Source organism: Pimephales promelas, chromosome 20 (genome assembly GCF_988280905.1).
Source record: "Pimephales promelas chromosome 20, fPimPro1.hap1.1, whole genome shotgun sequence".
NCBI lineage: Eukaryota > Metazoa > Chordata > Actinopteri > Cypriniformes > Leuciscidae > Pimephales > Pimephales promelas.
Window position 1 is genome coordinate 6,494,653 of NC_142788.1, and position 121,896 is coordinate 6,616,548.

At 41.8% G+C, this 121,896-nt stretch overlaps 3 protein-coding genes across 6 annotated transcripts; all 3 read left to right on the forward strand.

The window, feature by feature from the left end:
* The first annotated feature begins 5,346 nt into the window (after positions 1–5,346).
* srsf6a (serine and arginine rich splicing factor 6a) lies at positions 5,347–24,483 on the forward strand. Its single transcript, XM_039671509.2, has 6 exons — positions 5,347–5,553; positions 10,458–10,690; positions 15,972–16,087; positions 18,311–18,513; positions 23,471–23,548; positions 23,629–24,483. Exons 1-6 carry the CDS (start codon positions 5,447–5,449, stop codon positions 24,068–24,070), a joined length of 1,179 nt encoding a protein of 392 aa, XP_039527443.2. The 5' UTR covers positions 5,347–5,446; the 3' UTR covers positions 24,071–24,483.
* Positions 24,484–41,107: 16,624 nt separating this feature from the next.
* On the forward strand, positions 41,108–54,567 carry LOC120479236 (uncharacterized). 4 transcript variants are annotated; one of them, XR_016147972.1, is made up of 7 exons: positions 41,108–41,320; positions 41,535–41,560; positions 42,067–42,219; positions 42,292–42,414; positions 42,824–42,850; positions 47,708–48,604; positions 54,431–54,567. XR_016147972.1 is itself a non-coding variant. In XM_039671518.2 (6 exons), the coding sequence occupies exons 2-6, from the start codon at positions 41,554–41,556 to the stop codon at positions 48,544–48,546; spliced, it is 1,149 nt and encodes a 382-aa protein (XP_039527452.2). In that variant the 5' UTR covers positions 41,108–41,320; positions 41,535–41,553; the 3' UTR covers positions 48,547–49,090. The 4 variants fall into 4 exon arrangements, 3 of the variants coding, with proteins under 3 accessions (XP_039527452.2, XP_088980343.1, XP_039527454.2); XM_039671518.2 differs by lacking the exon at positions 54,431–54,567 and having other exon boundaries at positions 47,708–49,090; XM_089124217.1 differs by lacking the exon at positions 54,431–54,567 and having other exon boundaries at positions 42,067–42,135; positions 47,708–49,090.
* Positions 54,431–120,755, forward strand: l3mbtl1 (L3MBTL histone methyl-lysine binding protein 1). The gene is made up of 21 exons (XM_089124216.1): positions 54,431–54,587; positions 54,880–55,046; positions 59,924–60,050; positions 77,840–77,996; positions 78,701–78,824; positions 78,920–78,968; positions 79,389–79,471; positions 79,707–79,811; positions 79,896–80,031; positions 80,696–80,787; positions 80,880–81,031; positions 82,845–82,921; positions 84,637–84,722; positions 88,281–88,391; positions 92,388–92,526; positions 92,626–92,725; positions 93,759–93,953; positions 94,694–94,743; positions 105,567–105,724; positions 106,348–106,410; positions 119,138–120,755. Exons 1-21 carry the CDS (start codon positions 54,452–54,454, stop codon positions 119,270–119,272), a joined length of 2,442 nt encoding a protein of 813 aa, XP_088980342.1. The 5' UTR covers positions 54,431–54,451; the 3' UTR covers positions 119,273–120,755.
* Positions 120,756–121,896: the final 1,141 nt, after the last annotated feature.

The window sequence follows — 121,896 nt, forward strand, 5'->3', positions numbered from 1 at the left end:
ACATCTGCAGGCAGTCCCGGAGCTTGCTGACTCTCCAGACCAGCAGCAACAGTCTGAGGGATCTCCACTGCAGCTGCCCAGCAGCCCTCCTTCTGTGGCCAGACCCAGTCATGGTGACCCTGCTTCAGTTCAGAGACCGAAAGATTCACCTGTGGTGTGTTCACCACACCAGCCGTCCCCTCAGAGAACTGTTCAAGTGACATCCAGAGGTCGTGAGGTCAGAATACCTCATAGATATAGAGACACTTGAACACTTATTGATACTTATCTTCACACTGTTCCTCAGTATTTCTGTTTGAGTGATAAGTACAGTTAAAAGCTACATTTTGTTCTTGAGTTAAGTTTCATGGGAATAGATTGTTATGCAAAGATCCGATAATTGACAGGATAAATAGAAATTAAGTTGAGATCAAGAGATCACAATAAGTATGCTGACGTGATTCATCGACCACCCAGAGACTGTTATGTTCATGTTTATCTCTATTTGATGTGTAGTACATCTTGTTTAACTGGTGAAGCTTTATCTTTTGAAAAGGGGGGAGATGTTGTGATATGTAACTACAGATTATGGGAGTCGCGCATGTGTGACGTCAGTGAGGCGCCTCAGGAAGCGCGTAATGCATGTGACTGTGTTATGCTCGAGTAACTTAGCTGTAGCTATACGAGTCAGTTAATAAAACAATTCTTTGCCAGCAAGACGATTTGGTTCCTCTTTCATCTAAAAAAGCATCGACACATGACAGCTGACGACACTCAATTATATATTTCATCACGACCAGATGAAAACACTAACTCATCTAAAATGACAGAGTGTCTCAAAGATATAAAATGCTGGATGACGCGTAATTTCCTGCTATTAAATTCAGATAAAACGGAGGTATTACTTATTGGTCCAAAAAACTACTCACAAAACCTCTTACAATACAACTTTAATATAGACGGATGTCCTGTTACTTTATCCACTACAGTAAAAGACCTGGGTGTTATACTAGACCGCAACTTGTCTTTCGAAGATCATATTTCATATGTTACAAGAACAGCCTTTTTCCACCTTAGAAACATTGCTAAGCTACGTAACATGCTATCTATTTCTGATGCAGAAAAATTAGTTCACGCATTCATGACCTCGAGACTAGATTACTGTAATGCTTTATTAGCCGGTTGTCCTGCATCCTCAATAAACAAGCTACAGTTAGTACAAAATGCAGCTGCTAGAGTTCTTACTAGGTCAAGAAAATATGATCATATAACACCGATTTTATCATCTCTACACTGGTTACCTATTAAGTTCCGCATCAACTACAAAATACTACTACTGACCTATAAAGCCCTAAATGGTTTAGCACCTCCTATGTACTTAACGGACCTTCTTTCGCCCTACAATCCACCGTGTTCCTTAAGATCACTAAATCCAAGGCTTCTGGTCATTCCTAGGATATCGAAGTCCAGTAAAGGAGGGAGGGCGTTCTCGCATTTAGCTCCAAAACTCTGGAATGGCCTTCCCGATACGGTCCGAGCCTCTGACTCGCTGACACAGTTTAAAACTAGATTAAAGACGCTTCTCTTTAGTCAAGCATTCACATAATGCTTACCTTTTAGTCCTCTGTTATGCCATACGTAACCGTTTGCCACTGAAACTGCTTAACGCACCAGTGGGGCTCGACAGCCTTTTAGACAAACGGGTCGGCGCGTATGGTTGGGTTGCGGAGAGTTCAGGTTACGGAGAGTTTGTGAGTTATAATGGAAATCATTATGAACATCAGCTATGCTAATTATTTCCCATCTGCCTTTCTGCTGTTATCTCGGGACGCTTATCCCGAGAAAAATGGCGTTCGTCAGGTCCAGTTTTGTGTCCAGCCTCTCACGGGGATTTCGGATGCCCCAACGCCTGTGATGAGACGACTCAACGCCTGTGATGAGACGACTCAACGCCTGCGATATGTTATGGCGCCGTTCGATTCATAAACAATATTTATATTTAATATTTATATTTAAACAATATGAATGTAAGCCAGAGGAGAACTGGCCCCCGACTGAGCCTGGGTTCTCCCAAGGTTTTTTCTCCATCCAATCTGATGGAGTTTGGTTCCTTGCCACTGTCGCCTTGCTTTTGGCTTGCTTTGAGCTTGCTCAGTTGGGGTTATTTAGTGTTTAGCAATGTTGTTGATCTGTGTTGTGCTACTTTCATGTTATCACTGTGAAGCTGCTTTGATACAATCTGTATTGTGAAAAGCGCTATATAAATAAATTTGACTTGACTTGACTTGACTTGTTTCATCGAGGATTGGCACCTTCACTGCGGCTGCATCTCGCTGTACGATGATACCATCAGACTGGAGAAGTTCATTCAACTGGCCATTTAAGTCCCCCGTCATATGCTGGGTTGTCTGGAGACCACCGAGGGTCAGCATTCCTCCTTGCAACACCATCAGTTCATGCCCCACTCGTCCTCGGTGTCCTCTGCTGAGTTTTGTTCAAACTACTTGTGTTGGTTCCACTACTGCCTCTAATGTGTATATTTCAGTCACCGTTATCGACTCTGGGTCAGCTCACCTTTGACCATCTGCATCGGGAACAAATCCATCTTCTGGTTCTTGATAATAACATCGCTGGCATCATCCAAGGTTGACTGTGGTTAATCCAACACCACCCTGTAGTAGTTGAGGAATGGGGACGTCCTAAAGAGGGGGGATGACTGTTATCCATCCTGATTCCCAGAACTGCCATTGAAAATGCTCTGTTCCAGTCCAACCTGTTCCAGTTTATTCTACATCAAATTGAAAGTCCTCTTGATAAGGAGTCTGGGGATATTCCAGAGTGTTATGCCCAATTCAGTGACATGTTCTGCCCCAAGAAAGCTTTCCAACTTCTGCCACACAAGCTAGTGCCCAGAGAAAGAATTTATCCACTTACAGAATTACATTCCCGAGCAGAAGGCCATGGAGAAGTACATCCAGGACGCATTCCAACAAGACTACATTCGTCCATCAACCTCCCCTGCTGACTCTCCTAGCTTTTTTGTGGCAAAAAAGGATGGAGGCTTGTGGACCTGTATTGATTATCGCTCCCACAACAAAATCACCATTAAATTCTGATATCGTCCTCCCGTCCTGGCAAAATTTTCTCCCTTGAACACCTCTGTGGCACTACCATCTTCACTAAATTGGACCTCCGTAGCTGTTATAATCTAATCAGGATTTGCGAAGGAGATGAATGGAAAACCGCTTTTGTGACCCTTTCAGGCTTCTGTGAGTACTGCGTTATGCTGTATGGCCTGGTCAATACCCTCTCAGTCTTCCAAGATTTTTATGCATGAGGTGCTCTGGGATTATCTCCACCAGATTGTGTTAGTCTATATAAATGACATCCTTGTCTACTCCCACAGCATACCTGAACAGGAGGTTACAGGAGTTACAGAGGTCCTCAAGAAGCTACGAGAGTTCAACCTGATTCTGAAAGCTGAGAAATGCCAGTTCCATCAGTCTGAAATAGAGTTCCTTTATTACAACATTAGTCAAGATGGTGTCTCCATGGACGAGAGGAAGGTAGATGCTATCCACAACTGGTCGATCCCTACTATCCTTTTTTTTTTTCACTAATTTTGACTTCCAGATCTCATATCGTCCTGGTGACAAGAATGGCAAATCCAACTCTTTATCCCGAAATCCTGCTCCTGAGAACTTTCCTAAAACTCCTGAACACATTCTAAGTACCAAGTTGAAAATCAAGTCAGCGTCTTCCAAAAACCTCCGCTGGGGGGTTGTCCCCAGAAATCACACTACAGTTTCATTCACTCTGCACATTCTTCTGTTGACACTGGCCACCCAGGGGGTAATCAAACCCTCTCGCTGTGACAAGATCGCTTCTGGTGGCCCAGTATGGCCGGAGATGTCAGAAGGTTTGTGAAAAGGTGTACGGATTGCGACATGCTACCTTCAGGCAAACTCTTTCCGCTGCCCATGCCCAATTGCCCCGGTCACATCTATGGGTGGATTTTGCCAGTTTCCAAAGGAAATACCTGTATCTCTGTGGTAGATCGAATATTCAAATCCTGTCAGTTGATTTAATACAAAAGATTAACTACGACGGCCATGGAAAGGGATGAGTTGTTATTCAAAGACATTGGCACCGACTGTGGACCCCAGTTCATTTCAAGGGTTTGGACTCCTTGGTGTGACCGTAAGTCCATCATCGAGCTACCATCCTCAATCAAACGGATAGATGGAAAGGAAAGTCCAGAACATCGGACGATTCCTCCGAACCTTCTGTTGTACCAATTTAACTTTTAAGTACCAGACTGACTCCTTTCCAGTGTGTACTTGTATATCAACCACCCCTGTTCCTGGGGTCTGGGTAACCCTCCGACGCTCCGTCTGTAGATTACAGGTTCCAGGGAAGCGAGAGGCTCTGGGACTCAGCTCCTCACCTCACTCACAGGACCCATTTCTCACCAGTCGAGCCGTGCTGATGTCCGGCAAACACAGACACTATCCTATCAACTGGACAGAAGCTCTCCAGCAAATGCCAGCATACAAAACTGCTTCATGGCTCCCAGCATGCATTAAATAAATTATGCAGCTTATTTCTTTCACTATTTGTATTTGAATATTTTTAATTGTCACCATTGATGGTTTGTTTGATGAGTGTTGATGTCTATATGTGTCTCAACTATTAAAGGGTTAGTTCACCCAAAAATGAAAATTAAGTAATTAATTACTCACCCCCATGCAGTACCAACCCCGTAAGACCTTCGTTCGTCTTCGGAACACAAATAAAGATATTTTTGATTAAATTTGAGAGCTGTATAACTACCACATAGGCTCCTAAGGGACTGCCTCTTGACGGCCCAGAAAGTCAATGAAGAAAATGTTTAAATATCATAAGTGACTACCGTGGCTCAACTATATGTTTATCAAGCGACGAGAATACTTTTTGTGCGAAAAAACAAACAAAAATAACGAGTTTATTCGACTATTCCTTTTCTTCCTTGTAGGCCAGAAACGAGACTTCCTTAGATTTCCACGACGCATGCGCGAGAACTGAACTGAAGTAGTGTAAGGAGATCGCAAAGTAAAATGAAATTGAGCGGAAGTGCGTAGGAGGGCGCAGCCAGGCTAACAAATGTGGGGGGGTTATGTCTGACTGTGACACTATATTCTCACTGTTATCGCAACTTTTTAAGCCTCTAACAACACATACAATGTTCATTTGAATGCACGTTTTAGATACACTGTAATAACTTTTGATTTGACTTCATGTCTCAGGTAAAAGACGCCTTTTTGACATAGGACTTTTAAGTTGAAAACACTCTTATTTTAGAAGGTGCGCTCCAGGTCGAAGAGCTTCCGGTTTACAATTACATCACGACAAAAGTCTGTTGTGGCTGGTTTCATTTGTTGGAGGCAATCTGTGTTTCGGCTGCTGAGCGTAACAAAAAAAAATCAACATGCCTCGAGTTTATATCGGCAGGTTGAGTTATCATGTCCGTGAAAAAGATATCCAGAGGTTTTTCGGTGGTTATGGGAAGCTACTGGAGGTGGATCTGAAAAACGGGTGAGTTCATTCATCTGCACGCGACACGAGGGAGGTAACGGTAGAACCAGCGTGGAGACTGTGATGTTACATAAATATATAATTCTAATTTTCTGGTTGGGTTTCAGCTGCAACTATTAGGTTAATATTAAGTTTAAGGTCCAAACGTTGAGTTGTTGCATATAACAGGGGCGCTAAACTGAAGGGCTAACGTTACTTGATGTAACGTTAACCGATATGAGTTTGTTTATTTGTAGTCGTTGATTATGCAATCTAGCACAATAGGGTGACTGCAAATAAACAAACCAACATTCGTTTTGGCTGTAAATGTTTTGTCGTAGAAGTATGCGGCTGGTGGCAGTCTCGCCACGTTTACACGCTTCAAGCGCCTCCATTTTCTCGGCCTAGAAACAGAAGTGAAATGAGCGCCATAATAGATGCAGGCATGAAACGGTCCGCTGTGTTTGGGGTTTCTCATTATCACCGCCTGTGAAATTCTCACTCGCATTGTGCAGTAAAGTAGGTTCTTGCACTGAATTTGTATGCCAACTTTATTTATATTGCGCTTTTTACAATAACAGCTTCACAGTGATAACATGAAAATACATGTCTATATTTACATGTATTAGTTAATGCATGTAATGTACATGTATTACTATTAGTAAATTAATGGCCGGATTTGACAAATTAGGTTTAGGCCTAGATTAAGTCAGGATTAAGCCTTAGTTCAATTAGGGCTTTTAAAAATGTGCCTTTAAAAAAACATTACTACTGTGCATCTTGAGACAAAACCATAGCACTGACACATATTAAAGGGTTAGTTCACCCAAAAATGAAAATTAAGTCATTAATTACTCACCCCCATGCTGTACCAACCCCGTAAGACCTTCGTTCATCTTTGGAACACAAATGAAGATATTTTTGATTAAATTTGAGAGCTGTATAACTACCACATTGGCTCCTAAGGGACTGCCTCTTGACGGCCCAGAAAGTCAATGAAGAAAATGTTTAAATATCCCAAGTGACTACCGTGGCTCAACTATATGTTTATCAAGCGACGTGAATACTTTTTGTGCGAAAAAACAAACAAAAATAACGAGTTTATTCGACTATTTCTTTTCTTCCTTGTAGGCCAGAACGAGAATTCCTTAGATTTCCACGACGCATGCGCGAGATTTGCGATCTGCTCACACCAGCTTACGCCACTTCAGATCGCAAATCTCGCGCATGCGTCGTGGAAATCTATAAGGAAGTCTCGTTCTGGCCTACAAGGAAGAACAGAAATAGTCGAATAAACTCGTTATTTTTGTTTGTTTTTTCGCACAAAAAGTATTCGCGTCGCTTGATAAACATATAGTTGAGCCACGGTAGTCACTTGGGATATTTAAACATTTTCTTCATTGACTTTCTGGGCCGTCAAGAGGCAGTCCCTTAGGAGCCAATGTGGTAGTTATACAGCTCTCAAATTTAATCAAAAATATCTTTATTTGTGTTCCGAAGACGAACGAAGGTCTTACGGGGTTGGTACAGCATGGGGGTGAGTAATTAATGACTTAATTTTCATTTTTGGGTGAACTAACCCTTTAAGATATGCCAGTACAAGTTATTTTCAGTTAAAACAGCTCAAACATGCATTTTATCGGGCGACTAACTTAATCTTTCTGTGAATACATGGGTTAAATGTATTAGACTTGTTCAAGATGGGGATTACTTTCCATTGGGTTCAACAGCATTCAGAAGGGCTTTTCACACTTGAAATGGTTAACCCTGGGTCATTGTAAACCCTGGGTTATTGTAAACCCTGGGTTAACAATGCTGCTTCATTGTTCACACTGCTCGTAATTTACCCAGGGTCAACAATTAATCTTGGGTATTCATTAGCTGGCGTTTCACTCTATGCATTCCTAAACCCTGGGATAATGTCATTTTCTGCATATTTGTGGTGTGATGATTGGATGAACACTACGTAAACGCATTGGCTAATAACAGATGTGTATGTTGAGCGCTTCATAACAATGGCCAGAGCTGTTGAAAAAGTTGCGACACTCCCCTAGACCGCCACAGGAACTTTGGAATGGGGAAGTAACGCGTGTCGTAGAGCAGCCAATTGTTCCAAACAGTGATAGTTTCAACATTGAACCCCATTCATTTTCACTGTTTCCGAAGTGCGTTCGCTGGTAAATTAATGAAATTACTGCGTTTTTGTTTTTTACTTTAACACTCATTAGCCGACCTCTCGTGAACCTAGCCCGTAGTTATATTTTTAGTCAAAGTTATATTTAGTTATATTCTGATTGGTTCAGGTGGCATACTGGGAGGTTGGAGCCAGGAGCACAGAAAAAATCGTGCTATGAAGCGGTTTAAAAATTGCGATTTTATTACGATTTCCATTTATTGCACGGCCCTAATTTTCACCCACAGGACTGCTGCATACTGGATGTTTTTCCCTTTTCACACCATTCTGTGCAAACCCTAGAAATGATTGTGCGTGAAAATCCCAGTAACTGAGCCGATTGTGAAATACTCAGACCAGCCCGTCTGGCACCAACCATGCCACGCTCAAAATTGCTTAAATTGCCTTTCTTTCCCATTCTGACGTTCAGTTTGGAGTTCAGAAGATTGTCTTGACCAGGACCACACCCTTAAATGCATTGAAGCAACTGCCATGTGATTGGTTGATTTATATAATTGCATTGAGAAATATACTTACACAATATATATATATATATATATATATATATATATATATGATCCCAATAATACCTCTAATTTTAAAAAATAACAGATGGGTGGCACGTTTCTGTCCATGCGGGGGCACAGGGCGCTTGCGGTCGAGTGCAGAATGAATGGGAGTCTATGGGGTTTCACCCCCAGAAATCCATTTTTCTCAGGATGTAATCTTTTGTCAAGTAATTTGAAAGTTGCATTTAAAAGGGAGGGCTAAGATAATACACTCAGCTGAAAATTGCATTTTTAAGTTCACTTATCTGTTCTAAAAATCCATTCAAAAATGTGATGACGTCACACAATAGCAGAATGCTAGCGTGTTCCGGCCACCAACAGCCTAACCTGTAAGAAATCAAAAAGGCATAAGTACTCGTTCATTCGACTTTTGGCCTATAATCTATATTGAACTTGCGGTATCAACAATAAAATCTATGTTGATTCAACGACAAGCAGGAGAAAGAGACACATTTAGCCGTTAAGCTCCATAGACTCCCATTCATTCTCCACTCTCCCGTGATCACCTCCAGTGGAATTCTTATGGAACTGCAACCAAGATGACGCACAATGGGGCTAACAGGAAGTGCCAAGGCTCTCCATAGATGTGCTCTGATAAATGTAAAATGTAAACGCATGTTACAGCGATCTCTGTTGGCTTTGTCAGGCAGTTCTGGAATGTCACATGATTATTGCACTTCTTCGTCTGTTCCACAGTAGTTTAATGTAGTTTTAAACACAGCACATCAGAGTATTCAGCGCTCATAAAGATTACAGAGACGCATTTGGGTATAAATTCAATAAATATTATTCTTGTCTATAGCAATATGATGTAAACCTACGATAATCTTTTAATATTTCTCCAAATTTGCACATTGTTGTTGAGCTAAAAGCCCTGAGGGACGTTGTTTTGTCAAGCGCTGTCATGACACCACAGGAGTTTTTTTCTGATTGAGAACGGCTGACGCTCATAATTCATGTTAAACGAATCGACTCATTTTTTTAATTGCATAACTCCTGACACAAATTAAGACATAACTGTCACTATACGTTTCTCAGAATACAATAGAGGATTATATTCTGAGAATACAGAATACAAAATAAGAGAATACAGAATTCCCCCCCACCCCCAAGTACTCCACATCGACTCTAGGGGTTGCCGTTTGACAAAAAAAAACAAAAAAACGGGATTCCTGCATAGTGCCCCTTTTAAAGTTCATAACAAAACTTTTCACAACAGGTTCTACTACAAAGTTTATAATAAATGGACTTTTCAGACTATAAAGCTAAGAATGAGTGAATGAGGCACGTGACTGGCTGTCGCTAGTCGATTGCACTTTGTCTTTAGCCCTATTCGCACAGGATTAGTATTATCTGGTGACCTGTAGTAATTTGTAATATTTGCAGAGTTTGTCTGTGATCTTAATCCCGTGCGAATTGGCCATGTCTGTAATTTGTAAAGTAAAAATTCCCCCGCAAATTACCTACTTTATTTCGCCGAACACCGAGATCCTGTGATAATATTAGTCCCGTGCGAATCGACATCTCTGTGATTTGGCCGGATCGTATATCATTTTTTCAAGGTTTTTGTTTCATCTGCGCCTTTTTATCCATCTTTCGCGAAGAATAGAGGCTGAGTTGGAGTTTTTTTTTTATAGTATTGTGGGTGCGGGGTCATATCGCTAGTACAACTATACAATTTGCAGAAAGAGAAAGCTGAAAACCATCAGAAGAGCAAAAAACAAAAAGAACGATTAGATGGCGATGAATCATGACTTGTTTAGCAGCTTACGGTAAGGACAATTCTTCTGTTTATTATGTACAGCTAGACATAATAATGACAAGACATTTCAAAGCTTATAGCCTAATGACATCATATCCGGTAGATAAGTCAGTAAATTCGAGTAAAATCACAGGCTTCGCTTATCCGGTGCGAATGTGACGCACGAAATAATACTAATCCCGTGTGCGAATAGGGCTTTTTCACACTGCACGTTTGTCAAGATAATGCGGGGTGAAGCAGTGCTATTCATTACCCCATGTAAAAACCAGTGCTAACCCAGTTTCTAAATTATAATTGTAAGACTCCTTTACCCCTGGCTTAAAAGCAGAGTTTAGAACAATAACTCTGGGTTGTGAAAAGCCATAGGTTTAACCACTGTAACCTACGTTGCTTTTTAGCCTAATCAGATCTGTCTTCATAGGTATGGCTTTGTTGAGTTTGAAGACACCCGTGATGCAGATGATGCCGTCTACGAGCTGAACGGTAAAGAGCTGTGTGGAGAGCGGGTCATGGTGGAGCACGCCAGAGGTCCTCGCCGAGACCGCGACAGCTACGGAGGCGACGGCGGCGGAGGAGGTGGACGAGGTGGCGGCGGGGGTTATTATGGTGGCGGCAGTGGTGGAGGAGGAGGAGGAGGAGGAGGAGGACGCAGCAGTAAGTACAGTAACACAAGTTGTGTCTTATTGCAGAGAGTACCTGGTTTTAAATGTCTGGAAACCAGATGCTTCTAAGAGGATTTTAAGTGTTAGCATTAAAGGAGAACTCTGGCGCGAAATGAACCTTTGGTCTAATTACACATTGTTACCTAGTCAACCGTTATCTGAGATTTGTTTTCATGATTGCCAAATGTAAATAGTTGTATGTATTAAAACAGTTTAGCTTATAACGCTAGTATATGGGGCATAGAGTAATGACAAATAAAAATCGCTTGTTATTACCACTAACAAGGCTCAAAATAGCCCCACACAAACACGGTAGCATAATAAGAGTCCCTACATTCAAACCGAAGCCTTGAGAACTTTGTCAGTGTCCATACAGTTTAATTAAAAGATATTTTATACACAGTCAACTTTGCGAATACAGGAAGAAGCCATCTTTGAAAAAATAGTCTCTACCAGTCGATCTACGAACGCCAATCCAAGTGCACTGAACTGTGCAGAATCTCATATGGTCCGTGAACACAAACACGAACCATTTTCTTCTCTTCAATATGTACATGTAACCTTATTCACATCTCACCAGCGCACTTGGATCGGCTTTTGTATATTGACTGGTAGAGACTATTTTTCTAAGATGGCTTCTTCCTGTATTCGCGAAGTTGACTGATTTGTATAAAATATCTTCTTATTAAACTGTATGGACACTGACAAAGTTATCAATGCTTCGGTTTGAATGTAGGGACCCATATTATGCTACCGTGTTACTGTGGGGCTATTTTGAGCCTTGTTAGTGTTAATAACAAGCGATTTTTATTTGTCTTTACTCTATGCCCCATATACTAGCGTTATATGCTAAACTGTTTATAGAGATAAAACTATTTACATTCGGCAATCATGAAAACAAATCTCAGATAACGGTTGACTAGGTAACAATGTGTAAATAGACTAAAGGTTCATTTTGCGCCGGAGTTCACCTTTAAGCAAGAATATATCAGGTAACTTGCTACCCAGTTTTATACTGCTTGCATGTGATTATTTTCCTTCTTGAAGTTAATTTAATTAGCAATTATTAATTTCTGTATTAGCATTTATATTGAACATCATCCTGTCGATATTAACTTTTGCTGCTGAAAATGCTATTATTAAGCTAAGATGTTTTCTTTCCCCTCGTTTCTTTACATTTTTAGTTGGGGGCTGGGCTATACAGCTAAAAAAAAATTCCTCACATTTTCACATCCTGCCCAGTGTTGATCTAAAAACAATGTAGAGCAATGTTTCATCATTGAAGGCCATGAAAACAAGTATAGTGAATGTAACTATCTAGACTATGCTATATGAGCAAAAAAAAGGTAAAGTCACATTACATTCTATTGTAATATTACAATTAAAAGTGTTTTAAAGCAGAAGTTAGAATCACTAAATTAAAAATTAAACTAAATAAAAACAAAGCACAGACCAAATGTTAACTGTTAATTATTACACGGCTCTGTGGAATACTTGATTCTGATTGGTCAATAATGCCATCCAGCAGTGAGTTATTCACAGAGAACACGAACACAGCCTCGTCCGGGTCACTGAAATCGGCAGCGCTATACGCTCTCTTGGAATGGCTTCTCTTCGTGGAAGTTTTGCGTTTGGTCAGCTAATAAAGTATTGTTTGGTGAGCTAATGAAGTATTAACTCACTCGAATAAATATTTTGATGCGATTTGCTGTGGTATGACTATACCGTATCTCTTAAATGTTCGTCTAGTTTGAGCTTTTCTTGCTGCAACTGCCCTCCGTGGAAGATTTGCGTTTAAAGGCCTAATAAAATATTTCAACTCAGACCAATATTTTAAGTGTTATTAATTAAGTTTAATTATGAGTTTGTTTGTTTTGTTTTTTTTAGTTTTTTGTGTTTTGTTTTACCATGGTGTCGAGTATTGTGTAGTCTTGGTGGTATCGACTACTGTTTGTGGTATCTTGACATCCCTAGTCATAGTTAGTCTGTGGTGGCCCTCACTGAAGTCTGGTGAACAGCGGCGACTCCGCAGACCGTCTGACGGGGCAAGCAGTGTTCAACTATACACATGTTAACTATATACTACAAGATATTTTGAAACCTTTGATATAAAACATGTCTCGGACAAATATGTGATTTACTTTCCCCGCAGCAGCTCGCTTGGTGTCCTTTTTACTACTGTATATCAATATTAACCTCATCCTATATCGTTTATAAAAAAAACATATTAATATATAGTACAAACTTGAAATACCACCCAGCCCTAATGTTTAGTAAAGAAACCCAAACCAGCTTCACACAGCTTTCTGGATTCCTTATGTTCTCATTATGATGTTGTTGTAATGTTGATGAAATGTCATCTGTGAACATTAAGCCTTTAGCCCTTTTACATCAGGGCAAGTCATTGCCAGTACTTTCTCAAAGACTGTACTTTGATTGAATTATTCAAATTAGGGGTGTAACAATATACCGTCTCACAATATATCGCAATACGAAAATGCAACCTTTATCGTGGATAGTGACTATATATTATGAATAGTTCACCCAAAAATAAAAATTACTGCGTGAGAAATTAAAGCTTTCAGAGTTTTAGTGTCAGTACTACATTAAACTACTATATATAATGTATAATAATGCTATACGGGGATATGTGGGTCCTGATAATGCCAAATTTCTTCTGTTGGCAGTAAAAGTGCCTTACTTTTTTTATAAATTGTCTAGCCAGTGAAAGAGTGCAACCATATTCATCTTAAATAGGCACCAAGTTTAAGCCTATTAATTTACACACCCAAATACCAAATGTAGTATTGCAATATCGTATCGTGACATGATGGTATCATTAGGCATCAAGTTCAAGCCTATTAATTTACACACCCAAATACCAAACGTAATATTGCAATATCGTATTGTGATGTGTATCGAATCGTGACATGACGGTATCATTACACCCCTAGTTCAGACTTGTTATATGAAACCTGTTGCACTATTTTGTTAGTGGGTGTTTTACACCAGTGCTTCTCAAGCCTTATCTTGAGTTGCCCCCCCCCAAACACACACACACACACGCACAGCATGTTTCGCATGCCCCCCTCCCCGTACACGCCCAGTTCAAGCCTAGTGGGCTGTACTAAGGAGCTGGAAACTGGTGTGTTTGGTCAGGGATGCATCCTAAATGTGCTGTGGGACAGGCTTGAGAGGCACTGCTTTATAGACTATGTGCACAACCGTAGTTTCGAACTTCCGCTTTTGTCAGAAGTTGGCGTATCAGTTTCCGGTCTACGACTGGTCACCAGCATCCACTAATAAACAAACAAGATGAGTGCTGCTGTTGTACGAAAAAAAAGAGTTCTTAAACACATCTAAGTTTCTCAGAACTGTAGTGGATCTAACGTCCGTTTCACACCCGTTTGCAGTGTGTGTTGCGGTCCAGGATCGTGCTGTAAGTGCGTTCACATATTGAAGCGTTTTACACAGTAAATAACTGATCCGCCGCTGTACAACAAACACATACTTAATATTTTTATTTAAAGTCCAGAAGTTATGTTGCAACTTATTTTTAAAAACAAAAAGTTGTGTCAGCATTGCGATTCTTTGTATGCACGTTTAAACACAATCTAAACAATGTAAGTTAGGGCTATTACTCCATGCATTACAAGTTGCTCAGTCAAATATTTCCTATATTAAAATCGCAAATAATTTAAATTAAAACTTGAAATTGACAAAAGCAGCCGACTTGCCTTTTCTTTTGCATCTTAATTTTAAAACAATAGATCTTGCATGTCACAAAACTTATTTTTCCACCTCCACGATCGAGATTCGAGACGAGTTCATTCTGTCGCCTGGTTGAAGTAAATTGTAGTTTTCCTTGATTAAATGTGCATTTATGGTGAGATTACTTCATTTTATTTAATTAAACGCATTTATGGTGAAATTACTACATTTTCAGGTCAATCTTTATCATTTTGACCATCAGCGTTTGCAGCACAGCAGAAATAGATTCGGTGTGGAAACGATCGCTGTGCTGCTGTTATATGTACCACACCAGTGAAAAGTGAAAGCCCTAACCTGTTTACATGGTGCGTTAGGAGACTGGCACTTGCTCTGCTTCAAGTCGCTAACAGCCATTTGAGCTTCTACTGCTTCCTGATAAACACCAACCTTCGTGAGCAGTGGCTGCACAAAATAGACATTTTGATCGACGCGCAAAAAATAATAAAAATATTAAGTATGTGTTTGTTGTACAGCCGCGGATTAGTTATTCACTGTGCAAACGCTTCATAATATGTGACCGCACTAACAGCACGATCCTGCACCGCAACACTGCAAACGGGTGTGAAACGGACGTTAGATCCACTACAGTTCTGAGAAACTTAGATGTGTTTAAGAACTCTTTTTTTTCGTACAACAGCAGCACTCATCTTGTTTGTTTATTAGTGGATGCGGGTGACCAGTCGTAGACCGGAAACTGATACGCCAACTTCTGACAAAAGCGGAAGTTCGAAACTACAGTTGTGCACATAGCCCATACAATGGTGTTTTTTCCCCATATACCATTTATTCTTTCTTCTTGCCTTTTAAGCTTCTAGCCCAGTGGGAAGTAACCATCAACGTCCATGTTAAAGTTTAATTTGATTTCCACAATAACAAAGTCCTTGATGTTTCAATTTGAAAGAGTCCAGTGGGGGCTGAGGCTGAGTCCAAGTGTCGTTGTGGCTAAGATGACTACCTGACCGGTTTGGCCTTGGCCTCTTCACCTTACAATGTGTGTGTGACCTTTGCCCCTTGATGCTTTGGCTGACCTAACCGGAAGCCAAGATGACAGCAGCCTTTTGCCAATAGACCAGGGGTGATGGTGAGGAATGCCATTAGTTATTGCTATGTTGTCCATATGGAAAGCCTCTAGCCAAATGTACTAGAAATACCTAAAATGGAGACATTGTATGGGCAAGATGTTCATGCGAGGCCTTGTGAGCCTAAATATTACACATTTAAATGTAATGCTGCCTATCAAAATATCAGTTTTGCCCTGAACGACCTGGGAACGATTGTCTTGTTGTCAGTCTTATCAGTTTCTCTCTTATCCACATAGTAAAGCCTTTTCTGGGAGGCAACAAACTTCTCTTGAGTCTGAACAGGTTGGCAATAAGCAACAGAGGGCAAATAAGACTTGTATCCTCTCGTAGGTTCTAATGTTTATTCAGTAGCGTCCATCTTTCCTTGTTTTCTCTGTCATAACAGGATTTCTTTTTGTCCTCTCCCCTGTTCTTCTGAAGGTGGTTACAGCAGCAGGAGCCGCACCGGTAGGGACAAGTATGGTCCTCCTGTTCGCACCGAGCACCGGCTCATTGTGGAGAATCTCTCCAGCCGCTGCAGTTGGCAAGACCTTAAGGTAACGCTAGTGATGTACACGCATTAATGTGGACCGCATTCCTGTTTGCATTTTTTCCAATTCTCACACCATTGCATACAAAGGGATCAACACTTAATGGCAACCAGTTTTTGAAATAACTTCATAATCAATCAAAACCCCGGAATGTTCACCATAACAGAGCGAATTGCATCCTGTGTCTTGTTTCCCATTTCTGTGGTCGTTTCAGTTTTCGATTTCTTTAACCTGCAATGTGAAACTCGGCGCTTGACGCCTACGTCACAGCTCTCAGCCCGCCCTCTGTTCGTTGATTGGCCGGCTGTTTTCAGACCGGTGGGAAACTGAAAGATAGGCTGCTATCTCAGACGTAGGAAGTCTGACGTAGTCAGGCTAATGTCAATTGGCATTGCATTATAAATATATATTATCCTTATGAAATACCCGACATCAATTGAAGAAACCAGATAAAATCTGTTCTGTCGCATGGTGTTTAATTTAGTTAATTTTTAATCCGTTAAAATGTCTGTGTGCATTTTATTTTGTCTTTGTCCATATTAGGGATTTCCCTAGAATGTCACAAGTTTTATTATTCCTGTGAGTCATTTGTGAAGCTTCTGTGCAAGGGTGCCCTCCGATGTCGAGTATGAATTAAACGAAAGTTGCATGTGAGAGTTAAAGCTCCAAGATGGTGACCTCACCCTATTTTAGTTAAAAAAAATCAAGCAGCAACCTTCCAGACTCTGCAATTCATCGAGTTATTCCCATAGACCCCCATGTAAAAAAAAAAAAAAGTACAGCCTGATGTATCTGATACAAAGTGGTTTTGTTTTATATACCTAATTTTGCCTTTTATGACAACTCATCCGTTTAAATTATATTCAGCCTTAAAGGTCTGCATAATTAAGGGGGTGGCCGCTTGATTGACAGGTGGATTGCCGTTAATCTTACTTCTAGTCTTTTGTCTGTTCTCTGTTAGTGGCTCGTCATCACCGCTAATCTGCCTCGCTGCACATTTTCGTTTATCCGGGAGTGACGCGCTGCCAAGGTGGCGACACTGGCTCCGCCCAATTTGGGCTTCAAACATGAACTCTTCAGAAACACTACGTTCTTTTTTTTTTTTAGTTTATGGGCAGAATAGAAAAAAAAATTTCCTCTCTAATAGGGATGGGAATTGTCGATCCGATTCTTTAACAATTCTCTTATCGATTCCTGATACCACTGTGTGGGAAAAAGTAGTCATATGATTTTTGGAGGGAAAAAACAAGTGGTTTATTTGTTTTAAACCTTACACTTGACTAAGCAAACTGTACTGTTTATGTAATTTATGTAATAAATGGAACCTTATTGAAAAGTGTTACAATTAGTTATTCACCGATTATAAGTCCCGTGAGTTCAGTGTTGGAAGATCAGTTCAGTTGTTTTAACCATTCATTAAAACGAGTCGGTTCAAATGAGTCATGAGTTCGCGAATTCAAAGTGTCATCATCGGACGTGTGCGCGTTGTGATTATCCCGGCGGTTGGGACATCCCACAAGATGTGTGTCATCACAGAAAACATTTCATCACTGGATCATTTTTTTTCCGTTTATTTGAAGTGTGGTTTATGTCAGCTGAATGTTCGGAACGCTTTTCAGAGAAGATAAGGCAACGTAGGCCTATTTTAGCACAATTCACAGCCAGCGGTAATTCAGGAAAAACAGTTCTCCGAATGCTCCACATGAAACTTTAGTCTCCTGACCTTACCATCGTGTCGATTATTTTGATTAATATGTGCGAGGGAGAGAGAAAGAGCAAGACGGTGCTTAGTTTTGAGACGGTGAAGCCTGAGAGAGGGTGCACGACTGGGGCTCTCTCTCTCCCTGCTCGTTCAGTTTAACATGCACACTGTCACAAGCGCAGTGGTTCATCACTACAGAGAGAGACAATTTTACTCACCGATCAAATAAGGCTTTGGCGGTACAAAAATTCTCTTGGGACAGTTGTGAAAAAATACAAAAGGGACAGTTGTGAGTTCACGGTCTGTAGCCTACATACTATGGTTGACTCGGAGCACGAGCATCGATAAGAGGACTCGTTAATGTCGGGCATACAATATTGATGGATTGTAAAACTTAGAACTGGTTCTTGAGTGGAACCGGTTTTCGATTCCCATCCCTACTCTCTAATGATATACATAGCTTGTGATTGCAAAGCACATACTCGACTATGTTGTGCACAGAGGTGAAGGTTGTGTTGCCTTTGTAGGACTTCATGCGCCAGGCAGGTGAGGTGACCTATGCAGACGCACACAAGGAGCGCGCTAACGAGGGAGTCATCGAGTTTCGCTCCATCTCCGACATGCAGAGAGCGCTGGACAAACTGGATGGAACCGACATCAACGGCAGGAAGATTCGTCTGGTTGAAGACAAGCCGCGACGTCGGCGCTCGTACTCTGGGAGCCGCTCTCGGTGAGCGCTTATTTATTTTTAACAAATTAATTTTAACCACCAATTATTTGATTTTAATAATTAAGACACTTTAAAGCTTTGCTTGGATTGGGGAATCATCTTGCTGTGTACCTGGGATGTAACGATCCCCTCCCTCATCTAACGATACTATGTTTAACTCACGATACCATAGGGCTGTCAGACGATTAATCGCGATTAATCGAATCCAAAATAAAAGTTTGTGTTTACATAATACATGTGGGTGCACTGTGTATAATTATTTTATAGATATAAATATACACACATGCATGTATATTTAAGAAAAAAAAAATATTTATATATAATATCTATATGCAGTATATACAAGCGTGTGTGTATGTATATAGAGATGTGTATATATATATAATAATTATAGATAGTGCACCCACATATATTATGTAAACACAAACTTTTATTTTGGATGTGATTAATCATTTGATAGCCCTACGATACCATATTGTGATCCAAGACACATGATAAAAGATTAACAAAAAATGTACTGTTGAATTTAAAATGCTAAATGTTGTGGGTGTAAATGAATAGGCTTGGTCTTTGTGCTGGAAACCCAAAGGACATGACAATAGAGACATCAGAAGAATAATATTCATGATTCTGAAGCTGAAAATAGGATTATTTTAGAATAATATGCTTGGCCTCCTTCACTGACTAGATATAGTTAAAATATTGTAGGTGACTTTTACTGGTAACTTTGGCATTTGGCATTATTAGGACCCACAGATATTCCCCCATTGCAATATTATACATTTATATTCAACTTATTTGAATACAGTTTTAAAATTACAGTTTTAATATTTAAATACAGTAGTTTAATGTAGTAATGTGATTTTTTTTTTTTTTTTTTTTGGTCCATGATGCATATTGTTGCATTTTTGTATATGGACACGATATATTGTTACTAGTAGGGGTGTCCATGGTTAACCGATTAACCGTTTAAAATTCCATAACCGAGTGAAACCTTTTTGCTCGGTTAAGCGTCAATACATATTTGCACAAAACTTTTGCGTTTTTTTTTCTTCTGATTGTCGATAAAAAAAATATTGCGAAATGACAGCGTTTCTATTAACGGTGTTATGCGACTAAAACAATTTTTTTCCTTTCGCGATAAGCCATTCCAAAAATGATGGCACCGGACGTTGGTATATCACAGCCACCGCACTATTTGTGTGAGGAGACGTGGTGTGTCATCCAAGCATTAATGGCAGGGAAAGTCACAGAGTTTCTGTGTTTGTCCCTCATTTCTGCTCTGCGGTCTTGATTGTGGCGGTTTTGTCCAGTAGGCTATTCCTTGTATCTTTTATGAATTTTAAAAAAGAACTCTGCCTCGTATTATGTCCAAACGGTCTACTTTTGTGTTCATTCGTTTCCCCTTATTTAATCCGTTGTCCTAATTGCAAAATGAAAAATGAACGGTTGTTGCATTTTGTAAATAGCAAAGTTGAACACCAAAATGTTCATTTGAACTGTAGGCTTACACACCAAATGCTGCGCAAAAATATATAGGCTATATATAGGCTACATATCGACGAATTTGCCCCTTAAACATTTAAAATATTTGACAAATTAATATGAAAAAAAAGATTTTACTGGTTTTCTGAGACCAAATTAGAACCTGGAAATGATATTTTCCCCCGCAATGCTAAATGAGAAGAGCCGTAACCGTGCACAGCCGCAGAAATGGGATTTATAAGGGATTTATATGTCTCTGATAATAAAATAATATAAAATAACGAGGCATTAATTATTTATTAATAAACTATTGTTTTCTAAATCATTTTCGGCTAAAAACAATTCTCCATCTCCGGATGCACATTTAGAGAGAAATTAATTAGCTACAATTACATAGTCAGAAGATATTAGCCTTCGATTAGAATTTGTTCGTTTTAAATTGGACATTTAAAGCTTTAGCCTACAAAGGATATAACCCCTGTAGACTAAAGCTTTACATGTCCAATTTAAAACGAACAAATCCGAATGCGGTGGCTGTTTCAGTTCTCGCGCTTCAGTTCGCGGAGATCATGAAGCGCGCCTGAATGTTAAAGAACAACGTTTTCTTGTTATTGTGAGTTTACGCAAATAAATGTATTTGCGAATAATGCATTATTATTTTCTGTATGACCAGAAATGAAAGAGTATTTTAAGTTGTTTGTTTCCACTGAAAGAACTGCAAGTGTTCACATGGGCGTCTCGCAGCCATCAATGCGCGCTTCACACACACTGGATATGCGTCAAAAATATTGTGTTTATTTGTGCTTTGTTCCTTTTTTTGGATAAAGGCGTCTTCTACATAATATGCAGCCTAATAAAATGTTACAATAATGATGATTATTATTATTATTTGCGGACACGGAGTTAATGTGCTTATTTTCAATTGGCAATTTCATTTTGAAGGGTGATGGAAACGCACCTACTTTAACTGCTCTGTACTTACCACTGCGTTTTATTTCTATAAATTAATTTCGTTTCAAATGGGGTGCAACCAGTTATTAAAAAGGTGTTAAAAATTAACTCTGTATCTCTAGGTTGCGGCGCGCACATGATTAACCGAGTATTAACCGGTAAGGGCCTCGGTTAACGGTTAATGAAAAACTTGAAAACGTGCAGCCCTAGTTACTAGTGTTGTCACGATACCAAAATTATTGTTTCGATACCAAGTCAAGAATCGCGATTTCGATACTTTTCCTGAAAAGGAAAGTGTTTCTTACAGGGCGTTTCACATGCACCTCCTTTGCGTAGGTCTGTGCTATTTAAATGCTGTAATAACCGAATATAAATAAATCACTGACAAACATGCTCATGCTCTAATTATAATCATATAGCCTATAGATAATTTTAGCTGATGCTTTGTATGCTTTATTTTAGCAGCTTGCAAATTATGTATGCTATCTATGAAAGTTGTGGTGAAAGTTGTACAGCTAATATGAAATAAATAAAACATCTCCAGTAAATAGCAAATCAGTTATTTATTTCGCTATTAAATAAGAGATCTAGCACTAAAATCTGTTGTTGTTTTTTTAATCAAGCGGAGCGCTCTTTTTCGCTGCTATCAGTTGCATGGGTTTTTGCGGCTTGTGCACCATCTTCATTCGGATGCGCGCTTCATTCTATCACCGTTACAGAGACTATTGTGTACAGGCCGGATGGTTTTGCTAAGAACTTGCAAAGTATAACTATCAGACCGGTCCTCGCGGCCTCGATACACTACCGGCCCACCGGGAAAAGTCCCGACTCTCCGGACAGCCACTCCGTTACTGACCGCCGGCCACAGTATCGCTTTTGCACGGACGTCCGTTTGTAATGTTCCCCATAAATCAGAAAGTGTCTCTAAATGAGACATTCAGTAATGTAAGCATTGTGATGTCACAGTAGAATAGGCCCTGCCCACATTGTCCCTATTAGCATAGCTCCACCCCTGAATGAGCTGCACACTGTCCGCCATGTTTAAGTCCTCACCAGAGCATTCAAGTACATTTATGGTCAAGAGCAGTGAGTGATCATCTGTTTCTCTTTTGTTTGATTCACATTAACCCCCTGAGCCCGACGGCGTCGTCGACGATGCCACACGTCACCTCCGATAAATGTTTACATAACTCGATGACAGATTTATCGATTTTCTTACCGTTTTTTCCAGCAGAAAGCTAACGAGCTAGCCATCACGGGGGTGTCTTTCGGGTCTTTCTAGCCTTTACAGAAGGTTTTCTATCCAGCCTGGAACTTGTGCTTCCTTTCAGAGGTTTTCAGCAATAAATCCAAACGCTTTATGTCAAACTTTGATAATCTTGAAGCCCATAATTCATAAATATTCGGTCATTTTTGCCGCTAGCTTGATGCTAGCGGACATCCTGGATATCACGTGATGTTTTCACGTGATGGTTTTTGACCAATTACAGGCTGATCCGTTGTAAACATTGGTGTGCGTCATTACGCATGAACCAAGCGCTGATATAGTGTAGAGAGATAGAGAGACTCACGGAGACGCGCGATTCACAGAGAAACACAGCGAAATGGACGTAAATAAAGCGCTGGTCTATTTTGGTGCATTGCAGGATGAAGGATTTTCAGGAGAACAGAGCTTTTTGACAGATGAGGAACTAGATTACCAGGATAGACCCAGCTGAAGTGCCATTTATTTATTTACTTTAAAAAAGTATTATAGTAGTATAAATGTATTATAAAAGAATAAAAAGAACATAATAAATAAAAGAATAAATAAAATAGAAATGCAAAACCTGTGATGTGGCCCTCTGTGTGATTGCTGATAGGAACTGTTTTGAGGCTTGGCACCAGTGAATTTGAGGCCCAGTGAGGCCCCAAACGCCTGGACTTCTTTTGGAAAAATGTCAATATTTTTTGTTCTGTACAAGTTATAATGTTTATTCCTGTGCTCCAGGACTCCAAAGACAAGAACAAACTATTTTCCAGAGGAAAATTGCTTAGCTTTTATTTATTTGTGTGTGATTTCAATAAATAATTGAGTGATTCCATTTCCGATTTATTTTTTCATTTGTCTTTATGGTCCCATAACTTATTTTACATTCAGGTGACATCAATGTAACACAAATATGCTGAAAGTTCAATTTGTCCTGAAAAAAAAGAGGTGTGTCAATTGTCTGTGCACCAAAGGGTTGATATTTTACAAGCTTTTTTAGTAAATGACACCAGACGGAAAATTTATTGTAAAAATACCCTTAGGTCTCAGAGGGTTAACACAGGTCTAATATACACACAGGTTTAATACGACGACTTCCTTTTTTTTTAATGTTTTTTTTTCTCTCCTATCTTATATTCACTGGACAAACAGTCCTGCCTCATACTGAATGCTGCTAAGATAAGAGCTGCAGTATTTACACTTACAGTTGACTCTGCATATAATGTTGGGATAGGAATATGTTAACAAACTATACTTTTCTTTTTCCCCCAGGTCTCGTAGTCGGCGTCGTTCTCGTAGTAGGAGTCGGCGTAGCAGCCGTTCTCGGAGCAACTCAAGATCTCGCTCAAGGTAGGAATAAATAATAAAAATTTATTTGAATGTGAATGTTTGTTTTTCCTTTCCCTTCAGCCTCTGATTGTCTTTTGTAGGTCTCGCTCTCGCCGACGCCGCTCCCGTTCCAGGTCCCGCTCCAAGTCAGGACACAAGTCTCGCTCCAAGTCTCCGCCGAGCAAATCTCGCTCGCGCAACCGTAAATCTCGTTCTCGGTCCCACACACACAAATCTCGCAGTCGGTCAACCAGTCGCAAGTCTCGCTCCCGCTCAGACGACCGCAAGTCCCGGTCTAAGAGCACTTCTAAAGTGAAGTCAGATCGCGGGCGGTCCCAGGAGAGGTCCGTCAGCAAGAAGTCCCGGAGCAGATCTGCTTCTCCTGTGGAGAATGGCGATGGGGGGCGTCCCAAGTCCAAGTCTGCTTCCCGCTCTCCAACACCTCAGGCTGGGAAGTCTCCAGACAGGCATTCACGCTCCCGCTCAAAGTCTGGCTCGCGCTCCAAATCCCGATCCCGCTCCAGATCCAAGTCCCAAGACTAGTTTTAAGTGCTGTCTAAATTTGTTTTGGGGTTTTTTCTTCCCCTCCCACCTCTTTAGGAGTCCAGTTGTCCAGGATAGTTTTCTAATGGTAATGATGGGATCCAGGTCCAAGTTATTGCTTTAGTATTAACTTGCCCATCTTCAACAGAGTGAATCATAGCTTCGATATTTTATATATGTACCAATGGCATGAGAATCATTGATTTAATGTAGTGTGCTGCATGTCAATCCTTTTATAAACTATGATCCTCTGTGCTGTGGCTGGGAAAGGCGTCTCTCTGCAGTGAAACGACTGGCCACTGCGTCCTGTGGCTTAGGAAATTCTAACTGTTATCTGAGTAATCAAGGTTTCATTTTCTTCATTTAATTAATTGAAAACTGTCTGATTTTGTTTTATTAAAATTTACAATCTATTTCACTGTTGGTGTTTTTTTTTAATGCCGTTTTTACCAAAACTCATTGTGAAGAGATATATTTTTATCTTTTCATTGGCAGATAAAAGCAGCACTTGAGGCTCCGTTCACACCAAAGATAACGTAATGCTAAATTTTTTCAGATGATGAAATTAACAGCCAATCAGAATCCAGCATCCAGAACTGAAGTCTTTTTTTTTAATGCTTTATCTTCAGCTTTTCAGTTTACAAAAAGAAAAACAAGTACACTAAAAATAGAATAAAAAATAAAAGTAAAAAGAAACCCCCCTCCCTCCCTCCCCAAAAAGGTGCTCCAATATTCTACAGTAGAAATGTAATGTAACAACAGTGTCATCAAGGTCAGTCACATTCTAATATCACATTATCCACAAGATCTAGATAGGGTTGCCAGATTTTAATAAAAGTATTGTATCCCTTTCTAAGGTTATGTTATTTTTTCTAATGGCACACATCTATTCATTTCTAAATACCACCTAGTTATAGATAGAGGGGAATCAGACTTCCATGTGACAGCAATGCATTTTCTAGCCGCTGCTAGAGCTATCTCTAGAAAATGTTTCTGAAACCTGTTTTTAATATTTTATCAATTTTCATGAAGTTTCCCAGCAGACAAAACTCTGGGTCAAGCAGTAATGAAATGTGTGTAATCTTAAGTCAATCCAGAAATCTCTTACTTTTACACAGGACCAAGTACAGTGTAGGAAGGTGCCCACCTCTATTATACAGCGGAAGCATGCATCGGATAGCTCAGGTTTAAACTTATGAATCTTTTTCGGAGTTAAATATAACTGATGGAGGAAATTATAGTGGATAAGTCTATACCGTGCATTAATAGTGGCAGATAAACTGCCTTTACACAATTCTGACCAAATTTGTTCAATTGTGGTATTTAAGTCTGATTCCCACTTCCCCTTATATCTATACAAATCAGGTTTAGGACATTCCGATATCAGCAAAGAGTACATTTTGGAAATGAGCTTACATTGTCCACTTTCTTGCATCAATTTCTCTATTTCCGTGAGCTTGGGCAGAGTCATGCTGTCGTTCAGATTGCTCCTCAAAAAGGATCGCAACCGAAGGTAACAAAAAAAAAGTATTGCTGGGCAGGTTATATTTCCTCCGTAATTGTTCAAATGACATGAAAAGTCCATCCTCATAACAATCCTCCAAAGTATGGATTCCACTGTGACGCCATGTCTCCAGGATCTTGTTATTTACAGTCATCTGGATAAGCTCGTTTTGTTTTAAAGGTGACTTTGGCGACAGTTTTATCTCCTTGCCGATGGTCTTATGTACATCATACCAAAGTTTAACAAGGTGTAACAGAATTGGATTATCAGTTTTCCTTAGAACTGAAGTCTTTAAAGCAAAAGATGACACAACAGGGTCACAGGACTAAGTTGTCGTCACATCCAGAGGTAGGTCCTTCATCAGATCTAGATCAGACAGTCTGCAGTAAACCTTGGGAGAGACTAATATTAGCATAGAAACCATTCTTCTTATGATGTAACGAGTACATCAGGATTTAAGGGAAGTGTTCTCGGTTCCGGCTGATCTAATCTATGCAGCCTAACATTGATGTTCCTGGTCAATGTTAGGAGGACTGTTCCAAAGTTTAGGTGCTAAATAGGGAAAAGGATCTACTTGATGGCTTGAAACCTGTCATGTAGGATCTCTAGAGCAGCACATTGTGTGCGTAGACATTGACTTATCCCCTCTCTGCACTATCCCCTCTCTGACTTTACATGTTGAAACTGATTTCAGACATTTCTGAGGCAGCGTAATGGTTTAATGATCTACAGCAAAATAGAGAGAGCTTTGTTTTTGGTCAAACATGTAGGCTACATTTACACACAAACTGACCTTCTAATGTAACTTTCAGACGCCATATTTATTTTTTAGCTCAACTGTCACAGAATGGAAAGCATTTTTCCTCCCTCAGTGGTTTGATCTAAGATTAAATATGTAATTGATGTTCAACAAATAAAAACAGATTTAACACGAATGAACAAATGATAAAGCTTGGGTTACTGAATATCCGATCCTTTATTTCAAAAGCACTTATTGTTAGCGATATGGGTGTTTCATTGTTCTGGGCAATGACGTATGGCCGTAAATCCTGACATAAGCACATTAATGCACTTATCTTTTGAGAGTGCCAAGACATAGGTGAGAGTTGACAAGTGTCATGCAATGTTGGCTGCTTCTGAGATGACAGGTGTGTGCCATCACCGGATCCACCAGGTAAAGGACTGGTCAGGATAATGTCTTACCACATGCCAAGAGAGATTCATCGTTTTGCAGTTCTTGCATATTGCAGGACTCATGTCGAGCGCCAGTTAGTGTTTTAACTCCAAATTCTCCCAAATTTCTTATTTTACTTTTGTCAACAGTGGCAAAATACTCATTCATTTTGAATCTCAAGTTGCTAAAATTGGCACCAATTGACATCACGTGATAAATGGCTAGATTCACAACAGAATCGGTAAGACAGCTGCTGTGTCGATACTCGCATCGTTAGGAGTTCATGATGTTCTTTCAATATTCTGAGCACAGCCCTAGTGTACAGTAGTAATACATATGAAAACCCTATATAAATTATGATTTATTTATGATTTATTTATTTATGATTTATAATTTTCACCAGGAATTATTCTATTAAACAAGTTGTAATAAACAAATGGTTTTAAAAGCACAACGTTGAGCTTTCACTAGTGGCATTTAAAAGGTTCATTTCACACTTCCCACAGAAAAAGAGAAGTTATTAACTTCTGGAACCCAGTGGTTGCATGCTTTATGGGACTTGAAGTACAGTAGGACTCAAGTTTTACCACATTGGCAGAATGAGGCTCTTTTTCTAAGCCAAAAGCAGTTAAACCAAAATGAAAAGTCAGATAAAGTCAAGGATTGATTTGGCAGTTTTATTGAGCTCTCTTTTGCCCTTGAATCATTAAAGGACCAAGTGAGGCCTTGCCTTCCCACTGAATGCCTAGAGAGAAGAAAAAAGCCAAGGTAGAGCACTTGAATCAAAAGCAGCCTTAGAAAGAGCAAAAGCTACCAACCTCCATTGGGAGAAGCAGCAAATTCACCAGGACCACATGTTCAGTCACAGCAACCATAAACTTGGTCATTATCAGCAGCAAACCACCTGCAATCGAACAGACATGGAACCTTCAACATTAGAAAAGTCCATTTAAAAATAAAATGTCCACGTACCCATTGGCAAAGGAACAGGATTTCTGCTTGCCTTCAGAAGACACGTTATGAAGATCTGCAAGGGGTGACAAGTTACAAAAACCGGGGCAGATGGGAGGAAAAGTCAAGTTAACTCATGATATTCATAGTACATACAGAAGGTCTGTTGCTCTCCTGGAACATAAATGCCTCCAGCTGGAACTGGATCTTGTCAACCTGGGACCGAGGCATGAAGCGGGAGCTGGAAGCTGTAGTTTTGGCATCCACAAAGCACCTGACAATACAATCAAAAAGAGCAACTCATGAACGTCAGCATGACTCTGAGACAGTGGATACCAAAAGCAACTTGAACAGTCCTACCACATCGAGGGCCATAACCTTACCTATGATTCTCAATGAAGAAATATCTCAGAAGAGAATTCACATCAGGTACTTGAGTGGCCACACAGCTGTCCAAAAACACACGCAGAGGCACAAGATTGAACTGCTTCACAGAAGCCTTGATGTTAATAACACCACCCAGGAAATAGGAGTATGAAGGCCTCTAATAGGAACAATCATCTACACAAAAAACATTTTAGGCACAGCCACAATAGCAAGGGTAAAGGTTCATTTTATTGAAAGAAATCTGTACCAACCCATCATGATCTTCAGGGAGAACAGCAAGACTTCTTGACCTGCCTCTGTTGAGGCCTACGGGACCCATGTTGGCCTCAAGGCATCACTGCCTAAATTTTGGAGCCTGCAGTTCATGAAAGTGCCCATTAAATGGTCTCCCACTTACCTTTGACAATGGCATTGAACACCAACAATTGCACCATCACCCCGGGTAATCGAAGCACCTGCAAGCGCCTCAGGGGTGTAGGTAAGAGAGAAGGTGTAGACAAGCTCATCCTCATTTAGCTGTAAAAAGATTGTGGTTACCAAGAGCAGACATCCCAAGTCTCCCGGAAGTTCCGGGAGTCTCCCGCATATTGATAGCGTCTCCCTGATGCCCGCAAATTAGGTAAAATCTCCCGGAATCTAGAGCGAGACATACTGCGCGCATAACATACATAGCGCGCTGCGCGTGCACTGTACAGAGGGAGAGACCGAGTGTGCCTCGCAGACGCGAAAGTTAGCCCTCCCTCCCACCCAAGATCCTGTTACCGAAATATACCTCCCGGAAATGAATTCTTGCAGGTTGGGATGTCTGCAAGAGGGTCATTCCAAAGATACATACACCAAGACGAGGCACTCATATGCTATGAATGGGACAAGGTGCACTGCAATGGTAGAACACCAAAAGATCACACAAAAAAACAAAAACAAAAAAAAACACAAGCAGTCTTTTTCACTAAGAAACAAATTAAGGGATGATTGAGTCTGGCATTCAACAACCAGCTTAAGGCAGCTCACAGGTTCTGGACCATATCTCAGTGGTCTTCATTTAGGACAAACCTGTTACTAGTCTGTGGACCAGCCTAGTGGCCTGCAGTCAGCACAAACCCGTTACCAGTATGTGTCCCGGCCTATCAGTCTGCAACTAATACAAGACCGACACCAACCGGTGGACCAGTCCAGCAGTCTGCAGTCAGCATAATCCAGCTACCAGTCTGTGTTCTGGCCCAGCAGTCTGCACAATCCTTTTATTAGTCTGTGGACTGGCCCAGTGGTCGGCAGTTAGCACAAGCCGACATCCGCCTAAAGACAGTCCAGTTGGCTGGATCAACTGACTATTGCTGAAAAAAATCCTGCTGGAACTTTACGAGAACCCGATTCTCACCACATTGAACCACTACGCTGCTGGGAGTCACAGGTTGCCTCAACTGGAAGTCCATCACCAACTGACTCTGCACCTCGGGAACGATGGGATACCTCCAATCCAGAGGCTTCACAGGACCCTGTAACAGCTGCTTCTCCTGAAGGCCAAAAGGCTCTTGCACAAGGCTTTTGGAGACAGAAGCCAAAGGACTCTGAAACTGAGAAGCCACTTGCAAAGTGTTCCAGAGCCCTAGAGGAGAAAGGGCAGGACTTCTGGAAGCTGGATCTGATTTTGGCCCCATCCTTCTTGGACTATGACTGTACCTTAAACTTCCCAAGACATCAGGCAGATCAAATGCAACAACCACCTCTAAGATAACTTTCAGGAACTCCATCCTAACAAACTTTTACACAAACACCACTACACACTCCAGGGGCCCGTTTTTCGTACGTTGCTTAAAACATCCGAGATCAAATGAGACATCCAAGATAATATCATCATGCTCATCATGATCCGGCTAATTTGGTTCTTTGAACACTCCTGCCGGTTATGATTAATATAGCTGGATTGAGTTATGTGAGATGATTGCGCGTTCATGCGCTGGGTTAAAAGGGGATATGTATCGATAGTAGGAACATTGATCAGCAACGCTGCTATTGGCTGTTCGACGCGTGGACAAAGAGCACGCTCAGCTTTTTTCTCCACAGAAAAGCAAGAGTTATTGCTTGAAGGATAAGCTGAATTTGAAAACTTAATTAAAACGCTGGAAACACCTTAAAGTGTGCAAAAGCCAGGAGAGAGAGCCGGCAAAAAGTACCAGACAAATTAAGTTTGTAGTTAGATGTTTTTATCACTTATTGCAGTATATATTTTTATATTTTATTTATTTTTTAATAATTTCTAAATAATTAATAACTTTTTTCATTGTAATGTCAGAGTCACACTCACTGCTAGAACATAGGATATAAAAACAAGAAAAAGGCTGAGAAAAAAATGAAAAGAAAAACAAACAGGTGGTGGTCCTGCACCCCCACATTACCCAGGCAGAAGAGCTGGCCCTTGGGTTAAATGTGAACCTTGTGGAGGGCATCCTTGTGTTCAGCTCTTCCTCAGACCCACAGTCAGGAGCAGAAACACCTTCACTGCTGGTAAATTAACTTTAAATGATCCTAGTACACTATAAAATAGTTTGTTGCTGCATTAAATTAAGTAGGCCTATAATCCAAATGGCTGTCCAGTCATATCAGCTGTTAAACCTTGAGTAGTAATGAATTGCTTTGACTTGTGAAAGTCTATATGTGTGACTGTGAAACTACATAATTTAATTAATGGGCTATATGCACGCATAAGTTCCGCATTTGACGTAAGGATGCTCGTCCATTTCCGGTTGTGTAGATTAAAGCGGAGGAAAACCGGAGAAAACGGGATTATGGCAGAGTCTTCAATATTTACTGTCCTCCCGTCTTTGAAACGAAACGTACATACGTTTAGATGTAATTTTATATATAGTTATGTTTATTTAATATAATTTTAAAAAGAAGCATAAACACAAAGAGGGCTGTCTGTTTTATCTGTTTTTGTGACTAACGTTTCATTAGTATAACCATGGAGTATAAAATTCAATATAAATTCTCGGTATTGCATTGGACTCTATGATCGGCGGAAGTTATCGAGCATCCCTAATGCTTCACCGGAAATAACGCCGTGCATAGAGCCCATTAACTACATAACTTAATGAAAAAAAAATATGTTGCCATGAGTTATTGATCACATTTCCCCCCAGTGTACTTCATTATCACTTCAATACACCAACACTTTTATGTGTTCCCAAGCAAGTGGCTAGTAAGTGGACTTTTTCTAATGTTACATCAAAAGGGAAGAAAGTACAACACTTTGTAATGCCAATTTTCCCCAATGCACAGGACAGTGAAGAAACCCTCTCAGGTATCTTGAAGTGCATAAATAGCTTTACTTAATTTACACTTGAATACCTATTATTTCTGAATGCAATATGAGTTGCAGGAGTCCACATCTACAGAAGAGTCTGCACAAAGCAGTGATGCAGAGGTGGGCAGTGTTGTACTTTTCCTTTTAATTTTTGATGCATAAGCCATGTGTTGACTGGTTCACCCCTACCCCTAGAAAAAAAGAGTATTGAAAATACTTGACAACTTAAAGAAAAAAACTGGCACTAGAGATGAGTTGCTTCATAGGAACTTCAGAATAAGTGCTAATATATTATTTTACACACAGGGTACAATATTATTTGCAGGCAAAAGATGACTTGATAACTGGCTTTTCTTTACAAAGAATAATTAAAATAAAACTCAAAGAACTAAGCATATTTGCCTTGTCTTTTATTAAACATTAATGAAATGTTTTATATTTTTTCTGATGGTGCAATGTTGTGTAATATGGCCCATGCAATGTTACAGGCCCTGTCAGGTGCAACCCTTTTCAGACACTTTAGTTGGCTAAAGTTCACTTCATTGTGTGCCCTTGTCCTGGCTAAAACGGCATTGTAACTGGTCAGGGAATGGGGTCATAAAACACCTGTTCCCAGGCAGGATCCTGTTGTAATCACCTGTATAATGGAAAAATTCAGTTCTTGTTAGGATAAGTGTGTATGTAATTGTGAAGACAGAGGCGTTCAGAGAGTCAGAGGCATTCAGATCCATATGCAGTATGTTTATTAAGAATAGTCAAAACAGGCAAGGGTCAGAGATCAGCATCAAACATAGAGCAGACAATCCAAGAACGTAAACGATACCAGGCTGGGGTCAGGGCAGGCAGCAATGTTCAAAATCCAATGAGAGCAGGCAAGGGTCGAGGCAGGCAGCAAACAGAGAATCGAGGTAGCAGAACAGTCACAGGTCAATACACAGGTAATCCAGAAATCAGTAGAGAAACGCTCAGAAATGTTTCCGGGGCAAAACAAGACTTCGCACTGCATGAAAGTCAGCGGGCTGTTTATATGGGGAGGTTAATGAGGAACACCTGTGCCGGTGATTAGACCTAGGTACGGGGCTTATGGGAAATGCAGTTCAATACTCAGGAGACGGAGCTCTAGGATGAGCGGAGAGAGCCACAGAGGCGCGTTTCGTGACAGAGCCCCCCTCCTGCGAGCGGCTCCTGAAGCGAGGACCCGTGCGACACCGAGGTCTTCCACGGGGTCTGGGAGCAGGTCTGGTAGGGTGATGTTGATGGAACTCAGAGATCAGTGTGGGATCCAGTATATCCTGAGACTTTACCCAGAATCTCTCCTCTGGACCATACCCCTCCCAGTCGATCAGGTACTGTAACTCCCTGCCTCAGCGTCTTGAGTTGAGAATTTCCCTCACACGGTAAGCCTCCTCGCCCTCGATGATGATGGGAGGGGAGCTCGTCTCCGCAGCCTCGTCCTGGTCCCTCTCTCCACTCGGAGATCCAGCAGGTTTGAGTAAAGAGACATAGAAAGTGGGAGATATACGGTAAGTGGAAGGTAATGCAAGACGGAATGACACAGGTGTAATTTGTCTGAGAATCTTGAATGACCCACGTACCTAGGACGTAGCTTCTTGCTGGGAAGGTGGAGATGGAGATCCTTGGATGATAGCCAGACCCACTGTACCGGCTGACAGTTGGGTCCCTTCCTCCGATGACGGTCCGCCTGTTCTCTGAATCGTCGAACTGCACGTTGAAGATGCACATGAGCATTATTCCAAGTTTCCTCACTTCTTTGTAGCCAGGCATCAATGGCCAGAAGATCCGTGGGTTCCCCAGACCAAGGAAATAGAGGAGGCTGATAACACAGTAAGCATTGGAAAGGAGTTAGACCCGTAGAAGGCTTGCATAGGGAGTTCTGAGCGTATTCAGCCCACACCAGGAAACGACTCCAATCCTGCTGGTTCTGATGACAGTAGGTTCGTAGGAAATGAGTGAGTTCCTGATTAAGCCTCTCTACCTGCCCGTTAGACTGTGGATGATAGCCGGACGTCAAACTGACATTAATATTCAACTGGCCACATAAAGCCTGCCAAACCCGAGAGGTGAACTGAGGACCCCTATCTGACACGATATCCTCGGGTAGTCCGTACAATCGGAACACCTGCTGTACCAAAGCCTCTGCTGTCTGTAAAGCCGTGGGAAGCTTGGCCAACGGAATGAATCTGCAAGCTTTAGAAAATCGATTAACTACAGTCAGGATGGTAGTATGGTTCTGTGATGGGGGTAGGTCAGTGACGAAGTCGACGGTGATATGAGACCATGGGCGTTGTGGCACTGGGAGTGGTTGAAGTAATCCGGCCAGTTTCTGATGGGATGATTTGGAGATGTTACAGGCGATGCACTGATGCACAAAGGAGATCACATCGGCTTGAAGCGTCGGCCACCAGAATCGGTTCGTTACCAGATGAGTGGTGGCTGTGATTCCAGGATGACCTGACCTTCCAGGATAACACTCGAGTGCGAAGACGAGTGGGTACAAAAGTACGATCTGGAGGGCACTCTGGGGGTGATTGTTCCTCGTGCTGTGTGGCCGAAATCTCAGTCATAATGTCCCATGGGACGGGAGCAACGATGAGGGTTGAAGGAAGAATGGGCTCCGATGTGTGAGAGCTGTCAAACTGCCGAGAAAGAGAGTCAGCCTTGCCGTTTATGGAACCTGGTCGGTAGGTTACTTTGAAGTTAAATCGGCTAAAGAAGAGGGACCACCTGGCTTGTCTGGGGTTCAGTCTTTTGGCGGTCTTTATGTACTCTAAGTTACGGTGATCAGTAAGAACTGTGAAAGGCAGATGAGCTCCCTCCTACCAATGACGCCACTCCTCCAAAGTTGCCTTCATAGCCAGAAGTTCTCGGTCACCCACGTCATAGTTTCTCTCGGCTGAATAATTTGCGCAAGGGAAAAGTTTAGCTGGATTACCCTGTCGCTGTGACAATATAGCCCCAATGCCTGTATCAGATGTGTCCACTTCCACGATAAACTCTCGCTCTGGATGGTGCAGAATGGGAGCTGTCGTGAATTTCTCCTTTAACTGTTGAAATGACGCGACACTTTTGGATGACCATTTTAACCGATGCCCACCTCCTTGTAGTAGGGATGTAAGTGGTGCCGCAATGATGCTGAAGTTTCTGATGAATCGACGATAGAAGTTAGCAAAGCCCAGGAAACGTTGCAGCTGTTTTACATTGGTGGGTTGTGGCCAGTTTACTACTGACCCCCTCAGCACTGATGATGTAACCTAGGAAGGTAATCTGTGTCTGATGAAACTCACATTTGGGTAATTTGGCGTACAGTTGGTTCTCAATAAGGCGTTGCAGCACCGCTCTCACATCTCTCACATGATCGTCAAAAGTCTCTGAATAGATAAGGATATCATCAATGTAGACAATGAGGTTCCGAATGAGCATGTCACGGAAGATCTTGTTGACGAAGAACTGAAATACAGAAGGACAGTTGGCTAATCCGAAGGGCATCACGTTATATTCATAGTGCCCCGTAGTGGTTGAAAAGGCTGTCTTCCATTCATCCCCCTCTCTGATCCGGATTAAGTTATAGGCATTTCTCAAGTCCAGTTTGGTGAAATACTTAGCAGAACGGAGCTGTTCAAGGGCAGCAGGAACTAGAGGTAATGGGTAACGAAATTTCACGGTGATCTCGTTCAGGCTGCGATAGTCAATGCAAGGACGTAATCCTCCATCCTTCTTCTTCACGAAAAAGAACCCAGCTGAAGCAAGAGAAGTAGATGGTCTTATGAAGCCTTTAGATAGCTGTTCTTCGATGTAGGACTTCATAGCTTCTGATTCGGGTTGAGAGAGAGGAAAAATCCTTCCTTGGGTAGGAGAGGCGCCGGGTATAAGATCAATGGCACAGTCATAAGAGCGGTGAGGAGGAAGTTTGGTTGCTTGGCTTTCACTGAAGGCTGAGGAAAGATCGTGATATTGCACAGGAAGTGGTTATAATAAACTACTATAACCCTTGCAAAAGGTTGGAAGTAGATAAGTTATTGAGGATTCAAGCAAATAATAGACAAAAATTATTTATATTGTGTGCAGATTTTAATGCTCTTATTCATTTATCTTACAGTGGAATGTTTTCAGTTTTACTTTATTTTTATGGTCCCTTTTAACACATTCTGTTGACTAGATGTAACGTTACATCTACATGTCTACTAACTCTCATTAGAGTGTTAGTAGTCTACTAACTCTCATTAGAGTGTTAGTACACTATAGTAGAATGGTAGGGTAAGGGTAAAATAGGTTGACATCTGTGAGTTCCCAAACACGATGCATGATGGGATACGCTTAGCCTCAAATACCACTCCAAAGCAGTATTCAAGATGGTGTGGGTTTAGTGTATTTTAAGCCCGGAACACACCAAGCCGACGGTCGGCCGTCTGGCAGATTTCCGTGCCGTTGGCTGAAAAACTAGTCCTCGTCGGCTTTGTTTCGCGCAATTCGACATGTTGAATCGGCGTCGGGCCGTTGGGGAAAGAGAGAACTCCGATTGGCTGTTCAATTTAGTGAAAGAGTCATTGCACGAGAATAAACGCAAAACAGCAAGCAAAGAAGTCAAAACGGTAAAGATAGAAGGCTGTTCTTATGTTACGTCTTCTTACCTGTTCCTTGGCGAATATTTCAATAGTAACATGAGTGGAGTGGAATAAAGAAAGTGTTAAGCAGGATTGATATTCAAAACGGTAAGCAGAGCACGCGCCGCTTTGTTCACGTTATGTGTATCTGCAGCCGGCAGCATCAGTTTTCCTTTTTGAATGACGAATATAGACTAATATATCTGCAGAAATAGACAGTTGGCTCATTAAACGCAGGCGCAGAACGCACATTCTAGCTGACAGTCGCTGGTAGTTCTCTCGGTGTGTTCAAGTGCAGCTTTTTACCTCGACGAGAGGCAACAACCAGTGTTGTGCAAGTTACTACCAAACTGTAATACATTAGGCATTACTTGTTACTGTTATTTAAAAGTAATTCATTACCTTACAATATTACTGTCTCAGAATTGTAATGCGTTACATTACTCATGTATTACTTTTGAGTTACTTTCACCAAAATAACTATAAGGAAGTTGAACTTAACTTTGGGGCTGTAACGATATGCAATATGAAACTGAAATCGCGATTCGCCACACTCAGATCCACGAACCTACAGAATCGCGACACACCTCTTCCAACTCCCAGTGTTATTCTCCTTACCTTCCAGATCGAATGTTACCTTATCTTTAAATTAGGCTATTAGTATTATTTGAAGTTAACATTATAAAATACGTAGACCTACACCACAAAACTTGTTGAGGATAAATTATTTAAAATTGGGGAAGTTCAGCATATGGACATGACATTTGCAGTCAAAACTTGAAATAAAAATTCTCAGAAAATACATAATGCATTGAAACGTATATAGGCTACTTCCTTAAAGGACTCCAGACATTAGACAAATATCAGTCTATGTTTTGTTTTAATATTAGACAAAAGACACACATTCATGCTTGACAAAAGAATAGGAGGCAAAATATATTTTTTGTAAATCTGTTAAACAGGTAACTCAGCCTACTTGCGTTTTTCCATTCGTTAATGTCTCACGGTCTTGCTGTATTTTTTTTTTTTTTTTTTTTTACAATTAAAACTAAAAGTCTCATTGTAATACAATACAATGTAATACAAGCCTCATTGAACATGTAACGAGTAAAATATTACTGAAAATTGATTAGTAATGCCTTACACTACTGAGTTACAGCAAAAAGTAATATGTTACTGTAATGTATTACTTTTGTAATGCATTACTCCCAACACTGGCAACAACACAGTTGGCTTTCATCAGTGCTAGTTCGTTGGCGTCTGCTTGGTGTGTTCCAGGCTTTAAGGGCACTGAGCTTTGACATTTTTAAGACATGGGACAGTCTTGCGCACTTACTTCCGGTGACATGCACGTGTGGTCAAGACATCAAGTGTGGATTTTTGCACAGACACTTTTTCTCTCTTATCTGACACGTTGAGGGGGCATTTAGATTACACAATTTTCAACTAAAAATGTATTCATTGTTCTTTTAAATGACAATTAAGAGCGTTTTGGGGCCTAAAAAAGCTAACTTTTGAGAATGAATTTCTAAGTGCAAGTTTTTGAAAAGTATACCATTATTGTCTCCACAACAAAAATGTGAATTTGTAAAAAAAATGGCCCATAGATAGTACAATAGTCCAACGCCATGGTACAACGAGCACACTCGGGCCCTTAAGAGAGCAGCCAGAAAAATGGAGCGTTTCTGGAAGAAAACTAAACTAGAGGTATTCCGGATTTCATGGAAGGAGAGCTCGATTGCATACAGAGATGACTTAAAAACTGCTAGATGTGTTTATTTTTCAAACCTATTAGAAGAAAATAAACATAATCCTATTTATTTGAAACAGTTGGCTAAACTAATGAAAAAGAAAGCTTGAAGCCCAGAAGTGTCCAAGCAACACAGCAGCAATGACTTTATGAATTTCCTCACTTATAAGATTGATAATATCAAGGACAAAATTATAGCTATGCAACTGTCTACTATAGTATCGCATCAGGGGGTGCATTGTAGTCTTCCTGAGGAAAAACGTATTAATTAATCTAAATTAACAACTTGTATGCTAGACCCTATAGCGACTAAACTACTGAAAGAGATGCTTCCAGAGGTCATAGATCCTCTTCTTAACCACTTCAACTCTGCAGCAAATTTTGATTTTTTTAGACAATTAGGCATATCTGAATTTAAAAGAGTGTCCTGCCCACATACCTGTTTTATCTATGACTCTTCTGAAAGTTTGTTTCGATTCCACTAGGTGGCAGTAAACAGGGGACTGTATTATTAAATATTGCAGTCCTGATAGAACTACTGACACTCAATTAATTTCTTTCCAGATTACTTACATTTTAATTATGCATTGATATATAAAGACAGTTTAAACAAATTTGGAAAAAAGTATTTTGGGGGAATTCTACCTACCCTGCCTTTAATGTTTCGATCCAATTTGTCTTGTAATGCTACCCAAATCACACACTGTTCCCTCGTTGGCCAGAGGAGAACTGGCCCCCGACTGAGCCTGGGTTCTCCCAAGGTTTTTTGCTTACGATCTGTGCTGTGGGATCCATTACGAGGTCTGTGTTCCTCTCAGCCACTGGATCAGTAGTGGCTCAGTATTCTGTCATGAAACTGCACATGGAACAGGGACAGAGGTGATTCAAACGCAGGCTTTATTAAGAGGAGAATCCAGAGACAGGTACAGGGAAACATGCAGGGGTCAAAACCAGGTAAGCAGTCCAGATCAGCAAACATACCATGCAGGGATTAGGCAAACGGGAAGACCAGATACAGGCAGGGAGTCCAGGAACCATGAAACTAGAAAACACTCGGAAATACTAAGAAAACAGGGAAACCTCGAACCGAAACGGTTCAATACAAATACATATACCGTTACACTCCTAATAGCCAGGCAGACAACAAATTAGATGAGATAGTAGGCTATGCAAGCAATATACTTACTAGTCCAACTGCATGACGGCAAAGTCAGCATCGTTGAGGATCCCCTCCTCCTCCTTAAGCTCACACCAGCGAGCAAACACTGGCCCAATATTGATCCGTGTCCGGCCTCTTGCTTTTCCACTTCCCAGTCTCCTCAGTCAAAAAATGTTACCGCTTCGGCCATAACAAAAGCAAACGGAAAACAAACACTGGTTGGTTACTCACGTCCGAATTTGAGGAAGTAGTGAGGGAAGTGACGTATGCCGTAAAGCTGTCGAATTTTGTAGGGTTTTTTTTTTTGTGCAAGGGTTCCTCCCCAAAACCCGAAGTTACACAGTGCCAAAAAAACGATAAGCTATGGCAGACGTGTCATTTCACTTATTTTAAGTCGATGTACCATCACAAGGGTCTTGGAAATATATTATTAAGGGTGAAAAACTACATAGTGTTCGGGGCACAGTCTAGCTTCCGATCAGGGTATGGTTGTGTTACAGTTACCACTAAAAAGTGCTCAATGACATTACATCCGCGATAGACAGAAAACAACGCTGCGCTGTTTATTGCGCACTGCAATTTATTGACCTTGCAAAAGCCTTTGACTACGTGGACCATAACACACTCATCCACAGACTTAGCAGCATTGGTGTCACTTATCACTCAGTGGTTTGGTTCTCAAATTATCTTTCTCACCGGGTTCAACGTGTAAGATTTGAAAACCTTTTTTCCCATTCTCTACCGGTCACCAGGGGTGTCCCCCAAGGCTCCATCCTTTTCTCAATTTATATTAATAACATTCCCCAGGAAGTTGTTAATTCATTCACTTATATGCTGATGATAACTCATTCACTTATATGCTGATGATACAATCCTTTATGCCACGGGTTCCTCCCCTGATGCTGTTCAAGCTAACTTGCAAGATGGCTTTTTCCAACAGCAATCATTTACACAACTCAAACTCACCAAAAATAAAACACCTTACCTTCAAAACAAAAACCATGTGGTTTTACCGTAAGGGTACTACGCCTACCCAAGGGTACTACTCCAGCCCATTGCCCTCAATCGGGTCATGGGTTTTATACGACCCCAAACGACTTTTACTTAATAAAAAAAAGGTTCCCTTCATCTCAGTGGAATAAGATTTTGTGACTTTTCATACATTATCTATCTATACACACATAAAAAACTGGGCTTGATTCGGTTGTTCTGAAGGTATGTAAAAACAATGTTTAAACTTCTGGTCTTCGAGGTCAATATGACCCCACATTGAAATGAATAGGTAATGTGAAAAAAAAAACGAAACATATTTTCTTAATGTGTAAAAAAAAAAAAAATCCGGCATAAATCTGAAAATTTTTACACAGAAATGAAGGCCTAGTACTAAAGCATAAAAGCGATGTATCAGAATAATATTTCATATGCAAGCTAATGGTGTAGTTGAAGAATTGTGTGTATGGATACAAAAGTACTTTATGTCTCCAAAAACACAGAATTAATGAATAGATGAGAAGTAAACAAAAAATATATATTATTTGTAGGATTGAAAATGTATATTTTTTGACCCCGAAGCCCAGAAGTATATAGGAAACGAAGAAGACCATTTGAAGGTTAAAATCACCACTTGTAAGGGGGCTATTCTAGAACAAGTCACTGCATATAAATGGGCATCTGGTTGGAAATTTCACTTTCTTTCTCTGTCCACTTATCAAAGCTGCAATCTAAGGTGAAGGCCAACCTTGGTTTCCTTTACAGAATGAAGCCGCTCTTCCGTCTCCACTTCTGCCAAACTTACTCTAATTCTAATGACCATTCTACCCATGTTAGACTATGGAGACACTATATACAGGGTTGCTTGCAAGTCCACTCTATAAACTCTTGACACTCTTTACCATTCTATCAGGTTTGCTATGCTCCTTTCAATACACACCACTGCACTTTATATTCATCAGTCAACTGGCCCTCCCTTCACAATGGCCACAAAATTCACTAGTTCACTTTCATTTATAAAACCCTTCTCAGCCACTCATCTCCTTACTTGGGTCACCTGCTGCAGCCAAAGCCTGTCACACATAGGTCACACACAACACCCGGTCCTCACTTCGTCTTCAAGCTTGATCCACACTCCAGTCCAGATGGTGGCGCTAATGCAGCAAAAGGCTGATTGCTAACCGCCATAGAAGAAGAAGTACGGAACATGCGACAAACACTGGTGTCATAGATGTGCGCAAAGCAAGCAGCTCAGCCATCTTTTATTTTTATTTTAGTAATAAAACGCTTTTTAAAGCGCGATCGATTGATCCACTGGAAGGTGTGATATGGTCTTCATAGCCTGTAGTCTGAGTTAGACTAGAGAACCGATTTGACTGCTTTGCATCTACACCACCTGTTTGAGGCAGGTCAGTAGATATGTCTTTGTGTATTAAACTGGTTATTACCTTATTAATATCACCATGGTAACCATAGTTTACTCCGAAATGCCGTAGTTATTGTTCTTACTGTAAAATAAATGTATTATTTTGAGATGAAGCTGTAAGAAGCCTTGACAATCCTTAATAACAATGGGATAGTCTTTGGTATTTGCTATTAATTCTATTTTTATATGTATTTCAGGCTCTGGAAGTAAATAGTCATGACAGGTGAGTGTAATGCTTTTAATAAAAACCTCTAAAATAAGATGATGATTCGATAAGATAGACTTGAATTATAATTAGAATCAAAACAAGTTTTATCTCATAGGTTTTTATTGGGTTTAAAATGGGGTTAATTTTTTGTTAATTCCCTAATGTGGTTTAACCATAGACTGTAAAAAATAGGGTTACATTAGCATTGTAACATTAGATACACATAGTCTTGTCTCAAATGTGAATTTTAATGCTGCTGCATTGTTTAAAAAGTTGCTAATTTGGATGGTAAATGGGGAAACTAAATAGCACCAAAGTGTGTCTAGTTATGGCACATCATTAGGCTATTATTAATATAACACAGTTTCTTTATTTTATCTTCAGATAAACTTGCTGCATTTAGTATCTATCGCACATGGTAGGCTGGGTTCAATCCTGCAACTATTGAAGGCATGCACATGCAGTGGAGATGGGTCTATAAAGCTTGCATTTCATTTATTCTGTTTACTCTTTGTTTACAGAGAGAATATTTGTGTTTGTTGATGAAGAGGAGCTTTACAGTATGATGAAGGACCTTGACTGTCTCTACTGTAGGAATCCAGTTACTGCATCTAAACATCACCTAAAAAAAAAACATCTCAGATTCGCTATATATTATAAAGATTCTGGCATTGGTAATTACACACTTCTTCAGTAGTTGTTTTGCGCAGAGATTATATTCTAACGGAGTCTGTTGTTCATGACAGGGAAGTTTTCTATCCCCTGTTACTGTGCGGACGGAGGCCATGGCCGGAGCCACTGGCATTGCCCAATGTGCACCAAAATACTGCAAAGGACAAAGGATTACAAAATACATATTACAAACCATGGTTTGTGCCCATTTATATACATTTCCTATTGGACTAACTTGATTTTACTCATTATAATTTATGATTGAAGATGAATTGAATATCAAATCTGAATTGGGATGTATATAAATATGTTTCTCAATTGTTTGGACCTACTTGTTTATCATTATTGGTGTTGTCCCTATTATAGAATAAAAGCTAACTTTTTAAGATTTAAGTGCATCCACTACACTGGCCATCTTTGTCTAGATTCCAGCTGTTTCTATCACTGCATTTTGGGATGTGTTTAAACAGTATTGAAGGAGTTTCTTCACTATAACTACTGTATAACTACCCTGATTGTGCTTTGTTTTTCTCATTCCTTTGCTCTCCGAGTAAAAAGCCTGCAGTTATTAACATCCTTCATTTGCTCTGTTTCATGTAATCACAGGTGTGGAGATGACAGACCAATCCACAGGTGAGAAATGGCATTTAATAATTTTGGCATTTAATAAATTTCAGTGATGTTTATCCATTGATTGAGTTAATGGCTGTGTCTAAAACCAGAGCAACTGCCCAGTCGTTTAGTAGTGACGAAAAGTCTGAGTGTGAAACGACTTCTGGAAGAAGAACACATGTGGGCGGGGCTTGATTGTGTTCGTGGGGAGTTGATTGGCCAGATGTGGCTTGCTATTGGTGGATCTGATGTGAGTGACAGGTTGCCCCGCCCCCGTCATCAAAGAAGAGATGCAAGAAGGAGGGGAAGTTATTTAGATTGGAGATTACAAGTCACATAAATTAATTCAGGTTTAATTGAGCGTGTTGACCAACAGAAAGCTGGGTTTGAAGTGACTTCAGTGTGAGTTGTGCTTCATACAGCGCCACAATGGACCTTTTTTTGCCTGTGACGTTTCGCTAATGTGAATGACACACTGTCCACCACTCCTGATGTGAGTGGCGCGATGAGTGACAATTATAATCCCATTATTAGGACCCATTATAATCAGTGTTGCTGTGCGTCAAGACAAATCCCCAACAGCAAACTAACGATCTGCTCATGAGGAACACGTGGATTAGCACCGGCTTCCTTGTGGCGTCCAGTATAGAGATCGAGCCGTTGCTGCACGGCCGCTTCCGGTGTAAAACATGCCGTTAAAGACGCACTATGTACGATTTTTGAAACAAAATATCCAAAAGTGAACAAAGGAAACATTTATTTCCCTGAGTGGAATTTGTTTTGCACTCAAAAAAACACTAGATTCTAGAACAGTGTTAAATATTTATTTAGTTGTTTTGAGAACTTACAGTATCCCAAATGTTTCCAAGAATGTTTAACTGCAGAGAAATAAGCAATTTTAACACAGACCTGTGGCGTCTATCACTGACATTATACCCGCTTTACCCTCCATTTCCGAGAGCACCAAAGATGCTTTAATATATTATGCGTTTTATGTGACAGGTGAGCAACTGTTTGGATGCATTCATCTACAGAAATCAAATCAATGTTATACAGCTCAACACAATCCTGTTTAAATCTTGAGCCGTATTTAGCAGAGCGTCGTCTGCGGCGTAACAATAAAAGTGTCGCGCCTGTCTCTCATTAGCAATCGCTCCAGTTACCTCGTTCCACTCCAATGGTTCATGAATCTTTAATACATTACCAGTCATCCATGAATATGATTTTTGCCCCACGATTCTGTCGGCGTCATCAAGCCTCGCCTTTGCTTTGAATAAACAACCTCCACTAGTCCACTAAAACACCACATGTTAGTCCACTAAAACAGTTCACTTGAAGGAGTGGAGGAAAACAAGTGAGTGAATTCGGACAGCTGCTGAGCTCGTTATTTGGTGCATTGTGGGATTGAATGAGTACACTATGGTTTCGTACACCACTACACCACTACCACTATTTGAGGGTATGGGGGCGATTTCGGATTCAGCCCGAGACTCATTCACTAAGTGTTCGGACACACACATTTGTGCGTGAAATGTGCGTACAAACGATTTTACGAACAAGTCACGATTCACTAAACTTTTTGGAATACAAAAAAATATATATATTTTTAATATAAAAAATATTCTAAATTTACAAACAAAATAAAGCAATAGCTGAAACTACGCGTACGCAAAAAGTACACTCAAAGGCCTTATAAGTGTGTTAAGAAGTTATATTTTATCCTAACACGACTATAATTATTTTGAATCATGTTCCATGAATTGTATTGTATTATCCATATGTAAATTATTAGGGCTGGGCAACGATCAATCGCATCCAAAATAAATGTTTGTGTTTAAATAATAGGTTACACTTTATTTCGATAGTCACTTTTAGACATTCTACTAACTATAAGTAACTTTTCAACTACATGTCAACTAAGTGTCATTAGAGTATTAGTAGGCTGTAGTAGACTGTCAGTAGACTGTTACTTGTTAGGGTTAGGTGTTAGGGTTCAGGTTAGGAGAACAAGTTGACTTGTAGTTGCTAAGTTACTTACAGTCAGTTGAATGTCTGTTGGGGGACCAACAAAATAAAGTGTTAGCTGATATTAAGCAGACAGTCTACTAATCCTCTAATGATAGTTAGTTGACATGTAGCGGCAAAGTTACTTATAGTTAGTTGAATGTCTAAAGTGGACTATCAAAATAAAGTGTTACCAAATAATAAATGTGAGTGAACTCTGTATAATTAATTTGTACAAGTAAATATACACACATATGCATGTATATATTAGAAATTTTGCATGTAGATACATTTATACATGATGTATAGCAGTTGCTCATTATCCTTTAAAGAGACATGCACTGAAACGGGTCGCTGTGAACAGAGCTGTTTTTGAGGAGGTAGAAAGGGTGTTGTTTTACACAACCATTGAGGAATTTTAACCAAAGTATGTTACAAACTTTGAAGACCCTAAAGAATCATACCAACTTGTTGAAAATGGGCATCCGATGACCCCTTTTATGAATGTGTTGTGAAGGAGCGTTTTTGTGAGAAGTTCTCCTGTGCGTACAAATACGAAATAATCCAAGCAATTAGAAAAGACCCATTGCCCCTCCAGAAGCAGGACTGGACAAATACCCCTGGTCTTAAAGGGATAGTTCACTTTGAAATTAATTTTTGAGATGTTTTAACTTACCTCAAGGGCATCCAAGATGCAGGTGTCTTTGTTTCCGCAGTAGTTTCAATTTTGATATTTTTTGGTCAATCTGTTGATGTCTATCAGTCATATAATGCAGGTTTAGGGGGTCCACGTCAAAGAGCATGTACAGAGAAGTCAAAATTAAACATGATTGAATGACTCGTAAATGTAAGTACACATTGATGGCCCAACATGACATCATGACTTTTGCGTAAACATGCACGCCACTTTCGAGTGGCGTGTTATCTCTACGCGTTTTGAGCTATCCGCGTGTATGCGTGTATGTCTATGCCATTAACGTCCGAGTGATTCCGTGTGTCTGTACACGCCGTCAAATGTCCGCGCGAAACGAAGCAAAATGTAGATCTACATCTGGGGAGCTTTTTTTTTTCCTAGGATGGTAAGGGAACAGTCATAAATGCCATTAACCCCAGTAACGGTTAGGTTTAGGGACGGGGTTGAGGTAAGTCATATATTTATATATACAGTAATAACGTTAAGTCAACGGCGTTCATAAACACGCTGAAAAGCAATTATGCGTCTTGATAGCACGCCAAAAATGGAAATACGAATTAGCGTGTCATACACACTACTTCATGAGATCAGTCTGGATGGCCTAAGACACGAAACGAGCGGTTTGTGTGAGAAAACGAACAGTATTTATATCGTTTTTACCTTGTGTATTCACAGTCACGTCCAAGTGATCTGAATCAGTTGTCCAATGTTCAGCTAAACCATGTTTACCGTTCCGCCGGAAGTGATCGCTTGCGCGTGTACGTCACTCATTGTTTACACAGAGATTTTGGAAGTTTTACCTTTCACTAAACATATTTAGATATATCGAAATCGTCTTCCATTGCGTTTTGCTGTATATCTAAATACGTTTAGATCTTCACAGTGAAAGATAAAACTTCTGAAATCTCTGTGTAAACACTGAGTGACGTACACGCGTAAGTGATCACTTCCGGCGGAACGTTGGCAGTGGTGGAGGAAGTACTGAATCTCAGTACTTAAGTAAAAGTACAAATAAACAGATAAATATTTACTTTAGTAAAAGTAGAAGTAACACAATGACAAACATACTTAAGTAAAAAGTAAAAAGTACCTGATTTTAAATGTACTTTAAGTTTTAAAAGTAAAAGTACTTGCATAACAATTTCTTCTCTTAATGTTTATTTTTTTCTAATGATTAATAAAACATTTAATTCTAACTTGTTCCACCTAATACTCCTATAATGATGTTCAATAATTATGGAAAAAAATTGTTGTCACCATTTCTGAAACAAGCTTGCAATTAGGCAATATGCACATCATGCTTATCCTTACTATATGTTAATAACTATGTTTGGCATTAAACATGATTCATTTATGGTCATTTATGGAACCTCTTGGCTTGCCATAATCCTAACCAAACGAATATTACACGGTGCATTTCCTATGCACGTAAAAACAAATTTTCACGTATAAATTGCACGATAAACATACTGCGTGCAAGACGCATATAGTGTGACCGGGTTGATATATCTATGGCAACCAAATGTCATTGGTGTGACAAACGTGCAACGAACGGATGGTCAGATTACGTTTTGGCAGGGGAAAACCTGATCAGAAAATGTAATGGAAAAGTAACAGAAGTTGTAGAAATGTAGTGGAGTAGAAAGTATAATAATTGCTGTAAAATGTAACAAAGTAAAAGTAAAAAGTATGCACTATTTATTCTACTTAAGTAAAGTAAAGATACATGAAAAATGTACTTAAGTAAAGTAACAAAGTATTTGTACTTCGTTACATTCCACCACTGAACGTTGGACATGGTTCAGTTGGACATTGGACAACTGATTCAGATCATTTCGACATGGCTGTGGTTACACGAGGTAAAAACGATATAAATACTGTTCGTTTTGTCACACAGACAAACCGCTCTTTTTGTGTCTTAGGCCATCAATATGTACTTAAATTTACGAGTCATTAAATCATGTTTAATTTTGACTTCTCTGTGTATGCTCTTTGACGTGGACCCCTAAACCTGCATTATATGACTGATAAACATCAACAGTTTGACCGAAAAATATCAAAATTGAAACTACTGTGGAAACAAAGACACCTACACCTTGGATGCCCTTGAGGTAAGCTAAAACATATCAAAAATTAATTTCAAAGTGAACTATCCCTTTAACCATTTTCCCCTTTTCCAGTTGAGCTACAACCCTCGACCGTCCTGTTGGAGACCCTGCAAACAGACACTGACGACAGGACAACAGGGAGCAAGTCCTCCTGCATGAAGTGTGGAGTCCACTTTACCACCACATCAAACCTGCGACGGCACGAGAGGCTCCAGCACTGCCAGGACCAGCAGCCCATGCTATGCGTAGATGCCAAAAACGGCATCTATGTCACACCCAAGGACACACACGGACCCAGAGTGCCCGTTCATATCCAGAAATCCTTCTCCTTACAGATCCTGCTCTGTGAGCTGGAGGAATGCTGGGATTTCATGAAAGCGCAGGCGCAGAGAGGAAACCCAGGGAGAGAGTGCCGTCACCTGATAAGGACGAACCTCGCTCGCCCCTACACGCCCCCCCCGCCGCTGTGTGTGCACTCTCTTGAGGACATGACATGCAAACACCTGCTGTCCACGCCACACACACAGCAGTGCCAGGAGATACACTCCCGGGCGGGTTTGGACGGGGTCGATTGCGTGTACCCCATTTTCTGGGGTGGGCATGAGCTCTCCGAGAGATGCATGTACTTCTCTGTGTACACCGGCCTTAAGGACAAATGGTGTCAGTTCGGGAGGACGCGCGTGACGTTTGACACCAGGTCCGGCATCTGGAAGTGCCTGTGTGACTTCGGGAGGAGCCGCTGCGTACACAAGTGCTTATCCATGTGGTGGCTCTTCCAGGAGCGTCCCGAGCTGCTGGGAAACGCCCTGGAGACGAGCGCCGATGATGTGGGGGAGCTGGAGGAGGAGGAGGAGGAGGTGGAGGAGGACGACGGGGTTCAACTGTGTCCAGAGGAGGGGGACATCTGCTAGTGTCATCCGTCACAACTACAGTCTCCGTCAAGACGGCACAACATTCTTGGTGTCTACAGTCAGTAACAGCACTGGCCATACCCTCGTATTTTGTTAACTGTTGGTTCGTAAAAATGTGTATGATGTTGCTACACTCATCTTCTTAAAGGGATAGTTCACCCAAAAATGAAAATTACCCCATGATTTACTCACCCTCAAGCCTTCCAAGCCATCCTCCATCCTTCTTTCAGACGAACACAATCAGAGGGGAGGGGGAGGGGGGCATCTATCCATGATAAAAGTACATCTATCCATGATAAAAGTGCAAAAGTGCATCTATCCATGATAAAAGTACATCTATCCATGATAAAAGTGCAAAAGTGCATCTATCCATGATAAAAGTGCAAAAGTGCATCTTTCCATGATAAAAGTACATCTATCCATGATAAAAGTGCAAAAGTGCATCTATCCATGATAAAAGTACATCTATCCATGATAAAAGTGCAAAAGTGCATCTATCCATGATAAAAGTACATCTATCCATGATAAAAGTGCAAAAGTGCATCTATCCATGATAAAAGTACATCTATCCATGATAAAAGTGCAAAAGTGCATCTATCCATGATAAAAGTGCAAAAGTGCATCTTTCCATGATAAAAGTACATCTATCCATGATAAAAGTGCAAAAGTGCATCTATCCATGATAAAAGTACATCGATCCATGATTAAAGTACATCTATCCATGATAAAAGTGCATCGATCCATGATTAAAGTGCATCTATCCATAATAAAACTACATCTAATAAAAAAGTAAAATGATAAAAGTACTTTAATCATGGATAGATGTACTTTTATTATGGATAGATGCACTTTATCACATATAGATGCACTTTATCATGGACAGGTGCACTTTTATGATGGATAGATGTACTTTTATTATGGATAGATGTACTTTTATCATGGATAGATGCACTTTTATGGACTTCCAAAAAAAACATTCACTCCCATTATAAAGCTTGAAAAGCCAGGATATTTTTTAATATAACTCTCATTGTGTTCGTCTCAAAGAAGAAAGTCATATACACCTAGGATGACCTCAGGCTGAGTCAATCATGGGCTAGTTTTTGGGTGAACTATCCCTTTAATTATATATTTTACATTTGTGGTGAAAATGGTTTTTATGAGATTTAAAACCCTAATGACATTTGAATCTGACTACACACAATTTGTCTGAGCGAAATGTGTGATCATACTTTCAAGGCCAAGTCCAATAACAATTTCAGAAAACTTCAAATTAAACGTTTTTGGATCTGTAAGATTTTTAATGTTTTAAAAGAAGTTTATTCCTGTGATAAAGCTGAATTTTCAGCATCATTACTCCAATATTCAGTGCGACATGATCCTCCTCCTTCCGTTGACTGTTATTGTGTGTTATTATATTTGTGGTGACAAGGTTTTATTATGAGATATACTCAGATTAAACCATTATGACATTTAAATCTGATTACACACAATTTGTGAGAGCAAAGCGTGTTGTCATTCTTTCAAGGCCAAGTCCAATAACAGTTTCAGTAAACTTCAAATCTAGGCCTTATGAGACATAATTTCATGCGACACATCTAACGAGTGATTTATGCAAAGCATTGATGCACTGAACTTTGGTGAGTTTACAAATGCGCTGGTTTAGTTTGGTCAGATTTTACACTACTTTATGTAAATTATGTTCAGTATTAAGATTTTGCATGTTTATATTTAGACAGCAAAGTCTATAATAAAGACATTAAAGGAGTATAGGCTCAGTGGATGCTCAAGTTTTATGCAGTAGGCCTATATGTTTCTGGTTCAAGGTAAGGTCAAAGCAGGATCAGGATGGAGAATGGATCATTAGTTAATTTCCTCTAAGAGAACATTTAAGTTGTGTCGATTTAACTTTTTCATTCACGTGATGTCTGAAGATACTTTTACATTCAACTTTTCCACTTAATTAAAACAAGAAATCATGGACAGTTATATGGTAATCCAGTGACATTCAACTTTTCCACTTAAATTTAAACAAGAAATCATGGACAGTTATATGGTAATCCAGTGACAGTCAAGTTTATTTATTTACTTTTATTTATATGTATTAATAATAATATAATTATATTTTATATATATATATATATATATATTTAAATGTATTTCAGGAGTATACTCAATTGGTAAGCCTGTCTTTCGTTATGTTATTAATTACATACAATTAAACCAAAAATTATTCTGTCACCAGATATTTTTGATGTTGTTTTACTAGTGGGTGCAGGATACTAATATAGTTAATTTATGTAAGTGAGGATAGCAAAATAAAGTAAACTGTGACCTGTTGTAGCCAAAAATTACAGTGGACTACCAGTAAAATGTATAAAACAAATTTGGGACACTTCGACTTGACCATGTTTTTCTTTATTTGCTAACGCGACCTTTTTACACCAAAGACTGAACAACATTGGGTTTGGTAATTTGTTTCTAACCCTAACCTATTGCTTGGTGATTTGTTGACCTATTATCTAACTGTGTAGTTAAATTTATTAGCTGACATATATTCATCATAATTCATCTGTGAGACAGTCTTAACAGAATGACAGACAAAACCAGTGAAATATCAGCTGATCTGATAACTTGAGTTCTGCTCATATTTTAATGCAATTTTCTAAACTGTAGCGAATAAGTCGTGATAATGTGAGACATGTTGAGGGTGTCTGAATACATTTCGGTTTGACTGTAAAGCAAACGTTTTTTTGTTTTGTTTTTGAAAACGAATCCTTTACAATCAAGGTAAAATGTTTTAAATATGTTTTTATATTAGTGTTGAGCAGAATCCGTACCGTAGATGTGTCATAAACTGCACACTATCGTGTGTGTGAAATTGTGTAGAATGCAACACTTTCAAACATCAAAGGATTGTGCGCTTATGATGCGCGCATGCGCAGATCATATTCCTCCCGAGCAAGACCAGCACTGGTGAGAATAAATTCATTATCTTATCGCCTTCACATATGCACAATTCCTGTCATGCTATTTAGACACGATCGAAATATAAAGATTGCTTGGCATACATATATGGACACCTATAGGCTAATGACGCGCGTTTTATCTAGAATGTGTCCTAATACAATTATTAAAATAACCCCTAATTAGCAATTAAACTGAGGTTGCCATGAAATTAAAACAGTTTTAACAGTGCGCATCTGTCTTTTCCTTCTAAACACCCGGGAATCGGATGCTCCTCATAAAGCAGTGTTTCGGTCCAGATCGGGATGGAGTAATAGCTAACGGTTCAGTGGTTCGCCTACTTTAGTTCACTGACCACAGCGCCATTTTACACTGCTAGAGTAAGGAACATTTGGGGAGCTGAGAGGATGCGCTGGGAATTATGCTTTTTGAATGGGAATTTTCTTATTCCATCAAATCCTTAACACTAGAAGTGCCAGAATTCCAAAACTACTAGAACGGCCACAAACGGTCATTTTGACCGTTAGATTCAAAACAGTGTTTATTTCATTGATGAATAATTTTCGTAATTATTTTCGTCAACCACATTTTTTCAAAGACGAAAACGAGACGATAACTAAATAAAAACTAGGTTTGAATGACAAAAACTATGACGAAAATGTTAGATGGTGACGATTTGCGAAGTGGTCAATATGCTAATAATAATAATAGAGCAGAACTAGTGACAGCCCATTTGCAGCAAAACAAACAGCACAGGACAGGGCAGCAGAGCTCACCAGGATCATCCGACATGAATTGATCTGGATCCGCCGTGTCTGATGATAGCAGCCGTCTCTTTTTCCTTGATGTGGACTCTGACTCTGAATCACTCTCTGATAAGGAGGAAATGTTGCACCCAGGAAACGTCGCTGTCACTTTCCACCTCCGATTGTTCCCCTGCATCCGAATCATCACTCGTCAAGTTCTGAAGCATCTTCAGGACCATGGTTCGAGTCATGTTCCTCCTCATTCGCTTATTCATTTTAGACATTTTAGCCTAGCAATATATATATATGGTATAAATATATAGCCTATAGATAACGTAAGTAGCCTATTATAGATAACTGTAGTCCGGTTTTATTTGCTTATTTCTGATCAACAACTAATGTAGAAATTATTATATAGCAAACACTGCTACAGAGGTGACCGGACGGACCTTTCTGTTGACAGTTGAGAGAGAACACGATCAACCGCGGGATATTTAATGAAAAAATACCGCAAAATTCAATGCGGTCAATATGACCGTCTATGGCCGAAATAGGTAAATATGTTCATTTTTTTGTTTTGCCTCACGTTTACGTAACTTAATTAATATGAAAAGCATTTTAAATGAAAATACAGACAATTTTAGGAAAAATCAGGTACCAGCAGGATTTTATTATTTTTTTCAACAAAGTTATTGTAGATATAAAATTCAAAACGGTCAAAATGACCGTTGTGGCTGTTCTAGTGTTAACACTATCTCTTTATGGTTTGAGCATCCTCACCATCAGTTTATGCATTATGCCTAATCATCACCATCATTATGTTGAGCATAACACCATCACTTGTGCTTCAGCTTCATCATCATCATCACCAAAATTAGTTTAAGGATTATGCATGATCAACGCCGTCAGATTATGGATTATTATGCATCTCTATCATAATCTTGTTCATCAATTTGGCTGAGCATCCTCATTATTTGTGCTTCATCTTTGTTATTATGTTTCACTTTTGTGAAGAAATATCCTTTTAAATGACTCTTCTGATAAACAGCAGCATTTGAAATATACTTGTCATTACTATTAATATCATTTGTAATTCTTTTTATAGACTATAGTACTTAATAATTAAAAAAAAACAGTCATTTATATACGTTTCCCTTGGCCTTGGAAAAAGGAAAGTAATGGATTAGTCTTGATTTTTCTGTAATTTAATGAGTTACTTTTTATAGACTTTTTATAATTCTATATAAAACAATAGTGGATTTAACATCAAAATTTTATATCTAATGTTAAAATGTATGTTTTTAATCTAACCTTCTCCCTGTAGCTCTCAATCAGGTCATGGGGTCTACACGACCCCAATCGACTTTTACTTAATAAAAAAAAGGTTCCCTTTATCTCAGTGATTTTGTGACTTTTCATACATTATCTATACACACAAAAAAACTGGGCTTGATTCGGTTGTTCTGAAGGTATGTAAAAAAAAAAATGTTTACACTTCTGGTCTTCGGGGTCAATATGACCCCACATTGAAATGAATGGGAAATGTGAAAAAACTAAATATATTTTCTTCATGTGTCAAAAAAAATAAAATAAAAAAAAATCCGGCATAAATCTGAAAATTTTTACACAGAAATGAAGGCCTAGTACTAGAGCATAAATGCGTATCATAAAAAAATAATATTTCATATGCAAGCTAATGGTGTAGTTGAGTTATTGTGTGGTATATGGATACAAAAGTACTTTATATCTCCAAAAACACAGCATTAATGAATAGATGAGAAGTAAACAAAAAAAAATGATATATTATTTGTATGATTAAAAATGTATATTGTTGTTGTTGGGGTCGTATAGACCCCGAAGCCCAGAAGTGTAAACAGGAAACCAAGACCATTTGAAGGTTAAATACTTTGGTCAGTTCAAGAATAATTTATGCAATTTTATATTATTGAAAGAATTAAAAGAGCCGTTTCATGTAGTTCAGGTGAATGAGATTTGGGATGTAATTTGTGAGTAATGCAATTTTAGGGGAGCAATTAGTACAGTAATCTAATTACACTGACTGTTGAAGAAATTTACTAGTTTTTTTTTTTTTAGAGTAACTTCCCGAAAACTGCCTACCCTACATAATGTTGCTAAAAAACTAATCCCTGTCCTTATTTCTCTCTGGTCAGTGGTTCTGAGCAAATCTTGCTATGAGTGCCAAAGCAGAGCTGGACGTCCCGCCGCACGATGCTGACGCTCCCTCTGAGAGCAGCGTCCCGCACGCTCACACCGACAGCTCCTCGCACCGCCTCAAATCCCACGATACTGCCACTATCATTTTTCCAGGTATTTAGATCAGTAACGTAATTTAATGATATCTAAAACTTTTAAAAATATTGTTTTGAATTTTTTTTCTCTTTTAAAACATGACTAAAAAAGTATTTGGCTGTCCAAGATAGAGGGTTTGAGCTTGAGAATTGATCCACTGTTTATATTTTCTTACAGTATATCTCACTAAACTATTGTTTAGAACTCCACATTAAAAAATTGTAGATGAAACTGGCATGAACATAAAATCAATTTCGGTCTACATTTAGAGTAATATTCTTTTTCAAAAAAAGCTTGTAATTTCCCTTAGCTTCTGCTCATTCGCTGCCAAAAGTGGAGCTGCCTCAAAATGCAATCAGGACAATTAAAGGCAGTGAACTGGAGGCCGCATCACTTCCTGCTCAGGTCGGAGGGACTATCGTCCATGTTCTGGGCTGGAAGGAGGGAGTCGCAATCCTCCCTGGAAGCAATCTGAAGGTGAGCGGAACATTGTTCTACTATTTTACTAACTAATTATATCTGAATGTCCAATCTAGAAAGAGTGATTCAAGATTCGGGAGAGCTGTCTTCAGTTCGCTGAGAGTCATGTGCTCAAAGGTTTGAAGGGACGTGCGGATCACCATCTCGGAGGATCTTCTGGTTTACCACAGTGTGTGAAGGCATCTCATAAATGGTCTTGCAGGGCCTTTCTAGTTGCCTTTGTGTAATGCCAGTACACACAATTTCATTGAAGGAGTAGTTTACTTTTCAAAAAACGTTTTCTGATAATTTACTCACCCCCATGTCATCCAAGATGTCCATGTCATTCTTTCTTCAGTTGAAAAGAAATTAAAGGTTTTTGATGAAAACCTTCCAAGATTTTTCTCCATATAATGCACTTCAGTGGGAACCAAACGGTTCAAGGTCCAAAAGAAAGTTTCAGTGCAAACTGCAAACTGTTCAAAGGGCTTTAAATGATTCCAGACGATAAATAAGGGTCTTATCAAGCGAAACGATCACTCATTACAAAAAAAAGCAAAGTCTAAGTTTTATAAGCTAAAATGCTCGCCTTGCTCTGTTCTGTGATATACGTTCGTGACTCTCCTATTTGAAGTTGTTTATCGAAATGAACAAATCTTTTTCCAAAACATTGACCAAACCATTGTCACCACGCTTGGACCTTCTGTGTGTTTTCATTTACCACGTGTGCCCCTCGTCTGAGTTCTCCGCCCTCATCTGTTTCCATGGACACTAATCACCTCCCGCACAGCTGATTGTCATTTGTTAATCACCATCACTGTGTATTTAAGTTCCTGCCTGTCTTCACTCCCTTGTCCGGTATTGTTTGTGTTTACACGCTGTCAACCCGTCTGCCTGTTCCTGAGCTTCAGTAATTAAAGTTGTGTATTAATTCTACCTTCATCCTCGTCTTCCTTGACCTGCCTCGTGACAGAATACCGGACCCACCTCAAGATGAACATCGATTTCATTACCCTCGCTGAATTCTCATCTGATTTTGTTTCGTTTTCCAGAGACTTTGTTTCCCTTGCACTCTCCAGCCCCCTCGATGATGAAACCCTGAAGACCCTGTTCTGGATCGGGGCCACCTACCACCAGCACTTCGACCTCCCAGACACCTCTAACCTGGACTGGAAGGAGGCCGTTTCCCGGTGTCTGGAGAGCGTCGAAGCCCGATCCAGAACACTGCCAGACCCAGAGCCGGAATTACCACCCTCGACCGCGGAGATCTCGTGCGTGCCCCCCGCAGACGGAGAGCTACCACCCGCCGCGACGCGTCAACCAGTGCCCGAGACGAAGAGGACAGAGTTGACCCTCGCCCCGGAGGAGGAGCTCCAACAGGAGTCTGACCAGGGGTGTGAGCCCACTACATCTGCGGACGAGGGGACTAATTTCCTGGAACTGGAGGACTGGCTGAGGAAACCCAGGACTCTGGATATCGTTCCCGCCCTATCCCACCCGTCATCTGCATCTATTTCATGTTTTGTACCATCCTGTGATGACTTCTGTCCTGCCGTCTGTCTGATTCACTGCTTCCCATCACCGTTCCCAGTCAGTCCTCCAGCCTCGCCGCTGCTGGATGTGCGCAGCCCTGCACCATCTCCGTGGGGAGTCCCCGACGTCGAGCGGCAGGTCAGCCCACCATCCGCAGCGCCTGTGTTCGAGGATCCCACGGCTTCGCCTCCAGCCTTGGTCCTCGGCACTCCATCTCGGCCAGTCGACCTGCCGGCTCCGTCTTGGCTCCTCCCACCTGAGCCTCCACCGGAGACCCTCGAAACATCGGCTATAGCGGGTTTCCTCGTCCTGCCGGCTCCCCCTTGGTCAGTCATCACTCTGCCTGTGCCACGGACTTGCGGTCAGTCTACTGCGTTTGATCCCTCCACCCCTTTGGCTTCTGCGGGCTCCTCCTTCCCTGTGGCGTCTCCTCTGTCCTCCCTCACTCCACCTCCACCTCAGCTCTCGGGCACTCTGGCTACGGCTCCAGCGCTCGTCGCCGCGACGTCACCGGGGTCTCCCATACCGGTGACGTCGCTTGAGTCCACCGGCTCTCCGTCTACGCCGAGAGATCCTGCCACCGAGTCTCCGTCGGTCATCCCCCAGCTACCGTCAGTCCCCTCGCCATCTGGTTGCTTCCCTCCGTCTTCTCTGCCATCGGCTGTCGGTACTGGGAGGCTCTGGGTCTGCGCCACCGCGCTATCCCCATCGAGGCCGCCAGGGAATCGTCATCGTCCCCTCACCGTTCCGTCACTCCAGCCTCTCGTCTGTGTTCCACCATCATCTCGTCCTCCACCTGAACCTCCCCCGGTACCCCCTCCGTCATTTTGCCACGGCGCGAGGTCGCGCCTTGCCGGAGGGGGGCGATCTGTCACCACCCTTGGACCTTCTGTGTGTTTTCATTTACCACGTGTGCCCCTCGTCTGAGTTCTCCGCCCTCATCTGTTTCCATGGACACTAATCACCTCCCGCACAGCTGATTGTCATTTGTTAATCACCATCACTGTGTATTTAAGTTCCTGCCTGTCTTCACTCCCTTGTCCGGTATTGTTTGTGTTTACACGCTGTCAACCCGTCTGCCTGTTCCTGAGCTTCAGTAATTAAAGTTGTGTATTAATTCTACCTTCATCCTCGTCTTCCTTGACCTGCCTCGTGACAACCATCTTTTTCCGAGTCGTTGAATGAACCAAATGACTCAGAGAAAGATTTGTTCATTTTGATGAACGGGTTCGAACAGGAGAGTCACAAATGTTCGTCACAGAACAGAGCAAGGCGACCATTTGAGATTATAAAACTTAAAAACTTTGTTATTTATTTATTAAATGAGTGATCGTTTCACTTGATAAGACCCTTATTCATTGTCTGGAATCGTTTAAAGCCCTTTGAACAGTCTGCACTGAAACTGTCTTTTGGACCTTGAACCGTTTGGTTACCATTGAAGTCCATTATATGGAGAAAAATCCTGGAATGTTTTCATCAAAAACCTTAATTTCTTTTCGACTTAAGAAAGAATAACATGGACATCTTGGATGACATGGGGGTGAGTAAATTATCAGCAAAAGTTTTTTCAAAAGTGAACTACTCCTTTAAGCTTGGAGAGAAATCCATCGATGTTGATCTTGACGGCAACAAGCATTTGAGTTACTCATGTTCAAAAACCAAAGCAGCCACATCTGAGCTTAGTGGTGGAGGTGATGTTACAGTACCTGGTGCTGGTCTGTGTGTTTCTTCTGCTAAACACAGCCCTCTGTTATCAGAAGATTAAGATTTAACCATGTTAACATGATTATGAACATGAATTAATTAAGCAGATGATTGTATGCAAAGCAACTAACAAATGAGGACGTCTGCAATGTAGTGCCCATACTGCACATGAACAGACCTCCTAAATGATTAAAATCGAATTCTAAAATGATACATCAAATGTGAAAAATGATAGCTAATTATAGTTTTTACATCTCTGGCATTCCCATTGTTGATGATTTTTTTATTAAAGCAACTTGAATTCTTGTTAGCGGGTCCTCAACCCCAACACAGACTCGAAACTTCACCACAGTGGACCCCCCCTTCAAAAAAACTAAAAGAAATGAACATTACAGAAACTCTTTAAAATACCACCATAATAGAACATTTACATTAACAAGTCTCCCTGTTTGCTCGTCTTTCTAAATATGCAGAAAATAACACTTTATTTCAACCAAGGGGGTAATCCATCGACCGGAAGTTGAAGCCGGCCGGGTGCCGCCATCTTGTAGCAGAACTTCACTTCAGTTAGCATTTCCATTGACTCCCATTCATTTCGGCGTCACTTTGACATTGAATAACTTTACATCTGAGGCTTTTGAAGACCCCATTTGTCCATTATTTATTTCTAAAGAAACACGACAATGTATAAAATGCTCCATTACCTTGTATGTTATGGCCCCGTAGAAGCAGTTTTTTGTAAAAGTAGGCTAACGATTTTGTCATAACCACGCGACTCTCTGTCGCACAGTAGAGAGATTACCTTATGGACAAGACCTCACGGAAAATCGGGGAAACTTGGAGGCAAAATGACAAAATAATTAATCAGAATACCTAGCAAAAGTGTAAAAATGGTAATCCGGTTTCCATATATTTGATCGAGTTACTTGGTTGGAACATGTTCTTTCAACATGAAAACATCAAGTTAAGCCAAAGAGTAACTGTTTTAAGTCAGTTTAACGTTAAGCAATCATCTTTGAACAAGAAACCTGATACAATGGTGTTAAATCAAAAGGAATTATTTACATAGGGTAAAAAGCACCAATATATTTATTACAAGGCACATGAAAGTCCTTGACTGAGAAAAGCATTATAAAAAGAGTGAGCTGAAGATGATGTTCTTTCTACCAGCATGCAGGGGTGTGTTATTACCATAACGGTGGTAGTAAATCCAGGTGCTTGGATAATAGGGCCCTGTGATTTTGCGTATATTGAGAAGGTAGGGAGGGGGTCAAACACCGAACCCTGAGGCACCCCATAGGATAGCCAAACTGATTTAGACACTGTTCGCCTCCAAGAAACCCTGAAGGATCTGTCTGTCCCATACCAAGCCAGTGGAGTGCCGTTCCGATGATGAGCAGTGTGGAGAGGGTAGATCTTGTGATTGTCAAAAGCTGCAGACAGATCCAGAAGAACAATAAAGAGTAATCTGGAGGTCACTCTCTCACCAGTTGAAGAATTTCAGTGATGGCTAGTCTTTTGTTTTTATCACTAGAGTGGAAAAAATATTATTTTTGCTTTATACACACATAATCATTTAGTGTGTCGACTGCTTCCTGAAAGCACTGTATATTACTTTTTATTACTGAATAACAGTAACACTATTCTACTTTTTGCAGCTATGTGTTAGTGATACTGGTTCGCTGGAAGTAATCAGTGAAGGGAAAATAGGCTCTGCTAACCTGACCCCCGGAGGAGTTCAGACAAATTCAGCTGAAATGGAGCTCAAACAGGGTGAAAAATCAGGTAATTTTTCATTAGATGCCTCTGGATTATTACACATTTAGCTCATGGCTTGATGATGTTTTGATGTCTGGCTGTCAATTTTAGATTTTTTTAAATGGATGTATAGTCAGTCAGGCCCCGTAACTAATGCTGAGTTCAAACTGCACGATTTTAGCCACGATTTTGGCTCACCGACAAATGCCTGAAATCGCAGGCAAATCGGCACTCGTTCACGCGAGTGACAACAAAGTCCTTTTAGGCAAGTCGTGCCACTCGGCTGCCATCTTGGCAACGCCTCCGGGCAGCTATTTCGGAATTAACAAGACCAGGCTCCTATCTAAATGAATGGGCAGAGAGTCAGAACTGCACTTTCACTGGTCACCGGGACATAAAAACTGCATGTACTGTATAGAAACAGCAGTAAAATATGATCGCTGAAAAATTTGGATGACGTTGCCTTAAAATAAGGTTTAAAACGCTGTTTTTCCCACAGGTTATACTTTTACTGCGCATGCGCAAGGGTTCTCTCGGTCTCTGTTGCGCCGACTCACATGCGCGCTGCACGGTTTGAAACACAGTATGTGCACGCTCTTGCTCGCTCTTGATTCCGGGTTAGATTCCGCTCTAGATTCCGGTCAAACTAATTTGCGGGCATCAGCGAGCCGCTATCAATCTGCGGGAGACTCAGGGAACTTTCAGGAGACTTGGGATGTCTGATATTTACACAACGCACACATACACTGCATATCAAATCTGCCGCCTTTTCAAACAGTAACGTATTTTCCGCTGTCGCAAACCTCAGCTGTGCGCATGCGTTTGTGGTTAAATGTCTCGATAGGCTTAAATGTTAAAAGCAGACAATTGGCTTTCCAGCGGGAGGGGCGGGGCATGTGCATACAACTGCCATTTTTGATGTTACAGGTTTTCCTTATACATTTGTATTAAGGATTAAGGAAGTGGCATGTCTCTATATAAATAGTCTCTGGTGACAATCACGCAATGTGAATGAGCAAAGATGCGATCTGAGAGAATCACAGACCGATCACACGCCGACGCCCGTGAGATATTTGGCATGCTAAATGTCTGGACCTGTCGGCGATTCAAAATCCTGCTGTGTGAAACGTGTTCTGACTGAAAACTACATTGGCGACGATTACCGACTGCCAATGAGAGAGCAAGATACAGAGCAGCGGGGAGTTCGGGAAGGAGTTATAGATCACATATCAACATGCATGGCATTGTTTCAGAAAAAAGGCTTCTTCTCTGTCTATTTGGACCCAAGAAATGGGAGAAAAATTAGTAGAAATTTGGCAGGAGCACCCGTGTCTGTTTGACGGTTCATCTGAGCTGTACCACAACCGGGTCGAAAAAGAAGAAGAAAAGTCTCACGTGAGAACTCTGGTCTTGCATGTGTGGTGTCGCGTTGTTTCATTGTCACATCTCATGTGTGTTTGTTGTGAAACGTAGTTTGCGCGCAGCATGCTAGACAGAGTTGTCGGCGATTTTTCCTATTGTAAAGTCATGCAAAGTCATGCGACCTTCTGTCGCCGATCCATCGTGCAGTGTGAACACAGCAGCAACTGAATGCTGGCCAAGATAGTCATGCAGTGTGAAAAGAACGGCGACCCGACTACTTTGAAAATCGTGCAGTCTGAACTCGGCATAACACTATCCAGGAGCCAAAAATTAATAGAAATTGGGTTTGATGAATATATAAAATTTAGCTACTCAACAGTTGGCTAGTCTCTTTATTAGGACCCACAACCAAGTTTCCATCCCAGGATTTTTTTTTTCAAAATGGATCAAAATGGTCCCGTGTACACTTTGTTAGTTTGTTTTTCAATTTGACATGGAATAAGTGGAAACTATAAAACTCTTTATTTGTTTTTCACAAGAACTTGGATTGATTTTTCATTTTTAGGTTCAGGGGTAGTAAATGAAAAAACAGTTTGATTATTCGTTTTCAATAATCAATAATGTGGGCTGGAACAAAATGCCCCTTTCCGCTTATTGGTCAACCAAATATCAACCCGTGCCGTCATCGTGCAACAGAATAAAAAATCGTAAATCATCCTCTGCAATATTTGTTCATATTCTTAAAGCGTTTATTGCATCTACATACAGTATAATCTCTCACTAATCAAACAACTGGACCAAGGAATGCCTTGATACAAACATACTTGGCAGTGCCTAGACAGAGAAGGCAACTTACAGGTGCCAGATCAATATTATTAGTTGTTTATTTCAGAAATATGAATGTACCTTGCATCTGCACACACAGTTAACCCTTCAGCCTCTTCTTAGACATAGCCTGTTTTATTTATCTGTCCAGCTATCAAAATCTGTCTGGCAAAGCTGCGCAACGCACTGAACAGTGCAGAGCAATTGCATGTACATTGCAGTGATGCAAAGACCTGTTTTGAGTGTAATTAAGTGTAATTACCCAGCAGTATAACGTCTCAGGTTATGCATGTAACCATGGTTCCCTGAGAAGAGGAATGAAACACTGCATCCGCTAGGGGTCAATATGGGGGAATGCCTCCGGCGTGACTGAAGCATGAGTCTAAACACAACAATGAAGTTGACATTGGCAGCCTAAACCATGAACTTGACTTTGGCAGGCGGTACTGGTGCAACTGTGAGTATAAAGGCCACCTGTGAAATACTTTATCCACTTCTTGTCTGAAGGAAATGTGAGCAGGAATACCAGAAGCATGGCAAAGGGACGCAGCGTCTCTTTCCTCTTCTCAGGGAAGTGAACCATGGTTACGTGCATGAGACATTCCCTTTCGAAAGGGAACTTGTGCTGAAGGGATGAGTGCCCTATTGACAGAGCTAATTGAAAGGACTCAGAGGGAAAGGACCAGTGTTGTGCATGAACGCGTTCATATTTTAGGCGAACGTGAACTGAACGTACTGTATTACTGCCTGATGAACGTTACTGTGAACGCGTTCATTCTGGTGTCTGTGAATGCACGCTCTCTCGGTTTAACTTCATACAATAGGGTGCCAGATTTCTATAGAGCCTTCCAGGCGAAAACCCGACTAAAACACACATAAACAGGCCTTAATATGTAGCGAAAAAAGCACCCAATCTGGCAACACCAGCCAGCAGTGTCGCATCGCGGCCGCTGTCGACAAAGCAGCGAGCGAGGAGGCATCGTATGATCATTTAAACGGGTTTCATTACGAGGTCAGTGAGGATGGGAAAAAACTTACATTTCTATGCAAACTTTGCCCGTCTATAAAATAATTGTTATCTGTGGTTGTATATGGGCTGTGGCAATAATAATAATAAAAAAAAGCTCGCAACATATGGAAAAAAAGAACTATAAATGAACTACTTCATTTTTTGAAGTATGAACTATGAACTGAACTAGTTCATTTTAAAATATGTGAACTGAACTTGTAGAAAGAGTTCGGGGAACATGTAGAAAGTGAACTTTCCCAACACTGGAAAGGACTCAGTCCTCCTCCCTAAAGTGCACATCAGCAATGTGATCATAGACTGGAGCTTCTCAGGAACGGAGGCCTTAACAGGATGACTCTTGAGACAGGAAGCCTAGCCTAACAATGTTCATATTCAGGCGAGCATCCAAGGAGCCTCACAGAGAACCTAACACTCAGCACTCAAACAAGAGGCCTGATACACTCTAACCCAAGGGCAGTTCCAAAAAAGCTCAGAAAGAGACCTCAATACAATGACTCGCATAAAGAGAGGAGGCCTAGCAAAACTCTACACTAAGGTCAGTAGCCAAGAAGGCTCCCAGAGAGCCTAACAACCTAGTATATTACTCTACCACCTAGCCCAGCTCTAGGAGTGGAAGCCTCAATATAATGACGCTCTAAATCGAGTGAAGACCTGACAAAGCCCCACGATCAGGACATCTTGCAAGGAGGCTCACAGAGAGCCTACAAATCACAATTGCGATCCTAGTAAGCGGAGGCCTCAATAAGTTAACTCTCTCTAGCACGAGGAGGCCTAGCAACGCTCGCAACAGCCAAGTAGGGTCACAAAGACCCTAACAACTTAGCAAACATTAGCCGAGCTCAAGGAGTGGAGGCCTCAGCATGACGACTCTAAATCGAAAGGAGACCTAACGACACCCCATGCTCAGGATATCTTGCAAGGAGGCTCACAGAGAGCCTACCACTCACAAATGCTTACTAGTGAGAGAAGGCCTAGCGACACTCAGCAGCCAAGGAGGCAAAGAGCCTAAAAACTTTGTTGAAGTTTAGCCTCAGTCCAGCCCTGATGATTCTCCTCTTCTAGAGCCAGAAAGAAGACCCTCTAATGATAAAACTGTTTTAAGTAAACTCCTTAAGGCAGTTGTATGCCTGGAAACCTGTTTGCGTTGACTTTACATCTGGAGTAAATGCATTTATGCTTTTAATGTGTTGTAGCCTGGATTTTTTTCATATTTGATATAGAGATCCAATACAGTGTATCACAGTGTGTTATATGTATACTGTATGTAGATGTATGTAGATGTAGATATAACTGTTGTAGAGAACATTGTGGCACCAAAATAAGTTGTGTAGCTCCAGTAGGAAGGTCCCAATCTTCCTAATGGTATAGGCAAATCTGCAGAACCGGGCAGTTCTAGCAATGTTGTTTGTGAAGTTCAGCTGATCATCAATTACAACTCCAAGATTCCTGTCTATCCTGGAAGGAGTTATGGTTGACAAACCCAACTGAATAGAGAAGTTTGTGGTGTAGCGTAGTGTGTTGGGTTACTCATATCATGTGTTTACTCTCTCTCTCTCTCCTACATTAAAGGGACATTGTGTAGGAATTTGTGCCATCTAGCGGTGAAAATGCATTTTGCATTCAAACGTATTGTGCTCTCCAGCTTTGGTTTTCAAATGCTCGTTGCATCTACGGTAGCCATTATGTACCAAAATGCTATGATAGGATGTCTTCTAGTAGCACGTCGTCGAGTGTTCCTTCGGGTGAACAGGTTTGTGTGATTTCAAACAAACAGCATCTTGACACAACGAACAAACAAATGTTACAGTATGAATTACTGACTGTGAAAAACATGAACTATTGTAATAAGTATATAGCAAGGTTCAGGGAAGAAGGAGGCAGGAACCGGATAACAATCAAAAAATAAATCTTTATTTCAATGAAATGAACAAACAAAATACCTGCCAGCAGTCCTTCACGGAACTGCTGGCTTACCAAAATAAAATATAAAATACAAACAAAAGCAGGCCTGTTCCTCTCTTTCTCATCCACTCCATCGCTCCCCCTTTATGCCTCCGCTCCTCCGTGAGAGATGCGAGACGGATGTGCTTCACAGGTGCTGCTCATTAGCAATCGCACCACCGCCCTCGCGACTTTCTCTCATGTCCCTCGGCCATCCTTCTCACCACATACCCCCATCACCCCTCACAGGCCGGGGGGTACACCAGATGGCCACTTGGGCAGATGGCAGGAGTCCCCCACTCCCCGCTCCTCCCCTTCTGCGGCGGACAGCGGCAGGCTCCGGCCCACAGCGAGCGGTGGCGACTCGCGCACCATGCTCGATGGCACCGCGGATTCCCCACAACGGTGAGGACCCTCGGACAGCGCGTTCCTCCCTCTTCCCAGGTTTCGGCACCAGTGTAGTTCAGGGAAGAAGGAGGCAGGAACCGGATAACAATCGAAAATAAAACTTTATTTCAATGAAATGAACAAACAAAATACCTGCCAGCAGTCCCTCACGGAACTGCTGGCTACCAAAATATAATATAAAATACAAACAAAAGCAGGCCTGTTCCTCTCTCATCCACTCCGTCGCTCCCCCTTTATGCCTCCGCTCCTCCGTGAGAGATGCAAGATGGGTGTGCTTCACAGGTGCTACTCATTAGCAATCGCACCACCGCCCTCGCGACTTTCTCTCACGTCCCTCGGCCGCCCTGCTCACCACAGGACGTAAGTAGTTATGCCTTTATTCTTTATATTTTCTGAAGTACGTGCATTGTTAGATATCATCATCAACTTTTAACTATAAATGTTCATCTGTTTATATAATAAAGTACACAACCAAACAATGAGTAAAGCTTGTAATTAAGACTGTAACATTGACTTACCTGTTGAGAAGAAAGCAGGACTTCAGCGTCTCTTTTGAAATCTTTCTCCTGGAAAAAGCTATCCCAACATTAACTCTTTTTTTTTAATCTCTTGGTCACGTTTCCTTTTACAATCTATTTTGGACTTTTCTGGCGATGAAGTTTTGCAATGCAGCCTTTCAAACTTGCCGGGGCAGTGACAAGCGCCTCTCACTGCTCTGCTCCTCTGCTACTGCTGCTTTAAGTAACGTCACGCTGGCTCTGAACGTAAACGCGATGTGGAAACACGTTGGCCTAGTACTTTTTGTCCCTCGCTCTACTATTATAGTTTTTCAAGATGGCTGAACTACATGGAAGCCTCCGTGAACCTATCCGTTCCATGTATATAAAGATAATAAATTCTTCCTTTATGAGTAGGGTGACCACCTGCTAATAAGCCCAAGGGGGGACAAGAGGTATGTTTCTGAGGGACAACGAGGGACACTTCCCGGCACAGCGGTGCCCCCACCGCACGGGCAGACTCACTGAGAGTGGTTTACACATTTCTAGTCCATACCACCTTACATGGTATATTAATAATGCCTTATTCCCCTAAACATGTGTAATTGCTTATGTATGCTCATGAACAGGCCAACCAATGTGTATTTTTTTCTAAATAAAGATTCATAATATTTTGAACATTCAATGAATTGACAGACGCACTTCCACTTACGATTAACTTTTTTATTAACTTAAATAAATTATAATATAAAATTATAGAATTAACAGGAATTGTAGTTGCTCAACCCCACAGGAACAGTCAAAAAAAGTATTAACTCACAACTCCAGAGGTTCACGGAAACAAGAATGGGGAGGAAGGATGATGAACTTGCATGTTAGGAAAGGCAGGCGCAGGAAAAAAAACTGTTCAGTGTTCTGGGGCCACCTTTAGGACTCAAACCTTTTCACCAGCATCTGAATCAAATAAGCAAGAAAGATAAAAGACAGAATTAATAATTTATGATAAGCTTAAATTGTTTTCCAGTATAGACAGAGAAGTGCAAACCCATCACCATCACAAGGTGACAACAATACAAAAAGGTGCCATAATCCTATGCACAACAATGACATATTTTTACCTAAAAGGCTACTGTTTCCTAAAAGTGACAGATTTGCACCCCTGTAGACAGCCCACCAGTGTTTAAAATCAATCAAACTTCATCTTAGACAAATGGGGTCTTACATAACTTGGTTTCTTACCTTCAGGTTTCTTCTTGAACTTGTATTTCTTGTTGGATCGTACAGCATTGAGGAGAACCTTCTCTTTCACTACATAACTGTAGAAGTCCTTGCAACTGAATGTGAAGTTGCTCTTAACCTGGATTTCTGACTTGATGAGGTTTACCGAACATCTGTTCCTGTCCGTCCAGCATCCTGTCATCAGTGAAAAGACCCTCTCGACTGAAGCATTGGTGATTGGTACACTCATGAGGAAAGAAGCTAATGCTGTCATGTTTGGTGTGTGTGTGTGCTTGAGTAAGGTGGCCCACTTCTCCACAACTGGAGCTCCAGACTGTACGATGGCCTGTTGGTGTGGCAGAACGACACAATACTCATCATACAGCGCATCCATGTCCAACTTCTTGCTTAGCTGCAGGACCTCTACAGCTTCACAGAGATGAGAGAAGTTGAATGGGGTCTGCTTTAGTGCCAGGCTGGCCATTTTCTTCTGGTAGTTGGAGTCTGAGAAGTCATAGCGCTGCTCCAGGTAGGTGAGTGAGGTCTGGTAGAAGTTGCACATGTCCTCTCTGAGCACAGCTGCCTGTCTGTCTGGAAACTGCTGGAGGAGTACATCTGTCTGGGCCCCAAAGAAACCATCACTGTGTCGTTGCTGTAGCTTGGTTTTTAAAGTGAACATCATATCGTAGACTTCGCAGACAGTCCCATTTTCTCGCTCCAGGACCAACACAGTGTCGTGGAAAATCTTCAGCACATTGCTGAGGAAGGACAGGTAAACCTAAAAGAATTAAGAAGAGTCAATGGTCCTGTGTGCTGGCACTGTTTGCATTATCATCATTTCTCTAATCCCTGTTTCATGTAAAAATATTTAGATGGAAAAAAAAGTTGAGTGCAATTAAAATTAATTACCTGTAGATCAAGGGGGTTTCCCTCACCATCCTGGTCATCCTTGAACAGCTGCCATAGTGACTTTGGACACTGGTCCTCTCCCAATGATAGAAAGTAGGTCTTGATAGGAGCCCAGCTTTCATGAAGCCTCTTCACTGCAGGCCACAAGCTCAGCCATCTTGTGGGCACATGTCTAAGCAGGGACTGGTACTCTATCTCCACAAAGGTGTGAATTGACTTAAGTTCCTCAATGCGTTTGGCTGACGAGGAGAAGTGGCTAAAGGTCTTGTTGATGACATTTTCGATGTCTATATTTAGACGATCTCCTGCGTGTTTTGCACTGTTGTGAACGATGTGGGCCACACAGTTTGCCTTCAAAATGCAATTGTTGTTCTCTTTCAGTTTCTGGAAGACAGAATTGTATCTCCCATAATTCACACTAGCATTGTCAGCGGAATACGCAGATATCATGTCTAGTCTCAGTCCGTTTTCCTCCAGCTTGGTGACTATCTGGTTGTGGATTGCGGCAGATGTTTCATCACTGTCATCATAGAAATCAAGGACCTTTGTCAGTTCTCCCAAGTCTGGCGTCCAGTAACGCACTGACAGTGGGAAGAGCTTGGTGCTCCCATGATTGGAGGCATCTGAAGCCACTGAGAAGAATGGCGTGTGGGCTGTGGAGACACACACACAGATGGGATGAACTTAAAAGAGATTCTCTAAAAACAGATTTATATAAAAAAAAAATACAAGATACTGCTTTACTGTTTTGATCATTATTGATTTTATATAAATATTATGTATAGAAAAAGCTGGCTATATTGGCTAAAACAGATTATTATACAAAAATACAAGATACTGCTTTACTGTTTTGATCATTATTGATTTTATATAAATATTATGTATAGAAAAAGCTGGCTATATTGGCTAAAACAGATTATTATACAAAAATACAAGATACTGCTTTACTGTTGTCACAGAACGCTCAACGACGCCTCCTCCTGGTTTCATCAGATCCCTCTCTCCTGCATATTAGAACTCCTTCCCTTCTCATTATCCCCTTATTAATTGGCTATCATCTCATCAGCCCCACCTGTGCACCCTTTCAGCTCCCCTTTATCTGGACTGCTATGTTCTTTGTTCCTTTGTGAAGTCTTGTTTTACCGTTACTCTGTCTCATGCTAGTCGTCTTGTATTTGCTCTGGTATTTTGATCTTGGACTGTGTTACTCGCCTTTGAACCTTTGCTGCCTGCCTCTGACCCTAGCCTGTTTGTTACGCCTTTGGATTGCCCTTTTCAGCGGCTTTAGTTAGTTTACCGGCCCCTCCTGTCTTGGGCCTTGAGTTTATGTCTGTTTACCTCTGTTGGCTTACCTGCGTTAATAAAGTACTGCAAATGGATTCGTCCGCCTCTGCCTCTTCATCACAGAAGACTTCACCACAACAGGATCCAGCAGATTTCCATCGACTGGCCTCCGAGGTATCCACTCAAGCTAGTGTGCTGGCCGCTCATCAGCAGCAATTAGTGAAATTGACCAATCTCACGGAGGAGCTAGTGAGATCCGTCCGAGCGCTCACCCCACCGAGCGCGCCGGATAATCAAGCTCCGAATCCAGCTGCCCCAGCTCCTGCCCCTCTTGCCGTGAGTAACCATTCTAATCAAGCCAAATTATCCCTCCCTGAGAAATTTGATGGCTCACCTTCTACCTGTAAGGGCTTCTTGTTGCAGTGCAGCTTGTACTTCAATCAGCAGGCTCAGTCCTTCGCCACTGATGAGAGCCGAGTCTCTTTCATGTGTTCGCTACTCACCGGTCGGGCATTGGAGTGGGCTACTGCGCTCTGGTATGGTGGTCAGCTCTCGTTCCCCTCCTATGCTGAGTTTTTAACCCAATTCAGAGAAGTGTTTGAACATACTGCGGGAGGAAAGGACCCGGGAGAACTGCTGCTCACGTTACGCCAGGGGAGTTCTACCGCAGCGGACTACACACTTTCGTTCCGGACTCTAAGCTGGATGGGAGGGGGAGCCTTTAAAGCAGATGTATCGCCGGGGACTCAACCCGGAGCTCCAGGGAGAGTTGGCGTGCCGCGATGATGGTAAATCCTTGAGTCAGATCATGGAGCTCGCCATCCGCCTCGACAATCTGATTTGCGCCCGACGCACACCCCTCAGACTCAGCCACGTTGAGTGTGCTTTCCCCAACGCGGAGTCAGAGCCAATGCAGATTGCTTACACACGCCTCTCTACAGCGGAGCGGGAGAGGAGACGCCGCAATCATCTCTGCATGTACTGCGGAGAGGCGGGTCATCTGAGGGCAACCTGTCCAGTGAATCCAGCGCTCAAGAATTCTTCTGCGTTGAGTTTTCAATCCTCTTCTAAATTATTCTCCGTGGACAGTTCCTTAGAATTTAATGGTCAGACTTTAAACATAAGAGCCTTGATTGATTCAGGAGCTGCAGGGAATTTTATCGACCTTGCTTTTGCCAAAACTCATCGTGTTTCTCTCCTCGTATGTGAGTCTGGTGTGACCGTGGAGGCGCTGGATGGACGCCCCCTGGGGTCTGGAGAGGTGCAGTACACCACGCAACCCCTCACGCTCAGCTTCGGGACTTCGCATTCAGAAACGATCCAATTCTTCACGATTCGCTCACCTATGCATCCTGTAATTCTGGGGCTTCCTTGGCTAGTGAAACATAACCCTCAAATTTCCTGGGCTGAGGAGAGAATTTCCAAGTGGTCCGAATTCTGCCAGATCCATTGTGCAGCTGCTGTCCATGGTACTGAAATCCCCTGCGCTGCACTCAAAGGGGTGGATCTCCTGGAGATTCCCCCCGAATACCACGACCTCGCCCTGGCTTTCAGCGAATCTGAAGCTTCTCATCTCCCTCCACACCGTGCTGGCGACTGCGCTATTGAGCTGTTACCTGGGGCCGTACCACCACGCGGGAGAGTTTACCCGTTGTCACAACCAGAGACCGAGGCCATGAGAGTGTATATTGACGAACAGTTGGCTAAAGGCTTCATCACTCCCTCCACATCTCCGGCTTCCGCCGGGTTCTTTTTCGTCAAAAAGAAGGATGGGGGCCTTCGGCCGTGCATTGACTATCGGGGTCTCAATGAAGTGACGGTCAAATACCGCTATCCTCTCCCGCTAGTTCCTGCTGCTCTGGAGATGCTCCGCACGGCTCGCTACTTTACTAAGCTGGACTTAAGGAACGCCTACAACTTGATTCGCATACGGAGGGGTGACGAATGGAAGACGGCGTTTTCCACCACATCCGGGCACTACGAATATCGGGTGATGCCGTTCGGATTGTCCAACAGTCCTTCTGTGTTTCAAGCCTTTGTGAACGACATCTTCCGGGATATGTTACAGCAGAAAGTTATTGTCTACATTGATGATATTTTGATTTATTCTGATTCCCGTGAAGAGCATGTCCAGGATGTCCGTGCAGTTCTTAAACGCCTGATTGATAACCAGCTTTATGTCAAGCTCTCCAAGTGCGAGTTCCACCGGACACGTATCTCCTTTCTGGGCTATATCATCAGTGCCGACGGAGTCCTGATGGATGACGGCAAGGTCAGTGCCGTGGTGAGTTGGCCTCAACCTTCATCAGTTAAGGAACTGCAGCGCTTTTTAGGCTTTGCTAACTTTTACCGCAGATTCATACGCAACTTTAGTGTCATTGCAGCCCCTCTCACATCTCTGCTTCGAGGAGGTGGTAAATATTTTAGATGGACTGCGGATTGTACTACGGCCTTCGCGCAGCTCAAGGAGCGATTCACGTCCGCCCCCATACTCCGTCACCCAGATCCTGAGAGGGAATTCATCATAGAGGTGGATGCATCTAACACGGGAGTGGGGGCTGTCCTGTCTCAACGGTTTGGGGATCCGGCGAAGATGTTCCCCTGTGCCTTCTACTCGCGTAAGCTGAACTCTGCTGAGCGCAACTACGACGTGGGAAATCGCGAGCTTCTAGCGATGAAATCCGCCTTTGAAGAGTGGAGGCACTGGCTGGAGGGAGCGCGTCAACCTTTCACTGTGCTCACGGACCACCGAAATCTTGAGTACATCAGGTCAGCTAAACGTCTAAATGCTCGCCAGTCTCGCTGGTCCCTGTTCTTTTCAAGATTCGAGTTTAGGATCACCTACAGGCCTGGTTCTCAAAACGGCAAAGCTGACGCCCTGTCCCGCTTGTTCGACGGTCATTCTGAGATAACTAAGCCTGAACCCATTGTTCCCACCACTCTGATTGTGGCTCCTGTTCAATGGGACATCATCTCAGAGATCACTGCGGCTCTTAATAACCATCCCGCTCCGCCGGAATGTCCTGCCGATCGTCTCTTCGTCCCTCCTGGCCTACGCCACCGTGTGTTGCAGTGGATCCACTGTACCCCCAGCGCGGGTCATCCAGGTATCGCTGCTACTACACATCTAGTCACCAATCAGTTCTGGTGGGCGTCACTTCATTCAGATGTCATAAAGTTTGTTCATCAATGCCCTGTTTGTAACACAGTTAAATCCTCCCATCTCAAGCCTGCAGGACTATTACAACCGCTGCCGGTACCTCAGCGCCCCTGGTCGCACATCGCAGTGGACTTTGTTACGGATCTTCCTCCTTCACAAGGGTTTACGACCATCCTCTCCGTGGTGGATCGTTTCTCCAAATCCTGCCGGTTCATACCCCTGAGTGGCCTGCCCACAGCCTTACAGACTGCTGAAGCTCTGTTCAATCAGGTGTTTCGTCTATTCGGGTTGCCCGAGGACATCGTAACTGACCGCGGTCCCCAGTTTACCTCCCGCGTCTGGAGAGAGTTGTGTTCTAAACTTAACATCAACGTTAGCCTAACGTCTGGTTATCACCCTCAGGCCAATGGGCAGGTTGAACGGTTAAATCAAGATCTGATTCGATTCCTGAGAACATACTGCCACCAAAATCAACAGGACTGGAGTCGCTTTCTGGCCTGGGCGGAATATGCCCAGAATTCCCTGTTAAAGCCTGCTACTGGTCTAACCCCTTTTAAATGTGTTTTAGGTTACCAGCCTCCCCTCTTCCCGTGGGCCGGGGAGCCGTCCGACCTCCCAGCCGTAGATGCTTGGCTCCGGCGCAGCGAGGCCACCTGGGACACTGCTCACGTTCACCTGCAGCGCGCCGTCCGCCGGTATCAGCATCAAGCAGATCGGAGGAGGCGTGGGGGTCCCAGGTATCGACCCGGTCAGTGGGTGTGGCTGTCGGCGCGAGACCTTCGCCTCAAGCTCCCGAGCAGGAAACTGTCTCCTCGCTTTGTCGGACCATTCAAGATTCTTCGTCAGATTACACCAGTGTCTTTCCGTTTGGCTCTCCCTGCTCATTACAAGATCTCACCTACGTTTCATGTGTCCCTTTTCAGACCCGCCGTCGCCCCGAGGAGAGAGGGGAGCCGGGAGGAGACCGTCCCTGTGCAGACCCCTCCCATTGAAGTGGACGGTGCTGAGGCTTTCCGGGTGCGCGAGGTCCTGAACTCCAGACGTCACGGCGGGGTGTTACAATACCTTATTGATTGGGAGGGGTACGGTCCCGAGGAGCGCTCCTGGGTCAGGTCTCAGGATATCTTGGACCCCACTTTAACAGCCGCTTTTCATCGGGATCATCCTGATCGCCCCGCTCCAAGACCCCGTGGTAGACCCCGTCGTCGACCAGGTCCTCGCTTCCGGAGCCGCTCGCAGGGGGGGGGCTCTGTCACAGAACGCTCAACGACGCCTCCTCCTGGTTTCATCAGATCCCTCTCTCCTGCATATTAGAACTCCTTCCCTTCTCATTATCCCCTTATTAATTGGCTATCATCTCATCAGCCCCACCTGTGCACCCTTTCAGCTCCCCTTTATCTGGACTGCTATGTTCTTTGTTCCTTTGTGAAGTCTTGTTTTACCGTTACTCTGTCTCATGCTAGTCGTCTTGTATTTGCTCTGGTATTTTGATCTTGGACTGTGTTACTCGCCTTTGAACCGTTGCTGCCTGCCTCTGACCCTAGCCTGTTTGTTACACCTTTGGATTGCCCTTTTCAGCGGCTTTAGTTAGTTTACCGGCCCCTCCTGTCTTGGGCCTTGAGTTTATGTCTGTTTACCTCTGTTGGCTTACCTGCGTTAATAAAGTACTGCAAATGGATTCGTCCGCCTCTGCCTCTTCATCACAACTGTTTTGATCATTATTGATTTTATATAAATATTATGTATAGAAAAAGCTGGCTATATTGGCTAAAACAGATTATTATACAAAAATACAAGATACTGCTTTACTGTTTTGATCATTATTGATTTTATATAAATATTATGTATAGAAAAAGCTGGCTATATTGGCTAAAACAGATTATTATACAAAAATACAAGATACTGCTTTACTGTTTTGATCATTATTGATTTTATATAAATATTATGTATAGAAAAAGCTGGCTATATTGGCTAAAACAGATTATTATACAAAAATACAAGATACTGCTTTACTGTTTTGATCATTATTGATATTATATAAATATTATCTATAGAAATATTCATACAAAAATCATAGTTGCTTTTGTTTGTTTAGTTTGGGAGATAACGAATAGTGAAATATTGCTCACAATCATGTAAGGATACTTAGAGCCTGGTTGGTTTCACGAAGGCACGGATGAGAAGCATTATAATAGCTATAGCTACTGAATGCAATTTTTCAGTGAACTGAAGGAAAAGTTGACTTTTAACATACCAGTAGAAGAAGATGATTAGCTAACATTAGATAGCTAAAGTTAGACAAATAGCTACTAACCTACAATGTTACATCTACAACTTACATCCATGAAAATAACTTTACCTTTGGTTGTTGAATCTCGTTGCTCATTCAGTGGTCTTTTGAGGACTTTCAAGCAATCTTCGACGGAGGCAGGAGCTAGCACATCCGTGACAATGGCTTCTGCCTTCGTCCGACCACAGGCCATCCTCTTGGCAATGTCCGAGTCTGGATAAATCGTTGGGGCTAGCTTTATGCCACAATCTCCTGTTCGATATGATGAAGCGTGTTGGACGGTGTGATACACACTCGTCAACTCTGCAGCAGTCACTTTGTCCTCTAGAAAGTCGTTTTTAGGTCGGAGAAAAGCATCCATAGATTTGGATGTCTCTTTCTGTTGGATGCGTTTCTTGTGAGTCTCCGTGAGTCTGTGTCGTTTGACATCATATTCCCCTCCATGTCCGATTGAGAAGGACGTTTTGCAAAAGTCACAAAAAGCCCTCTCGGTATCCCCCACAACACCTTTCAGCCACAAATATTCATTTTCCCAGTCTTTATTGTACCCACACCTTCTCTTTTTACTTGATGATGGTGGTGCCTCAGACTCTTTCTCCATTTTTTGAATTGGAAAGCGCGCATCTAAAACTTCCAGTGTCCGGTATGCATGCGTGCGTGCGGCCGTGCGCTGTCATGACAACAACGAAAAAGCTGACTACAACCTAGTCAGCTGTTCAACTCAGGGGTGTGTCACGTGGGTGTGGTGGTAACAGTAGCGTGCTGAACTGTCAAGTAATGTTCGTTTAGCTGCCTGGGGCTCGAGGATATAGAGCGACCAACTTTTTTTTTGAGCAAGCATTGATTATGCGTGACACGGTCTCAATTTGCGGGACGTATGAATTGGGCTTCAAACGCTGTGCGCGCACGCGCTACGCGGGACGGGTGGTCACCCTATTTATGAGGATAAGTCAAATAATTGGCAAAGGTATTTGTACACCATTGAGGACACATTTATGAATAAAAATATTGATTTTTAAATAATTAAATACAGTAAATAAAGTACACATTGTCCCTTTAACACATACATTTAACCGAGAAGGACTTACTCAGTGATGGGGTCTATACAATCACACACACACACACACACACACACACACACACACACACACACACACACACACACACCCAGGGCTCTCAAGTGTCATGCATTGAGCATGATAGCCACTCATTTCCATCTTTTGTCAAGCACTCCCGCCACACATTGTATTTCTCACACGGAAAAATGATTTATAATACACTTAATATGCCATAATGTCCCAAATGTCTCTGGCTGCGCCACTCTCACTTTGGACCCGGCAGGAATCAAGCACGTTCTGTGTTGTTAGTCGAGCTACACAAAAGCCAATTAGAAAATAGCAATATCGTGTCTGGGTACGATTTAAGGCAACAACCAATTTAAAAAAAAAAAAAAGAAAATTGTCATAAAACAACCCAATTCCTGCGACCTGACCAACATCTAAGGCTGCCGCTCTGTAGAAGCAAATTCCATCCTATCTTCGATATGTTGGAGTACTTTTAAGGCTGATTTATACTTCTGCGTCGGGCCTCTACACAAAAGACTATGCATTGGTTTTCATTTATACTTCTGCATCGTTGTCCGCCTTGACATGCAACTAACGCGCGATCAATCACAGTGCTTGTGGTACGCATAGAATTGATGCGTTGTGACATTTTTGGAGAGGTACACATCAGGGTACGCCGAAGGGTACGCGTGCTACACACAGCCTACGACGTAGCTACGGCGGGAGGTCGACGCAAAAGTATAAATTGGGCTTAAGCTGGTCAGTGCACATGACAACTGCTGTAAATGACACAAAATATTCTCTCAGTCATCGCACATCTGATAAGGCCTCATTAAATCATTCACAAGACGATTTTAGGCAATCGATTGCTTCAATCACACTGGGGAGGTGGTGAGCAATAGGTCTTACTTTTTCTTTTACCATGTATGGTCTTACCGCGTCAATTCGCACACTCCATCGTGTATCACTCACTTGCGCTGCTGACCGCAAACTGGAGCGAGGCACTGGCGTTTTGACTTTTTTTAGTTATGTACAACAAAAAAATTGCCTACTCAGGAGAAGAGTGTTTCATTTGACACAGGCTACATTTTACATTCAAGCAACATTAAATAAATAAAAAAATCTCACTTTCAACAATAAATCCATGTTTCTGAATGACAGAGCCTAGTGATGACATATAGATAGAGAGAAGAGAAGTGATCCCAGCACTGACCTCTGATGCACCCCAGTAGCTAGATGTTGCGACTTATGCCCTTCGTCTTGAGGATTGATAGGAGGATCTGGTGGTTAACTCTCAAAAGCAGTAGACAGGTCCAGCAAGATGAGAACTGAGGATTTAGAAGCTGCTCTTGAGCTTCAGTCTCAGAGCTTCAGTGGCCGAGAGCAGGGCAGTCTCAGTTGTGTTTGAAGCCAGTCTGGTGGTTGTCCTGTGTGAGAAAGGCAGAGACTTAGTTGAACAGGACTTGCTCAAGTGCTTTTGCATTGAATGGAAAAAGAGATAACAGTCTGTAGTTTTCTAAAAGTGCTGGGTATAGTGTATACACAAAATTACACTGCGCACACCTTTTTATCAGTAAAAGGACAATTGAATGGAAACAGGCCGAAATCTTTGTTGATAACTTATCAGTGCAAAAAGTGGATGTAAACTTGATTCGAGCTGGAGGAACAGCAGTTCAATGACAAGTTCAGAATAATTTTGTGACCGGTGACATTTTTTGATTGGTAGGTGTGAAAAAAATAATTCTGGAGCCTGTCATCAGTATAAATCTAGCGTGTCAAATCTTGTCTTTCCAATGACACCACCTCAAACAGTAATGTTTTATTCCAGGCATCTCAGCAGGTGGGAATAGCAGGGCAGCTGTCTTTGTGGAGGCCGACAGACTTCAGAGAGGACATATGGAAGTTCAAGACAATCCAGTTCATAGCAAGTGCAGTGAGATATCGCCCAAACAGACTTACCTACATGGAGGACCAATTTCTAAAAAGTAAATTAACTACTAGACTTAGGCTCAATCCCAATTCACCCCTTGGCCCTACCCCATGCTTTCGAATGTACCCCTTGGCCCTGAAAACAGAGTTACAAGGGCCAAGGGATTGAAATATTTCCCTACGAAATGGAACAACCCTTCATAAACCCGATAATCAGTCGTCGGCTATGGCTCTGCCGTTACGGATTTTTTACAGGATTTCTCCGTGACAATAACTGACAATCAGCGCAGTTGCTCTTGAATAAACATGATGATTATAACATCCCTTCCTCGAAATGTATGTCTTTTCTGATGGGAAAGGTAATTTATTATAACATTTTTTAATTTAAACGGCTATAGTGTTATTATAAGAGTAAATAAAGTGTGTGGTGGTGTCATCTGGTGCTAAATTTAAATGTTTAACCGTTTGCGAAGCCATCTGGGCGGTGATTTGCGATGCATTCCGTACACTTTCTCTTAGCCCTCTGTTTGGAGTGTGCCTCTGAAAAATCTCGTTGCCCTACCCCTCGATCTCAACAAGAATTGGTACACCCTACCCCTAGTCGTGAACGCGCAAAACGGCAAGGGGTGAATTGGGATTGAGCCTTACACATCCATTCTACTCATGCAATACAAGTGTGTGTTATTTGTGTGAGATTTCTTGTATTTCTTGTATTCTGAAAAGTCTTGTACTTCTTGCAAATTCTGTATGGATGCTTTAGTCTTGCAGGAATTGAAGAAGCACAGATGGCTTATCATGAGCATGAAATGTTGAAGCCTATGAAGAAGAGAAAGAGGAGAGAATACAACAGCCCATCAGAGGAGGAGTCTGATGCTGAACCAATGGTGCAGTTCTTTTATTAATTAATTGCTGTGTTTTTACATTTTCTTGTATTTCATATGGAGTTCTAATGCAAGGAAATGCACTTTTGTCATTAAAGGAGGAAAAAATTGAGGCTTTAAAAATTGATGGCAGACACAACAAAGCAGGTACTTAATCACACTCCTAGAAAACAGAATTAGTTTATGAAATCATCACAAATTAAATCTAAAGTTAGATTTCACACACTTGCACTGTGCATCCATACAAATGTCAATCACCCAAAATTTGAATGTAAAGTGTTTGACACTGATATACCAATGCATGGACAGCTTCTAAAATGTAAGCTTGCCTTTACATATGCTTACAACATTAAAGATGTACAAATGTTTAACATGTGGTGTAATTACTATGCTTGTAAAATGTCTTAGGATTTGCATGCATATTGATATTGTTTCTATCAGTGTCTACCCCAAAAGAAAAAATACTTTAAAATACTTTACATACACATAAGAACACATAATGAGATGACATCAGAACAGCGTGCTTTGCATATGTGAATGTGTAACACCTGTCTGTGGGTACGACAGAGGCTAAACTGGAGTTGTGGTCCTGGCCGCAGTACCTAGAGCAACAGAAAGCTGTAGCCGCTCCAGCCAGACTCTTCCAGGAGGTTTGACTTCTTTATTTCACCACAGGAATGGAAGAATGCCTCTTTGCTTGTGATTTTAATTTAAAACTCCTTCCTTCATTGACATATTTATGATGCAGCTGTGATTTGTTATAATAGCACAGAATATTCATTTTATTTATTTCATTACATAAAGAGATTACAAACAGTTCAATAGTTCAATTATGGATTTTTCTTCTTTTGTCAATATTAATATTTATCCATGTAAACGTTCCAGACCCAAAGGGTTCCCATGGTTAAGAACAACTTTCGACAGGGTATGAAGTTAGAAGGCATTGATCCCCAGCATCCCTCTATGTATTTCGTCCTGACGGTGGCTGAGGTATGTAGTGGCGGCTTTTCACATCTGACTCTCTAACTGTTATCAATGTGAAGAAAGTCACTCTCTTGAAATGCTTGTCTCTAGGTGTGTGGCTTCAGATTACGCCTTCATTTTGATGGCTATTCTGACTGCCATGACTTCTGGGTCAACGCCAACTGCCCTGATATTCACCCAGCTGGATGGTGTGAAAGCACAGGACACAAGTTATACACACCAAAAGGTGAATTATACATTTGAAATCTGTTTGGGTGAAAAAAATAGGTCATTTAGTTGATACACACACACACAAGTGACCAAATTCTGTATTTAATTGTATTAAAGGGATAGTTTAAATTTTACCCAATGGTTTACTCACACTCAAGCCATTATAAAGCTTGGAGGAGCCAGGATATTTTTTAATATATCTCTGATTGTCATGTACACCTAGGAAGACTTGAGAGTGAGTAAATCATGGGCTAATTTACATTTTTGGGTGAACTAGCCCTTTAATATAACAAGTAACTTTTTTGCAGTATCACCTACAGTTGGCTAATAAACTATATTATTTGCCTTAAAAGGTTTCTGTGAATAATATTAATGATATTAATGATAATATCATTAATGATATTTATTGAATATTGCTGTCAGATTGCAGTGATTTTACCATGTCAAAAAAAAACCTTAAAAGTCCTGTGGGAAAATCCCAAGTGACACTTGTAAAAAAAAAGATAAAAAAAAAGATCTATGTTTAAAAGAAGACCTATGATCTCAATTGCTATCTAGTTCCAATCTAGAATCAACAAAGAACCATGTACTAACATACAATTATATAGTAAATTCTCATATGTTATAGTGTGTGTAAAGGTTCTTTAACTTTACTGCCATTCAACACTCTTCCCTTTCAGGATGTAAAGAAGAAGAGTTTTCTTGGTCCAACTACCTAAAAATCACCAGATCACAAGCCGCACCGAAAGAGTTGTTTTCTGGCTCAGTCAAAGTATGTCATAAAACCGTCGATTGAATCTGTATAGCAATTTCCTACAAAACAAACAATGGTCTGAACAAAGGCCTTGTTTTCTCATTGTGCAGTCTGAGACAGACTGTGGGTTTGAGGTGGGGATGAAGTTGGAGGCTGTCGACCGCATGAATCCCTCTCTCATCTGTGTTGCAACAGTAACAGACAAAGTGGGCAACCGTTTTCTGGTTCATTTTGATAACTGGGATGACACGTATGACTACTGGTGAGTTACAATAACTCTTCAAGTCTTTGGGCCCTATTTTACTGATCTAAGCGCATGGTCTGAAGAGGACGGCACAAGTCCGCTTAAGGCGCGCTCGAATCAACTTTTGCTAGTTTAACGACGGGGAAAATGGTCAGTGCTCCCAGGACGTGGTCTAAAAGTGCTCTCTTTTCTCTCAATCAGTAATAGCTGTGTTTTGGGCGTAACGTGCAAAAAACCAATCAGAGTCTCATCTCCCGCAACTGGCAAATCCGCCAGTTGCGCTCACACCATGGCAGATTCGCTATTTACATGGCGGAACATGGCATGAATTTGTAAGCGGAAAGACTGAACATTTCTCTAGCGAGGAAGCGGATCTGCTCATGCACGAGGTTAAAGCGCAAGCAGACCCCCTATGGGACAAAGTGTGTTGTGGACCCGCGTATAGGCTCACATTACTGACGCGCTCTTTAAATGTACATTATGTAATTTTTGGCCACCAGAGGTCACTTAATCAAAATAATAACAAAAGACCTACTTTGATGACGTCAGGAAAGAGCGTGGGCTCACGGGAGTTGTTGTCGCTGTCAATGACAACCAGCCCTCTGAGGAAGAGAGAGAGCGTGAGCGAACCAGCAATACGATGTTCATTGGAACACGCGCCCTCTGTCATTCCTCGCTTATTCTAACTAAGTATTTTGACAATCATGTCTTTTCGTACAGAGAGATATGAATTATCAGACCCAATATTAAATCAATATTCCATCTAGCTAGTTTAAAAAACACGGTCACCTTTCGTTAATAATTATAATGACGTTTATACTATGATATCGAACAAGATAACATTAGTGAACTGCATATGAAGCTACTTTTTACTTTATTATACTATACATGAGAGCTAGTCTGTCTGCGTTTTACACAACATCATCGTTTCACAAAATATACGGATAGATATAGTTAGCTGAATGGGTGCTTAGCTGTTTATTAGAATGCAAGCGAGATCGGCATCTCTCTGTAGATTTAGCTTGTCACGAAGGTCTCTCCATTTTTTAAAATGCAGTCCAAATGTTTACCCGTGTCATGCTTCTTCTCCTGTCCCAAACCCTTCTTCGGTTCAAATTTTTCACCTGTACGTTTGCGCTTTACTGAGCTGGCTCCAGCAGCAGAACGTGCAGGCAAAGCGTAATCGTGGTCCATAACTATATAAAACAGACTAAAATAAATATTACATAAGTCTCGGTCAAGTTTGGTGCAGTTGCAAAATGATACTAGCTACTACTTTTTTTGTTGTTCTTCGTTTTCTTTGCTTTTATTGGCGGTGGTCCGGTGTTCCCCTTGTGTTTGGCGGTTTTTCGCCGGGTTCCGCCGAAAAATAGAGGAGTCAAAGGTTATATGACGCCATAGACGGGCGACGAAACAGAAATAAAGAAACGTCCCTTGTCTTTGAATTAAACTATACATTTCTCTGGATTTGAAAGTTGGTGGAAACTGTCGGGATAATCTAAGTACACATCTAATAGAAATACAGTATATAACATAGATACAGTTATTTTTGCTATTTTTAAAGCAGAAAAAATACATATTGTGCCTTTAAATAACAAAAAGGAATACTGCGCTATTGACTTTAGACCTGGTTTTTGATGGTCAATGGCTCAGTCTATTTCAGTTTCCTTAAAATAGCAACGCGTCAACAATGGGCCCGAACCTCGTTTTCAGACCAGCAGTCTGGCGTATGATTGTATGATTGGGCCCAAGATATGATAGTCCTATGTGAAATGAATAGCTTAGTTATTCAAAATGAAGTTGTAATATTTTAAGTTTCCTCATGTCGTAGGTGTGATGCCCGCAGCCCGTACATTCATCCCACTGGCTGGTGTCATGAGAGAGGCCTCCCCCTGACGCCTCCACAGGGTAACTCACAGAGACATCACACCTATCAATACCCATCACATCCATTACACCCATCATACACATCATATCCATCACACCCATAAATACCCATCATGTCCATCATATCCACCACACCCATCATACCCATCACAACCATCACAGACATCACACCCATCAATACCATCATATCCATCACACCCATCATATCCATCACACCCATCAATACCCATCATATCCATCATACCCATCACACATCCATCACACCCATAAATACCCATCATATCCATCATATCCACCACACCCATGATACCCATCATATCCATCATACCCATCACACCCATCAATACCATCATATCCATCACACCCATCAATACCCATCATATCCATCATACCCATCATATCCATCACACTCAATACCCATCACACCCATAAATACCCATCATGTCCATCATATCCACCACACCCATGATACCCATCACAGCCATCATACCCATCATATCCATCATACCCATCACACCCATCATATCCATCACACCCATCACATCCATCACACCTATCATATCTATCAAACCCATCAATACCATCATATCCATCACACCGATCATATCCATCACACCCATCAATGCCCATCATATCCATCATACCCATCAATACCCATCATATCCATCATACCCATCACACATCCATCACACCCATAAATACCCATCATGTCTATCATATCCACCACACCCATGATACCCATCACACCCATCACAGCCATCATACCCATCACACCCATCATATCCATCAAACCCATCATATCCATCATATCCATCACACCCATCATATCCATCACACCCATCAATACCCATCATATCCATCAATACCAACCATCCCCATAATACCCATAACACCCATCAATACACATCATATCCATCATACCCGTAACACCCATCAATACCCATCATATCCATCATACCCATCACACATCCATCACACCCATAAATACCCATCATGTGCATCATATCCACCACACCCATGATACCCATCATATCCATCATACCCATCACACCCAGCATATCCATCACACCTATCATATCCATCATATCCATCACACCCATCAATACCCATCATATCCATCATACCCATCACACATCCATCACACCCATAAATACCCATCATGTGCATCATATCCACCGCACCCATGATACCCATCATATCCATCATATCCATCATACCCATCACACCCAGCATATCCATCACACCTATCATATCCATCATATCCATCACACCCATCAATACCCATCATATCCATCATACCCTTCACACATCCATCACACCCATAAATACCCATCATGTGCATCATATCCACCACACCCATCATACCCATCATACCCATCACACCTATCATATCCATCATATCCATCAATACCCATCATATCCATCATACCCATCAATACCCATCAAATCCATCATATTCATACTGTGTCTGTTTCTGCAGAGATCCATTGTGAGATTTAAATGAATAACTTTACTTTGTTACAAAAAGGCAGAAGATTTTCTAAGCTGCATTAATGTCTAGTGTTAGGGATGTACAATTTGTTTCACAATAGTAATGTTTTTACTGTTTGTTTGAAGTATAAGAGACTTCTTTTATAAACATAACAAATCTTACCGACCCCAATCTTTTAACCTGTAATACTCAAGTCTGCCTACTTTTTATATAACACTGGCTCAATGTGTTCTTCTCCCGGCAGATTATCCTGACCCTGACAGGTTCTCGTGGGAGAGATATTTGGAAGAGACGGGGTCAACGGCGGTCGCTCCTGAAGCATTCAAAGTGGTGTGTCACATCTCTCAATCCTTTAAAAGAATATCAAATGATCTTAGGTTTACACCTATGCCAGTCAATATACTGAAATTGAAGAAGAAATCAGGTTTGCCTTTAGTGCTCACTTCTGGGTCGAGATCTTCCTCTCCACTCACCACCGTTGCCAGAATCACTGACTCCGCCTTGCTCCATTTTTTAAGAAGTAAGGTGGGAAATTTGATGTGTCCCATTCCTATCTGTTCGCATTACCTCCTAATTGACCCTTCGCTAAGCCACGCCTGAAAACCGCCACTGGCCAATCATGTCTTAGCAACCGTAACTATGTGCGGGGGGGTCTGGCAAGCTTTCGAACGAGGGAACATGCTGAAGCATTGTGCGTATGGATTGTGCAAATCTGATACCGGTATACTAAAAGTTTGGACGGGGGAGAGGAATTGTTTTCCTTCCAGAAAATCCAAGGGGAGAAATGATTGGCGTGATCTAGCATCTATGTGCGAGACCCATTCTGGTAAATGTCGACATGCTTGGAAATATTGACGGTTCTTTGGTCATAATGATATAACGTAAAATAAGGCGATTAAAGAGACAAGACAAAGGCTCACTGACATACTTTAAAATATATTTCAGCATTTTGTTAATCGACGTCCTACTAACGTTACCCCTTAACTTAACCCAATCCGATCGCGGCTCTCCCGGTATTAGTGTTATTCCACAAGATTTATTGATAAGCTGTTTGATTTATAATTATTAGGATTATTTTCACATACCCTGGTGTGTATGAACATAGCTGTTCCTCAATTTGTGTTTCCCATTTGAACGGTCAGCGTATGAGGCGCTGCTGCTTGCGCTGGCACTATAACGTTAGGCTTTAACTTCAATTTTTAAAAAATTATTCTCTAATCTGTTGCATATAATGTCGTGAATATATCCCTCGAATGCATACTGTAGTCCATTTTGTCTTGCTCTCTCAGATATTTCACTTGTTCGCCGAAAATTACTAATTATCTCATTGGGAATGTCTGACACCAGGTGCATCCACACTATAATGGATGGGCCAGCCGCGAAAGCTTGACAGGCGTAACAACAGTAACTAGGGAGGGCGGGGCTTAGCGAAGGGTCAATTGAGATCCCCAACTCTTTGTGTGACCTCAAAGGGTCCTTGCCACTTGGCAAGTAAATTTGAACAAGAAGTTGGGTTGAATTAGAAGGACTCCCGGTGCAAACTCACGCAATCTTGTTCCTCTTCTGCTCTCTGAAGGTCCGTCTTCTCTGAAGCCTCTTTCCAGTCACCACTGGTCCCGACTCAGCTTCTCCCGCCTGTATGACTGCCCCCTTTCCCCGCTCTCCCGATTTCCAAGAAACATCCACACATAAATGCCCCAATAACTGACTTAAAGGGGTCATGAACTGGCTTTTAAAATTTTATTAGATTGTTGTCTGAGGTCAACTGAACAACGTTTGCTTTGTTTTTGCATTCAAAAAAATCAAAATGAATAAGTGATAGGCTATTTTCTACCCTAGTTTTGTTTTACTGCTCTACCCGACAATGTTTTACAGCTGGAACGTCATCAGCTGGAACGTCATTAAAAATAGTGCATGCTAATTTCCTATTGGAATCCAGAGGAAGCTTATGCAGCGACTGTCTTCTTCCACGACCAGGCGCTGCACAATATTTTGTATTGCTCGGTAGCTCACTCCGGTTTGTCATCACGAGGTAGGCATCTATGTTATTTAGCTATGCATGTAATGCGCGAATCGGTGGGCGGGCTAAACCGGCTTTGACACCTCTTAGGTGTCAAAATCTCAAGGAAAATTTGAGTTCTCAGTTCATCACCCCTTTAAAGTGGGCCAGTTTGTCCCCCAAATTAGCAGATATCTAAGGTGCGGGCTAACTGTAACCTCCACACTATGCTTTTGCCCCCAAAATTGAATAACAGCCAACATTAAGGGATAATTCACCACATCCCCAAGCACACACCGCACCTTAACCATGCAGCTCTTATCCAATGCCTTCGGTTGTATCAGGCTTTGATGGGTGAAGGTTTGGTTGCATCATGAATCCAACAAAGCCAGATGGGTATCCCCCTTAATACTCACAGGTATTTGGTACAACCTAGCTTGATCTGGGGCAGCCTGTGGGGTGTCCGGAACCCGGATCAGTGTCCCGACCTCCATCATCGGACAACGATCTACAAGTCTCCTAGACTTCCCCACTGCCCTAGTGGCAGGAAGTGGTCAAGGAATTGGGTTGGCGAGAGCGGAGGAACCGGAGCTGAGGCTGGACTCAATCCAGCCCCTCTTGGCAGTGCTCTAGGCCAGTCAATAGTTAGAGTGCTGGCCCACTCTTCCATTTGGGCTGACCACGAGATGGGAACTGCCCTGGTTCTTGGTCTGGAACCGGCCTATATGGAGAGGGAGAGAGACACCTGAGTGGGCAGGGCCAGAACAATAATAATAATAATTAATTACATTTATATAGCGCTTTTCTCTGCAATCAAAGCGCTTTACATAGAGAGGGGAATCTCCTCAACCACCACCAGTGTGCAGCATCCACTTGGATGATACGACGGCAGCCATAGTGCGCCAGAACGCTCACCACACACCAGCTTACTGGTGGAGAGGAGACAGTGTTGAAGCCAATTGGTATATATATGGGGATGATTAGGAGGTCTTGATGGACAGAGGCCAAGGGGCAAATTTGGCCAGGATGCCGGGGTTACACCCCTACTCTTTCGAAAGACATCCTGGGATTTTTAATGACCACAGAGAGTCAGGGCCTAGGTTTAACGTCTCACAACAGAACAGAACAGATGGTGTTTCCACGGCTCGAAGCTCCCGGTCCATCCAGCTCCAGAACAACTCACAGGACCTAGTCATCCCTCATGTCCTGCAGCTCCTGATGATGTTCTTGATGCAGTCCCATGAGCGACTGAATGACCTCTGCAAATGGCTAAACTGACGGGGATTGCATGATAGCGGTGGTGGATTTTCTTTCTCCTGGGTTTCGGCACCAGTGTGATGATTTTATTGTGAGGAGGGAAAGAGATTGGGTCACCTGACTGAGACTTGTGTGATCTATTAAAGTAATTCAAAGAAATCACAAACAAAATGTTGCGCTCTTCGCAAATAAAAATAAATAAACTCTTTCACTGCAGCACTTGGCTTTCCAGTCACTCAGTTCTCAGACATGCACAAAGTCCCAGTTCAGTCTCTGTATCCATTTCCTGGTGTCATCCTGTGTCTCCATGCCAATTACTGAAACAAGATCATTGCATTTGACCTACTTACGCACCGCTCGTCTTCAGCCTCTCTATCTCCTTGCTGAACCATGCCCCCCTTACCACAGTGAACCTCCAGGAATATATTCAAATAATTAAAAAAAAAACAAAAAACACTGTGTCAGGACCCTTTTAATTGTTAGGTTAGTAAGACTTGATGAAATCAAAAAAAATCTGATTGAAACTATTGTATTCTGTTTCAAAATATACTGATAACCGTATTTAAACCATTTCCTTAAAGCCAGGCTTAGGATTGCATTGGAAAGCTGACTCCTCTTGTTTGTTTGCGTAGCGTCCTTCCCACAGCTTCCAGTTGCAGATGAAGCTGGAGGCGGTGGATAAGAGGTGTCCGGGTCTGATCCGCGTGGCTACGGTGGAGGAAGTGGACACTTACAGAATAAAGGTGTGTGAGAAGCCGGCAGCTTACAGCTATGCTGCTGTAATCAAATAAATAAAGTTAATCGAGGACATTATCGTTTTTTCATTTAATGTCTCATAAAAACTCAGAAGAAACACACACTCCCGTTGAGAAGTTTGGGGTCTGTAAGATTTTTTACGATTGTAAAAGAAGTCTTTTTGCTCATCAAAGCAGTCATCAAATTATTTGATCAGAAATACCGTAAAAAAGTTAAAGATTATTACAATTAAAATAACACTTTTCTATGTGAATACTGTATATAGTATAATGTAATGTATTCCTGTGATCAAACTGTGTTTTCAGCATCATTACTCCAGTCTTCAGTGTCACATGATCCTTCAGAAATCATTCAAACATGATGATCAGGGGCCGTATTCACAAAAAATTTTATCTTACCACTAGGAGTACTCCTAAATCACACTAAAATATTTTAGCTAGGAGTTTTCTCTTAAAAGTTATTCACAACGCCTTTCAGACCTACTCTTAGTAAGGAAAAATTACAACTCCTAAACTAAGAGTGAGTCTTCGTTGCTATGGATGATGTCTATTCTCATGCACGAGCTTCCTCGCAATGATCACATTAACTGGTTGTTAGATGACAGGGCCATCATGCGGAACACAACACTGCAACAAATCATGGAATTACGACATCTAAATATGTCTGTATCCTACACAAAATAATAATAAGAAAAAAAGTGATGTCATGGAAATGCATAGGCTATATAATGACATGTTTGTGCAGGCCCCAGTGAAGTGTAATTGTAAAAAGGCAGAGAGAGAAAAGTCATGAATGAAATTATTCAAGATAGCCTAAGGGCAAGCAGTGTTCACATGTCGCGTCTTTTGCACGCTCAAATTCGTTATTTTAATTTCGTTATTCGTTATTATATTTTTCCAAGCGCGTCCGTATGGAGCGCACCGTATGGAGCGCACAGTAGGTCACGTGACAAGAACCAACCAGAGCGCAACCGCCCTAGCGCTTTGGAAAAAGGCGCCTTGCGTTTTAGGCGCTATATGTGAATGGTGCCTACTACCCTAAAGAAAACCTCCACTTGCCAAATAATGAAAAAACGACACTTGCATTAACACTTGCTTGGTTAACTGACATTCTATTAGCCTAACTAGACTACTTAAAGCAAGGAAATGTTGCTCCTATTGAAGTAATGTAGCTAATAGTTGAATAACGGTGGATTATGAACTCGCCAAAATTGAAAAGAAAGCCCAACTGGACGACGCAGGATCAGTTACTGCTGCTGACCCAGTTGGTGCTAGAAAAAAAGAAGAAAAAAAAACATAATAAAAGTGAAATTCGGCACTGGGATATCAAGCAAAACTAAGCGTGAAATAGGAGAGGATTTGTTTGCAGATCAATGCAGCATTCCCGCTTGTTTCGCGGACCCTGGACGACTGCGAGAGGTGATGGTGTGTGCTACCCTTTGTGAATAGGTCTTAGTGAGTTAGGAGTCCTCTCGACTTCTTTTAAGCTGTCCCAGACTTAGGTGCTACTTTTAGGGCTAAAATGCTTCGTGAATTATTACAGCCGACTGACAGCTAAATGTACGTTCTGCACCTGCGTTTAATAAGCCAAATGTCTATTTCTGCAGATATATTAGTCTATATTCGTCATTCAAAAAGGAAAACCGACGCTGCCGGCTGCAGATACACTCGACATAACGTAGACAAAGCCGCGCATCCTTACCGTTTTGAATATCATCCTGCTAAACACTTTCTTTAAATAAGATTATTTTCATCCTACTCAAAGAAACGACGTGAAGTTGATAATAGTCTGGCTTGACTTACTGATGCATAAACAGTATCGAACGATTTTGAGAGAAAGATTAACTTACTGTCTTCTGCCCGTTTGGACCATACAAAACTTCTGGGAGTAGAGTCGGCGCATTTCCAGAGAAAATAAAATGAACCCATTGTTTCTTCAGAGGCTCGGATGAAGGAACTAAAAAATACTTTTGGGTTCATTTGTACATCCGAACACTGAGCAACTGCCATGCTTCGCTCGTTTGCAATCCATGATATTTCTCGAGGAAAAACTCAAATCTCAAAGCTATTTCTCTAGGAAAAAATAAAATCGCGCCTGCGCGTGTTCATACTTTCTGTTCCTAGCTTGTTTTCTCATCGTCGGGGCAAATTCTCTGGGCGGGCAAAGCAGAGAAAGAAAGGGGAGTAACCTTTCCCCTATATGACGTTATATAGGGGGAGATTCTGAGATGCAGACAGATGCAGAGAAGAGAAAAATAGCCAAAGCTCGGTTTACACCGATTGAAAATTCTAGACACGAGGGGACCAAATGCAGTCTAGGGGAACTCATATTAATGTTAAAAAACCTCAGAAAATTTCATGTCAGGGGACCTTTAAAAGAGTAAATAACTTTCGCTGAAGCATTGTCAATCCATGAACCAACAAATTGTAACATTTGTGCTAACAGAGCATGTGATGCCGCTGAATCACACTGCAGAATATCTTTATTATTACCTTGTTTTACATCAGAAATATTACACATTCTCTACACAAGATTTTGAGAGGCAAAATTAAGTAGGACATATTTCCAGAGATTATATCCACCTTTTTTTCCATGGGGCTTTGCGCAAATTATGTGTGTAGCTTCCATTAAACAGTAAACAACTAGTGAAAGCTTCACTCTGTGAACGCTGTAATAAGCTTTTTTTTTTTTACTGGGTACAATGATACTACATTATTCTTACTTTCGAACATTAAAAGGACATGTAAACAGTAAAAGCAATTACCAATTACTTCCACAGACCATGAGTAACCCCTGAATGTTTCTGCAGCAATAATACTGTTGCGTAAATAGGGCTATCACTGTAGTATTATATGTCTCTTTTATGTAACATGTTGACTTAATCATAAATGCTTATTAACTGGAACATTGACTGATAATATTGATAACATTGATTAATAAAAAAGTTTTTTCCGTCATTTTGACAGATTTACCTCTTTAACATTGTTTCCTCTAGAAACATTCCAGTAAACATTGCTAAAAGGGATTAGATATGAAAATGGCCAACATTTTAAAGCATTCAAGTGAAAACAAACCTGAAAAGAGACGTGAGGATTTGGAAAACGAGAGATTCTTAGTGCATTCTAGTGAATTATTCGTGGGATATCATAAATAAAATCTGGAGAGCAGACCACAAATGTTGTATTTTATCATACTGCTATACAGCAAAGAGGAAATCAGGAGAAAATAAAAAAAACGACTAAAAAGAGCTCTGCCTCAGATATTTTTGTTATACCGTGTCACATTAAAACACCATGCGTTAGTTATCTGAACATGAGAACATGAATGAAAGTTTACAGTTCATTCAGTCAAACGGACAGATAAGGCACAACCTTATGATGTCAAATGATTTGTTTTAGTCTTTTTGTGTGGGACTTTCTCAAACCGACTTTAAGACTGCAATAGTGAAAAGGATATTTTAAGCTTGTTTCTCTTACCAAACTGACAAATTTCACTACATTCCGTACATTCTTTAAAATCTACAAAACAGGAAAACCAGACAAAATGATTGATTAAAAAAAATATTTATATTTATTATCAATTATGTATAAATATATGCATGCAAATGTGTGTATTTATATATACAAAATAATTATACACAGTACACACACATATATTATGTAAACACAAACTTTTATTTTGGATGCGCTTCATCGCAATTAATCGTTGCCCAGCTTTTTTTTGTTATGCAGTCAAAAGACTTACTGACTCACTGGTCAGAACCACATGATAAACGGCAATTACACAGTTACACACTACCTTTATTAGTTTGACATTAACATGAATAGAAAAAAACACATCCAGCAAAAACATCCAAAGAAAAGCAGGCTCACAGAATCACCCTTAATGAGACAAAAATGTTATCAGTGCATTTCAGTGGTGCATGGATGAATGTGGTAGAGTGATGTCCTCTTGAAAGTGTTAGCCTCATCTGTTGTCCTAAGATTCATTTTGATGGTTGGAGCCACTTGTATGACGAGTGGATGGACTCAGACCATCCAGACGTCCACCCTGCTGGCTGGTGTGAAGGCACAGGACACCCCCTCAAACCTCCACCCTGCCAACCCATCACCCAGAAACCTGGTGAGATTCCTCCAGATCAATCTCTTTCCTCATCCATCTGACTCGTATGTGCTCATGTACCAAATACTCTGTCAATCCAGAGTAATATGTGTCTTTTAGGTCCCAGGGAGACTCTAACAGCCCGACAGCCCAACTTCTCCTTGTCTTATAAAAGTCTGCCTCAGCCACGCAACCCCTCCAAATACAGCTTCCACCACAGGTCATTCCTTCATGAGCCCTTACAGTGCAAAATACTCAAACTGTGCAGTTTGTGTTTTGTCTTCTGATTCAAGGAGTAGTTCACTTCAGGATTTAAACAATTTGCTGATAGTTTACTCTCCTCCACATCATCCAAGATGTTCATGTCTTTCTTTCTTCAATCGAAAAGAAATTAATGTTTTTTTTTTTACATTCCAGGATTTTTCTCCATATACTGACTTAAAATGGTGTCTGAAGGTCTAAACGTGAGTTTCAGTGCAGCTTTAAAGTCTCAACACGACATTTATATACTTTTTATCGTCTTGCATGTCCACGACTTTTACACGACGCATTACATAATCACGTTGAATGGTCAGGTGTGTTCTGGTTGAAAAATGTAGGGTAGGGCGAATCTCATTTTCTCCTCCAACTTCAAAATCGTCCAACATTGTTGTTTTACTTTTTTTTTTAGTAAAGGCTGTTTGACTTCAAAAAAGTCAAAAAGACAAAAAGTCTTTGCACGTTGGCTTTGTAAACACTAGGCTTGTACTTCTGTGACCTTTAAGCTTAATTATGTAATGTGTGGACCATGACAGAGCTAGTGCAAGACGAGCATTTGTGGTTAAATCTCTCTCTCTCTCTCTCTCTCTCTATATATATATATATATAAATATATATATATATATTTTTTTTTTTGTTTGTTTGTTTTTTGAAAATGAGCGATGGTTTTACTAGTTAAGACTCTTATTCCTCGTCTGGGATCGTGTCGAGACTTTGAAACTGCACTGAAACTGACATTTGGACCTTCAACCTGTTGGACCCCATTTAAGTCACTATATTGAGAAAAATCCTGGAATGTTTTCCTCAAAAAACTTAATTTCTTTTCAACTGAAGAAATAAATAAATGAATATCTTGGATGACCTGGGGGTGAGTAAATAATCAGCAAAAGTTTTTTCAAAAGTGAACTACTCCTTTAAATTGTCTTGCAGTTGAGAGACACATTTAAAAACAAATTACTGCAGATTTGAGAACAGACCCGTTGTTTGTCAAACAGAAAGTGCCCTACTCCGGGATGTGACGGGTCAGGTCATGTGACCGGGCGTTTTACGGCGCATCACTGTTTATCTGGCTGTCCGTTGGCTGAGAGGAACCAGGGCCGGCTCAAGGCGGATCTCTCTGATACAGAAGGATCCAGGCGTAACCTGCTGGTCTTCGGCCAGAGAGCTAAAAAGTCACGATATCACGGCAGGCAAGACAATTTTCACTTTTGTTGTGTTAATCAATTATATCACTGCAAAAAACCTGCTTAGTATTGTAACAAAGTTAAAGCTCAGGGAAGAAGGAGTCGGGAACCGGCGAACGTTCAACGGAACTTTAAAATCAAAATAAACAAACAACAAAACGAAAGTAAAGCAACAGCCCCTCAAAGACGACTGCCGCATATAATCATTATAAAAGCACAACATAAACAGTCCAGACCTGTTCCTCTTTCATCCTTCACTGTCGTCACTCCTTCTTTGATCATTATGAGCTCCTCCGTGAGACTCACTCCGTTCCCACGGCTCTCGGCCTCTCCCTGCTTGCCACAAGTATTTTTGTCTTGTTTCCAGTCCAAATATGTAAAAGTAAATAAGTAAAATGACAAGATATTATGACTTGTTTTCTAAAAATAATTACAATAATAATTAAGTGAGTTTCTGTTTAAAACAAGAAAACTTATCTGACAATAGGGTAAGATAAATAATACCTTAATTTAAACAGAAATACATTTTTTTGGTACCTTATTGGGAAATAATTTTGCTTGTTTTCACTTCATTGACATAACAAGACACAATATCTATAGAATTTTTAGATATTTGGACTGGAAACAAGACAAACATACTAAGTAAGAAAATCATTTTTTGCAGTGAATTTCATATTTGTAAAATTAACAATATTGCGGTTATGTGAACATTTAATTTAATAGTCACCTTTCTTTGCTCTCCGCAGGATCGGCCGCCCCCCTAAATATCGTAAAAGTCAGCAAAGAAATTGTCAGAGTGAGTTTTTCTTTCCTACATTTTCTATATTTAATTTTTTTTATCAGTTACTGTGTTTAAATGCACAAGTATATTTTTAATAATGGTAGTCATATTCCGATAATGTGTGTACACAATATTGTGAAAAGTATTAGGGCACCCCTCCAAATCATTGAATCCAGGTGTTCCAATCACCAAGGCATGCAGACGCTTCTACAAACATTTGTGAAAGAATGTGTCCCTCTCCGGAGCTGTGTGAACTCAAGCATGGTACTGTGATAGGTTGCCACCTGTGCAAGAAGTACAATCGTGAAAGTTCTTCACTAATAAATATTCCATGGTCAACTGTTAGTGGTATTATAACAGTGGAAGCAATTGGGAACAACAGCAACTCCACCACAAAGTGGCAGGCCACGTAAAATCACAGAGTGGGGTCAGCACATGCTGAGGCACACAGTCCGTAGAAGTCGCCAACTTTCTGCAGAGTCAATAGCTACAGACCTCTAAACTTCATATGTCCTTCAGATCAACTCAAAAACAGTGCGTAGAGCTTCATGGAATGGGTTTCCATGGCCAAGCAGCTGCAGCCAAGCCTTACATCACCAAGTGCAATGCAAAGTGGTGCAGTGGTGTAAAGCGTGGGATGCAGTGGTGTAAAATGTGGGATGGTGCAAAGCATGGGATGCAGTGGAGCAAAGCGTGGGATGCAGTAGTGCAAAGCATTGGATGCTGTGGTGTAAAGCAGTGGGATGCAGTGGAGTAAAGCATCGGATGCAGTGGTGTAAAGCGTGGGATGTAGTGGCGTAAAGAATGGGATGCATTGGTCTAAAGTGTGGGATGCCATGGTGTAAAGTGTGGGATACTGTGGAGTAAAGCATTGGATTCAGTGGTGTAAAGCGTAGGATGCAGTGGTGTAAAGCAGTGGGATGCAGTGGAGTAAAGCATGGGATGCGGTGGTGTACAGCGTGGGATGTAGTGGTGAAAAGCATGGGATGCAGTGGTGTAAAGCAGTGGGATGCAGTGGAGTAAAGCATGGGATGCGGTGGTGTAAAGCGTGGGATGTGGTGAAAAGCATGGGATGCAGTGGTGTAAAGCAGTGGGATGCAGTGGAGTAAAGCATGGGATGCGGTGGTGTAAAGCATGGGATGCAGTGGAGTAAAGTGTGGGATGAAGTGGTGTAAAGTCTGGGATGCAGTGGAGTAAAGCGTGGGATGCAGTGGGGTAAAGCGTGGGATGCACTGGGGTACAGCGTGGGATGCCGTGATGTAAAGCATGGGATGCAGTGGAGTAAAGCGTGGGATGCAGTGGTGTAAAGCATGGGATGCAGTGGAGTAAAGCGTGGGATGCAGTTGAGTAAAGCATGGGATGCAGTGGTCTAAAGCGTGGGATGCCATGGTGTAAAGTGTGGGATGCAGTGGAGTAAAGAGTGGGATGCAGTGGTGTAAAGCATGGGATGCAGTGGAGTAAAACATGGGATGCAGTGGAGTAAAGCATGGGATGCAGTGGTTTAAATTGTGGGGTGCAGTGGAGTAAAGCAGTGGGATGCAGTGGAGTAAAGCATCGGATGCGTAAAGTATGGGATGCAGTGGTGTAAAGCGTGGGATGTAGTGGTGTAAAGCATGGGTTGCAGTGAAGTAAAGCGTGGGATGTAGTCGTGTAAAGCATGGGATGCAGTGGAGTAAAGCATCGGATGCAGTGGTGTTGTAAGGCTCCAGCTTGTAATGACTCTCCCTGCCTCTAGTTGGTGCTGAGCCGTAATGATTCTCCCAACCACTAGGTGGCCCTGCTTCTGTAAATAGTAGTTGTTGCCACTCATTATTATTTGATTCATCCCACCTGTGGGGTTCATTAGCTTGTTTGCATTGACCTATTTAAGCATGTCTCTTTCTCACAGTTGTGTTCAGTCTTGAGCCTACCATGCCTGTATTTTTCCTTGCCAAGAAAGCTAAGTCTGTTGTATTTGCCTAACATTTTGTTTCTTTGATTTATTCTCTGGAAGCTCGGCTTCCTTTTTTGTTGTACCTTTTTACTTGGATTCTTCAGTAAAGACACTTTTTGTTCAATCAATTAAGCATTCAAGTTGTTCTTCTGCCCTTGGGTCCATCTGCTGTACAACATCCACAATAGCTCAGAGGTAACAAAGCAGCTCAGTTGTCTAGAAGACCAGGGTTCGATTCCAGCCTCAGACACCCATCACAGCAAGACTGAACCATGGAAGTGGGCCCAGCAGAAGATTCCACACCTACATCCAATGTTGATCGTATTCTAGCTGCACTGTCTGGCCAAGCCTCCACCATTCACAGACATGAGCAGATCCTATCTGAGATCCTACAACGCTTAAGTGTACAGACTGCATTTCAAGCCTCTCCAGTTTTAACCACCCCATCTGTGCCAGCTGGCAGACCCACACCCCCATTAACTGGCTTTCTACCTGAACCGAGACTGCCAGCACCAGAGAGGTATGACGGAAATCCTGAGAGATGTCGAGGCTTTGTCACCCAGTGTACTCTAGTATTTGGATTACAACCTAACAGCTTTCCCACAGAGAACAGCAAGGTGGCATACATCATCACTCTTCTCACTGGAAAGGCCCTGGACTGGGCTACTGCTTTGTGGGAACAAAAGTCCCCACTTACTGAGAGTTGTGACCTGTTTGTTGAAGAAATGAAGAAGGTCTTCCATCACCCTACCAGTGGGGGAGAGGTTGACCACAGGCTGCTTCAGATATCTCAAGGGACAAGGAGTGTGGCAGAGTTTGCAATTGAATTCCGCACATTAGCCTCGGAGAGCGGTTGGGACCAACGAGCCCTGAAAGCAACGTTTCATTGTGCCCTATCCTCTGAACTGAAAGATGAACTGGCCTTCCGAGACCCAGCTCCTGACCTTGAATCCCTTATTGACAGTTCCATCAGGGTGGACAATCGCATTCGAGAACGCAGACGGGAACGTCGTGGGGAGGTCAGGCTGCCTGAGCCCAGAGTTTCTAGCAATGCCATTGAATCCCCTCCACTGCCCATGAATTTCGAGGAACCCATGCAGTTGGGAAGAGCCAGACTATCACAAGCAGAGAGGGAGAGACGCATGAGGGATAAATGCTGCTTGTACTGTGGAAAGCCAGACCATTTCAGGTCACACTGCCCCGAGTTGACGGGAAAAGACAACTCTCATCCAAGAAGAGGGGGGCTGGGACGAGAGTAATCACCTTTCCCCAACCAGCAGCCTCTGGGGTTTCACTCAACATTTCACTGTATTGGGGTAACCAACATAACAAGCTCCTTGCCTTCATTGATTCTGGGGCTGCGGGAAATTTTATGGACTTTACTTTGGCCAGAAACCTGAGAATTCAACCCATCTCTCTTCAAGAACCCCTGACCATAACTGCATTGGATGGGAGACCCCTGGGATCTGGTCAGGTAAGCCAATGCACTACACCCCTTCATCTCCAAATTGGTGGCCATAATGAGAAGATACAGTTTTTCTTGATCCATTCACCAGAGTTCCCATTAATTCTTGGCTTCCCATGGTTATCCCTTCACAATCCACATATAGATTGGACCGCTAGGGCATTAACTGCTTGGGGAACTAATTGTGGTAATTCAGGTCTCTCTCTTTGTTATTTTTCCGAGTTGCTGGAGACACCTACTGATTCCCCACTTACCACCTCCAAGCTGCCGCCTATTCCTCTTAAGCCACCAGTCCAGTCCACAGAGGTGCTAACTATTCCCAAGCTTAAACCTGTGCCCCCCAGAGTCCCGGTGCATCCTCCTGAGTCGTCTCGATTCCCCTCAGAATATGAAGATCTCTGTGAAGTCTTCAGCAAGACCAGCGCAGCCTCTCTGCCACCCCATAGGCCGTATGACTGTGCAATAGATCTGCTCCCGGGAACCTGCCCTCCTCGAGGGAGACTTTTTTCCCTCTCTGCCCCAGAAAGAGCTGCCATGGAGGAATATATCAATGATGCTAGCGGATTCATCCATCCATCTGTCTCGCCGGCAGGGGCTGGCTTCTTTTTCGTGGGGAAGAAGGATGGCAGCCTTCGGCCTTGCATTGATTACCGGGGTCTTAATCGCATTACGGTAAAAAAACGCTACCCACTACCACTAATGACCACGGCCTTCGAACTCTTACAAGGGGCTACCATTTTCACAAAGCTAGACCTTCGAAATGCCTACCACCTTGTTCGGATACGAGAAGGAGATGAGTGGAAGACGGCTTTTAACACCCCAAATGGCCACTATGAGTATCAGGTAATGCCCTTTGGGCTAGTCAATGCTCCAGCCGTTTTTCAGGCACTTATTAATGACGTGGTTCGGGATATGTTAAACAAGTTTGTATTTGTTTATCTTGATGACATTCTTATCTTCTCTCGTTGTTATCAAGAGCATGTCCAACATGTCCGACTCGTCCTATCGCAACTGCTGAGGAATGGACTATTTGTTAAACTTGAGAAAAGTGAATTTCATGTCCCCACTGTCTCTTTTCTTGGATTCATTGTCTCTAGTGGTAATGTCCAGATGGATCCTGCTAAGATTCAGGCGGTTCTGAACTGGCCCCAACCAGGCTCTGTTAAGGAGGTCCAACGTTTTCTGGGATTTGCCAATTTTTATAGAAGATTTATTAGGAACTTCAGTGCTATTGCAGAACCCCTGACTGCTCTTACCAAGAAGACATCAAGCCCGTTTAAGTGGACCGAAAAGGCTGATCAGGCCTTCGATCGACTCAAGAAGCTCTTCACTTCCTCACCCATTCTGACTTTTCCAGATCCCGAGTTGCCCTTTGTAGTGGAGGTGGATGCTTCGGACGTCGGGGTGGGAGCAGTGCTGTCGCAGAAAGCAAGGAATGACGGCAAACTTCATCCTTGTGCTTACTTCTCACGTCGACTTTCCCCAGCTGAAAGAAATTACGACATTGGTAACCGAGAGCTGTTGGCGGTGAAGTTGGCACTTGAGGAGTGGAGACAGTGGCTGGAGGGTGCTAAACACCCATTCCTTATCTGGACGGACCACAGGAACCTCATCTACATCCGGGAAGCCAAGAGATTAAACTCCCGTCAGGCTCGTTGGGCCCTTTTCTTTAACCGCTTTGACTTTACCCTCTCATACCGTCCAGGTTCCAGGAACTCAAAGCCTGATGCCCTCTCAAGGCAGTTTGGGCAACCAGAAGTGGAGGGTAAACCCGAACCAATCCTACCCAGCTCCAAAGTGGTGGCATCAGTCCAGTGGGGAATCGAAACAGCGGTGAAGAGGGCCCAACAACAACATCCCAATCCAGGTAATGGTCCTCCGGACCGCCTTTTTGTGCCTAACTCCATGCGTTCTGATGTGTTACAGTGGGGCCATTCTTCCCGTCTCTCATGCCACCCCGGGAGCACAAGAACATTGAAACTCATCCAGAGAAGATTTTGGTGGCCCAACATGCAAAGAGACATTCGGACTTTTGTTGCTGCCTGTGCTGTGTGTGCCCAGAACAAGGAACCCAAGACCCACCCTCACGGCCTACTGCACTCACTACCTATCCCTACACGCCCCTGGTCCCACATATCATTGGACTTTGTTACGGGCCTACCAAAATCTCAAGGTAACACAGTAATTCTGGTGGTGGTAGACAGGTTTTCTAAAGCATGTCATCTTATACCATTACCCAAGATTCCCACAGCAGGTCAGACGGCAGACCTATTGATGCAACATGTCTTCCGAATCCATGGCTTCCCCCAAGATATGGTTTCCGACCGTGGATCACAGTTCACCTCCCGGTTCTGGAAGTCCTTCGGACAGCTAATTGGGGCATCCATCAGCCTGTCCTCTGGATTTCACCCCCAATCAAATGGACAGACCGAGAGGGTCAACCAGGAGATTGAAAAGACTCTTAGATGCCTGGTATCTAACAATCAGACTGCTTGGAGCTCCCATTTGATATGGGCTGAATTTGCACACAACACTCTACACCACTCATCCTTAGGAATGTCCCCTTTTGAGTGCCAGTTTGGTTTTCCTCCTCCTCTGTTCCCTGAACAGGATCATGAGGCCCGTGTACCAGCTGCTGCTCAACTTGTCCAGAGGTGTCGACAGTCATGGCGGAGAGCACGAGCAGCCCTACTAAGAGCTACTCAACAACAGCAGAGGTATGCAAACCAACGCCGCCCTCTGCACGTTGAGTCAAGGAAACTAGCACCACGCTTCATTGGGCCCTTCAAAGTCGTCAAAAGGATCAACCCAGTGGCCTACCGTCTTCTTCTTCCCAGGTCCATGCGTATTCATCCCACATTTCATGGTAAATGGTAAATGGACTGCATGTAATGATTCTCCCAACCACTAGGTGGCCCTGCTTCTGTAAATAGTAGTTGTTGCCACTCATTATTATTTGATTCATCCCACCTGTGGGGTTCATTAGCTTGTTTGCATTGACCTATTTAAGCATGTCTCTTTCTCACAGTTGTGTTCAGTCTTGAGCCTACCATGCCTGTATTTTTCCTTGCCAAGAAAGCTAAGTCTGTTGTATTTGCCTAACATTTTGTTTCTTTGATTTATTCTCTGGAAGCTCGGCTTCCTTTTTTGTTGTACCTTTTTACTTGGATTCTTCAGTAAAGACACTTTTTGTTCAATCAATTAAGCATTCAAGTTGTTCTTCTGCCCTTGGGTCCATCTGCTGTACAACATCCACAATAGCTCAGAGGTAACAAAGCAGCTCAGTTGTCTAGAAGACCAGGGTTCGATTCCAGCCTCAGACACCCATCACAGGTGTAAAGCATGGGATGCAGTGGAGTAAAGCATCGGATGCAGTGGTGTAAAGCGTGGGATCAGGGTTTCCGTTGTCCGGTAATTACCGGACATTGGCTGGAAAAAAAAATGAAATGTCCGACAAAATTAAATCTCTCCGGTCAAATTGTCCGATTAAAATTGGATAATAAAACCGATAATAATCCCGCCCCCCTAACACAATCTGAATTAGAGAATAAGCCTAAAATATATAAATTTAAAAAAAATACACCGACCTTTGGCTATGTTATAAAGGAACAGGTTCTACCGTTTGAATGTTATTAAAGACGGCACATATACAAGGACGTCAAAGTGACCAATTCAAGCGACCGCTACATTCAAGCTTTCAAAAAAGCCAGGGAACGCTATGTTCAACATCTGATAGATGCCTTGCAAGATCGGTTCCCCGAGGATTGCATGAATCTACTTCACTGCCTCGATGCCCTTCTGAATCCCTAGATATCCGCAGACACATAGTGGTAAGTAGGATCTGTTGATTTATTACGGGTCATATTATACGGGTTTATTAAAGTCCACTTTTATGGCAAAATGTCTTTATTTATTTATTTATTTTTCTAACATTTAAACTTACATGACATTACTAGATTAGGCCTACTAAAAATTTTAAATCTAAATACAAATGTGTATTTTGTGCATTTATTTAAAGACGGCATGTACCCGTATTTTCCGCACTATAAGGCGCACTTAAAAGCACTTAAATTTTCTCAAAAAACGACAGTGCGCCTTATAATCCGGAGCATCTTATATATGGATCAATTGGTTAATAACGCTCTGCGTTATTAAATTTGCCAGCGAACTCTCGCTCGTGTCCATCTTATGCCCGCTCTGTCACACGGCCAGTTCAACCTCGTATAATCAATAATCAAATCACTGTTCCCGGCACATGCTCGCGCGTCACAGAACGTTCATGAAGCGCTCCCCGTTCAGTGCTCAACCCAGTTAGCTTCGCGCTCCACTCAAATCGCCCCACCGCTTGCTCCAAAAAACGAAAAAAAAATCTGCATGTATTTTTATTTCACTTTTAGGTTAGACCACAGCCTTCCTTACAAAAAACTAAAGACCAACAACAACATTTTCCAAACAGAAATGTTTCATTTCAAATTACAAATTAGGACAAGCAAGAACAGGAATGTATATAAAAAGTCCTGCAAAATTAAAAGAATAAATGGGCCTAATAATATGAATAAAAATTATATAAACAAAAATATACATAAAAGTTTTAAAAGTAAATTAACTATAGGCCAGAATTTTGATAACTGAACTTTTGCCCAACGCACACGATAAAAAATGTAAATTATAACCATTGTAAACACAAACTGCTGTAAAATTAAATGAATAAATGGGCCTAATAATATAACTAAAATAAAAATATGAACAAAAATGTAAAAATATATATATATATATATAGGCCTACATAAATGTTTAATTCATTTTTAGGCCATATTTTGATGTTAACTGATTTTTGCGCAGCGCGCACTATTAAAATTTAAATTGGCTTAGGCCTATATCATCTGTTCAAATAAAATAAAAATTAAAATTAAAATTAAACGAATCAATGGGCCTAATTATATAAATAAAAATCATCTACATCAACATCAACGTGTTAAATTAAATACATTTTGGTAAATTAACTATTAGGCCACCAGACGCCTATATCTAACTGAACTTTTGCGCAGAGAGCACGTGGATGACAATTTAAATTGTCTCAAACTTAAAAAAAAAAAAGAAAGAAAAAAAATAATTGCTTTCCTTATCTAGCCTATACAGTTCAAGAACACGAGTTTGGACAATGTCTGAGGCTTCAGACACATGCGGTGGTTTCTTGAAAGCAGGCCAGCAGCGGAGAAAACCCTCTCTGCGCTCGCAGACTCGCTTGGGGATGCTGAATATAATACAAGCAACTTTAGTCAGGCGGGGAAAAGACGTGGAGACGCTCCATTCCGCTCACATGCTCTGCTGTGAATGTAAAGTTATGCCAAGTTCAGACGGCACGATTTTCAAAGTAGTTTCCTGCGAGGTCCTCATAGATTTCAACGAAATCTATCCAGAGTGGATCAACCTCGCCAAGATAGCCTGTGTAATCCCTGTCTTTGTTCCTGCAGAGAGGGGGTTGTCATGGCAGAATCGGATCAAGACGAAGCAGCGAAGTCGCCTTGCAGACGCGGCTTATGCGCATTGCAAGTTGTGGAGAGTCACTGCGAAGTTTTGATTTTAAGTCGGCAGCTGCACATTTCAGCACTGCAAAACAGCGTAAAAAGTAGCCTAAAATTACGCGAGACAGTGTTATAGGCCTAGTCATTTGTTTGTTCCAATTAATTTGACAAGGAGTGATTTCACGGTGGCCAATTTAAATGTTACCAGCTAAATGAGACGCTACTGAGAGTGTATATAATTAAGTTCGCTTGAGTAAAAACTACTATTCAGATATTGTATGTGGGGAAGGGGGATTGGTTTGTTAAACTAATGTGAAACCATCAGAGGCGTAGCAAACCATAGTAAAAACAATTGCCGTTGATTAACGCCAATCGGACGTTCATGTTTTCCGTCTATTTGAAAGTTATGCTAATAAACGGTGCATTCTATAGGCTACGGCCTGATTATGTCATTTTTTAAATTACATAGCCTGCCTCCAGTTTTCCTCAACTTGATTAATTAAGAGGCGATATTTGACCGGCATATCATCAAAATGTCCGTTAAACTAAACCTCTGCCGGTCACTTTGACCGGCACCATTTTTTTCTAGCGGAAACTCTGCGTGGGATGTAGTGGCCTAAAGCATGGGATGCAGTGGTCTAAAGCGTGGGATGCCATGGTGTAAAGTATGGGATGCTGTGGAGTAAAGCATCGGATGCAGTGGTGTAAAGCGTAGGATGCAGTGGTGTAAAGCAGTGGGATGCAGTGGTCTAAAGCAGCCACCGCTGGACTTTAGAGCACTGATACATGTTCTCTGGAGTGACAAATCACGTTTATCTGTCTGGCAATCCGATGGACGAGTCTGGGTTTGGCATTTGCCAGGATGAATGGTACTTACCTGACAGCATTGTGCCAGGTGTGAAGATTGGTGGAGGGGGGATTATGGTGTGGGGTTGTTTTTCAGGGGTTGGGCTTGGCCCCTCAGCTCCAGTGAAAGGAGCTCTTAATGCTTCAGCATACCAAGACATTTTGGACAATTTCATGCTGGGAACAGTTTGGGGATCTTCCTGTTCCAGGAAAAATGTAATTTGCTGCAGTAGGAAAAGCCACTGTACAGTATATAATAAATGACTTACGCCTCAGAGTTTGCGGACAAAACGCAATAATCACGGTCATGTTACATTGCTTTCAGATGCAGAACAGCTATTGGAGGTAATTATACCAAACCACTTTGAGGAAGGGATTTCAGAATGACCAAATCAGCATTTTAGATGCTGCGCAACAAGATTGGTCTGCTGGTTTGGCCACTTATGCTATCCCGTCGTGCAAAGTCACACCACTTTCTTGATGTAAATCGAGGAATTTATTCAGTAAATGTGTTTCCATCATAGTTTATGTTCATGTTTTCTTATCAGATAAAACATTCTGAATTGATGACGTGATTCTGAAATGATGTCACTACATGCACTCCTCTCCGCGACACTGGTAAACGCGTCCTCCAGCTGAGCGCGGTCGGCAGCGTGCTCATTTGTTTTGGGGGCATGGCTTTGTAAGGATCCCAGACGGGAGGGGGTAGGAGTGAATGAAATAATGAGCTGTGTTTATTGCAGCACTGAGAGGACTACAGACACTTTATTTGTATACTTTCTTTATCAGAGTACTTACATTTTAATTAATGTATTGGTATACATAGACAGTTTAAACAAATTTGGGAAAAAAGTTAGAAAAGAAAAGTTTAGTAAAGTTTCTAAAAAGTTTAGAAAAGTTTAGAACATTAGTGACCCCTAGTGACCTGTTCGTTCTGTTCTTTTGTGTTCTACTAAAAACTATTATAAAACTATAAAAAAATAAATGTTGAAAAAAAATGACCTCTCGCCAGAATATGGGCCTTAAATGGCCATGTAGATGTAAATGTGGTGATTGTGTCTGGTTTCAGGTATGACGGCGGAAGGGATGTACCCTTCTCTCTTCATGACGGCATTTACTGCCAATTCTGACCGAACGCTGTCTCTCTGCTGGGAGCAGCACTGTAAACTACTGCCCGGGGTTGCCGGAGTTCATGCCAATCAAGTAGCTTCCTGGAATATAGAGGAGGTAATACTCACTTCAGTCAACTGTGTGGATATCCCTTGGTTTACAAGTTAAATTAATGGGTGTGTTTTAGAGTACAAGATAACGTCCAGTTATTATTATACTGTATATTACTAAATCACTTATATGTTTATAATACTTTTATTTTGATAACAATTTGGTTCATTAGTTAACATTAGTCAACTTCATTAGTTAACATGAACAATAATGAACTGACCAATTATTAATAATTATCCATGTTAATTTCAAAATTTACTAACACTATTCAAATCTTGTTAACATTAATGCACTGTGAACTAACATGAACAAACAATGAACAGCTTTATTTTTATTAACTAACATTAAAAAAGATTAACAAATAAAATAAATGCATTGCTCTTGGTTAGTTCATGTTATTTAACACATTAATGTTAACTAATGAAACTTGTAATGAATTGTAAAGTGTTTCCTTTATTTTACATTGAAAAATAAAACATTGAACAAAACATGCAATACGATAGGCTGAAATCTCAAGAATACAGCTGCACACTTCTAAGATTCTGGATATTAAAATTATGTCTGGACGTAGCAAACAACAGCCACTGGAATGATGGCTCTATTCATTTATATCTCTGTTTGATTTCCAGGTCTTTGGATTTGTTAATAATCTTATTGGTTGTGAGGAGCAGGCCCAAATTTTCAAAGATGAAGTAAGTAAATTTCTATTAATATTGAAATAGGGTTAGCTCAACGCCCCCCTGTGAACACAACACATTGAACACATTTACATAAAATATGTGTTCAATTCACATGTGGAAATAAAAAAATGGTGATCAGTAATATTGCCAACATTTATCTCACAAGAATTATTTTAAATAATCATATCATTATTCTAACCAAATACATTAATTGTCTTCTTAGCTAAATTATATCATGTAAATTGAACTTATTTTAAAGTTGAAAACATACTGTGAATGTCATTAAAGCCTACAGTGCCCTCCACAATTATTGGCACCCCTGTTTAAGATGTGGTCGAGGACTTTTAAAAATTCTCCCTTTTTTTTAAACAACATAGAACCCAAATGCAAAAAAAGAGAAAAATCCAACCTTTTATTTAAGTACATTACTTTGGTGGTAAAAAAAAATGTAAAAATTTAGAAAAATAAAAACTTCAAATCATGTGTCCCACAATTATTGGCACCCCTAACAATTCCGCTAAAAAATGTAATTGATTTTAAAAAATATATATTTTCTGTAGTTGCTAATGTTGGTCAGGATATCTAGCAACTTTTAATTAGTAATTCATGACTTCCTATTTCCCTGGGGTATAAATATGACATGACACAGAGGTCTAATTCTCTTACCCATTTGTCAACATGGCAAAGACAAGAGAACACACCATTCAAGTAAGCCAGATGTGTGTTGACCTTTATAAGTTAGGCAATGGCTACAAGAAAATAGCCACTCACCTTATCTTGCCCGTATCTAAAGTTAGAGGAATCATTAAGAAGTTTAAAACAACTGGAACAGTGACAAACAAGGCTGAAAGAGGTCCCAAGTTTATCTTGCCACAACGCACAGTGAGGAGGATGCTAAGAAAAGTAAAAAAAAAAGTCCTAAGCTCACTGTCACAGAATTGCATCAAATAGTGGCATCTTGGGGTCACAAAATCTCCAAAACAACCATCAGACGCTCTCTACATGCCAACAAGATGTTTGGGAGGCATGCTAGGAAAAAGCCTTTTTCTCACTAACACTGACAAACGTAAACGTCTGGAGTTTGCCAAGCGGCACTGGGACTTCATCTGGGATCGTGTGCTTTGGTCGGATGAGACTATATTGAGCTTTTTGGCAACAAACACTCTAAGTGGATCTGGTGTAAAACAAAAGATAAGTATGCCGAAAAGTACATCATGCCCACCGTGAAGTATGGTGGAGGATCTGTGATGCTGTGGGCCTGTTTCTCTTCCAAAGGCCCTGGGAACCTTGTTAGGGTGCATGGCATTATGAACGCTTTGAACTACCAGGACATTTTAAATAAAAACCTGATGGCCTCTGCCAGAAAGCTGAAGATGGGTCGTCATTGGGTCTTTCAGCAGGATAATGATCCAAAACGTGTGGCAAAATCTACACAAAAATGGTTCAGTCACAAACTCAAGGTCCTCCCATGGCCATCTCAGTCCCCAGACCTCAATCCAATCGAAAACCTGTGGGGTGAGCTAAAGAGGAGAGTGCACAAGAGAGGGCCCAGGATTCTGGATGATCTAGAAAGATTTTTCAAAGAAGAATGGTCAAAGATCCCTCTCTCTGTGTTCTCCAATCTTGTGAAATGTTATAGGAGGAGATTAAGTGCTGTCTTGTTGGCAAAAGGGGGTTGTACAAAGTATTAACATCAGGGGTGCCAATAATTGTGGCACACATGATTTGAAGTTTTTATTTTTTTTAATTTAATTTTTTTTTTTTTTACCACCAAAGTAATGTACTTAAATAAAAGGTTGGATTTTTCTCTTTTTTTGCATTTGGGTTCTATGTTGTTTTAAAAAAAGGGAGAATTTTTAAAAGTCCTCGACCACATCTTAAACAGGGGTGCCAATAATTGTGGAGGGCACTGTATAAATATTAAATCCATTACGAAAAGTCTATGATATTGTTCTGGATTTAATTTACTTGGAATGTTAAATTATATTACTAAACAATAATTTAATATATGGTTGGCTCCCTTTCAAAAGATACTCTCAATGCAGCGCCTTGTTCTTTGGGAAAACATCTTTGTTTGACCGATTGTGAAGTATGGCAAACACACCAAGAACTTGGCTTTAAATTATGTTTCACTAAACATAGTTCAGGAGAAGCACGTTCAAATAATCAATCCAATTAATTTGTTATCAACAATCATCATGACTATCGCATCAGCATGAGAGGAAGCATATATAAAGGCACTCAGTCGACTCACTGACATTTCTTGACAGTTTTTCAGCATCCCTCCTCCAACCGACTCACTCTCGGCTTGCTCCTTCCACAGCTAGGAATACGGGGGGAGTACTCTGGGTTCGGGCAAATACCGAGCCCAGAGCCCTCTCCTCGAACAGCAAAACAAATATGCCCTAACCCAGGGGTCGGGAACCTTTTTACCAAGAAGAGCCAAACAAACAAAACAAAATTGAGAATTTTTTCAAAAGAGCCAGAGCAAAGTTTACACTCGTATATTAGACAAATTTGCAACAGTAATATATAATAACAACAGTAGTAATATACGACTTGCACTGGTAGCAGTTCTGGTAGTTATAACGTTACAACAACAACACTTTTTTCCACACACAAAAAAATGTTTGTTTGTTTTTTTGTGTGGGGTGGGGTTGACTAGCTTTCGCGAGGCACATAACATACACGCGCGTGTTATGCGCGCAGCATGTTCTATCTCGCTCTATTCCGGGAGATTTTAACTAATTTTCGGGCATCAGGGAGACCGGAGACGCTATCAATACGCGGGAGACTCCCGGAACTTCCGGGAGACTTGGGATTTTGTTCACTGACATGCTGGTTCTCTTTCATCATCTCGTGTTCGAGATCCACCTATGGGAAGGGCATCCGTACCTGACCTCTGCAGAAGCATCCAATTGCACCAAGTCTGGCTAGACAGACAGAAGCGCGCGGCCAATGCACGATGAGGCCACACCCCTCACCCACAGGCATATAACATCTGGGCGCGCTGCTATTCCTCAGTTGTCATTCGCTTCTCGCAATCTCTGCAATCTCAGCTCGGTTAGTTTTTACTCTGCTCACCTCGTGTCTACAGGAGGACATATCGGCCTGATCAGCCTCCACCGGACGTGACAGACTAATTTCAACTGCTGCTGTGCATTCGGAGCCGCCCACGCTCTCGCTAATTCTCACCGTTCTACATCACGGCTTTTTGCCACGGATTTCTCCCTCGCTGGTATGTCTCTGTCTAAGCCTACGGCATCATCTGGGGATAGCTTTTCACGGGCCTGCCCGGCCGCATGTGGAGCCCTTATCGCGGCAAAAGACCTCCACCAGCTTTGCGTTGTCTGTTTGGGTCCTAAGCACGCTCGGGAAGCCCTTGAGAACCCAGATAACTGCAGTTTCTGCCTCTCACTGCCTAGGAAACTGCTTAAACGTCGATTCAAGGTAGCAGTGACACAGTGCTCAGAGCTCAGCCCCACGGGCTCAGACTCGGACGGGGGACACGGTGATGACGACGCGCCACCGAGGGCCTCTCGGGACGCTTCGTTGCTCGTCTGGGCTGACCAGCCCAATCCCGCCTTCCCCGAGGAGAACATCTTCGGGGATAACCTCGCTCTCGCCCACGAACCGGCCGGTTCTGGCAAAGAGGAGGATTCTTGGGGTTTCAGAGGACGAGGAGGCCTTCCCGCCCTCTGTCGTTCCCCAGATTACCGCTCACGTGGCTCTTCCTCAAGCCATCCTCCTGGAGGTGTGTGAACGAGCGGCCGCTCGTCTCAACATCGAATGGCCAGCACCTCAGAGCGCCACCGACCAGGAGAGGGATATTTATGATGGGAAAGTGTTGGGACCCCCTCCCGGCCCGAGGAAACAACTCTTCCCCATCCTCCCGGCGTGCGCTAAGCACATGAGGAACTATTGGAGCCATCCGCTCGACTTCAGACACGGTCTCACGGGACTCGAAGTTAAGGACATGGCAGCTCACGGTATGGGCGACCCCCCCGCCGTCGAGCCTTCTATCGCCAGGCACCTTAACCCCGCTCAGGGTGGGCTGCTCGCCCCCCCTAAGCCAGTCCTGGCCAACAAAATGGACCGTTTCGCTGCGTCCGTTCACCAGGCAGCGTATAAATCCTCATCTGTGGCTGTCAGGGCCCTTAACGTTTCTTCACTCCTCTCCGCCTACCAGGCGGAGATCCTCAAAGAATTAGGGCAAAAGCTAGAAAAAGGTAATCCTTCCGAAATCCTTTGGAAGGAGATCCTCACGGTGAACGACCTCGTCCTCCGTAACGCCCGTCAGGCTGTCCAAGCGTGCGGGCGCTCCATGGCGCTCTCCGTGGTGGGAGAGCGCGCGCTCTGGCTGAACCTGTCGGGACTCCCGGACAGCGAGAAGCGGCGCATCGCGGGTGCGCCGGTGGAGCCCGGCCGGGCTCTCTTCGGCCCCGCCGTCGCACTGATGCAACAACCGTGCGACCACAAGAAGAAGGAGGATGAGGCTTTCAAACTTTGCCTTCCGAGGAAGTCAGGCCCACGCCAGAATCCCCCTGTGCGTTCGCCTAACCCACCGGTCACGGGACGTCAGTTTCCCCAGGGCAAGGAAAAGTCCCGAAACAAACCGCCTTCACGACATCATAACCCAGCGCCCTCTAACAAACACTGGGTTAAGCCCGCTCCCGCCGCGGCCGCGGCTGGGAGACCTGCTAATTCCAACCCCACCGACCAAATGAAACGCAAGCGGCATGCCTGACGTTCAGCCGATGGGGACTTCCAGTCCACGTTCACGGGCCGCGAGCCCCTTGGACTCCTCTCTCCTTCTAGGACCCCCGTCCAAAAGACCCTGGGAGTCCCGCGGATGGGTCAGCTTGCCGCCTGTCGAGACTGCCCAGCCTGTGTGTTCAAGGAATGTGTGTTTTCCCCCCACGTTCAGGGGGCCTCTGGTGAGAGGAAGGTTAAGTTCAGTGTCAAAACCACACTGCCCTCACTCTGTTCCCCTCACTCTTTCAATAAAGGCTTCGGCCCCAGTGTTTGCCCAGCACAAAACACACAAAACACAAATAAAAACGAATCTAACAAATTCATTTCGGAGGGAAAACCTCTCTCCGCAGAGAGAACCTTTCTCACTGCAGAGAGAGGAATCCCCTCCGAACCCCCGCATGTCGCCTCTAGTGTGTCCACGAGATGGCGCCATTGCATCACAAATAAATCTGTTGGTCTCAAGACACAGCTCCGCTCTGTCCCGAGCGGGGACACTCGCGAGTCACGAAGCGGCTTGGCGAACCGTTTCGGCTCCCGAGTGGGTTATGCGTACAATAATGCAGGGTTACAGATTGCAATTCGCAGTAAAACCCCCTCATTTCGGCATTCTCTTTTCTCACACGGAAGAGAAAGCCTCTCACATTCTGGAAGAGGAAATTTAATCTCTCTTAAACAAGGGAGCGATTCAGGTGGTACCCCCCAATCTGATGAACCAGGGTTTTTATTCCCGGTATTTTCTGGTTCCAAAGAAAGGCGGCTCTCTCTGCCCTATCTTGGACCTTCGAGTGTTGAACAAACATTTGAGGAAATACAATTTCAGAATTCTGACACAGGGCGCACTCGCCCGTGCCATAAAACAGAATGACTGGTTCACATCAGTCGATCTGAAAGATGCTTTCTTTCACATAAGCATTTATCCTCCGCACAGGAAGTTTCTTCGTTTTGCCTACCAGGGCATATGTTACGAATTCACAGTTCTTCCGTTTGGACTCAGTTTGAGTCCCCGGTCTTTCTGTCTGTGCGCGAAGGCAGGCTTAACGCCTCTGAGAATAACAGGTCTGAGAATCCTGACTTACATAGACGATTGGCTCATCATAGCCGAATCGAAGGAGAAGGTGTTGCAGGACACCGGCCGTGTGCTCGCGCACATCACATCGCTCGGGTTCCAAGTGAACGTGGGCATAGGGATGGGACGATAACCGGTTTCACGATAAACCGTGAAAAAATGTACTGACGGTTAGTATTATCGTTTAAAATTTAATTATCATTAAAACCGTGTTTGATTATCGCGATTTTAATAACTCACTGAATCCTATCGGCCAGTCTGACGCAGGCGCGCAGCACGCAATATTTTCTTAAATTACTATTCGAGAAGTAATGGCGGAAGGCAGTGACCGTGCTCAGGAGATTTTTCAGCCTTTTAAGAGGACCAAATCTGAGGTGTGGTCATATTTTGGGTTTTACAAAAGTCCTGAGGGAAACTTGATCGAGGAGTCACTGCAATAGAAACACTTCAAATCTGCCGAGTCGTCTTGTGTGATCATCACCCGAACTCAAGGCAAGTTAACTTTGACCTTAATACCAAAACTACGTCTGGGAAACAATTGGGCACAAAATGTTGTTTTGAGTTGAAACATTTTATGTCACTCACTTGAAATAGACGTGAAGCTTCCGCGAAGAAAAGTTTGTAGCAAGTGGATTTGAGCCAAAGACGAACGAACAACTTCAAACAAGACCATTATTAAGAGTGATATTTTAAGGGATAGTAAAGTATAGATAAATCACGTATTAAACCGATTTTATTTATTACGGGGACATATTGAATTGATAAGGAGATTAGCTAATGTTTTAAATCTTACCTGTTTATGAATTCATTTTGTCAAACAATCGTCCAGACAAGATATATCACACCAATATTATCAAACTCTGTAATCAACTCTGATTTCATTTTTGCAATACAATCAAAAACCGGAGACGCAAGACGGCAAGTTGTATTTGAATGAAACAAGAGCGTGCGTCCGTTGTGATATGGATGTGCGCTGTGTAATAATGTGTTGCTATTGACGACGGGCATTATAAAGAAGCAAATGCCATAGAATAGAATCTTGCTTAAAAAACTGCATAGAGAGGCTTGTTTTATTTGTTGTTTGTTGATTTTCAATTATAAAACTTGTTGAAATGTTTTCAGTGTGAGCATCAGTTCTTTTTGAGCACTTTCATAAATTTTTAACAAAACCGTGATAATATTGATAATCACGATTATTTTGGACACTATAATCGTGATATGAAATTTTCATACCGTCCCATCCCTACGTGGGCAAGAGCAATCTCACGCCCAGTCAGAATGTCATTTTCCTGGGTTTGGAGTTGAACTCGGTTGCCATGCGAGCGCGTCTCTCTCTAGAGCGCGTTCGCTCTCTAATGAGCTGTCTGTCACAGTTCAGAGAAGGGGCGAAAGTGCAATATCGCACATGTCTCAGGATGCAGGGTCTCATGGCTTCATCCACCCAAGTTGTGCCATTAGGACTCCTGAGGATGAGGGCGTTCATGAAATGGGTTTTGTCGCTACATTTCAGCCCGATTCACGACCTTTGCCGCTCGGTTACAGTGACGCGCGCGTGCTCTGCAGCCCTGCGCCATTGGAAGAACGCAGACTTTTACGCACGGGGAACCCCTCTCGGGGCGGTTACGATGCGGAAAGTGGTGACGACAGATGCATCCTTAACAGGCTGGGGTGCCACCCAGGAGGGCAGAACGGTGAACGGTCTGTGGCCAAACAGACTACGTTCAGCACATATAAATTATTTAGAGCTTTTAACCATTTGGAAAGCTCTGAATCATTTTCTGCCTCGCCTGCAGGGACATCACGTGCTGGTACGGTGCGACAATACCACGGCTGTGGCATATATCAACCGTCAGGGCGGCTTGCGCTCGTCGAAACTTCACCTTCTAGCTCACAAGCTCTTGGTGTGGAGCAGACGGGTTTTCTTGTCGCTACGCGCGACTCACGTCCCAGGCATTCTGAACGTCGGCGCAGATCTGCTGTCGAGGAGAAACCCAATCTACGGGGATTGGCGTCTTCATCCGCAGATAGTGGAAATGCTATGGATGAGATTCGGACGGGCGAGCGTAGATCTATTCGCCTCGCGCGAAAACTGCCATTGTCCTATGTTCTTCTCTCTAAGGGACATGGACGCGCCCCTCGGGGTAGACGCACTGGCCCACCCATGGCCGAGAGTGCTCCTGTATGCTTTTCCTCCCCTGTGCCTGATAATTCCCACATTGGCCAGGGTGAGAGAGCAGGGCCTGTCTCTCATTCTGATAGCACCCAGATGGCCCAAAGCACCGTGGCTGGCGGAGATAATCCCTCTGTTATACGCCGAGCCATTGTGCCTTCCCGTTCGCACGGATCTATTATCCCAAGCCAACGGGGAGATTTACCACCCCCACCCGGACAGGGTGGCTCTCTGGGCCTGGCCCGTGAGAGGACGAACCTGAACGCACTTGGGCTTTCGCCGCGTGTGGTCACCACTATTCAGAATGCCAGGGCCGTCTCGACACGGTCCTTATATGGCTGTAAGTGGCAAGTGTTCGAGGGGTGGTGTGATGGCTGCGGTATCACATCTTATCAGTGTTCAGTTCCTGATATTTTGTGTTTCCTTCAAGACCTCATGGATAAAGGCAGGTCCTTTTCCACCATTAAGGTCTACTTGGCTGCTATTTCAGCCTGTCATGTGGGTTTTGAGGGCTCGACCGTCGGTCAGCACCCTCTAATCCGCAGATTTATGAAGGGTGCACGCCGCTCTTTGCCAGTCGTCAGGAGAACTGTCCCGGAGTGGGACCTCTCCATGGTGCTGGAAGCTCTGTCTCAACACCCTTTTGAGCCTTTGGATAGTATATCCATTAAGTTGACTGTGGCTATGGAAGAGTTACATTAACTTATGTAAAGATAAACTGTTGTTTCTCTGAAACTAATAAGGTGAAGAACCTTATTGTGCTTTAAACAAACAAATAAATGAATGATTATTTGTTATTAACTGTCATCAGCTATACTACCTCTGATGTAACTTGTGAAGTCATATACTGGTAATATACAGCAATGAAGGATCCTTGAAGTGAAGGTTTGCTCTTCGGAGCTTAACTTTGTTGCAAATGTCTGTTTGTCTTTGCCTCTCTGGGCCAGTCATTCAGACTTTGGTCAAACCACCTTTGTCGCTTTGGCATGGATACTCGGGACATGCTGTAGCCATTACGGCCTCGCTGGAAGAGGACTCTGAGTGTAACGTTTGGTAGTGTCTCTTTCCTCACAGGCTGGAGGCTCAGAATGTTGTCGTATCTGTTGCTGCCTCGTAAACTGTAGACTCAGATCATGTAATCTGTTGTTGTGTCTCTGGACGAATCAGAGGCTCACAACAATGGTACAGTCAATCTGCTATGTCTCACCTTCCGGGAAACATTAATCTGTTGCAGCCTTCTCTGTAAAAGGCCGGGACTCAGAACTTGGTTGATCTGTGTCTGTCTATCCTTACTGGACAGACGGTATATCTGTTATGTCTCAGCTTCGTAGGCTGGGACTCAGAACAAGGAGTGTCTGTTGAAGGAGTGACCTTTATCCTTTTCCGATGAGGAGGAGTAATTTGGCACTTCTCCATTCCTGTGCAGTGATTGGCTGCTGGCATCAGAGGCGACACACACAATGTGGCCCACCCTTCTTTTCCCTGTGAACTCATTTGCATAAACCCCATAGTTGGACTTTTTAAGGCCCTGTTTACTCGGGACCGCTTGTGGGTGAAAACGTATATTTTATTGGATGTGCCTTTCCTTTGCACAGCGACAACGTTTTTGGGGCTTAAAAACGCAAAAAAGTGAAACCACCCTCCAGAGTGGAAATCTTAAAAACGCTCCACCGTCGCATTCCCGTGTAAAGGGTAAAAACGCAAAAGTCTGCTTGACAGTGAAGGTTGTACACAGTGGTGTTGTTGTGTGGCAGTGCTCCATGTTGCCACCTAGCTGCCTGGAGTGCACACTACATTGCATTTCACACACTTTTACGTCACCATATGCACGCGGATTTCCCACCCAAAATGCTCGTCTAAACACAGAATAAAAAGTGATAAAACAATACCACTTTTGCGTTTTCTCTTCAGAATCGTTTCCGTGTAAACATAGCCTAAAAGTGTCTTTGAAATTTACCATTGCATTTTAAACTTGCATTTCAGACTTGCAAACTTATCGCTTAAAGAAGGGAGAAAGAGGACAAAATTTGCCGTTGTATTAGAAACACTCATGCATTGACCAGTTTTCTGTAATTTAATGACCTAAGGTAATTAAACACAAAATATATAAACATAAATGTACATTAAATTTTAAAAAATGAAAAACGTAAAGCTTGATGTACGATGATAAAGGGATAGTTGAAAATGCTTCTGTCTTTACTCACACTCATGTCGTTCAAGAATTGACACCCTTTAAGTGAAAATCAAGCTTTTAAAGGTGCAATACCTAAGATTTTTGCATTAAAATATCCCAAAATCACAAGGCCAGAGTTATACATTTAGTAAAGATGATAACTCACAATATTCCATATGTTTCAAACAATATTTAAATCGCGAGAAAATTGAGGTTTTAACCAAGGAAACGGGACGTGTGAGCAGGGGTGAGCTGGGAGTCGCGAGTCAATCGCGTCATATCCGCTTACCTCGGTTTCCGCTCGTACTACATGTAGTCCTGGACAAATGCGGTAGTTGTGCGTTAGCGTCTATCAAACGACAGCTTGTTTCGCGTCTAACAAACGACAGCTTGTTTCATTTGTTATGGAATGGAGCACAATTGTTCTTTTCATTTATTCTCGGAATGTGAACTGTTGGCTGTAAAGGGGGTCGCACACCGGACGAGAAGCGCCGCGTCACGTTTAGGACAACTCCACAGCATCCCACACCGGACGCGCACTTCTCATCAGTGTATGGCCAGGAATATTGTTATGTTTAATGACAGAAAATGAAGATAATGTCTGTTCTATGTCTGTTCTATGCTATTGTACTGTACAATTAAATACAATTGTTGTTGAGTCTGCATTCTGAAAACTTTACCTCAGATCATCCGTTCACGAATCTCACCTGAAAAATCTAATAATAACATCAGCAATTGTCATTCAAGCAGCTAATTTCTGTAAATAACTGCAAAACTAAATGCATATTGCAGCATAGGGCAAAGTCAGGATCCATTAGCAATGGTTTGAGACAAAAATAATTAAAATTTTATATAAAACTGTGTAAATGGCGCTCTGTGGCGCAGCAGGATTTTGAACATGGTCCTGATTGAGGCGTTGCTGGGCGCCGCGGTCAGACGCCGAATGGCGCCGCCAGTATGTGTACACTTATAGATAATAATGTGTTCGAATAATTATGTGGTGCAACGCGGCGCTCCAGCTTCTCGTCCGGTGTGCGACCCCCTTAACGTTAATTTTGTGAAACTGTAGCTGTGGTTGAATACTTACACGACATGAAAAGATGTGTCAAATGTACATTAAATTGATTTTAAAAAGTTACCAAGGAGGACCAGCCACGTCAAATCCTTGCAAGAGACCTGCCCCTTCAAACCCTCTCCACCATAGCTTCGTCCAGTGACTCGTACAGTAACATCTGTGATAACTAATTTACTTTTAAACCTGACTTTTCTTACGCGGTTATTTCAGTTTAATGAAAAACAAGCATGTCATTAAACGCAACGTTTATAGAAATCGAACTTTACCTCATCCATGACAACTAATTTTCGATTCCCGTCTGACTGATTTATCCACGGTGGAGTTGAAAACAACAGTTCCCATCATTCCGTGTTTCTCCACGTCGTCATCAAGCAAAGCCATTGTTGTTGTTTTGAATGTAGCGCCCTCTAGCGGCATCTAAATCTTAGGTATTGCAGCTTTAATGTTGTTTATTATGTGTCTATGTGGGTTTTTTAATAAGCTTTAAGACAAACCATGTGTAAATTCATAAGTCGGCAGCATTGCTGAGTATTTTCTCTTTAACACTGCAGTGAACCAAAGACAGTCTCAAAAACACGGTTTGAAATCGCTGGTGTTTCTGACGTCACAAACGACCTTGTAAGCAATCAGATCAACGTGTAATCGTCAATGAGCGGATCTCTGAGCTGAGAGAGTGAGTGGAAGCGGGGCTCATCTGCATATTCATAGAGCCGTGTATACTAAATGAGACAAAGATGTTGACTTACATTCAAGATATTGTAAGGCTTGAAGAATTTCTTCTCACTTATCTACTCACTTATTTTGTTTATAACCTCGCTGTTGAAAACTATTATAACTCAAACTTTCATGGAAAGTGTTTTAAAATAAAGGCTGAAAGAGTTTGTATTTAGGCTTTAAAATTCATAAAAGTTTTTCATTTGTGAAGATTATCACAATAGACAAAACATGTAAGAATCATAAGATTTTTGTTTGTTCACAGAACTTTTCAATAAGCCAATGGGAAAATCCTACTGGTTTTTTGTCAAGGGAACCAGGGTGAAGCAGACATACGAGTTGGCCTACAAACACACATCTTCATCACCTCAGCACTTGTTTGCTCAGCGGAAGCTCAGCCGTAGATGCTTGATGAAAATCCTCATTGGTTTTTGCAGAAGCGTGACGTGCACACCTCATCGATTCACCAACAAACATGCAAGCTTCAGTTTACCAAATTTGAATGCGTACATTCGCTGATCAATGTTTATTATAGAACAGAATAGAATTTATAAAATAATTTAGATGCAGAATAGCCTAACAGCATAACAATTATGCTTAGCAACACCTTGGCAACCAGCTAACACACTACAACACCAACACCACTCACATTTTTTTTTAGAAAAATGTTTCTATTACATTACATTTTAGAAATAAAATCCAAACTATGAACTTATTGTTGGTTACATGTCGCTTGAAGTTTCTTTTTCCAGCTGGTCACTGATACAGCTTCACTTTTCTCTGCAGATGATCGATGGAGAGTCCTTCCTTCTTCTGACTCAAAATGATATTGTGAAGATCATGAATATAAAGCTAGGACCAGCGCTGAAGATTCACAACGCCATTTTAGTGTTCAAGAGCACAGACGAAGGCCTGAAGTGAGCAACTCGTCTCCCAGCTCCTCATGCCGCAACAATCCATTCAGAATCCGACATCTAATCACGTGTTTGGTGTTTAACGTCTGAACCCACCAGAGAGAGAAAGAACTAGAGCGGGATGAACGAAACATGAAACAGTACAGCCTAGCTGAGCTTCGATTCTGCTTTATTTCAAAAGCGAAGTGACACGTTCTGATAAAGAACAACCCGATCTGAAACCACCACGCAGGATTTTTTTGTATTTGGAGTGTTAACTGAAATCTACATTTGTTCTCAGTGTGTGAAGTGAAATATCAGGGCAGATTTCAGTTGATTGGTGCTACTGTCCCCTTTATTAGCGCCCTGATGGTGTTTATGCACTTTACCTGAGGAGCCACTAGAGGGAGATTAAATGAGCTATTTTACAGAGTTTGGATTGTCATGTCAGTGTTGTTATTTTTGTATGAATGGAAACCCTAAATAGTAACCGAGGTTAGGTTTTAGGTGATCTATGTTTCTCTCTCTGATGGGAAATTTTAATAATGTACAGTTGAGTAACAATGTCGTTCAGTTCATCAACATGAATAAATGTTTATTTCAAGTCTGGTTTTTGCTTGTGTTTAGTGGTGTGGCTGGCTAAAACGTTATGTTGAAAGTCCACTTTCTACTAACTTTAAGTAATTTTGTAACTTCATGTATTAGTAACTCAGAGTATTAAACTATTTAATATCTGCTAACACTTTATTTTCATGCTCCATCAAAAGACTTATATTGTAATATTGTAAGCACAGCGGTCTACTAAACTTCATCAGTGGGGGATTTAGGCTACTTATTAAAATGCCCAAATGTCTAACAGCTTTTTTTAACTCAATATCTTCTATATGTTCTTTATCAAGTCTGTCGACAGGCATTAAATCGCTTTAGTTTTGACTGACCAAGAGGCCAGATGCATTTCAAAATACATTTCTAGCATCCAAAATAACAGGAACCGGTTTCTCTTCTCGTCTTTTAAATAAACAGGTGTCATCCGCCGGTTGAATACCCTGAACATCTACGAGTTATACAAATATTGAGAAACTCAGTGATCAACAAAAACCAAAAGGGGATCACAAACACCAACGCAAACGCCATTGCCAAAGACACCAGCTAGTCTTTTCATAGTTATTTTTATAAAATGTTTGAAATATTTAAGTTGAACCCAATCCAACCCTACGCAAAGATTCATAAACACACGTTCAACCTTATCGAAGGTCTTATAAAAGTATTTTTCTTATTAGAAAAAAATGTTCAGTTTGTTTTATTTTGGTTTTGTTCTGTTCCTGTTTGCCTGTGTTCCTGAACACAGTTTGTTTCCATGGTTACTGATTAGTTTGTTTGCCCAGTGTATTTATAACCCGTGTTTTAGTTACTCATGTTCGGTTCTAGTTAATATGGTGTCGTTATTGTTCCTGAGTTTATTCTAGTGTTTGTCTTGAGATTGTAAAGCATAATAAAGACTGTTATTTCGATCTCCTTCATCTTTATCGTGCACGGCTAACACAGGATGACAGTTAGTTGACTGATTAATCTATCCACAAGGCTAATATTATTTGCTAGATCCATACCTCTCATAAAGCCAGATTGGGGAACAGAGACAGCCTAATTTATTTCAAGCATGGTTTCAATCTATTTCCATAAAGGGAGGCAAAGAGTGTACTGTAGTGAAGGTTTAAATGTTGTGTTTTCTAGCATGTTGGATGTAAACTAGCCAACAGTCTGCGCCAGTCCCGCCATGTTCCTGGATGATCCTGGAATAATATTCTTGTCCCAAAATGTAGTCCGGACTCCTTACCCTATCCCTTCCCCTAAACCTAACTCTATCCATAACCTTTCCCTGAAATCAGAGGGAAATGACTGATGTAGAAGCACCTCACTCTAAACCTAAACTTGACATAAAATGTAAACTTGTCCCTCAAGTCCCTCATGACTTAAAGGTTGTGTAGGTAGTAATTTTATTTATTTTTATTTATTTTTTTTTTTACTTTTTTTCCAAATTTGTTTAAACTTTCTATCAATGCAGAATTAAAATGTAAGTACTCTGATAAAAAGAGTGTAAAAATCGAGTGACTCTAGACCGTTTTACTGCACTAAAACGCAGCTCATTATTTTAAAACGGATTGGCTTAGGCAACTGTCACTCTCTCGCAACCATGGCAACCCCCCTTTTGCCACACAGGACCTGCCCACTTGCGCGTATCTAGATACCTGTTCACATGCCCTTGTTTGAGCTTGAAGATGCAAAACTCGACGCAGGTCCTCTTTTCCAAGAAGTGCTCCTTCATATGTCTATGACGATGCGGTAGGCTACTTGTCTCTGAAGTGTCGACTTTTGCGTAAACATACACGCCACTTTCAAGTCAAGTGGTGTGTTATCTATACACATGTTGAGCTATGCGTGTGTGTACACACCGTTAAATGTCCGAGCGAAACGAAGCAAAATGTACCTACATCTACATCTGGGGAGCGATATTTTTTTCCTTGGACGGTAGGGGAAGACTCATATGCTATAACACCACTGTCCTCATCAGAGTCAAAAATGCTTTTATCGTGGAAACTCTTACGTGCCGAACACAATATATGTTATGAATCTTACACGAATTACATCTTCATC

What these genes read in the sequence shown, in the direction of transcription:
- l3mbtl1 (XM_089124216.1), top strand. Translation starts at nt 54,452, where the DNA reads ATGAGTGCCAAAGCAGAGCTGGACGTCCCGCCGCACGATGCTGACGCT. An exon ending in CAAGTTATACACACCAAAAG is followed by an intron (nt 80,032 to 80,695) that starts GTGAATTATACA and finishes CTTCCCTTTCAG; the next exon opens with GATGTAAAGAAGAAGAGTTT. An exon ending in AAGTCACGATATCACGGCAG is followed by an intron (nt 93,954 to 94,693) that starts GCAAGACAATTT and finishes TGCTCTCCGCAG; the next exon opens with GATCGGCCGCCCCCCTAAAT.
- LOC120479236 (XM_039671518.2), top strand. An exon ending in TTATAAAGATTCTGGCATTG is followed by an intron (nt 42,220 to 42,291) that starts GTAATTACACAC and finishes TGTTCATGACAG; the next exon opens with GGAAGTTTTCTATCCCCTGT. An exon ending in AATACATATTACAAACCATG is followed by an intron (nt 42,415 to 42,823) that starts GTTTGTGCCCAT and finishes ATGTAATCACAG; the next exon opens with GTGTGGAGATGACAGACCAA.
- srsf6a (XM_039671509.2), top strand. Translation starts at nt 5,447, where the DNA reads ATGCCTCGAGTTTATATCGGCAGGTTGAGTTATCATGTCCGTGAAAAA. An exon ending in AGGAGGAGGAGGACGCAGCA is followed by an intron (nt 10,691 to 15,971) that starts GTAAGTACAGTA and finishes GTTCTTCTGAAG; the next exon opens with GTGGTTACAGCAGCAGGAGC. An exon ending in TACTCTGGGAGCCGCTCTCG is followed by an intron (nt 18,514 to 23,470) that starts GTGAGCGCTTAT and finishes TTTTTCCCCCAG; the next exon opens with GTCTCGTAGTCGGCGTCGTT.